General features: G+C 42.7%; 4 protein-coding genes across 9 annotated transcripts; 2 read left to right on the forward strand and 2 right to left on the reverse strand.

Annotated features, from left to right (window-relative positions):
• Positions 1-5313: 5313 nt before the first annotated feature.
• On the forward strand, positions 5314-8744 carry LOC120500245 (splicing factor, proline- and glutamine-rich-like). The gene is made up of 2 exons (XM_039704832.1): positions 5314-5410; positions 6199-8744. Exon 2 carries the CDS (start codon positions 7800-7802, stop codon positions 8622-8624), a length of 825 nt encoding a protein of 274 aa, XP_039560766.1. The 5' UTR covers positions 5314-5410; positions 6199-7799; the 3' UTR covers positions 8625-8744.
• Positions 8482-73182, forward strand: INO80 (INO80 complex ATPase subunit). Of its 4 annotated transcripts, none has more exons than XM_039704828.1 (37): positions 8483-8620; positions 13952-14024; positions 16149-16334; positions 17603-17769; positions 17860-17927; positions 20004-20165; positions 21904-22024; positions 23267-23481; positions 24504-24557; positions 26045-26248; positions 27430-27625; positions 27813-27880; positions 28200-28409; positions 28976-29056; positions 30191-30286; positions 32851-32910; positions 33501-33643; positions 34718-34802; positions 35308-35425; positions 35804-35889; positions 36848-37015; positions 37456-37589; positions 38386-38453; positions 39560-39653; positions 40769-40946; positions 46264-46404; positions 51287-51512; positions 56853-56980; positions 61120-61214; positions 63521-63593; positions 65005-65163; positions 66449-66551; positions 67140-67228; positions 68012-68167; positions 69259-69418; positions 70237-70446; positions 71203-73182. In XM_039704828.1, exons 3-37 carry the CDS (start codon positions 16192-16194, stop codon positions 71418-71420), a joined length of 4677 nt encoding a protein of 1558 aa, XP_039560762.1. In that variant the 5' UTR covers positions 8483-8620; positions 13952-14024; positions 16149-16191; the 3' UTR covers positions 71421-73182. The 4 variants fall into 4 exon arrangements, with proteins under 4 accessions (XP_039560761.1, XP_039560762.1, XP_039560764.1 ...); XM_039704829.1 differs by lacking the exon at positions 8483-8620 and adding an exon at positions 8750-8971; XM_039704827.1 differs by lacking the exon at positions 13952-14024 and having other exon boundaries at positions 8482-8620.
• Positions 73183-85265: 12083 nt separating this feature from the next.
• On the reverse strand, positions 85266-87695 carry CHAC1 (ChaC glutathione specific gamma-glutamylcyclotransferase 1). Its single transcript, XM_039705207.1, has 3 exons — positions 87407-87695; positions 87288-87323; positions 85266-87083 (listed from the first exon to the last, which is right to left on the reverse strand). The coding sequence occupies exons 1-3, from the start codon at positions 87650-87652 to the stop codon at positions 86652-86654; spliced, it is 714 nt and encodes a 237-aa protein (XP_039561141.1). The 5' UTR covers positions 87653-87695; the 3' UTR covers positions 85266-86651.
• A 26965-nt stretch (positions 87696-114660) lies between these two features.
• On the reverse strand, positions 114661-126990 carry DLL4 (delta like canonical Notch ligand 4). 3 transcript variants are annotated; one of them, XM_039705216.1, is made up of 11 exons: positions 125619-126988; positions 125229-125492; positions 124725-124782; positions 123835-124104; positions 123094-123154; positions 122855-122985; positions 121308-121477; positions 119987-120206; positions 118826-119534; positions 117965-118073; positions 114661-116529 (listed from the first exon to the last, which is right to left on the reverse strand). In XM_039705216.1, the coding sequence occupies exons 1-11, from the start codon at positions 125670-125672 to the stop codon at positions 116524-116526; spliced, it is 2052 nt and encodes a 683-aa protein (XP_039561150.1). In that variant the 5' UTR covers positions 125673-126988; the 3' UTR covers positions 114661-116523. The 3 variants fall into 3 exon arrangements, with proteins under 3 accessions (XP_039561150.1, XP_039561148.1, XP_039561147.1); XM_039705214.1 differs by lacking the exon at positions 114661-116529 and having other exon boundaries at positions 117713-118073; positions 125619-126143; positions 126297-126990; XM_039705213.1 differs by lacking the exon at positions 114661-116529 and having other exon boundaries at positions 117713-118073; positions 125619-126990.
• Between the last annotated feature and the right edge of the window lie 15374 nt (positions 126991-142364).

Raw genomic sequence — 142364 nt, forward strand, 5'->3', positions numbered from 1 at the left:
CCAAGTTAAAGCCTGGTATTAAGGACATTGTCCAAATGCCTCTTAAAAACTGTTAGGCTTGGAGCATCAACCATCTCTCTAGGAAGTTTCTTCCAGTGTTTTACCACCCTCTCAGCCAAGAAATTCTTCCTAATATCCAGACTAAACCTTCCCTGGTGCAACTTGGACAATTCCCACATGTCCTGTCACTGGTTACCAGGAGATGAGCTCAGCACCTTAATCTCCACTGAGCAGCTGGTGATGCTATGTTTGATGCATCCCAAGATGCCAGGGCACACTGCTGACTCCCACTGAGCCTGCTGGCAATCAGATCCATGTCTACATGGCTGTTTCCCAGCCACTCTCCCAATATATACTTGTGTCCAATGTTATTCCATCCCAGATGCAGAATCTGGCATTTCAAATTGAAAAATTTCATCCCATTAATTGTAGCCCAATGCTCCTATTTATGTAGATCCCTCTCCAAGGCCTCTTGTCCCTCAAGAGGCAGCAACACCTCCCAGTTTGGAACCATTGGCAAATTCCTAATGGTGCATTCAACTCCTGCATCCAGATTGTTGATAAATATACTGAACAAAACAGGCTCTGGAATTGAACCACAAGAAATACCGATAGTATCCTTCAACTGGTCCCAGTTGCCAGCTAGATAGATGTAGCTCCATTCACTAGAATCCTTTGAGCTCTGTCCTTCAGCCAGTTTTTCACCCAGAACACCATGAACCTGCTTATCCCACAGTTGGGCAACTTGTCCAGAAGGATGCTCTGAGGGGCAGTATAAAAGCTTTACTAAAATCCAGAAAGAATGTGACCAGCAGGACCAGGGCATTGATTGTCCCCCTGTACTCAGCACTGGTGAGGTCATGCTTCAAACCCTGCATTCAGTTTTGGGCCCCTCACTACAAGAACATTGAGGTGCTGCAGCATGTCCAGAGAAAGGCAACAGAGCTGGCGAGGAGTCTGGAGCACAAGCCCTATGAGGAGCAGCTGGGGAGCTGCTCAGAGGGAGACAAAGAGTCTGGAGCACAAGCCCTATGAGGAGCAGCTGGGGAGCTGCTCAGAGGGAGCTGGGGTTGTTCAGTGTGAAGGAAAGGAAGCTCAGAGGGCACTTTATTGCTCTCTACAAGTACCTGAAGTGAGGTTGTAGTGAGGTGGGGATTGGCCTCTTTCCTCTGGTAACAAGCAACAGGACAAGAGGAAATGGACTGAGGTTGTGCCAGGGGAGGTTTAGATTGGATATGAGGAAAAGCTGCTTCACTGAAAGGGTGGTCAGGCACTGGAACAGGCTGTCCAGGAAAGTGGTGTAGTCACCATCCCTAAAGATGTGTGGATGTGGCATTTAGGGATGTGGTTTAGTGGTGGACTTGTCAGTGATGGCTGAACAGTTTGACTTGATGATCTTTGAGATTTTTTTCCAAGCTAAATGATTCAATGATTCTATTATCTTTCTAGGATTTTTAATCACATGGCCTTGCTTTTTTTGTGCTGGGGAGGGGTTGAGGTAGGGTGAGAAGACTTCCAAAGAAGCTATTAAATAAGGATATTAGATACTTAATGAGACCTCACTATACAGGCAAGATTTTTTACCAAATAAGAACAGTCCCTTTCCTACAAGAGCATTTTTTATCCCTTCCTTCTGGTCTTTTAACTTCCTCAGTAAATACAAGTGGGTTTGTGCTGCCTGTTCATAGACTTAAAATCTTTTTCAAAAGCCTGGATTAAGTGTTATTTGATATTGCTATAAAAGCTACTCAGTGAAACCTCTTATTCGAACACAGCTTTATTTTTATGTACGTTTTAGAATTCCAATAGTGTCTCTCAAAATTGGTTTTGAGAATTCTGTACAGCAAACCTAAGCCAAATGACAAGATGCCTTCCTTAGTACCAGACCAGATCATCCTATTGCCCTGAATACTAAAAGTGGAAAATGACCATGTAGTGTGTATGCAATAAGTGTACCAGTGTAAACCACTCCATAGTGCAGTTTTGCCCAGGGTATCATGGCCATGTGTTTAATTGGGGATTATTTTCATGTTCTTCTGGTTTCAGTTGTGATTGCTGGTGATGTTACTATCCCTAGCTGCTTCTCTCCCTTCATGGGAGGCAGGTTTTTTGCCTTTATGTCTTTTATTTCAGCTCATCCAACGTAGTTTCAGAGATAGATGAGAGAGAATCTATCATTAAATGCTGGAATAGATGTGTGTTGTTTTTTGGTTCATGTTTTTGTTGGTTGGGTTTTTTGCTTGTTTGTTTTTGTTTTTTTGGTTTTTTTTAAGGAAGCAATCCCGCCTTCCAAATTTCTGCCTCTCTAACCAGCACAGATGACCTTAGACTAGTTTCAGAGATAGATGAGAGCATCATTAAATGCTGGAATAGATGTGTGTTGTTTTTTGGTTCATGTTTTTGTTGGTTGGGTTTTTTGCTTGTTTTTGTTTTTTTGGTTTTTTTTAAGGAAGCAATCCCGCCTTCCAAATTTCTGCTTCTCTAACCAGCACAGATGACCTTAGACACTGAAAGCATTCAGTTGCACTGAAAAAAAAGATCAACATCAGGAAATATGTTGTAAACTGCAGAAGTCTGTGACAAAAAGCTTTCTTAAATTTTTTTCAACTGAAATAACTGTCTTGGGACAGAGTACATTTTCTTCTTAGTAACTGGTACAGTGCTGTGGTTTTTGGATTCAGTATGAGAATAGTGCTGACAACACACTGATGATTTGGTTGTTACTCAATAGTGCTTACCCTAAGCTGAGGGCTTTTTGATTTTCCATGCTCTGCCATGAAGAGCTGCACAAGAAGGTGGGAGTATGGCCAGGAGAGGTGATCCAAACTGCCCAAAGGGATACTCCATACCACAGAATGCCATGCCCAGTATTTAAACCAGAGGAGTTACCTGCAAGGGAGCTGATGCTGCTCAATGATGGCACATGGTGCATTACTTTTTCTCTTGGATTTTTTTTCTCTCTTCCCCCACTTATCATTATATTATTAGCTTTTCTGGTTTTTTTCAATTATTAAACTATTTTTATCTCAACCCACAAGGTTTACCTTTTCTTTCCAGTTCTCCTCCCTACCATGATGGGGGTTAAGGAGAGTGACTTTACAGCTGTATGGTATTTATTTTGTGGCTGGGATTAAACCACAACAATAACTGCTTTCATCTGCACTGGGATACACAGGAGAATCCTGATATATGGTCCTTGAGACCCTTCCTAGCTTCTCTGCTTAAAGCTTTGTTCTGAAAGCTACGTACCTTCTGCTGCTCCACTCATCTCTAATGGATAACTTGATGTCTGACCTAACAACTTGTTTAAATGCTTATTGGACTGGTCTGGAGATCACCTTGTGAGCACAGAGGTAGATATGTCTTTGATTATTTCTCTGGTTAGTGATTGGATCTAAGGCTCTAATGGATAAACTCTGGAGGTCCCAGTTACAGAAGCTTCCTTTTCTGCAGCTGTCCACCCTGCTCTATGCCACATACCTTGTTTCCTGTGTGCAGCAGCAGAAGTGCTGGTGTCTGTATCTACCTAGCTCCATTTCCTGTTAGTTCAGTAGCAGAACCCACCCCGTGTTTGCCTCGTGGATGGTGAGTTGCAGCTCTTAAGGCATGAGCACAGTCACTGCAGCTTCTATTCACTCTCCTCAGAGACTGAGAACCACTGGGCTCAGCAGGGGCTGGTACATGTGTTAGGATATGAAAAGCAACAGGCAGGCATGAAGTGCTGGTACCTGGAGCTGACAGAGTGGCTTTGTTTTGGTGACAGTGTTTGGTCCCCACATCTTGTTCTATTTTTCTCCTGATCTATCAACTATACTGCTGAGCTGGTTTGTGTACACTGTCTGCTTTTGAGTAATGTTTGTTCACCAAAGATTTTTATTTCTTTAAAAGCATGACTGAGTTATCTGGTCATCCTTGTTTATTCTCACAATAGTTATCTTAAAAAAAAAAGGTGAAAAATCAAATCAAGTAATGTTTTTCATCTTTGGTTACACAGAACCAGTGGTAGTATATGCTCAGGTACCTTGGAGTGGCCAGATGGTGGCAACTTCTGTAATTGCTTGTTAATTTTTAAAGCACAAAGTGGAGGAAATGAGATTTTTGGTGAAAGAGCTTGACTTATTGCACTATTGGAAAGAACAGGTCCATGTAAACAAAACAAGCAGTGGTATTGGTGTGGTCCTTTTCTGTCTGCTCAATGGCATAATCTTGTGAGAGCTTGCACTAACTATGTAAGATATTGTTGGTATTAAATTTGGGTGAAAAGTGCATGGTCAAACATCCTCATTCATAAGAATGAGACTGAACTAACACGATTAAATCCTTTTAGGCCCTCGTTTTTGCAGTTTTAAATGTCTTGAAGTATTTATTAGGAAAATAGAATGCAGCTCTCTCTTCATGAAAAAAATCTATTTTTCTTTGCCCTAGTTTAACAAAGCACTGAAGCACAGACTTGGATCTTTTGGGAATTACTTAAGGGCTCAGAGCCGTAAATCCCATTATTGAGGATTTAGGAGTAGATTAGATAACCACAAGAGGTCACAGTTGCTTCACAGATATAAGAGAGGAGGCCATATTTGAAAATCTTTTCTCTTTAGAGGAAAGCTGCCAAAAAAAGGTTGTTCTTAGTTCATGGAAAAAAAAATGAGCTTGACATGTGAATTTCCAATGTGAAATGCATACGAAAGTAGGCATGACATAAGAGAAAAGAACAGTTTGTTAAAAGGAAGAGAGTTGGTTCTAACAAATTCTGCTTTGTATTGGGCTATTTGTAGAATTTTTAAAGGGGTTCTCAGCTTGCTAAAGACAATCCTTTCGTAAATCCATCTATTCCATAATATTAGCCAAGGAATTAACTTGATCCTGGGTATTTCAAATGGTATTTTGAAGACTGATTTGGTATCTCATCTGCTTGTCATACTTTCTGCATTCTAAAGTAGTTGGCTTTAGAAATCTAGTATGGGTAGCAAAAGGAGCCATTTTCACTGTCATTTCACTGTTAATAATTTTCTGTTGTTTCTATATCTTGTGGGTAGATCACACAAATAAAAAGTTTCTTCTACTTTATTTGAAATCTGCTTGCAATACATATTTAAACTTCAAATGTGGAGTGGCAAAATACCAGAATCACTTTCTGACTAAATGAGCTCCTACTAGGGTCAGATCATCCTTGTGGTCTTCAACATATTCAGGAGTGCTTGATTTCAGATTTCTGCATCATTGCATGTGCCTGTGTCTGATTTACTAGCAACAGTAAAGTATTGCCAGTGGTCCACAGCAGCCAAAAGAGATAATGCAGCATTCTTGTTGATGCAGTACTGGCAGAAGAGGATGAAGAAGAAAATAGAGAAAAAAATTAAAAGGAAGGAAATAAAAAGAAAGGCATCTCATTGATCCTGATGTTTTTGGAAAGGTATGTTGACTTTTTGTGGCTTCCTGTGTCATCATCTGCAAGTGGTAGCTGAGTCTGCTGAATGATGGATGCTCCCTCCTAAGCAAGGGGAGGACACTCCCTGACTTTTCACCCACAAAGCAGATGCAAAGCAGTGACCTCTGATCCTCAGGACTTCATTATCAAAACCCTCAGCTTCCCTCTTCCGTGTCTTTCAGAAACTGATAATCTTCCTCACTGCTGAGGGGGAGGAGTGAACACAAACTTCCCACCCTGGAAGGCTTGGCAGTCCCTGCATTTTCAGTGTAACTGTCTGCCAGCAGTAATTGTTCTTGTGGATGCAGACACCTGGGAAAATGTGTGTGTTTCCCTGCAGCTCTGTCACTAGAAAAGAGCTAGTAAAGGAGCTACGTGTTTATCCCTCCTTGTGTTCTTACTGGTGGTTGCTAGGTACTTGGAAATGCAGACATGTTCTCATGTTTAGGACTCAAATAAGCAGATGCCTGGGAACCCGTTGGTGTACAGAAGCAAATATTTTCCTAGAAGTGCAGAGTCCTCTTGTTTAAGAGGTGCCAGCTCACACGCAGAGCTTTGGTACCAGAGAGCCACTGCCACACCCGTGTGCAGCACAGCTGATATCCCAGTGCTCTCATGGTGGAGCTGCAGTAGATAAGGGGCTGTGCTGTGTGTGATAGCAGGATTGTTGTGTTCCATTGGCTGATGACAGAGGGAGCTCGTCCCTGGTTCTAACAAAACTATAGTTTTATTTCATTTTATTGATTTATTTTCTGTTTCTCTTTTTTTATTAGCCCACTTGCATGGAGCTGCCAGAGGAGCTGTGTCACTGGCAGACATGCAGAAACTGAGAAGGGAGAAAGCAATAGAAGACTACAGAATGAATGAGGATGGTCTTTTGATCCAACCACACGTGGAATTTAATAAAGAGAAACAATCCTCAGGAGGACAGAAACTACAGAGGTTACAGTGATTGCTTTCCCACAAAAAAAAAGAGAGGGTCTCAAAACACATACTTCAACAATCAAGGATGTACTTTGTCAAAGCAGAGCTTGAAAATCCAATTCATGTAAAATCTGTGGGAGCACCTTAAACTGACCTCAAGCAGACTGTATGAATTTAATTTCTGACACAGGTGATTTGATAAGCTCAGACTGGGTGTTTGGAGACATCCAAGTGAAAAAGAGGCTATTCCCCTTGCAGAGGTGTCAAACAAAAGCTCCTGACTTTACAATGGCAGGTAATTCAACATTCCATTGCTGAATGGAAATAATGATGGTCTGTCTTTTGGAGGAAATTCTTGCTGTGTGGAAAAAGTAGCAAAACTTTCTTGGGTAAATATAAGTACTGCTTTCCCTTTGGTTCTCTTTTGGGAATGGCATAGAGAGAATAAATATGTTGGAATGGAGTCATCACTGATGCACAAGACTAAAAATGACAATTTTCTTCAAGAAGAGAAGAGTTATTTTTTAATGGTCCATCAGGCAGTGATGCTGCTCAGTGCCAGCTGTTTGTGTGAGCGTGGTACTGACAGGTAACCAAACCATGCACGCCTCCTACACAACACAACACAACTCCTGCCTGTGCTTAGGGGTACAGCCACACCAGTTAAGGACCACTCTAGTGAAGTTCTACTGGAGCAGTAGCAACGATCTTATTTTTATATCCTAGCAACTGTGTGTGGTGGTTTGAGCCCAGCTGGCAACTAAGGACAATGAAGCTGCTCCCTCCCACCCTGCCCCAGGGGAATGGGGCAGAGAATCAAAAGTAAAACGTGTAGTTTAGGATAAGAAGTTTAATAGTTGAAAAAAAAATAGAGTAAATAATAAGAATGATAAAAAAGGAAAGAAAAACAATACAATTGCTCACCCTATGCTAATTCCAGATCGGCCTCATTTCCAAGCAGCTGCCCTCGGTTATACTGGGCATGATGTCCTGTGGTATGGAATATCCCTCTGCTCAGTTCAGGTCAGCTGTCCTGGCTGTGCACCCTCAAGATTTCCCTCTCAGTGGCAGAGGATGAGACAGGACAAGTCTCTGACTTAGGATAAACTCGATTTAGTGAAACTCAAAACATCAGGTTTTTTATTCTGTATGCAAAACTCAGTACAGTCCCAGCCACTGAGGAATTAACTCCTTCTAGCCCAAACCAGGACACTGGTACCTCCTGAGTGCTGGAGTGACACAGCTTAGTATGAAACACCGATTTTTAGCGCTGTGCAGTAGGTGATCTGGATTAATCACCCACTTAAGGATTTGCTCTAAGTGTGCTGGTTAATGGGTTTTGGGAGGCAGCGGTGCTGAACACCTGATGGCCACACCGCGTTTACGGTTATGTTCGCAATAACCTTCAGGCCTATTTCCTCCGGAGCTGCTCCACTGCAGCTCCCAGCGCATGACAGAGCGAAGCGGCAGCAGGCACGGAGCCCCACGAATGCCCGCACGTGGTAACCCTGACAGCGCCCCGCGCCCAGCGCCGCCAGCCCCTCACCGCTCTCGTCATCTGCGGGGGCTGCCAGGCCGGCACAGGCCCCTGGCTGCGCCGGGCGGCCTCGGCGGCACGCACACGGGCCGGGCCGGGCCCGCCTCAAGGGCGAGCGCGCGTCACTTCCGGGACGCACCCGCCTCCCCGCGCCAGCATCGCGAGACCCCGCCCCGCCTCGCGCGAGACTCGCTGGCTCACCCGGCCGTCTGGCCGAGTCCCTTCGGCAATTTCCGTCACCGCCAGACCCTACCAATCGGCCGCAGGAGCGCATCGATGAGGAAGGGCCCCCCGCGGGGTCCCTGCGGGGCCGAGCCCCGCGGTGCGGGCGTGGGGTCCGTGCGGCGGCCACGGCGGCGCGCACGGGCCGGGGGGGCCCAGGCGCGGGGCCGGGGCGGCGGAGAGGCATGCGGGGATCGATTGATCAGGCCTGGGCATGGCGCCTCTCCTCCCCCCCGCCATGGCTCCCCGTGTCCCTGCTCCTCTCCTCTCAGTGAGCGAAAGTGGCCGCCGCCGCCGTCCCAGCGCCCGCAGCCGCCGCCTCCTCCTCAGCACCAGCGCGGGCGCCATCTTGGCGAGGCAGGAGCCGGGAGCGCCCCGCGGCAGGAGACAGGCAACGCCAGCCCCGGCAACGCGGGGCGAGAGGCCGGGTGGAGCAAGCGGGGGAGCGAGCCCCGGAGACACCCCCAGCCCCCCGCCGCCGCCGCCGCGTCGCCGCCGGGCCCGCTACCCAGGTGAGCCACCGCGGCCACCGCGCAAAGGCACGCCGGGCCGGGGCTACTGGAGGCGGCACTGGGGGCGCCGGCCGGGCAGGCCGCGGCTTCCCCCCCCGCGCCGAGCGGCGGCCGCAGCAGCCGGGCCTGGTGCCCGCAGAGCCCGGCGGGGCGGGGGCCCGCGCCGCCCCAGCGCTCCCGGAATAGCCACCGGCACCTGCAGGAAGGGGCCGCCTGCCAGACTCGTGGCGTTGTTGATGGAAAGTGTCTCCCGGGTGCCCGTGAGGCGCAGCTCAGCGCTGTGTTCGCGCTGTGTTCGCGCACTTCCCTAAAGCTGCGCTGGAAAGTCCGCTCCTGTTTGGCTGCAAACAGGTAGCCCAGTGCCATTTCTCTGTGCGACCCAATACAGCTCCTGGTCGTGATTTAGCTCTATACTTCTTGACGCTGTTGCCTGTCTTCTGTGGAAGATTTCTCCCACTGTGGTGTTGCAGATTATAATAAACTCCTTTAGTTTATTTTCGCCTTTGCGTGAAGAAAATGGTTCAATTCAAGTTAGTTTTTTTAATAGTGAAATGTGTGTAATTCGGATTTTGGTTTCTTCTCTTACAAACAAGTCGACTGCATGGATTTGTACAGCACATCTGATGAGCCCTGTATATATGTGACCAACACAGTTTTTAACTTAAACGATTCATTTTTGTTGTCACTCCTTTAGGGCGTATGTATGAGAGTGTCGTGACACCGAGGGGTTGGTGAGATGTGAGTGAAAAGTACAAGAAATAGAACTGTAGCTTGAACCTTTTTCCTAGGCTAAAGGATATTGCCTGTAACTCTTCTCTTGTTTATTTCTCACATGTATATTGTTGAAGTTGCTGAAAATACTGCCTCCCAATTCTTCATGCGTCAAACAAGCAAGTTTGGATCCATTTGAGTATAACGTAATAAGCTGTAAATTCGGTAATAAGCATGGTCTTTGACATGCTGGACTACATGCTAGCTTGGTTTAGATGGCAAGTGCTCTTAGAGCTTTTTTTGGACATAGTTCCCTTTTCGTGGTCTGGGGTGGAGGGAGTAAAAACCAAAACTGAAAATATCCATGCAGTTGTTATTTTGTGTGCACAGAATGGCAAAGTGTGAGGGTAACTGCTGGTGCTGCTGTGTAGAGCAGAGAGTAAAAATGCATTGTCAGAGACCTCCATAAATTACTATTAACCGCTCTCTTGGGACAAGAATTACTCTAATTGAACAATTAAATAGTTAGGTTTGTTTTTCTGCTAGTTTAAACTTGGTAGCAGAGCTCTGACACGCCTACTTTTGTGTTCAGTATGTTTGAAAGTATTCTGGTGTTTGCTACATATGTGCCTCTGATACACTGCTCTGTAGTTTTTCTTTTAAATAATAAATTAGGTCCTATCTGTAACTGGGTTTTTTTGGGAATTGGAAAATCCAGAGGCAGTGCCCTGCTGGCTCTTCTCTGTGTTTAAAAGTGATTAAAAGGTGGAACACAGATCACTGAAATGCTGTCTCATTCCTTGGAAAACAATATGAAGCCTTACCACAAAAGCAGAACAGCAAAGTAAAGCATCTAGTTTACCTAGATTTCATTACTCAGAAAAGCAATTAAGATGTCTTTTTTTAATTTCAAACTCAAAGGGTGTGAACTCAGAGTTTAGTTGTATATACATTAATTTTATTTGTTCAACTTGAGGTTAGTGGAGGCTTTAGGTTCATATGAAATTTTGTATTTGCTTTTTGAAAAGCCATAGTGTCTTATATATCTCAATTATATGTAAGACACTTCCATGAAAAACCCTATATGGGAATTATGTTTTGCTTTAAAATGTGGTCTACAGCTCTGGGAAATTGTAGTTAATGTAACTGTGCATTTACGAAAGCAATCTAAAAGAGTGGGGAAAGGAGAGCATGTAATTCTCCTTCAAACAAAATAGTTCTTCACATTTTTCTATACCACTACAATTTTTTTTTTCTGTTGGAGATTATATGCATTTAAAGAAGACTGAAAAAAATATGCCTAGCTGCTATTACTGTGCTAGTCTGTGTTTTCCACACCGACCTTGACTGGATGAATCTTCTGTTTGGATATATTTGTGTCAGGATTTATTCTGGAGATATTACTACTGGAACATCTCACAGCATTAACTGTTCTGCTGCTCCAATGAGACCTGTATGTCTCAATTCTAAATTTCTTCAGGAAGGCAAAGTATTTTAGGGATTTGCATAAGTTTAGAAAAATCTGTCTTAATAAGTTGGTGTCAAATTGCAAAGCATGAAAAACCCATGTGTGGGAAAAACCCAGAAAACTGCTAAAATTGCAAGGCAACTGAGGTGGCACAGAAGGTTGTATTTTGGACCAGTTTTAATCCTTATATAGATTAAACCTTCCATGCTATAAATAAATGATGAATACGTAGTTTCTGTGATTTCAGGTTTTTGTCCACATGGATGTTTTGTCAGTGTGCTTGCAGTGATGAGATGGAGAAGAGAAAAGAAGCTGCTTCTGTGGGCTGAAATACTGGAACAAGTATTGGTGCTCACCTGCCAGCTAGTCACACTTCATATCCATGCTCTTAGTCTGTGGCTGGGGAGACTGAGTTACGTTCACCTCCCTGATTTGCCTTGCTAAGTGCATTAGCTGCAATCCAGTACCTTTTACTTGCATGGCAGCTTGTGTTTGTGTATGTGCCCTCAGCTAGGAGTGGAGTTGTTATCATTATTTACTATGACAGTTGATGTTAGTCATAAAGAACAGAAAAAGTAATCCTCTGGGCCTTATCTGAGGTGTAGAAGTGGCAGCAACTGAAGGGAAAAAACACAAGAACCTTATGGGTGAAAAGTATTGCTTCAACCAGCTTTCCAAAGCAAACCCCATGCAGCTTGCAGCTAGGCACAAGAGCCAGATTTTGCACTTAGCACTTATGGGGTTCCTTTTTGATACCAGTAAGAAAAGCTTGCTGGACTTCCATTCAGAAATATGCAGTGAATATTTGTTTAAATTGGGAGAATCTACTTTTGAAGCTAAGCTGCTTCAAGAGACCATGGTTTTGCTGTTTGGTTGGTGCAGGTCAGTGGGCATAAAATTTAGCAATCTTGTTGTAAAACCTAGCTGCTCTTAGAAAATGTCCTTGGAGGATTCTTCTCCAGTGCGGGGTGTTTGCTTACTGACTGGATGCTATAAATGGGCAGACTTGAAAAAACAGGAGTGAGGGAAGAAACCCCACACCTACATTAACATTGAATTAAGCTTGGGATTTAAAACAGAATAAGGAAGGCTCTTTCAGAACTGAACTTAGATATTAAAAAAATACAATTACTATGGAAGTTATTTGCATGAAGTTACTACATTCCTGCTGGTATTTTACCTGTACTTTTAATAATTTAGTGGTCCATATAATACAATTAAATGGCTAAAGTGTGAACTTCTGATTAAGAGTGCTAGAAGATTTAAAGTGCCAGCCTGGCAGTGAAGAAGCTATTTATTTCCAAATGATGTTTTTCTAAACTGTTAGAACTCTAGGGAAGAGGAAGGGAGAAAGCAAATAACTATTGAATTTGGTACTGAAACTTAACATGAAGTTGGTATATATCAGTAAGAAAGTTATGATGGCACAAGGATTACTCTGCAGCTTCTGCTCATTTTACCCCTGTAACATGAGTCTTTACCGAAATGTTACAATCAGTAATGAAATCTTTTTGAAAATCTGTGTTTTGTCCTTAAACTGAGTAGACAAAAGGATAGATTTGTTTCAAAAATGTCAAAGAAAGGTGGAATGAATGTCATCACCATGTAAATCTGTCGGATCCCAGGACATCTCTCTGGATGCCCTGGATGTCTCAAAGCCCTGGCAGGGGCTCTGACACCCTGGCAGGAAGCCAAAGACACCTGGAAATTCGATCTTAATTCATGGAGCAAATTGCCAACCTTATATGAAGAATTACAGGTCACAAAAGTTTAAGCAGCACAGTAGTAGGAATCACAGGGTGAAGGAAAAAACTTTGGAACCTTGTACAGGGGGGTTTGAAATTCTGTACATGGGGGTCGGGAGTCCCAAGATGGAGGGATTTGGGCGTGCCCTGTCCTTCTTCTTTCTTCTCCTTGGCATCCATGTTCAGGATGATGTTGGCATGTGTGGATTGGTTCATAGTGAAGGTGCACTTGCCAACAAGGGTGAAAAGTATTGGAAATTGAAGGTAAATATACATAGTTTTCACTATAAAAGAGATAACCACCCCGTGGGCAGGAGAGAGTGCCCTTGGCTGTCCTGCTGATCAGACCTCGGCTGGACAGACAGAAAAACTTTGTAGATAAGGAACAATAAACTCAACTGAAGACCAAAAGCAAGAGTCCAGACTCCTTCTGCGAGAGCGCGGCCTGCCCAGAGCCACCTTTTCTGTGCTGGGGCAGAGACGAGTAACAGCCGACCCCGGCATAAATCCGCTGAAGCAGTATGTTGGTGATGTCCTATACAGTTACATACAGTAGTGGGTCAGGTTCTGTGCCTCTCATTTGTTTCTGTCTTCTCTCACTTCAGTGTTTAGTCAGGTTTTGCTATTGGAAATCTTTGTTTGTTAAAACCTATCGTGGAAATGAAAGAATGGAGAATGAATTATCTGTCACTTTACCTTCTGTATTATTACTTTGATCGGCAGAGAAGCACTCAGTGACTGTCAGCATATAAATAAATGAAAGGCTGAATTAAATGTCTGAGTTGCTCACTATTCAGTATGCTTGTGTAACACTAACTAAATTTCTATTGGGCATTGTAAATATGTTTTAAGGCTATTGTTAAGCTCTTCTGTGTTTATTTGTTTGTTTGGTAGGGAGGATACAGACTAGCAACTGTTTTAAGAACGAGAGTAATTAATGTTGTATGTACAGGAGCCTTGTGGAGCAATTAAAACAGGAAGACAAGCAAAAGTGTGTCTTTTTATATGGATGAAATGCAGAGGAGTTATACTATGTCAGGTCAAGGAGGACTTTATTAGTGTGGAAATGCAAGGTTGAGTTGGGAATGTTATTTTCTGCAAGGAGCAGACAGGTGAAAGATGCCATTTTTTTTTAGTTAACTGTGTTGATATGATACATGCCCTTGTTCATGCATTTTGGAATGGAATGGGAAAAGGAATCACCATATTTTATTTGCTATGATACTAGGGAGAGATTTTCACTCTTGTAATACATGTAATTTTTATTAGTGATCATGAGTTAAGAAAAACCTCTTTCACCTTCAAGGTGTTCTTTTCTATACCTCATGAATGGTCTCTTGTGCCATTAGAGGCACAAGTTTCATGTTTCCTCTCATTTTTTAACCCTCTTACTTAATTTCTTCACAGAAGGGGTTGTCAAGCACTGGAACAGGCTGCCCTGGCAAGAGGTTGAGTCACTGTTCCTGGAGGTGTTTAAAAGGTGTGTGGATGTGGTACTTGGGGACACGGTTTAGTGGTGCACCTGGTAGTGTTGGATTAGCAGCTGGACTTGATGATCCTAGAGGTCTTTCCCAACCTAAATGATTTTATGGTTCATTTTGTGTCTTCCTCTCTCATGGAAGACAGTTCTTGATTTAAGTGTGGTTGGTTGGTTGGTTTGGTTTCAAATGGCTGTTAAGCACTGTGACATCTGTAGATGAAAGTTGCCTGGAAAATGTGCATGTTACTACCCTAATCATAGGGAAAGCTTTCAGGTGTTGCTAAGTTCTGCTGGAAATGAGAATTTGGTGACAGGTCAGTCATTCAATTGCTGTCAGGTATGCAAAGACCTAATGTGTAGAAAACTTCAGTCTAAGAATAATTTTTATCACAGGGCTGTTACCTTGTCAATGAATTCTGGTGTGTTATTGGTTATCCTCTGTGAGTAAGGACCCAGTATTAACTCAAGACCCAGTATTTATTAATAAATAATACAATTTGCTCTTGTTCAAGCACAGCCATTAGTCTTAAGATGAGAATCACTGATATAGTTTATTGTAACTTTGAAGTTCTGAATTTGTTCTGTAATTTTGGAGGATGAAAGTCTTAGAGAAGGTTAGATGCTGGGTTTTGGATTTGTATATGTGAAGAGAGAATATTTGAAGATTGGATACTCAATCTGTATGTTCACTTACATAAGCATGAAACAATTTAGTCACTGATTTAATAATTGAAGAAATATATGTCTTTCAATAAATTAATGTGATGTTTGCTGCAGGTTTTGTAGTATTTTTAAGAAATAGAATCTTTCAGATGAACAGTTAATCTAAATCTGACTGGTTTTAATTTGAGCAACCTGTTCTAGTGAGAGGTGTCCCTGCCTATGGCAGGGCTTGGAACTAGATGTTCTCTAAGGGCCTTTCCAACTTAAACCATTCTATGATTTTTGTCCTCCACCAGAAGTAAAAGCTTAAGACATTTATAAATTAATTAATTTATTTGTTTCTTTGTAAATATTTAAGATCATGACAGCACTTTGATTTATACAGTAACAACTCTAGCTTTGGAAACCACGACGTACCTTTCTCACTATTATTATAACAGTTATGGTGTCTTTTGTAGTCAAAGAAAAGTAAAATTTGAGTTGACAGAGCTGTTACTGTAACAGTTGTTATGACATCCTTTGTAGTTGAAGGAAGAGAAAACTGCAGTTGACAGAGCAATAAAATGTTTTGATACCTTTGTTTCTGGAGTATGTAGTATGCAAATATTGCAGGGGAATGCATTTGGCTTTATTAAGAATCTTAAATCCAGAGAACAAATTTTAAAGAATTAGGTGGACAGTTTCTACTAGTGGAAAAACATAATGCTAGAATACATTCTAAATTTGTAAATATAAAAAAGTATGCTGCGACTTGCTTTTTGTGTATTATTTTTCTTTAATAAAATAACATTTGCACTTTAGAAGGAAAGGGTTTTTGGTCAAGTATTTGTAGCTTGTTTGCCAACAGGTAACAACTATATTTTCAATGCTGAAAGAGCATTGCTGTAAGGTAAAGGAGAAATATTATGAGTATTCAGTAGACGACAGCTGTGAGGTGAATGATAAAAACAACAGAGGAACAATATTTTTAGTAATTCTTCCTTTTTGGAATCAGATATATATATATATGCCTTCCGTTCAGGGTTACACATGTTATCTTTAATAATGATGAAATTTCTTCCTTTTTGGAATCATATACATATATATATATATATATATATATATATATGCCTTCCGTTCAGGGTTACACATGTTATCTTTAATAATGATGAAAGCTTACTTTAGTTGTTTGAGGACTGTCTTCATAATACTTTGAATTTCTATGTCAGCACTTGGATTATCATACTAGGTTAAAACAGTGCTTGTTCCTATCAAACAGCAGCCACAAAGTCATAAACCAAAAAACTAAGAATCTAGTTTTTGGCTGTGGTAGTACTGTGGTGGAAAAGTTGAATGGCAATTTCTGTTTGTTTATTATACCTATTAACTGCAGTCTAAGCTTTTGCCCAGAATTGTCTTGGTAGATCTGTTTGCTCCTTTCAGAGGAGTTGTGGTGCTGATAGCCACTGTTTCCTTTTACAGCTGTGTGTTCACAGGCACCTGTGCATGAGGAGAAGTTTGTTCTATGGCCTCGGAGCTGGGTGCCAGGGAGGATGGCAGCTGCTCAGAGCTGGCAAAACCCCTCTATCTGCAATACCTGGAAAAAGCTCTGCAACTGGATCAGTTCCTTCGGCAGACGTCTGCCATCTTTAACAGGAGTATATCCAGGTACCAAAAGCTTTTCTACTTTCCAATGGGAGTGCCAAGGAAAGACAGGCATTTTTATAATATTGTTCCCTGCCAACACCATATTAAGGATCTATCAGTGACTTGTTCATTAGAAACTCTTCTGCTTTAAAGCAGGAGAGGTCGCTTGGATTGCTCGGCCTAGAGAAGAGGAAATCTAAAAAATACTATTAAATTTAATAATAAATCTAAATTATCATAAATAATAAAGCATTAGCTTTGAGTTCTGAGACAAAGCTTTTCTGATTTCTTCTCTCTGGTGACCACTGACAGGATCTGAAGCAATGGCATGAAGTTTTGTCAGGGTGGGATATTAGGGAAAGGTTCTCTGTCCAGGGGGTTGTTGGGCACTGGAACAGGCTCCCCAGGGAAGTGCTCACAGCACCAGCCTGACAGAGTTCAAGAAGCGTTTGAACAACACTCTTAGGCACATGGTGTGATTCTTGGGGACTCTCCTGTGCAGGGCCAGGAGTTGGACTTAAAGATTTTTGTGGCTCCCTTCCAACTTGCGATATTCTATGATTGTATAAAAGATTTTGGATTGTGCTTCTCTCAGTTCATGGTGATAATACAGTGTGCTACCAGCTCATATACAAATTAGTACAGAGTTTTAAAGCTTTTTTTTGTAGCAGAGTGGCCAAAACTTTCTTTGTCTGCAAAAAGTAGAATGAGGAAGTCCTAAGAAGATTTTCAGGGACACTTACAGCCTTTAGTCATAAAGAAAATTGAAAGACTTGGTCAGATGCAGAATTCATGTAAGTTGTAACAATGAGGCATCATCAATATGTGTTTCTGTCCTAAAACAGTTAATTATGTAATTTCATCAGTGTTTCGGTATTGCTAAGTTACAGAACTGCTAATGGAATGGGCAACAGATAACAGATATATTTATAAGCATGCATTAAGACCCACAAAAGGATTAGAAAAGGTATATCTGCTATTCTTACATGTCCTAATGAGTATGACAGTATTGTGCTTTGGTTTGACTTGTGTAGTTCGTGTTTCTAAAACTACACACCTAGTTAAAGACTGGAGGTGCAGGTTGATAACATAGCCAGGCTGATCTCATGATTAACTATTGCTAAGGGGTTAATGGGAAATTATTAACAGTAATATTTCTAATGTGTAAAATTACATCTGAAGCAGTTCAATTCTCAAACCTTTAGACAAATGCCCTTATGTAAGAAAGCTGGATGGGTATCTCCTCTTTTGAATATTTTCCTGTCACTGTATTATGGATCTTCTTACAGTGATGAAAGTGAAGATGGATTGGATGACAATCCTTTGCTGCCTCAGTCTGGGGATCCCCTGATGCAAGTTAAGGAAGAGCCTCCAGACTCCTTGCTTGGAGAGTCTTCTGGAGCAGGGAATTCTGGGATGCTGAACACACATTCCCTGAATGGAGTACTCCAGCCAGGTAGGCATGTGCTAGGTTGAATCTGCTTTCTTTGGGTTAGTCTGGAAAAGCATTATTTCTTAAGAATTTTTTTTTTTCTTTTGTAAACAGAACCAAAGTCTGAAAAAGGGAGCTTGTATAATTTTTCCAAACTGAAGAAAAGCAGAAAGTGGCTGAAGGTAAGAATGTTGGAAAGAAATGCAGCTATTGTGGAATCTGTGAGTAGTTACCCACCTAGCCATTCTCAGTCATTTACCAGCAGTCCTGGCTAACCAGGCAGGTCCCAGTTGACTGAAAGTTTGCAAACATGATGACTATTTACCAGAAAAGCTGGCAGGAGAGCCTAGGGAGCTACAGAACTGTCAGCCTGTCCTTGGTGCTCTGTGAAAGGTTATGGAGCAGATCATCTTGAGTGTCATCACACAGCATATGCAAGATAACCAGGGGGTCAGGCCCAGCTGACATGGGTTTATGAAAGTTGGGTCCTGCTTGACCAACCTGATCATATTCTGTGACAAGGTGACCTGCCTAATGGATGAAGGAAAGGCTGTGACTGTCTGTCTAGACTTCACTAAAGCCTTTGACACCATCTCCCACAGCATGCTCCTTGACAATAGCTGCTCACATGGATGGCTGCATGTTTACCAGGTGAAAAACTGTGTGCATGGCTGGGCCCAGACAGTGGTGGTGCCTGGAGTTCCATCCAGCTGGTGGCCAGCTCCAGTGGCGATCCCCAGGGCTCAGTACTGGGCCTGGTCCTGTTTATTGTCTTTGTCAGTGATCTGACTGAAGTGATCAATATACCCACAGTTACTTGCAGACAAGTTGGGTGGCAGTGTTGATTTGCTGGAGGGCAGGAAGGCTCAGCAGAGGGACCTGGACAGGCTGGATCATGGGCCAAGGCCAATTGCATAAGGTTCAACAAAGTGAATGTCTTGCACTTGGGTGACAGCAGCCCCATGCAGCACTACAGGCTGGAGAAAGTGTGGCTGTAAGGCTGTCCAGCAGAAAAGGACCTGGGAGCGCTGGTCAACAGCAGCTAAACATGATCCAGAAGTGTCCAGGTGGCCAAGAAGGCCAATGACATCCTGGCCTGTATCAGCAACAGTGTGGCCAGCAGGACCAGGGCAGTGATTGACCCCCTGTACTTGGTGTCCTGGTAAAGCCCCACACTGAACCCTGTGTCCAGTTTGGGCCTCTCACTGAGAAATACACTGAGTTCCTGGAGCATGTCCAGGGAAGGGTAGTGGAGCTGGGGAAGGCTCTGGATCACAAGTCTTAGGAGGAGCAGCTGAGGGAGCTGGGGGGATTAAGCCTGGAGAAAAGGAGGTTTTTGGGGGACTCCCTGAAGGGAGATTATAGTGAGGTGAGGATGAATCTTCTCTCCAAAGTAACAAGCAATAGGGCAAGAGAAATGGCCTCAAGTTGTGTGCCAGGGGAGGTTTAGATTGTGTATTAGTAAAACTTTCTTCACTGGGAAGGATGGTCAGGCTGCCCAGGGAAGTTTTGAAATCACCATCCCTGGAGGTGTCCAAAAGGCATGTGGATGTGGCACATGGGAATGCAGTTTAGTGGTGGAATTGGCAGTTAGTTTACATTCAGAATCTGAATTAATTTTAGTACACTGTCCAGATTAAACTAATCTGTTATAAAATGTATTAAATGGAGATTTGGGACTTGACTAAAAATTTATTTTTAAGTTGAACTCAGTACAAGGTCTCAGTGAGGATGGCAGAAGAGAGCAGAATGGTGGCTTTATGCTGTCTTAGCATTTTCACTGTAGCCATCTCAAGTTAGCAAAAACATGTTGCCAAGAGGTGGAACAAAAGCCAGACTTGCAGGAACCGATGCAGGTAGAAGTGGTAGAATAGAGGGACAAACTGCAAATGGGGTAGGGAAGCACCTGCAAATGACACATCTCAAAATACCCCTGCTGTTATCCTTGATTTTCTCACTGCTGCTTTTCTGAGACCACAAACAGACCAAGTGGACTAAAATGATTTAACTATCACAAACTAACAGAAAACTACTTTCCTCCAAATCAGAAAATGTGTATTGAATTCACTGCTATACAGGTCTGTTCCTCAGAAAACTATTTTCTATGAGTCATTTTAGATAGACACTTTGTTAGTGCTCGTTGTTGGGTGAGGTCCACACCCCTTTATTAGGTAAGGGCTCTAGAGTGCTTTGCATAAATAAACAATTTAGCACAGGGACTTGGGATTGTTAAATTAGTTCCCATTTATTCTTGTTAGAGTATCCTTCTGAGTGATGATTCCAGTGACACAGATTCACCAAGTGATGAGGATGGAGATGAGGAAGAAGAATTTTCTCTTTCAAGGGAGGAACTTCACGATATGCTGCGATTACACAAGTATAAGAAATTGCATCAAAGTAAATATAGCAAAGACAAAGAGGTAAAAAGTCAAAGTTTTTACATTTTCTTGATTTTTATTCTTTCCTTTAACTGCATTGTTTTAACTGCTCTTATGTTTTTACCAAAACTCATAATTTTGTGAACTGGAAAATACACTGTTTGGTAGACAGTAACTGTCCAACAGCACTTTCAGACAAGGGTTATTGAATCAGTTACATACATAGAATGAAAGATGCTGTGAATCTGTCAGTAATATATGTAATTAGTACTGGCACATTTTATATATAGTTTTCACAGTGCTCTGTCCCAGTCACTAGAGCAAATACTGAGTGTTAAAATGCAAGATTTGGATGATACATATGCAATGTAGATGAAAGTGGAGATGCTGCGAGTTAAATTTTAATGCAGGTAGTAACTGCTATTCAAGTGTATTTATATCATCATTGAAGTGATGAATAGTAAGGTGATGTTTACAATCTTGAAAGCGAGTGCCTAGTTTACTACCTTGTCATTTTCTGTCATGATTTGAGGTTTTACTTGACTCTTTTTCTTTCTTTTTACCTTTTTTTTTGTTTGTTTTGGATTTTCTTTTGATATTCTCTTTGTTTCCCTTAGAAGAAAATAGTCTGCTGCATTTTTGCATTTTTTTTAACAGTACGCCAAATTCCATGGCTGCTTTGATTCTAATAATGTGTTTCTTCAAATTATAAGGGCTTTTGCAGAAATGTTCACTGCTGATTTGAACTGCAGCAGAAAGTCTTAGATGAAGGAGGTTATCCTATTCTGTTATCTGAGAATGTGTCTGAAGTTAAAATTTGTCTTCCTGTTTTATATTCTTTTCAAATCTCTCCAGAAGAGCAAAGAAGTATTTTCCCACACAAGTATTTGCTTCCCTCTACTTCTTCCTTTTGTTTACTTGTGAAGCTCTGAACCAATATTATGTTAACTTCTTGAAATATTGCATAGCTGCACAAATATTCATACACCATATTTTTACACTGGTCATAGTTTTGTTAGATTTTACACAAATACCTATTCCCAGACTTGTAAGAAATAATACCCAGCGAAAGTAACCAGTGAGTTTATAGTTTGATCAGCAGTACACAGTTATGGAGGGAGAGGAACATATATCAGAAAAGTTTGTTTTCAAAAATCTTCTATTAATTTAAAAGGATGCTTTGGTTTTAATTAGTTAATTTCTGAGCAGTGCTGCCTTTAATTTGCCTGTTTATGTGTGGGATTCTTCGCTGCTTCATTTGAATAATGCTGGGAATATACTGGCATTTTTCATAATTTAGAGGAAAAAATGCTGAGGCAGCTGTATTTTTACTTGACAATCTGAGTGTTCAAGTTTTTTGTCCTTGTGGAAATCTTTTAAATGCCTTTTCTTTAAACCCATCCTTTTACATCCTTTGGAATGATAAAGTAGAATATGTATGTAATTTGGGAATGCAGGCAAAACAAATGTTAGGTCCATAATTGAACCTCTTCATGTCATGTGTAGTCTTGCTGGGCAGCACCTGTATGGAAAAGACAGAGCAGTGTGTTTTGAAAGTGCAACCTTCCCTGGGTGCCCTTCCCTCTTTTTAACCAGGTGGGCTCTGTTCCTAGTGCAGAACTTGGAGGCCACCCCTGGCAGCAGTGGTTTCACTTCAGACACTCTGATAGTTGGTAACAAATGCAGATATGGAGAAGTGCATGCTTCCTGATCTCTTCTGTGTGTTCAGGATCTGAGCTTGTCTAGGGGCTGTCTCTTACCTGCTCACTCTCCCCTTCAGCTGCAGCAGTACCAGTACTACAGCGCGGGGCTGCTCTCTACCTACGACCCCTACTACGAGCAGCAGCGCCACCTGCTAGGGCCCAAGAAAAAGAAGTTTAAAGAAGAGAAGAAAATAAAAGGTAAAGTCACTAACCTCATGCTTTTAAATGTCTGCTGTGGTTTAACTTCTGTCCTATGTTGTTTCCTTTGATTAAACATAACATAAATGTTCAAAACTTGTGGGTTTTGCAGGGAAATACCAAGTTCTGGCAAAGAAAAATGTCTTCAGAAAATATTGTGCTTTATTGTCTGGCTTGTAGAAAGCTAGGGTGGAAAAAAGGTGTGTGACTGGAGAGTTCATGGCTTAAGATTTTCTTTGTGGACATTATTCAGTGGTTTGGAATCCATAAACATCGTTTCATATCATGGTCCATTTATTCAAGAGTATTTTGAAAACATAACAGGTCCTTGAAAAGTTTAAGAGCTTATCCAGTACCTGCTGCAGTTATTCTTCAATATGTAGTTGCAGTGATCAGGAAGTTAGAGGGACTGAGTGTTTTCTGAAAAACAGAGGGAACTCGGAGTTGATGTTTGATGTCAGTTGCAATAGAATTATATCTCTGACATAACAGCTGGAGTTTCTGAGATGCACATTTTCCAGGAAGTACAGTTTCCTTCCTTGTTTGTGCTGGCCGTAGTTGTAAATCTGTAAGGAAGCAGAAAAGGCTATGAGCTGTCAGTGTAAGGTGAGCTCTCTTAATCTAGGTACTTAAGTTTGAGCTGTGTTTTAAAGGGGTTATTTCAGGCTGGCTTCCATTCTATTTGCAGGTTCCTTTAACTGTGGTGTTTTTTTTCTCCATTAATATTGCAGCATCCATAGTTTTGCATACTCACAGTGAACATTTTTAATATCTCATAGTTGTATCAGTTTCCTCTGAAAGCTAGTGTGACATGACGATGTGCCAATCTCTTTCAATGCAGTCTTCTTTTTGCTGAGAAGTTTGCTTTGGGACTTATTGTACCAAGTGATAATGTTGTTACCTTTAAAAGTCTTACCTTTACATATCTTTAAGTAGAATTTTGCTGCAAAGCAAGAAACATGCACCAAGTCCGAGACATTTTAATTCTCAAGGCATGTTTCCCTGGATGGAAGTAATTGCATTTCACCCCTCTATTAGACAGAAAAATCTTTACAATGAAAAGTACTGAGGAAATATCTAATAGTATAAATTAATTGTACCAGAATTGGGAAACATTGATAAGTTTTGCTTTTTTGTTGGTTCCACATATATATTGACTAGGAGAATTTACTCAAGAAAGGTGCCTGATTAAATGTGCCCCAAAAATAGAAATGTATTTTTATGATTGTTGTTGCCATGCAGGCAAGTTGAAAAAAGTAAAGAAAAAGAGGAGACGGGACGAAGAACTCTCTTCAGAGGAGTCACCACGACGCCACCATCACCAGACCAAAGTTTTTGCCAAGTTTTCCCACGATACACCACCACCTGGGTCCAAGAAAAAGCATTTGTCTATCGAGCAACTTAATGCACGTCGGCGCAAAGTGTGGCTTAGCATTGTTAAGAAAGAGTTGCCAAAGGTGAGCTTGGCTAATGGCAGTAGATCAGTGATGATAAAAGAAAGTGAAATAGCAAATTGACTTAGTGGGGACTTGACACTTAGAAAAACTGAGTAAAGTAAGACCTGAATTTTCTGGTCGTTAGTGACCTTACTGGAATTCTGTAATCCGTAAGAAACAAGTAGTTGAAATATCACCAGTGGTACCTGAACAGATCATGCAGTGCTTTGGCGTGGCTGTTCAGCCCTCTGCAATGACAAGTGCAGTGAGCTCTAGCAGGTACTCACACTGATCTACACAATGGCAGTACAGAGCAAACCACGATCTAGGTTTACAGTAGAGTTCAGAAAAGGGGTGTTTCAGTCACAGCATCTGTGTTTTTCAAACCTTACCTCAGAAACGAATTAGGGAAAAGTGTTTGTATCCTTCACAGTGCAAGCTTCAGGCACCTTTGAAACAGAAGGCTGAGTTCACTATTGTAGTTTTCTGAGATGGTCAGAATGGACCTTAGAACCTGATTTTTGAAGTTCACAGTTAGCAGACTCTGAATTCTAGGAAGTTACAAGAAGTCATGACTGTGTCATCCTTTATGGACTTAAAAGCCAAACAAAGGATATGTGCAGTGAGAGAGACCATATTTTTCCAAAAGATGAATTTTGATCATGTGAAGAACATAGGATCTACAGGAATTGTTCGTCTTTGGGACACAGTGGAAAATATTGTTTGCCTGAGTGATGAAAATGGAATGGAATAATTACTACTGCTTTGCAACAGTAATAATTAAAGAAACAACTGTGAAAAAGGAGGTGTTTTGCTTGCTTCCTTCAGGATTTGGAATATATTTATGTATGCCTTCAGTAATTTTGGGATGAAAAGGTGTTTCAGTCAAAATGAAGAATACTTACAGTACCTATTCTCAATTGTACAGCAGAGTACATGACTGAAGTTGTTATATGCACCTGCTGAAGACCAGACAGTGATTTTTTAAAAATACTGTGAAGCCATTACCCTTTAACTAATTTACAGATTATGCTCTTTTACAGGCATACAAACAGAAAGCTTCAGCCCGTAACCTCTTCCTAACCAACAGCAAAAAGGTAGGTTGTGTTTAGTTTCATACTGTTCCTTGTCCTGGATGTAAGCAAACATCCTGACAACCTTGTCCTGGTTACAGCAAACTGTAACCTCTCTATGTTTCTTCTTTTTCTTACAATGCTGACTATACTAGCAGGGCAGTATAGGAGAAAGCACTGTATACAAGTAATTGTGATTTATTATAAGGCTTTTCATTTTTTAGTTGTGTTGTTTGTCTTGTTTCATAAGCAACAGATGAAACAAGCAACATGAGTTCCTTTCATGAGATCTTTCTGGCTTTTGAAAGATTTAGTTTGTACATTTTAAATTTACTAATCTTTGATACTGTACATTAGTGGCTTTGGTACACTTTGACTTTTGAGTTGCCCATCTATCCACTACTTAAAATTTGCTGGTTTTAAGCATTCTGATTGAAATCAAAGGGGCTCTTGGAATATTAAATGCTTTAACATAGATAAATATGTTGAGGACCTGAGATTAAAAATAGAGCAGTTTTCAACATAAGTGATTGCAAAAGCAATCCATCTTCTCATCAGAGTCTTCTCTGAGAATTGGCATTGTTTCTACCAAGAGAACTTTGCTTACAAACACTGGGTAACAGCTTTCTGAGCGCTTTTCAAGGGTTATGCTCAAGTGTCTGATTCATTTATATGACTAAGGATGAAAAGGTAATCAAGAATATGACTGAGAATGGTTAGAGACAAGGTGATGTAGGAAATTTTCTGTTCTGTATATACATTATCGAGAAAGGGAGCATTTTCTATGTAAGGGATGCAGAAAATGGGGCTTATTTGTATGTTTAAGAAACTTGGCCAGTAGAATTTACATTTTTTAAAGTTCCACTTTTTTGGCCTTAATTTTGTTTTATAATTTGAAATCTGTATGTTAGAATTGTTGTGCAGATTTTAGTGGAAGGAAAAACTGTCACAAACTAAAAAACCCAGCTATTTTGATGTTATTATAATGACATCAAATTATTTCTATTTGAACAAAAATATTATGTTTTCTTATGCTTTATGAAATAGTAGCAAAACTGTAGAATGCTCCCTCACTTTTCTGTGTATTAATGTGAACAGGACTGTGTTCCACCAATACTGCTATTGCAGTATTCTTAACTATATTCTTATTGAAAAGTGAAAAAATAACCCCAGAAAAGTGTCTATAAATAGGTGAGTAAGAGCTGTAGGTAAGCCTTGAATTTTGTTCTTCTGAGTCCCTTTCAAGGACCTATCCATCAGATCAGTCTTTTAAGTATTATGCCATGCTGAAACTGTCTTCAGATTTTTGTCTTCTCTGCCATCTCAGAATTTTTTTGGAAGATTGCATTCTCTCATGCCATTTCAGAAGCATTGCTGCTGAGTGAAGTATCACAGTTCTGTCTCTTTTGATGTATCAGACTTGGTTATAATTAAATCTGATACTGTTTATTGTTGACTTTCTTTACAATCTGCCCATTTTACCACTGTTCCCAAATCTTATTTCCTTCTAGCTGGCCCACCAGTGCATGAGGGAGGTCCGTAGAGCTGCTATCCAAGCCCAGAAAAACTGTAAGGAAACCCTACCACGAGCACGTCGTCTCACCAAGGAGATGCTTCTCTATTGGAAAAAGTATGAAAAGGTGGAAAAAGAGCATCGGAAACGAGCTGAGAAGGAGGCTCTGGAGCAACGCAAGCTGGATGAGGAGATGAGAGAGGTACAGCAAAATCACAGATTGCTGATACTTAATGTGCTGAGGGGACACAGAAGTGACTGGATAATTTCTAAATCCAAGCCATGAAATTCAGTTATTTCTTCTGTTTTGGTGCTATTCCACATGTTTTTTCTGCGGTCTTGTTTTTATTTATGTAATTATTCTAATGTTAGCAAGAGGTGATTAAAAAACCCTTCAAATTGCATAAGTTCTTTATAATTGAGTGAAATTGAGGAAGGAATCAGAGAAGCTGTGCATGTCTCACAGACATACAAAGCTCAGTGTTGGTAAGGGCCAACATTTTGTAATGGTTTGTACATCTTTCTGGATCCAGAAGGGAAGACACTTTTTCATTGACACTGAATTTTTTTGTCCTGTTATTTTTGCCCCTGATGCTGTAAGATTATTCTGTCATGTATGTACAAGACACAGAATTTTTCTGTGCTTGCTTTTTTTGTTGGCCAACTGACAACTTCTTGAACTCTATTACAGAGTGAAAGGGATTGAATTCAAGAGAGTTGCCTTGTAAAAGCTCTCTAGTGAAGCTTGTATTTGTCATGTTCCACTCATTCTTGCAAATTCATTAACATTTGGTGAAGTTTTCTGCTGGCTTAGATAAATAGACAAATTTTAACTTTTGCATTTTCTGCCAAAGCCTAAGGGTGAGCAGAGCTTCTGCAATGACTTGCTGAATGCTGAGTAATGATAATATCTCAACTGTGTTACCTATTGATGTACTCATGTGTACTGCCATAATTCCCTCTACTAATAAGTAACAGAATGTGGGAATGAGGTCCCCATGAAAGCATTTCTTAACTGCTGAGTTCCTTTACTATAGACCACTAAAGTTATGCTACTTTTTGTTGATGTTTTAATTTTTCAGTGTAAACAAAACTTTAAAACTTTCTTTTATTGGATTATGGTGTTTTTTGTCATGATTACTGAATTTAAAAAAAATTGATTTACAACATTTTTATATTTTTGTACAGATATTTATGGAGTTGGTCAATGTTTTTATGTGCAACTAATGTAGCACTTCACAAGGTGTGCTTAACATAATCTAGATAGATTGGTTGTTGATACATTATTAGATGATTTTTTTTTTTGTTTAATTATATTTTTAACATTGAACTCTTGTCCTGTCTCTTTTCCCCCTTTGTTTTTGGTAAATGCTCTTCTCTTAGGCTAAGAGACAGCAGCGAAAACTGAACTTCCTGATCACACAAACTGAATTGTATGCCCATTTTATGAGTCGGAAACGAGATATTGGCCATGATGGGATACAGGAGGAAATCCTGCGCAAACTGGAAGACAGCTCTACCCAAAGGCAGATTGATATTGGTGGAGGAGTGGTGGTCAACATCACCCAAGAAGATTATGGTAAGTGATTCATCTATAGTCCTTTCCTTGCACTCTTTTGAAATCTACTGTACTCTGTGTGTGCAAACATAACAATTTCAAGCACAACATCCTTCTCTGCAAGAAGGACTGCTGCAATTATTGGAATTTATCTGTGTGTTTGGGTGGTTACTGTTGCAGAGCTCTAATATGGGTATGGTATTTTCAGATAGCAACTATTACAAGGCCCAAGCTCTGAAGAATGCTGAGGATGCTTACCAGATTCATCAAGCCCGGGTATGTTTTTTTTTGATCCATGAAGTAGAAGAGCAAGCAAAGTAATTGGCAGAGGCCACAGTACCAGGATCTTTCATAACAGCCAAGTCAAATAGATTTATCTAGGGGCCAGATTTGAATTTAATTCCCTTGACACATTTTGTGTGAAACAAATAGAAAACCAGAGTATAAGGATTTGGGCTATAGGAACAGGCTCATTTAATCTTCATTTCTGGCGAGTATCATGTCTTAATGTGAGTTGTAAAGCCTTTTACACTCCAGTTTCTTGATAGATTAATATATTCACCATCTTATGCATTACCTTCCTTTTCCTGTTCAGACCAGGTCATTTGATGAAGATGCAAAGGAGAGCCGGGCAGCTGCTTTAAGGGCTGCTAACAAGTCCGGGACTGGGTTTGGAGAGAGCTACAGTTTAGCAAACCCATCTATCCGAGCAGGAGAAGATATTCCACAGCCTACCATTTTCAATGGAAAACTGAAAGCTTATCAACTGAAAGGCATGAATTGGCTGGCCAACCTATATGAGCAGGTATATTAGTACATCTTGCAAATTTTTATAACTTCTGGGATTATTTAAGTCATTAGAATAAAGTTGGCAAAAAAATATACTGTTGTTAAAAATAGACTGGATATAGTTGATCTTTAACATATTTGTTATGTACTAGGTAGGCCACCAGTACCAGTGTTCTTTATTATTTAGAACATAACAGCTTTGAAGAGGGCTTTGAGTTCAGTATACTTTGTGTGGTTTATGAAACTGTTTATCACTTAGATCATACATGGAAAAAACTTTTCCTGCTTGGAGTTGCATACTGTTTCAGGCTTGGGTCAGCAGATAAACTGCAGGCAGTCTTGTCCTTGTGAGTGTGCCCAGGTCACAATGGGATCATGAAGTGCAGAGAGGCTTAGGGGAAAATTTTGATTGAGAGATGAATGAAATACAGTTGGGATCTCAGGAGCAGATGCAAGAGATTATAAAGTTTCAGAGTTGTTACAGTGTGGCTGTTCCCCCTTAATTCAGTAGCACTGTTCTGCCAGTTCTTTGTAGATTATAAAGTAGTAAAGTGAAGGTGTTAATTTATGGATCTTTTGCAGGGCATCAATGGAATCCTGGCAGATGAAATGGGTCTGGGTAAAACAGTACAAAGTATTGCTCTCCTTGCACATCTGGCTGAGGTAGGTGGATTATAGCTTGTTCCTGGGTAGTGTGCTTGATAGAAGATGCATAATTTTCACATGTTGGAAATGAATTTTGGATTATGAACCTTAAATGTATTAAAGGGAATTTTATACATTATTGTCATGTGGAGGCATTGAAATAGTTATAAATATGTATGTATGTCAATTTTTATTTATATAGAGTTTTCATTTATTCACAGAGTAAAATCTTCTCATTTGCACTGAATGTAAAAGTCTCAGGAGAGAACAAGTTGCACACTTGATGGTTCACTAAGTTTTACAGATCAAAGTGCTCAGTTCTGAGCTTCATGGCAATTAGCATTAATTTCCATATTCCAGTGGGGTTTTTTAGGAAGCATAGCGATTCTTCTGTGCCAGGGCAGACAAACAAAACAGAATTAGCAACAGGAGCTTACTTCTTAATGCAGAAATAGATGCATTTATTTAAAAATAATAACAGTCTTGATTGCAACCCAGTCACTTACCCTAAACAGGAGATGTCAATGATGTGATACTAGAAGCAAAATTAGCTGCACTAGTGACCACGTGACAATTGTGTGCATTTCTTTATGTTACTGGTACTGTTGGCCAAAATACTGTAAAGGTGTGCAGAGCTGAAGATTCTTGAGCTCATGGAAGGAGTAACAAGATAAGCTTGTCTCCCCGTGACACTGCACCTTGAGGTTTTTGGAAGGTTACACAGGGCTTTGTTCTTCTGCCTCTCCCTTATGAGGGCCAGCTTGTGACTGCTGATATATTAATGGATCAACTCAGTTTTTCACCAAAGAGCACTGTAATTTGTGATGTGGCAGAACAAAGTTATCAACATGACCTCAAGTTCTTTTCAAAATGACAGGGGCTGTTAGTAACATGCAGGTGGCAACTCTCAGAAACAAAGGAGTTTGTTCTGAGAAGAACTTAGATGTTATGAAATAAGTTTTGGTTAAATGTTAGATCTGCTCTGTTTGATTTTCTATCACCCTGCTGTGCTGGTAGAGTTTTGCTGTTTTTCATACAGTTTCCTCTCATGTAGCCACTGTCATTTAGTAGATTTAAAGCCATACCAAACCATGTCTTTATCACCTCCGTTCAATTTTTTTTTAAATTTAATTTTTTATGTGTGTTTTCCAGAGAGAGAACATCTGGGGACCTTTTTTAATAATTTCACCTGCCTCTACTCTGAACAACTGGCACCAGGAGTTTGCCAGATTTGTACCTAAATTTAAGGTAATAAGCATGTCCAAGAAAGTTCTTTCTGTTTCCTCGAGAGCAAACTATTTTCTTCTCCTAACTTCTGTATCACATCTGGGTGATTACTGAATATGAAACTCTGTTATGAGCCTGTTTCTGGTATTTTTTTTCTATCATCCTGGTTTTTTTTTCTGAAGTTTTTAGTTACTTAGGGCTTAAAAATTTTCTGACTTTATTCACATAATTTTCATTTTGCACCAACTTAAAGACACCTTCTCAGTAAGGAACTGTAGTAGGTCCACAAGTGGATGCATAATTTTAATGTGTGGGCCTGGCAGCAGAACCAAGAATTATATACCATGTTTTATGTAATGTCTTTGGGGTTAGAGTTGTGTTTTCAGTCATTTATATGAATTTGAGTCAGATAAAGATTGTACGTGAACAAACGCTGAACAGATAAGAGGGAAGCAAAATACAGTTATTACAGAAAAATAGAAGAACTATGAACATGTAGTTAATAATCAAGAAAAAGCAGAGAAGTGAAGCACAAATAGATAAGAACAAAAAGATTTGAAAGAGAACAAATTGAGTTTTTCAGGAATATTGTGAATGTGAAAACATAGTAAACAGTAAATTAGAAAGCAAGGAACCATCAGTTACTGAAAAACAAGCTGTCTCCCAGTGGAAAACGTTGGGAGTGTTGCAAACGAAAATTTGAAAAGAAATGTGTACTGCTAAAAAATGTGTACTACTAAAAAGTTGTAACTTCAGAATTCAGGATAGACAGTGTCAGAAGCTTGCAGTTATATCTGCAAAGAGGAACAGATCATAATTTAAGTATTTGGGTTGTTAACATAATAACCTTTGATATATAGAAGTATTGGTTGGGTTTTTTTGAAACATCAGATTTTCCTTTTTACAGAAAACAGTGGAAGACACCTAGTTGTGAGTAACCAGTGTACCAGTATCATCAGGCTAATTGTTGGAATGTCTTGGCTACTTAAAAAAGCATGAGGAAAAAATTTGAATGTATTACTATATATATATATTTGATTTTTTGATCTGGGGCAGGGCAAAATTAAAAGACTTAGCTTTTACCAAATAGCTTGCTTTGGAGATCCTGATGAGACTGTACATTGGTTGTGGTGTTGTTTAGTTTGAGGTATCTGAATGAGAAGTTGTGCCAGAGCATAGTTCAATACTGGATTACTCAGTGACTTGTATTTTGCAATAAATTGGCATTACCGAGCCTTTAAAGCAACTTAGGAAGAAATTCAAACAGTTGTGTTATTGAAGAGGTATTCAAAAGGGAAAAAACAGCCAATACAACCTAAAAATAATCCATTCATGTCTTTTCATAGCCCAAAATAATAGGGGCTCTTGATTAAAAAACTTGAGAGCTGTTGGCCATTCTATCTGCTTTGTCTCGCTTCCTTTGATCTATTCATTGTATAGAATAGACAAGCAACTGTTTATGCTTTCTCCTTCTCAGGAATGAAATACAGCAAATGTTTGAAAAATGCAGTCAGGATGCTTGTGAAAACATAGTTTTCTCTTTTTTGACTTAAACACCAAACTGTTTATATCATTCTATAGCTGTTCTTTGGCAGGCTGGTCTTATTGCATGCTGATGTTTATCTCATCCATTATTTTAAAAATAAGTTTTCTAAACTTACTGTCACATGTTTACAACTTCAATCAATTTTTCAACCAGTTTTGTTTCTTCCTCTAATCATACAGAAGTGTGCAGTCAGTTCTGCTTGTAGTAAATCACAGTGAATTTATGTCCATGGCAGAATATGTAAACTAAAATACAAATAGCTTTTTGATCAGTTTGGTTGTTTTACAAACAGAACAGTAGGAAGACTATTCAATTAAAGGCTTTTGGAACCTGTTAGTTGAAGTTGTAAGACTTGTCACCACCTCAGAAAGCAGCATTTTTCCTCCTCCCAAACCTCCCATCTTAGCTGACTGTAAATATTCCACCAGGCAGGAGGTGGCAGCACAGTGTTATTAACCAGGGGCAGGAGTCAGTGCTGTGCAAAGGTCTGAGTAATGGGACCCATGCAGTTTTGAACTGTAGATAGTTTAACAGCTTTCTCTGGCAGTAGTGCTTGTTTTTGAAATTCTTATATTAAGTATATCCAGGCCAGACATTTTAACTTCATGGCAGGTTTTTGGGGTCAGTCCTGAAATAGAAAACCAGCAGGACTAGGGAGGTTGCTAAACAGGCAACAAGCCTTCTAGTCCTCTAGCTTTAACTACAGCAGTTGAGTGCTGATCTCATTCTGCCATAAGCAAAGTATAATTTTTAATTTTTAGCAAAACCTGACTAGAAGATTTATGCTAAATGCTAATGGGCATTTTTAGATTCTCAGCATAGCTTGATCAGGCCAAGTTGCTTGATGCCTTTTCCTGGAATGCTCTTTTTCAAAGAATCTTTAAATGCTTTCTGATTTTTCTCAATGATAAAAAGATGATTGCCCTTTTTGTTGTTTTGGGGAAAGAAGTATGTCATTTTGTAGACTACAGACTACAAAATTACAGAGCTGGTGTCATTATTTGAAAATAATGTCTTTATATTTTTTTTACTGTTTCAGGTGCTACCTTATTGGGGAAATCCCCATGACAGAAAGGTGATAAGAAAGTTCTGGAGTCAGGTAATACCAGCATGAACATGTACTTTGGCTGTCTTTCTGTGTGCAGAGTAGACCAGAAACTGTTGCTACATGTCAGCAAACTAAACTAATGTGGATGCAGAGTCTCTTAATTCCTGTAGTAGCATTTTCATTAAGATAATGAGGTGGAAGATTTCTCTTGTCCTGAAAAGCAATACTGTACAGGGCAATTCAGTGTGGTGTGGGGTTCAGATGAAGAACTAGAGCTCTGTAAATAAAGCAGGAAGTTTCAGTGTCAAGGACTGTTTATTCTGTTTGAGTAACCTAACTCGGGATGCCCCAATGCAGAATCCCTGCAGTTCTGTCAAGACTGTTCCTTATTTAACAGTAGTATTTTGTAGGGCTCAGTACCCAGGTCTTGTCTTGCATGTCAAGAAGTGTCTGAAATTGTTCAAGGGCTGAAGTCCAGGTCCACTAGTTGAGTAACTGTAATATAATTAATTTTACAAGTCAGATGTGGTAAATGTGGTACTAGTAATGAGAAGATTGTAAAACAGGAGTCTGAAATTACAGTGAACTTTTGACAATGTACTTACATATGTGGACATTTGTTTCTCCTTTTGTGGTTGTAGAAGACGTTGTATACTCAGGATGCTCCTTTCCACGTGGTAATTACCAGTTACCAGCTGGTAGTGCAGGATGTGAAGTATTTCCAGCGAGTGAAGTGGCAGTATATGGTGCTCGATGAAGCACAAGCACTCAAGAGTAGCTCCAGGTAATAAACTAACTGGAAACAAAATCTTTTTTGTGGATCAGCCTTTCTGAAGAGTATCAAGAAAGCATCAAGAGAACATAAATTGATAGGAGTTAAAATTGACACACATAAGACCCCTTAAATATCTAACCTAGTTAAATATCTATATGTCTCTCTGACACTGGATAGATCCATTAGGTTTTTTGCATTTAGATTTTCCAAATATGTAAAATGTAATTAAAGGTAGCTCTGGAGCAGAAACTTGTACAGAGCACAGGACAGTTAAACAAAACAGTGTGACATGCTGTTCACTTTCCCTCCTGACTACTCACAGAATTCTGCCTGGTGAATGGTCTGTAGTATTTAGCTTATATTGCTTATTTTGGCTCCATTAAATGCATTATTTTGATCCTTATTCAATGGCACTTCCAGACATGAATGAAGGTCAGAACCCCATGAGCACTGTTGGCTGCAGTAAAGCCCAATCTGTGTTATGAAACTCTATGCCAGAAATTTTTGTTTGTTTTCAAGTAATGGATTTGTCCGTCTTTATTTCTGTAATTGCTTTCCCATAACCTTTGTCCAAGTTGCCACTGTACACAGTAAGCTGAGGACACTGCTTTAGATGCAGGCTCATTCTGACCAAAGTTTGTCTCTTCAGCATTCTTGGGAAACCACCCCTTGAAGAGGATTTTAATGTATAGCTCAGCACTCCTGCCACAGTAGCCTATACACTTCCTCTAGTAAAGTGTGAAAAATACACGACATTCTGATTTAAAGTACCTGTCTCTTTTGGAAAGTTAATTAATCTGATCATGAGACTTTATTAGTAAACATTTGTTTTAAAAATGAGTAAAAAAGATACTTACAAAAATAAAATAAATTACACTCTTTAATTTTTTTTTAATTGGAAAAAGGTTATTTCGTTCTGTAGTTGTCTTTTGAAAGACTGGGGAACAGCTGTAATAATTTTTCTAGTGACTTTCAAAGATCGTTTGGGAAACTCACTGGAAACAATTTGCCTTAAAATACCTTATGTTTCATATCATTCTGCAGTTCTCTCTAGAAATGATTTTTCTTGCTTTTATTCATCAGTGTTCGTTGGAAGATTCTACTACAGTTCCAGTGTCGAAACAGATTGTTGTTGACTGGGACCCCAATCCAGAACACAATGGCTGAGGTATTTGGGAGCTCAAAAGTGTGGATTTTTCTTTATAACAATAATACATACTTAATATATGTAAACATGGAAAAAGAGAAATCTGTTCTATTTGTGTGGTTGCGGGATCATGCTTGTAGCAAACCACTGTCAAACAAACATGGGATCAGCCCTGGGAGGGAAAACTAAGGAAACTTGCCACGCATTTAAATAAAACTAAAGATATTTGAGGTAATATTTAGATTACAGGATGAAATCTAATGCTCGTGACTTTGACTTTTGTTGGCTGAGGTAATTAGACTGTGTTTGTCACTGCTTTCTAATGGGGTTCGGTTAAGTTGATACCTGTGGCATTGTGGGGGAGGCAGGAAGAGAATGCAGCGGGGATTTTGTTTAATTTTGCCATGTCTCATGATCTAGTGAAGTGATTTTGCTTAAAAAGAGCTGCAAGATTTTGGGATCCCCAATTACCTTGTCCACAGTAGGACGACTTTTGCTAATGTGGTGTTTTCTCCTCTCCTTTTAGCTGTGGGCCCTGCTGCATTTTATTATGCCAACACTGTTTGATTCCCATGAAGAGTTCAATGAGTGGTTTTCTAAGGACATAGAGAGCCATGCAGAGAACAAATCTGCTATTGATGAGAGTGAGTGCAGTGTGTAACCACTATAATTTTTATATTAAGAATCTGTTGCCTTTTTGAACTAATAATGACTAAATTTTCTATGAGATGTAGCATCTAAAACAGAGGATGCATAATGAGATTGGAACAGTACTGGATTGCTATTGATAGTTTATGTTGAAGTTTCTGTTTCTGACTGTCATATAGTATGTGTAATGAATAGAAAAACAGCATAGCACAGCAGTCATTTTAAAAAGAAAAATCAACAGAGAAATAACTCTATGTTGTAAGAACTCACATGGGGGGAAGTGGCTGAGCAATTAGGGACTTAATTTGTCATAAAACACCATATAATTTTCTTTTTGATGAAGTAGTTTTTCTTTCCACTTCCCTTTATTTCAGACCAACTATCCCGCTTGCACATGATCCTGAAGCCTTTCATGTTGAGAAGAATCAAGAAGGATGTGGAAAATGAACTGTCAGATAAGGTGAGAAAAAGTATTTGTCTGGAATGGGTATTACAGCTCTGTTCTCTGATCTGGTTTTTGCAAACTTGTTCGTCAGTCTGCATACCTGAAATTTGACTGTAGATTTCTCTTCGACCTTCACCTTCTTGCACCACATCCCAGTAATGTCATTAGATGAGAATATAACTTGAGAACTTCTAATTAACAAACATTTTTCTTGGGAAAGCATTTTGTTACCAGTTAAAAATCAAATATCTTCAATCCTGGTTAAGTTGACAGAAGTATCTCTAATGGCAGTGAAGGAGATTGATACATCAATTACTAGGTGATAAACATTTCCAGTTGCCTTTGTGAATGATTTGGCATGGATTTAGGATTTTTTTTTGCTTGCCTGTACAGAGAGATACATAATGGCAGCATCATGCTCTTTTCTCTTGCCAGTCTCTTAATTTCACATTGATGTTAGCAATACTGGATGATCTTGTGGTCAACAGTCCCCAGGTTGAGAAACATTGGCTGAGAGACATGTGGTTTGTTCTTATGTGCTTATTAATTTCAGTGGACTTCCCACAGACACTGTTGTTGTGCAATGCACCCGTCACTGCTCTGGGTCCTGACACTCTTTAGCACGGCTCTAAGTGGGGAACTGTGGGATGGTGGAATTGAAGTCAGATTATAAACTGATCAGCTGCAGGTGTGATGTCACTTCTTAAGAATCCCATGTGTTTACTCAGTTGTGTTCATGTACTTTTAAAGGTCTGTCTCCTACATCATTACACAAGCCTTCAAAACACACCTATCAGTTTAAGTCCTTTCCAGGTTAGATCCTGAAATGCACATCTGAATGCAACTGCCTATAAAGTTCATTTTTTGAGAAAGTTATGTTTTCCTCAAGGTGTGTTTCAACTTTATGTACACTAATGTTTTCATCCTTCATTTTAGAGAAAGAAATGGCTAAATCTTCATTATCATTTTGCAGATTGAAATTCTTATGTACTGCCAGCAGACAAGTCGACAGAAGCTCTTGTACCAAGCTCTGAAAAACAAAATCTCTATTGATGACCTCTTGCAGTCATCAATGGGCACTACTCAGCAAGCACAGACCACCACTAGCAGTCTCATGAATCTAGTCATGCAGTTTAGGAAGGTAAGGCTATTTTAAATAATAATTTTTGAAAAGTATGATCGTTGATTAACATTAAATTAAGGTGTGGCTTCTAGAAAACACCATATTGAAAAAAATCTGGCGTAGGCAATCAATTCAGTTGTGTTTCAGACGCAGTGTAGCATTGATGTTGGGTGAAGAAAAGCTTTAGCCCTATGATGCATGCATCTGCTAACTGGTTTGGTTACAAAGGTTGGTTTGGTTGAAGGAAGCCATTCACTTGGGAAGAAGAGACAACAGCTGTTATATGAATAGCAAAAGATATGCCATGTTCAGATTTGAGCAGATACACTAATATAGCCATTCAATATTAAGCAGTACTAAAGTTTCACTGATCATTGGTCATGGTTGATTTGGGATGTAGATGCTACATTGGACTAAGTTAATTCCTCTCAGCTTTTGACATGTTCTCTGTCTTACAGGTGTGCAATCACCCAGAGCTGTTTGAGCGACAAGAAACTTGGTCTCCATTTCACATCTCCCTAAAGCCATACCAGATTTCCAAGTTCATCTACCGTCATGGACAGATCAGGGTCTTTAACCACTCACGGGACAGGCAAGTCTATTCCCATTCCTATCTAGTTTAGCATATTTAGTATTATTACTTACACTTATTTTTATAAATGCTAATTATAGCTCCCTTACCTGGTGTACTTAAATGATGTTGGCTGAGCAGTCAATTTCCTTTTAGTCATTCAGCTGTTAAACATCTGATATAGGCACTCTTCTTGGTGGAATCCTAATCTCAGAATATCCCTTTGATTGAGTAAGAAAGCCAGGAAAAGGAATCTAGAGTTGTTGATGATGTGTAGTAGAAGTAAGCTTTCAAAGATCCTTGAAACAACAAAAAAGCTGTACCTGATTTCCCTTCAGTGCGTTTTCTCCTGCAAGGAAGCTGTCAGTATCTGTCTGTTGCAACATGGTATAAGGTGAGCATCTGCTAGTGCCTTGACAGCTTTTAATGCTCACCTTGGATGAGGAGAATCTGCCCAAGTGCAGTTGGCTATTTTCTGCAACCGTGGCAGTTCTGGATTTTTTCTTCATTCAGTTATGAGAAGTGCTGAGGGAAGAGATGAGAGAGGCATGTATGAAGACAAGATCAGCTTTTCAAGACATATAATGCAGTTCCAACACAGCAATGGTGTGTCTCATAGGCAAATTAACAGCAGTGCATGTGGACTGATGGCACTTTCCTTCTACTGCTGTCCAGTTCCAGATATTCAGAGTGCTAAAATACTTACCATGAAGAAATGAATGGCTACTCTGTATCTTCTGCTGATTGTGTGATTGAGCATGTTATGTGTTAAGACCTTCTTATGGATGTTGTTTTGTTTTATTCCTTTCATTTTCAGGTGGTTACGGGTTTTACTTTCACCATTTGCACCAGACCACATCCAGCAGTCTCTCTTCCACAGGAAGGGTAGGTTTTCAGTCCTGGGAAGCAAGTTGGATTTTAATGTATCTTCTTCTCCAGGGGGAAGGACTGAGAGGCCAGATTAATTAGTTCTCTGAGATAATCTGGTCAAAATTTACTAGAATTTTGTCAGTGTTTGTATATATATTTAATTTTCTCAGAGAGGAAAGGATGTCAAGCAGCTGGAAGAATCTGTGGATAACTTGTCATTTAGTTACTGCTTAATCTTAGTGCAGTATCTTAATTCAGTATGTCTTGTTTCAACTTGCTTCAAGAGATTAGTGCTGCCTTTTTAGTCTAATGACTTTGTCACAGATTCAATTCTAAAAAATCTTGGATTCATTTCAGTACATTCTTTGTTGTATCTTAAACTGCCAACTTACTTTCAACTAGAAACTAGATGAGATGCAAGTGACCCAGAATCTTATCAATGAGCAAAAACCCCAGAAAAGCTGCTGATATTGACAGATACAATTTATTATAGATGATTGAATATTTTTCCTACAAGAGCTAATTAGATCACTCAGCTACTGAGGTGGGAAAATCTGCAGAAGTATAAAGCAAGAGAGATACTGGCTGCATTACTATGCTGAAATCTGTTAGCATGGATCTCCTCAGCTGGGGTTTGGGCTGTGCAGTGCACATGGGTGGGCCTGCAAGGCTTTTCTCTATCAATACCTGCAGCTCCTTCTAACCCATTTGACTTCCTGGGTGAGAGAGAGCATGTAGGACAGGCATCCTGAGGTATCTATGTCAGCTGCCTGGAAGATACTTGTTCAAATTTGCAAATATGCACTCTGCCTACTGATTCTTAATAAGTGAAACAAATGTTCGCTGCACTTGGGCCTAGAATGTATTTTTCTTTCTTGGTAAGAGCCCTTCTCTTGCCCACAGTGGAAGATGAACTGGAATGTGGAGTCTGACAACAGAGATTCAAATTGAATTTTCAGTATTTCTAAAAGATCTAGGTTAAATTAGAATCTCCTGTTTTACTCACTTAAATTTGTCATGTGTCATAGTATGTGTGTCCTGAATTGATGAAGTAAATTTAGTTTTCACCTAGGTGTGTCTGTGAAATGTGTTGGTCTAACTTCAGTATTTCTGTGACCTAGGCATCAATGAAGAAAGCTGTTTTTCTTTCCTCCGGTTTATTGATGTCTCTCCAGCAGAAATGGCAAACCTTATGAATCAGGGACATTTAGCCAGGTAAGGACAACTTTTTTTTTTCCTCTTTTAGTAATTACAGAAAAAGTACAGATGATGTCAGTCATTCCTCTCTAAACCTGCATTTTCTATGCCTCCTAATATTATAATTTCTCTATCATTATCTAATACAAGAACAGCTTCTAGAGTGTTCCTCCAGGTACAGGGCACCATTATGCAATGCAGTTTTTATGCCCTGTCACAAGAAACCCTGTGTTACAAAGAGTTGACATTGTAAATATGCAGGATGGTCAAAGGGCAAAAGGAGAGTTTACTTAGGGTCATGCAGCAGGTTGCTGGTGTTATCAAGTGCAAAATCCAGACTTTGGAAGGCCAGTTCAGTGCAGTTCTTACTGGTTGCACTTGAGTGTATGTTTTAAACACACGTGGAATAAGCTTGTGCTGTGGTAGTTGTTCTTCAGCCCTGAGCCATACTTTCCACATCTTGTCATTAATGTGAAATGTAATTCTGAGGCATAGGCTTTGAACTGTGGATTTATAGCATCACCTGTATTATCTTGAAAGGAGAGGTGATCTTTTAACTTATAGTGTAGTCTGAAAGGACTCTGAGTCAAGTTAATAGGGACTGTAAAAAATCTTAGACTAAAAGTGTTTAGTATTAAATAGAGATGTTCTGCTTTAGGGCTTTTTAAGTGTAATATTATTTTTTTGTTCTGGTTATTTTGAATTACTGTTTCTTGACTGCACTTCAGTAACATAAATTAGATTTCTTTTGATGCGTCTCAGTGGTATTTATGATAAATTCTGCATCCATTATACATGTTGTTATAAATAATTTATATGTAATTTACAGAGAAATGGGTGCAATTTTAAATAGTAGGGACTAACTGGTGCTTCACCATTTTAGATTAAGTGCTTCAAAGTATATCCTGATTTTATCAGTTAGATTAAGTTAAACCATCTTAGAAAAAATTGAAATAAGAAAAATGTGAAAATGTCTAGCAGAAATTATTTTCTTTAAGGCAGGATGCTGTAAGCCTGATATTTTGGGAAAAAAAAAACCAAACATTTCTGTCAAATAGAGTTATGCTATAAATATATTCAAGCCTTTCTTTCACAAAGCAGTGAATAAATGCATCTCCTGTGTTTTTTTTCAGATGGTTAGCTCTTTTCCTGTCTCTGAAAGCATCCTACAGGCTCCATCACATGCGCTCCTGGATGGAGACTGAAGAGGACAAAGAGCAGGGGTCATGTTTTCTGAGGAACAGGGATTTCTTGCTTGATGTAAATTTCCCACTGTCTTTCCCTAACTTGCACAGCTGCACTTTGCTGCAGGTAAGCAAAATTTCTGTGATCTGGAGACAGTAGCACCCTCATGAGTGAGAAACGGTGAAAACCATTCTGTCCTTATAAAGCAGGGAAAACAAACTTGATAATAGGATGATGATACTGTCTGTTTTTTTAGATACAGTTAAGAGACTTTAGAATGCTGAACAGAAAAATAGTTTAACCCTTATCTCCTTCACATGTGGTGTTACATTTCAAACTTGCTATAATGAATAAATCAGTTGATTTAGAAGACTTCAAAATATTACTGGAGCACCAAAGTAGATACAGGAGCAACAGAACTAGACTCATGATTTGTCAGGGATAGACTCTATATATAAGCTTAGGAGTTTCATAATGTTTTTAATATGCAAAATGGTCATTTTCTGGCTGAAACTATCTTCTCCTGTTCAGTTCAATACATTGTTGCAGCAGCTGGGGAAATCAGAGACCAGCCTGACAGTGTTTTATAGTTGGTGAACAAGCATTTGCAGTGCTGTATTTCTACTCTGAAATTTGCTTCTGCTACTGTCTGGTAGATCCACATGCATTCAAATTATTGTATAATGCAAGATCATTTTTGTTAATCTTTGGCCTAGGATATGTGTGAAGATTTTGCCTTTATATGACTAAATTGCAGTTGATTTCCTGAGTTAGATTAAGGCTCCATTGATTCAGTTCACTGGGAAATAAGTTCACAGAAGTGCTAGCATGGAGTCAGGAAAACATCTAGGGCAGTTAGCAGATATGCAGTGAAAAAAATCTTTTCTGAAACAGTGAGATTGTGCCAAATTTCTCAAGGGAATATTGCTTCTGCTCATGAGTCTGGAAGGGGAAAGGAGATAGCCAGAATTCAATTGAATATTGTGTAGAGGAAGTTGAAATTGAAGACGCATAAGCAGTAGGAAACCAACCTTGGACTTGGTGTCATGTTTTGCAGCGTTAACAGCAAAGCCAACAAAATGAGTCCTCCTAGTTATCAAACAAAGAGCCAGCCAAGTGAATACCAGCACAGCCCGTTAACTCTGGCTGTGCTGATATGTCAATAGTCTGTGTTTCCATGTCTAGCTTGATAAAATCTCTATGCTACATGAATTTGCTTTCAGTTAGTTTTTTTAAAGATTACAGTCAGCTCTTTCTATAGTGCCTGCAGTGCATGTATCTGAGACTGTAGTGTAGCTGTCCACTTGTTCCTATGGTTAAGGAGAATTTGTGTGCTGTCGTAAGTGTGGCAGTAAAGAAGATGGTGTCAGAACTTGTGTGCACTTAGAGAATTGTCTCTGAGACTGTAGTGTAGCTCTGTCCTCTTGTTCGTATGGTTAAGAAGAATTTCTGTGTTGTCGTAAGTGTGGCAGTAAAGAAGATGGTGTCAGAACTTGTGTGCACTTAGAGAAGGTAGCATTCATTTTTAAATATGTAGAAAGATGATCTGAGTCCTTACATATCCCTTGGTTTGGTGTGTATGAATATCAAAATGAAAATCATTAGATTTTCTGAAGGACAGAAGATGGCTTAAGATTATAGATTTTAAGATGTAGAATATGCATGTGTAGGTTTTAATATTAATGATTAAATTAATAGGATAGGCTACAGACCAACCTATACCACAGTTGAGCAAGATTTAAACATTAATTTGGTTTCTCCAGATAATTTCTGTTCTTTGAGGATGTCAGTACTTGTGTCCTAGGGGTTCCCACGGCTGTTGACTGTGTGTAACTAATGACTGTTGCAACTAACAAGTTCAATACAGAAAAAAGCCAGCTAAGGGGCAGAGTTCATCAGTGTGTGCAATACAGTGCATTTGTGATAACCCCAGTGAATCTAAAGGAAGAATAGCCCTGCAGTTATGACAGATACTTTAAAGCTGTTTTCTAGCCTTCCTATTAGACAAATTACTACCTGAAGTCACTTTAAAATAAGTTATATTTACAGAATTTTGTTTGCAGAACTTACGTTTAGAACACCTTAAAAAAAAAAAAAGGGTAGTTGGGGAGTGCAAAGCCTAAAGGAGAGTTGAAAATCAAGCTGCCCTTTACATGCCTGTCATTTAGCACTGCACATTATTGTGAGTGAAATGAACTAACTTCTTCCTTAGCCCAAACTGGAGAAGCTTTCAGTGTAACATTCCCCAAGGCTTCCTTTTGGGCTTCATAAGATAGTAACATGTAAGGAATGACGAGGGTGAGAAAAGAGGAAAAAGGAAATGGTAAAAATCTGGAAAGGCTTTTCTTAACTGCTCAGATCAGCATTTCCGATGTAAGAGACAAAGTATGAAAATAAGTTAGTAGAAAAAGAGACACATTTATTTTTTAATGGATATTTCAGAAATTGAAGTAGCATCTGACTAAAGATATGTTTAATCAGGTAAATACAGAAATTGCTTGCAAAGTGTGAGGTCTCTTTATTGCCCCTGCTCAACATTTCCACATGATATGTATTCATTTGTATGCATTGAATTAAGTGAGTATAAAATCTGCTCTGTTTACATGAACCCTTTCCCTCCTTTCCTTTTGTAATTTTATTTATATTAAAAAAAAATGCATGTTAATGGGCTTAAGATGTTGGTAGCAATCACCCATATTTATGTGCAGCTCTATTTATAGTATAGGAGACCCTCTTTCAAGACTTATTTTGCAGTGCATAGTTGTACATTCATGGATTTTAACAATCTTCCTCCTTGATTTTTGGCTTTGTTGTACTAAAGCGTGTGAGCCATTTCAGAGCTGTGGCTGTGTTCAGTTCTGTAACTTTACCCACTCTTTTCCATGTATGTGGTTGATGGGAAGCTGATGGGTTTCCACTGTCCCTGTTATATCTGGTGACTGCTCCATTCATGAATACTTAACAGCTGCATATGTCAGAATTCAGAGGGATGTTTCTTATGTGACCTGCTCATAGTTTGTACACAGGAATCTAGCTCTCAAAGCAGATTAATGCCCAGGTACAAATATTTTTCTCTTATTTTGGGTACCTTCTTGAAGCTTTACTTGTTTCCTTCTAGGTACTTCAACTGTCCTAAAGTCATCTTAAATTGGTCTTTGATATTGTTTTCCTAAAGATAATTAAGTAACAAACTTGCATAGGATTGGAATTACAGTTTGTTAACTTCCTCTGTATCCATTTCTTGTATTCTGACTTTCAAGGAAATAATTACCAAACCCCTCTATTGACCAGGGCTACAATCAATATGACAGTGCTTGCTGTCCTAAGACTTACTGGAAAGCTCTTCTGACTGCCTGCAATGATGATTCTTGTTCATAAAATCAGCTGTACTCCTGGTCTGGGGTCCAGGGATGGGGAGGAGAGAGGCTTTGAGCTAAAGCAGTTGTTCACCCTTCCCCCTCTGACTCTTGCTGTCCTTTCTTTATTCTCAGCTGTGGAATCCTGCATGTGCTGATGCAGGCATACCCCAACACATCCTTGTATGAGCCAACTGCAGAAAACTTTGTATTTTCATGGCTGTTGAATTTTTTGTTTGATCAGATGTGTAGCCAGAGGCTTCTGGAGAGGAGACAAAACTAGGACAGGAAGTGGCACAAATATATCATGGGAAAGGACTGGCCCTTTTTAGCAGCAGTGTTGGTGCTCTGTTGCCACTGTTTCTGTTCTCAGATGAGTAAGCCAGCATTCATATCCATTGTCCACAGACACGTATTCCCAGCCCTGTGAGTCCCACACTATTGTTTCAGCACATGGCCAGTTTTACCAGGTGGGGAAGCATGTCATAAAACTCACTTGGAGCAGAGGGGCAGGGGTTTGTTTTCATCTTGATCAGCATCTTAATGAATACAGACAGCTAGGCCAACAAGAAGGGGCTCTGTGAGGGCCAGGGAAGCAGTTGTTGCTTAAGCCAGCATTACTGAATTAAGAATTGTCAGCTGAGTAAGAACCTGTTTTTGGGATCACTTCACATTATCCAGTGTGGGCCAAGCTTTGACCTGTATTTTTTAGGACGTGCTATGGGGCTGGGGTTGAGTGCAGGTAGTGCTGGCATGTATGTACAGTCAGACTGTTCTCCTCTCTTGTCAGCAGGTTCCAAATGATACGTGCTTGCCATCTGCATCTTGCCCAATGTGAATGGAAATGAAAGGGCCCAGAATGCATGATCTGTAATAGACTCCTGCTGTGGGTGTTTTCTAGCACTTTTTGACATACACAGGAATGCATCTATCCAATGTATGACATGCTATACAGGGTGTCTGCTTCTGTCATATATCTGGATGTTTACGACTTCAAATACTGGGATTTCATAAAATTGGAAGGCTCTGTAGAGTAAAAGTAGCATGCCATTAATTTTGGTGCATTAGGATGCTGGGCAGGAAAATACCAAAACTTGAGATCCTGTTTACTTTTTACTTAAGGGAACTTAAGTGCTGGAATTTCCAGGAAGGCACATCCTGTGGTCCTATGGCAGTGAGAGGTATACCTCTTAATGCTTCTAAAATTATTGCTAGTTTGCTATTGTGTGCAGAATAATGCTCTGCATACTATAGGAAGCAAATATAATATAGAACTATTGATCTTTATGAATATAGAAGAGTCAATAAAAGCTAAGTGGCAGAAATGGCTTAGTCTATAAGCAGTTTATTTCATTGTTTGATGCAGATATTTACAATAAAAATTGAACTGTAACTGAAAGCAAAGAAAATTTAATTTTTTGTTATTTTTCTATGGAGAGCTGAGCATCTTCAAAGTGCTTTCCTTTCTTTAAACTGTACTGTCATCTGACTATCCCCACTTCTGTATCAAAAGGGCATTTTGGCAAATTCCAGGTTTTAAACATGGATTTGTTCATGTGTGTAACCCTGCTAGCACTTCTAAAATCTTCAGGATAAAATTTAGAGCCTTTTGCACAGGAGAGAATGAAAAGGTTGGAAAAGATGCAAGTCTAAAGATGCCAATCCAGCCTTATTTCAATTCTTAATTTTTTCCCTCTGCAGAATTTAATTTTAACTCAGAATAGATAAATGAGTAGCTCAAAAACACCCTGAGCATCAGACTTACTAGAATATTTCTGGAATGCCTTCATTAGAAAAGCTAAGGTCAAAAGGTTCAAAGGCAGAAAAACTTGTTTCTGGTTCCAGCTGAGCATCAACTCAAGTATTGATATGACCTATTCTGATTGCAAACATTTCTGGACTTGAATGTTCTGATAATTACACAAAGATTCTTCACATATTCACAGCAGGAGATGTGTAGAGTTTTCCTTATTCGAAGAGAAATACGTACAGAATGTGCTTTGTCTGTCTTCTGCATGGGTGCATACAAGATTTGAGAGGAGTGTTTCTTCATGGACATTAACTCTTAATTTTAATTTTGTTTTCAGAACCTTGTGTTCAGCAGCCACTGTAAAGCAGTTACTGGCTATTCAGACCATGTCATATATAGAAGGAGAACAGCTACCTCATGTGTACGACGCTGCCAGGTGACTGAGCTGCCGTCCTTCCTGTGCATAGCCAGTCCACGGGTAAGTCCAAGTTCAGTTGTAAATTATGTATTTTCTATTGTGTTTTAAACCTTGGTAGAATTGTGTCTTTGGAACACAATGATGTATGACTTTTTTGGTTGGGTAAAACTGTTGTGAGGATATCCTTTTGCTACAGTATTCAATAGTGGTTTTTCGTAGGGGAAGTGACTCTAGTGTGTACTGAGGGGAAAAGGAAAGTTGTAAGATGCACCCAACAGGAGTTGTTCTAACATTTCACTTTCTGTCCTAATACCTAAAGCAATTATAGAAGAGATATTAAAGTAAATTATTAATTGATAATCCAGAGGGGAGACTTAGGTGTCATCACTGCAGAATGAGGTGATTGTTTGGTCAACTCAGATGACAAAAGAGAGCTGGGAAGCAATGCTTTTTTGAAAAGGGTGTTTGTTTTGTCTCTTACACTCCAGAGAGGAAACACCAAATTGCAGTATATAAGGATTATTCAAGTTGGCATTTTCTAGGTCTTTTGGATATTTAGTGCTACTGCATGGGCTTCTCCATCATCTATTAAATGAAATTAATTTGGTTGAAGTTTCCTGGCTGACACAAGAGACCTTCATTAGATCTATGGCTATTGCATTCCATGTTGCTGGATCTTGACAAAACTGGACAAAGTACAATTTTATTACCAGAGCATCAAGATGTTATATTCTTTAGTCACTGTTGGAGTTCTTGCTGTAGGCCTTATAAAATGATGTGCAGTTAAACTTTTGCATTTGGAGAAGGGTGGATGGCAAGCAGGACCACCTCATAAATGCAAGCTCATTACCTACCTGCTGCTGCTCAAGCTGAATTTATCTGTGTCAGCAGCTCAAGGGCTGCAAATCCAGCTGAACTCAAAGTCACATGTCACCTCCCTGTTAAATTGTACTGCCTCGCTGGAGAACAAGAGGTTATTCTTAGAGTAAATTGTGAAAAACACTTTGCCTTCAGATTCCTTTGATTTGTCCCTCTTTGTACCTAAATTTGCATCATTGCTCCCCTACAGCAGAAAGGGTGGAGAGGAGCTTTGATGGCTACAAATGAAGGGAAAGGTGAAAAGAAATAGTATCTGATGTTTATTCGAGTGGCTAAAAGTTATTTGTTTTGGTTTGGCTGGTATATAAAAATGATTAAGTGTAGACATGGCTTTTTGTTTCTAGGAGCACAAAGATTTAATTTTATGCTTGTTAGAAACTTTTGGCAGGAGTGTAGAAGACCTGAAAGAGCAGAAAGAGCACATATGTTCCCAGAAGCTATAGCCTTCTGTTGTTGTTTGACCTGTGGTGAATTTTGGGAAGTTAATGGAGCAAATGATAGAAATAGGAGCCTATGTTTATGTAGCAGCTGGGGGAGGGAGTCAGTCTTCTTTCTGTGCAGGCAGTTTTGGGAGTACAGAGAGTTCTCAATCATAAAAAATGTAACTTGGAGGATGGATCTTGCGTGGTCATTAAGAAGCTAATTAAATAAATTTTGAATAATACTGTTTGGTTTAATTTCAATAGATTTCTTGCACACTGGAATATTGTGTGAAGCCATTTGTGTCATCTCACACTGTCTGAAAGGTTAACTTTGCATGAAGATAAATGCAGGAAGCATTTTACAATTGCCTTAGCTAAACTAACTTGTTTAATTTAGGGTGGAAATGCATTCACAAATCCCTATCACTGTATTTTTGATGTATTTCTGAACCATGACTCTTACAATCAATCAGTTTGACAATAATGTGCTGACAGAGGAGGATTTAGTACTGAGGAGTGCTCTACCTTTTGCTATTAGTAAAACCACAAAACCAAACCTGTGGGGAGAAAAATCTGAAAAAATACACCATGACAAATAAAGAGGAGAGTGAACAAACTTGAAAGAAAGTTTTGGGTTTTTTTGTCCATTTCAGAAAAGTCTTGTTTTCACTTGTAATGGCATGTAAAAGATACAGGACTCTACCCTAGAAATACGTGCCTGCATTCAAAAAAAAAGGAACTGATGGTAAAGATAGTCTCAGGTCCTCAGAGATCAGTCAGTTTTGCATGGGATATGTAGGAAGATTAGTTCTTGTTAGTGGAGAAATAGCACTCAGGCACACAGAGTTTGTCTCAAGATTGTCTCCTACCAGTTCTTCCTTAGGTTGAGGTGTTACTGAAATACAGCTTGTAGAATCTTCAGACTTTGTTTGTCTTGTAAAAGTCCTGGTGTACAAATCTGTGTATTCTTTTCAGAAGACAGGATATGTTTATGTGTCAGAAGTTAGCCTGCTCTGTTTTGTGTATAGGCCTCCTGTCCTAGGCGTGGAAAATCTAGGTCCTGGAAATCAATATGGCAAGTTATCTGTGCTTGAAAAGAGTATTTGTTCCACTCTGGCCAGTGTAGAAGTATGAAGTGAAATGTGATAGTGACTGGTATCTCTTGAACAACCTAAGTCTGTACCATCATTTGTGGTTTGTAGCAGTGTTCAGGTGACAGAACTTGCTTGCATTTTGTATTCTGTGCATTTTGAAAGAGGTTTTGCCCTTTCTCGCAAAGGTCAAACATATGCTTTGGCTGCAGGTGGCAGTACAGGATAGCACCAACTCTAAGAGTACCTTTTAGGTAGTGGAAATGTGTTCAGAGTCTTAACACACCCTGTTTCACTTTGCAGTGTTTTGTGTGGTTGTGTGTAAGACACATAGACAGGTTTTAAAATAGCTCTTGGCATCTTGAAAAACAATGGCTTTACCATTATTGCAAAGATTGTGTATGCTTTTTTGTTGGTTTGGTTTTAGTTGTTTTTTTTAAAGTGCTACAACTGTACTCATTAATCTGTTTAAACAATTGTTTGGCCCTTGTAAACAGAAGTCTCTATGTGATTAATTTATTCCTATGAGAAGAACTCCTGTGAAACTGGTCTGGGCCACAGTTCCAGCTAGGAAACCTTGCTTAATACCTCTTACTTTTGAGTTAGCTGACATATGTTCAGAGAAGTACAGCCAACATCTGAGATACCAGGCAGTCCTGAGGTGTGGGTTGCTCTCTTTACCTTGCAGTTCTAAAGTGCAGTCTTCAAAACTGGTGATAATTAAACTATCTATTGCTTATCATTTAGACAAGCTATTAAAATATTTTCATTTGCATGATATAATGTTGTATATATTATTCTCAATATAGCAGTTTTGTCACATCCGAGTAAGCTGGAACATAAAATTTAAACTCCCTTCAAATATAGAAGCTTTTCATCTGCAATACAAACATGATTCTTTTATCGTGTTTAATGTTTCAGATGTCCCATGATCAACCTAATTCCCTCCCCTTCTCAGGTCTGCAGGAAGTCTACTGCTTACTGTTCACCATAAAAACCTATAGACCTCCTGTACTGTTCCTTCCAATGCAGCCCCAGTTGCCTCTTTAAATGTGAAAACTCTCACAAGCTTGATTTTCTTTGTTTTTCATTTGTTACATTGCTTTTTCACAGTCCTGGAGGGAATGTAATTTTTCACACTGTTAGGATTCATGACAATATTTTTAACTTACATGACTTTACATGAGGAATTTTTTTCATTGTACTTCTGAAATAAAAGCAACAATGACTTCTAAAGTAATAATACATTTGCTGATACATTTGCTTCTTACATTGTCATGGCATTTCAAATCTCTCTGTTACTAGCCTGTATTGTAAGGTTGTCTTAATAGTAAAATTTGTTTTCATTTCTGTGTGAGTTTATAACACATTGTTAAGTCTTCAGCTAGTATGTAAAAGCTTCTACTAGTTTTCTTTTGTAAACTTGGTTATAAATGTTTTTTATAAACACTCCAGAATGTTTTCCCAAAGCAGACTGACGTTCAAAAAATGTAGAAAGAAGTTAGTAATCTATTGGTTTTTTTGTTTTTTTTTTTAATCTTGTGCTAGACAGTTTTGCATTTATATTTGCTTTAAAGTGTTGTAATTGTGTTTACTTTGGATCATGGTATTTAACTCCTGGTGAAGTATCTGAAGTTAAATCCAGCAGAGCAGTCTGTCCTGCTGTGTACTATGGCTCAGTTTCACTTTTGGTTGTTGTCCTGTTGTGGTAAGGGAGAGATATGAGAAAGCTGCAGATTTTACAAGTTGCAGCCTTGTGTACTGGAACAGAATTTTTCTGGAGCACCTTGCAGTCATTGGCATTCAGCTGTTTGGCTCATGTGCACCTTCCACTCTGTACAGATTTGGGTGGATGGGGCAGAAAACGGGGAGTTAAACTGATGGAGCTGTTCCAGAGCAGCTCACATGGCATGAAATCACACTTCCCGTGTTTGCAACACTGCTCTGTCCTACTGGGTTGTATATACTGAAACAGGTAATAGGGCATAGGATTCACAGAATGCCACAAGAAAAAGAGCACTGTTTCTGTGGCCACTTCATTCAAAGCAACTGTAAAGCCCAAGAAATATGCTGTTCCTTTTTCCCCTATTTCTAATTTATGAATCACCCTAATTTTGAAGTATCACATGAATTTCTGTTAAGGACAATATGTGTAATTTCTGCTAATGAGATAAATACTTGATTGTGAAGGGTGGAACTAAAAAGAAATAAATCTTGGCAAAAAGAGAGGTAGAGCAAGGATATTACTCTTACAGTTTTGCTATCAGTTGTGTAGCAGTTGGAAGAAGGCATAGTTTATCAAAAGGCAGGTTTTCTGTGCCTGGTTGTTCAAATGGTGCTTTTTGTGGTGTGGAGAGATGTTGCATCTTTGCTTGGTTTAAAACCAGCCAAAATTGTTGGAAACTACATTTCATAATAACTATTATGAAACTACATTTCATAATAACTTGACTTCTAAAATTTAATCCCATGGTAAGGTACTTGAACTGGGGATTTGGGGACAGGGAGAAATGTGAACAAGAATATTGATTATTATTATTTTACTTGTAGGTAACAGCTGTGCCACTGGAGTTCTACTGCAATGACCGAAGTGCAGAATATGAGCGCAGGGCACTAAGGGAAGGAGGAAGTCTTGAAGCAAAGCAGTGTGTACTCCATGGATCCCCTGAGCTAGCAGCTGACTGGCTGAAGCAGTGCTCCCAGTTCTTCCCAGAGCATCCAGGAGGGCTCTTAGGCATCAGGCCTCAGAATGGCTGGTCTTTTATCAGGATACCGGGTAAGTTTGGTTGTAGTGGAATGGAGATGAGATAAATAAGGACATCTGTTATTTGGTGATAATTTATGCTTCGCTGTGGGCTTTTTGAAGGATTGGGGATGGTTGTTTGTTTTTCCTTCTGAGTGAAAGTTAACATGGTATCTTAAAATGTACCATGATTTTGCATGCTCTGTATGAATAAATCTTTGATGGATACCAAAAACTTCTAATACAGGTTTTTCTAATGCTTACAAACCTCTCTTTGCATGTCAGTCCTCCAAACAACTGTAAAGAGGTAAAAACTTGTAAGACTTGTTTACTAAAGCACAGTCTGCTCTCACAACCAAATACTGTTTTGAGGTTGGAGATAGGAAAATTGCATGAAAAGTTAGAGACATACCTTGCCTCCTGAGGTGTTGGAAGAGCTTCATATTGTCCTGAAAGAGCTTTTATTGGTCTACCTGGTGAAAAGGTTGAAATTACTTGTAGCAGTCTACCATGAGAAGGATAGGTTTGAGGACCAAGTTCAGAGGAAATTAGTCAGGAAAATAAGGCATGAGGGATTTACTGAATTTCAGTTGAAATAAAGACTTATTCATATTTCCTTGTAAAGTTGGAAAAGCATACCAGTGTACCAGTAAAATGAATGTACTGTTTTTTCTTAGAATTAGACTAAAGTAATCCATAGGGTTTACTCATAGGGTTTGATTGCCAGTACTGTAGTGACTTTCATGGGCCAGACATGCTCTAGCTGTCAAAGATGGTCCCGAGCAGCAAGCAGAATTCTGCAGAAAGTACTAGAGATCTGACAGATAGCCAAGAGGAAAAACAGCTTACAATGCTAGATGCAAAGTTATTCCCAGACCCTTTTGGGTCAAGGATGTTTGGCAGGGGAAGTTAGTACAGTAGAAGGAAAATGGCCTTTTGCTTGCTACAGTCTGGTTTAAGGTACCTTCTTAAGTGGTTGGAGTCATTTGAAGCACATGCACGTTTGTACCTAAGAAATGGAGAAATCATTTTTCATGAGTTTGTGCTGGATTAATACTCGGTCATAGTTGATTATTTTGTAATTTCTTCAGCAATTCTCTTAATTGTTTACTGGTTATTTGGAAAAAGAAAATGAATCTCTGTAGCAGAAAAGTAGCAAGTATTGAAGAGTTAAATTCAGATAGAGGACATGGATAGAGAAATGCAGAAAAGAGACAGGGCTTCATTCTCTTGAAAGACTTCCATTAGTGGCAAGTATTGAAGAGTTAAATTCAGATAGAGGACATGGATAGAGAAATGCAGAAAAGAGACAGGGCTTCATTCTCTTGAAAGACTTCCATTTTAAGCTGGGGACTGTTATCAGTAAAGCATTTTAGAGGAATAAAGGTAGGGGGCAAGAAGCTTTCAGAGGTGAAAGAATAGGTGCAAGGTTGGGCAAATTGTTGTCAAAGCACAGCAGAATTTGGTTGAGAAGGAGGTTGGGATGTGTGTTACGTAAAGCTGGCTTAATTTAGGAAGCATTGGACCTAGAAGTGGGGTAAAAAAAATTAAGTGGAAAGTAGCATTCAAACCTAAACTTACTCTAAGAGGAGAGGGCACACACCACAGCAGGACAGCTGTGTTCATAGGTGCAGAAACAGGCACAGTGCCTTACAGAAAGTGAGTGATGTGCTGAAGGAGCCATTTGCAAGGCTAAAGTCTAGCACATGTCAGATGGAAGGGTTGCTCTGAAGGTCTGTGGCAAATAGGTGGCAAGAAGAAAAGGGGGACACCTCTCTCTCCTGAACCCTGATCTATCCTCTCCCATACTCGGCGTTCCCAGTACACTGGCAGCAGGCTCAGCTGTGATCACTGTGGGAATCTCTTGAGGTTTTTCCTGTTCTTTGAAAGAAAAATGGTCCTGGATTAAATGGCAGGAAGTGTCTGAGTCCTTTTAGTATCGATAAAAAGCACCGGCCTCACTGGCTGTTTACTGTGAGAGCCAGCTAGCTCCTCACTGACCCCATTGTGCCGTCAGGAGGGGAACCAGGGGTGTCAACTGGAACCCAGGCTTTATCTCTCTTTCCTCTGCTTTTTGCATGTCCAGAGGCACTTTTTCTCATTCTCCAGAGAGCGCTGAGCCCAGCTACAGTCATCAGCCAGAGCTCCTGACAAAGGTTATTCTGAGTCATAATCATTTGTAACCATTCTTCCCAGGCCCACTGTATCCCCTTGTAGATAATTTATGGCCATATCCTAGCATGGCTGGAGGCAGTTGGGTTTGGTTTGTTTTTTGTTTTTTTTTTTTTTTCAGACTGACAGCCATTTGGTCTGGTTCCTTTTTCTTGTTTATTTCATACAGTGCTGAAGAACCTAAAAAATTGTGTCCTAGGGAGAGCTCTTTGACACTGCAGTACAGGACCTCTATCTTAAAGTTTTAAACTTAAAGTTTTAACTTTAAGTTTTGACTTAAAGTTTTAAAAGTTCCTTTTAAACAACAAAAAAAAAAATCCAAAGAATTTGTCATTTGAAGTTGTTGCTGATCATTAAATGTAAAAACAGGTAGAACTACAGATTTTGGAAGACCCCTTTAAAAAGGAATAATTTTTTTCTTCTCCTAGGTAAGAGAAAATTAGAAACAGAAGTGAGATAAACTAGAGGTGGAAGACAGAGGGTTTTTTCCCTCTTTTGAATAATTCTGGTGTTTTCTAAAGATGGCATGAATAAAGCACGTTTTCTGTTACCATTTTCCAGAATTTGTTGTTTGAAGCACTAGGTGGCAGGCTTTCAGCATGGAAAAATACTTGATCTTGGAAAACACAATGGCATCAGGATAGCATGCTTAAAGGTGCCAGATTAAGGACAAATGATTTTCTCTCCCAGAGATGATAAATCTCTTTTTTGGTAGTACTGTTTTGCTCTCCGAAAAAAACTCAAAAGCTTTCTCACCAGTGCAGTCTGCTCTACTGCTGAGCTATTGGATGACTTATGAGCTGTCAACAAGTTGCTAACTTTTCAAATCATCTGCAAATAAATTCTTTACTTGTAATTTGCATTTCATTGCGATTTAAAAATAGTAACTTACACAATGGAGACCTCAGGAGCCAGCAGCAGAGGACACGCATCATTTCCAGTTAGCAAAGCTTAATTTTACCTATTGAGAGAAGTGAGAAAAACAGTAGCATTTTGCCTTTGGAAACTTGCTAATATGTTAATCTGATCCTGTCAACACCACTTTTGAACAGACCCTGTTGATTCTCTGAGTTTTCTTCCAGTAAGATAGCTTTTGGTTAATAATCATGTTAGTTTGTCACTATATCTAGATTGTATATCTAGACTTTTCATGTAGCTTCTCTCAGTATAATTTGTTCTGAAATAGCAAGCTGACCAATTAGAATGAAAGCAGAATGTCATGGCTGTATTTATGATTAAAGGAAATAATTTTGTATAAAGAGTAAATACTGCTGTTGAACAAAGGCTTTGGCTTCCATAAGTGTATTTTAAAACCAAGTAGCTGTAATTCATTTCCATTTTTCTTAATTGCCTGCATTGAAAATTTGGTTTTCCTTAGAAGAATGCATGAAGCTATTAATGATTTATTTGTAATTGAGACTGAATGCTGTTCTAGAGATGAGTGCATCATTATACATTATGTTGCACTTGAGCAAATGCTAGCCTGATGTGCAGGCTCAAGTTTTCCTTACAGTTTTTCCTTGACTCCGTTCCCCAGTTAATGGATTCCCTAAGGTAGTTGCCAACAATTTAAGCAATGGTGTGGTACTTGCTCCAGGCAGAGCAAGATCATCACTGCCAAAAGGAGGAAATACAGTTGCTATCTAGATAGGCAGAGAAGCAAGAAAGAGCAGACCTATCTTGTCTTGGGTTCTCAACTAGTGAATTGCAGGTGCATGGCTGTAAAATTACCATAGCAGAGAGCATTCACAGCATTGTTTTGTAGAGCAAGTGGAATAGCTAATTATTTTAAACCATATGGAAACCTGCAATTTTTTGAATTTCAAAAAGGAGATGATTGGTTGCATTTTCTGATGTTCTGATGTAGATTCCAGCATCAAGTCCATTATTTATATTTCAGCTAAAGATACTTTTGAAAGAGAGCAACTGCATTCCTGCTTTTTCCAGGAAGCCCATAGCTGTACTTGCAGGAACTGCTTACTATTCTGCCACATCACTGCACACCTACCACATCATTTTGGTACTCATGGACTGTGTTGCCTGCTGTGCTTGTAAGACCTTTTTAGGAGTGCTGTTGTGTGATCTGTGCTCCTCTCTTCTACTAGTATGAACCTGCTTTTGGTTATATTAAAATACCTGGTGGTCAGATGAAAGAATTAATTTTGTATATAACTTTTTTTTTTAATTGGGATATTGAGCAAGACAGTTAACTGCCTTACAGAAAGCTGAATTTTCTTCAGCCCATGAGCTAATTAATTCTATGAAGCAGGAAGTGTGCAAAAGTGTTACCTGCTAGACATTAGAGAGCATTACCTGCTAGACATGCTGAAAATCCTTGGGTTCTGTACTAGCCTGCACCATCTGCAGTTGTCAGCTTTCCGTTTTGGCTGTAAACCTAAGTTCAGGCATCCAGAAGAATAGAGAATCATCAATGGCCTTTCCAACAGATAATTTTTTGGAAGAAAATTTCTCTTCATCCTCTTTCAACAGTAATGTATTGTTTACTGAAGTTTATGTACAGAATGTACAAACAGGAAGATCTCCTTCCTGAAAAATACTTCATGAGCAGTGCTGAAATACACAGGACATGAAGTATAAAATCTGAAGTGACTGAAAAGATTGCCATCTGGACACATTTCTTAAACAAAACAAAAGAAGAAAAAAAAGGAGAGGGCAGGGAAGAATTCAAGGCAGTGCTGTGAGGGGATTGTTGTTTTACAGTGACCTAGACAACTGTTCTTCTTTTCTGGGAAGGTGAGGGGTTTGATTTGTGGAGGATAAGTCTAAAGCTCAGCAGAAGGTAGCAGCAATGTGCAAAGGACTGCATTTTCATGTATGTAGTGGAAAATATTTCTTCAAGTGTCAAGGCATTTAGTGCTTGTTGATCTGGGCAGAATAAAACCTTAGATGAGGGATATGTCTGTCCAAAAAAATGGATTGAGCCCATACTTGAGACCAGTCTGTAATGTGATTTTGCCATGTGGAGCATATAGGTGTGCTCCCATCCCAGCAAACAAAAACTATTGTTACCATTGTGATTAAAGTATCAGCCAGAAGGGATGTTGCAGTTTCTTCCATCGCACCTTACCTGAGAGATTATAATGTAGTGAAGTGCTAGCAACACTTAGAAGATAACTTGTTGCATGTATCTGGGCTTGCTTTATTAACTACCTGCTTTTCTTCTATTTTTTTTTTTTTTAGATAAAGAGAGCCTGATCACTGACAGTGGAAAACTTCATGCTCTTGATCTTCTATTGACACGGCTGAAATCTCAAGGACACAGAGTTCTCATTTACTCCCAGATGACACGGATGATTGACTTACTGGAGGTAGGAGAGCTATAGCTGACAGAAGAGAAGTTATGAAGATGGAGATTTAGCAACACTGTTTTGGAGAAAGTACAATAATTTGGATGCAGCAAATGAAATTACTAAATAGAATCACTAAACCAAAGGATACCCAGAGGTTAATGCATTAAAATGAGAATATAAGAACTGCCATACAAAGTTAGACCTAAGGTCCAACCTAGTGTTCTGCTGATACCAGTGTATAACAACAGATGTTATGCAGAAAATAAGTACAAGAATACTGATACTTCACCATTACTCACTCAATTTCCAGCAGTTTGCAGTTCAAGGGGTTTCTGAACCAAATGTGCCTCCCATATATTCAGTTGTCCAACATGGATTCTTCTTCCATGAAGTTGTTCATTTGCATCTTGACACCTTGTTAGGTGTTGGTATTTGCACTGCCCTGTGGCAGGGGGTTGCATGGCTTAATTATCCTCTTTTCCTGGTTTGAACTGCTTCCTTCCTTTTTAATTTGATGCCTACATGCCTTTTTATTGGAAGGAAGAGGGAGAACAGTAGTAAATTTTACAGTGTTTATGTTGCTTGTAATTTCACAGACTATTACCATTTCCCTCAAATATCTGATTCCTCTGCAGAACTTTCATAAACATTAGGAGGTTCTCTGGCATACGGGATAGGAAAGAAGTAAGGAATGAAGTTATAACTTATAATTTAAAAGCAGACATTGTGTCTCTGAAGAAAAAAAATCTTTATTTGATGAGCCGCTGTGCCATCAGAGAGCTATGATACTGTCTTCTCCACAATAAACTGAAGAGAAAAAGTGAGAAGCCTGAATCAATAGCTGCCTAAGTCATGAGTTCTGTATGAACAGGAGAGTATTTTAAGGTCAGCAGTTAATAGTTCAATAACAAATCACAAGCTGAATTTTGTTTTTGCTGCTGTGAGGAAAACCAGAACTTGCATGGTTGCAATTCTGTATTTTGGCACTTTGCCTAGCATTGCTTTGTATGCCTCTTTTTTTGGCAAACATTGGACATGGTGTAGGTTTGTTGATACTCTGCATTATACCATGAAGCTCATAAAGCTGTGTTTAGTGCTTCTGTCTTTTCTCTTAGCATTCAATTTGAAAGGCTTATGAGCATACCATTTTGCTATTCCATCTCTTGAATGTTCAACTTCAGTTGTGTTTTATTAACCAAATAAGCCACCTACTAAGTCCTCTGTTTTTCTTTCTCCCCACCTAAGTAACAGAAGCTGAAGTTAAGCAAGCTAAAAATCAAGTAGGGACTCCATTAATAAGAAAATCCTTGCAAAAGCTGTGTATCTGTAGATATCTGTTTTTTTCCTGATCTGTCAAAATATATCTGCCTAGTTGAATATGAAAAAACACAGGATGTCTTTTTTAACAGTATTTGGACTACATTGCCCTAACCTAATCTATGCAGGGCAGAGAGCACAAAGCACATTGTTTACAAAGTTATAAAGTGATGTTTGTTTTATGTAACTTCAGCTGAAGAGCTGCTGCATAGTTCAGCCATTATAAAATGGCAGATATAAATACAAAGAGGAAAATTATTTTCTTTCAACAGAAGAGGATAAATTGTAATTTCAGTATTGTTTTTTCGTGCAGATGTGTATTTTATACTTTTTAAGATTTTGTTTGTTTTTTTCTTCATGTGATTGTTTTCTTCTGTAAAAGTAATTGTCCATGGTTTCATTGGGAATCAGATTGTATTCATGAGATGAGGGGTTGAATTATCTTCTGCATGAAGTAAAATGTCTTGGTTATACTCTACCAAAAGTTAATGAGTTGTGTGCAAACAGAAGAGTACTCTGTTTAGACTGTGAAAAAATATGAAGGGAAAGCAAATTCCTGAGAGTATCATTGTGGAAGCCCAGAAGAGCACTGGCTTTAGCAGCACTGCATTCTTGCCATACTCAGGTCATTGTGTGTTTGCTTCCTGTGTAGGTGCTCTGTTGCAAGGGTTTCATTGTTTGTTCTAGACTGATAATTCTGGTGGCTTGGTGACCCTTTACACTAAACAAGAGTGGCAGGTAGATTTTTCAAGCAGGTCTAATACAAGGATCTCTATATGAGACTGAAACCTCCCTGTGAGGCTTCCCCCACACCACTCCATCATTCCTTGTGGGGAAGTAGCAAAATGAGCAGTCATCAAGGGCCTTCTACAGTTAACAGTAGAGACCAGTATATTTACTTTTAAATATCTTCTTTGCCATCAGAGTGATCAGAACACTGAAGTGCTGAGAAGTGTAGTATGAATTGCAATGTGGATTATTTTTTTTTTTTACTTTTTTTTTCTGAATTGAAAGGGTATACTGTTAATATTTGGGAAAGTACTGCACAAAACCAGTTCACAGCAAAAGGATACTTCATATGAGCACTGTTACACTACTGTGAGGTATCCAACTTGATCAGAGGAAGGTGGATGAAGACATACCAAAACCTGTTAGATAATCAGCTAAAGGCTAATGTACAAAGCTAGTTTGCAGACATGGGGGAATAAATGCCAGTACTGCAGGTGTAGAATAACTTGTTCTTTGCACTTTGTGCCTTTGTGAAAATGTCTAAGTATGGAATAAGGATAAATGCACCTGGTGGAAATGTTTTCTGTTTGTGCTGAAGTTTGTTTAGAAGACAGATAATGAAAAGATGGTTAACAGGTGAGGGAAGACTAAGGCAAGATCAAAAGGTTGAATCATCATAAAGGCAGATAAAGACAGTAACAAAAGAAAGTTTGTGACAGAAACCTGTCATAGAAATGGAATAAATGAATAGTTAATTAAGATTTGTTTGTCTGTGCGGTGAAGTAGCTGTTCTCTTCTTTGTACTTCTCTTGTTGTACTCCAGAAATCCTACTGGCCATGAGCTCTGTTTCATGGAAGTAGTCCAAGTCTGGATTTGGCTGTTTCCACACTGTTTTATTTACCTAATTTTCTCTTTCATCTGCCTCATGTTGAAGCTTGCTTCCTCTGCATCAGTCTTTGTCTCAGTGTCCTTATAATATGTCAGCTCTTTCACTATTTCTGCAGAACACAAAGGGATCAGGAGCCCTGCAGGACAGGTGAAAAGGAGAACTGGGCATAGTACTGTCAGAAAGTTCATTAGAGTGCAAGCACTGCCATGTCTTCTCACAGCACATCAGTTCTGTGTCTGCTAAGCACTGTGGCTTGGAGCAAGATGAATCTAATGGTTCTTACTGTTAAAGCACTATCTGTTCCTTTCTGCCTTCATTTGCACTCATGGCATCTCAAAAAGACTCGTGCACCAGTATGGCTAAACCTAACTCGTGTAACCAGTAGGTGTTGCATCTTGTCAGCCAAGCAAGGATCCTGTTGTTTAAGCACCCCAGAGGATGTCTTTCCAGAGAAACTCCATGGTTATTTGAGCTTTGTATGTAATTAACATTTTGTTGATAGTTGCACAGGTATCAAGAAATGCTGAGAACCTTAGAGCATGAAAAATGTGTGTCAGTGGAAAAAGCCTTTGCTTACAGCATTCCTAGCTGATGCCATTTGATTTGTGTCTCAGGCAATGGTTTTGGTTCCGCTGCTTGGCAGGAGCTGTGGGCTGACACACCAGAGTAAATGTTCAGTGCTCTCCTCTGCAAGACATTCATAGGCTCTTCGCTGCTGAGATAAAGGCTGGACAGACATTATACAGCACCAGGTTTTTAAAACCACCTGTCAAATGGTATACAGTCGACAGGGAGCAGGTGCAATTGGTTTGTTTGGAAAGGTTTGCTTGCACAGTAAAAACTTGGAATGTAGTAAAAATGTAGACTCTGTGAAAACAAACTTCCCATTTTAGTAATTTTTGTTTAGCTGTTTATTTATAGGAAAAGGCAGGTACCAGATCTGCAGTGCAGCAAATGTATCCCCAACTCTGAATTGACATTGTCATTTATCTCTTACATGAAATGAAGAAGCTGACATATGATTGAGTGGCTTTAATTTCTGGATTGTATTATTATCAAGTGTTGCTTATAGAACATTTGTTGATGATGTTTATGGAACCTTGTTGTAACTAGCAATCCTGTTTTTATTGTGTGTGGTCGTTTTTATTGGGGGGCTCTGCATGAATCAAGACCAAACAGTTTCAAGAACAACTGTATTTTTCTGGTGCATGTTCTTTGCAGGAATACATGGTTTATAGGAAACATACCTACATGAGATTGGATGGCTCTTCAAAGATTTCTGAGCGAAGGGACATGGTAGCAGATTTTCAGAACAGGTAATGTAGTTTGCAAGGTGTGTTTGTGCTAAAATACATGTACCTAGGAAATTGGTGTAAGATGTAATGAAAAGGAATGAAATTTGTACTTCTCTTTCTTTGCATCAAATTGACCTCATTTATCTAAAACAGTTTCTTGGTGGTTTGCTGACCAGTAGTCAGTAGTGTTGATATGAATCTGGGAAAGAGTACTGTAAGCAGTTTTAGTGTAGCTACCTCTTGTACTTCTTGCCAATCCAAATAGGCTGTTGCTTGGAAAGAATCTCAGTAGAAAAGCAGCAAATGTCCAATGGTTATTAAATGCTTTGACAATTGACACTGTAAAGATGAGATTGAAAATCTTGCATATGCTAGAGTATTGAAAGTGACCTAGTTTTCTGCAAAACAAACTATTTAACCATATTTTACTAAGAAACCTTAAACTAGTATACAAGAGATAAAATGGGGATTTTATTAGCTAGAAAGGTAGGGTAACTCTTCTCATTTAGTAAACCAAAATGATCCTGACAATTTTAATAAGTGAATCAGAGCGCATTACTTACAATGATTGAGTTCATAGTTATTAAGTTTCCTTTTTATCATGAGATACAGCTTGATACGATGTCATTTTGGTACAGTAGTTCACAGTAAGGTTATCCTTCCTGTATGTTGACGTGAGCTTGTAAGAAGGTCACTTTCCTATTTCAGTGGAGTTAGGTTCATAGATAGTTGTTTATTGCAGGGTCAGAGCAACATTCTAGACTTGAGAAAATTCCTTATGTTAGTGGTCCCAAAGTATTGTTGCTGAGGATAGGAATCAAGGCCTTTCAGGTCACTGGTTCACAAGGCTGAAGGCTTGTGTTGCAATGATGAGTCTTCTAGTGAATTTGAACATGTGCAGAAGTAAGTGAGAGGACCAGGTAGTAACTTTCTTTCTGCCTGTTTCCAGGTGTCAGAAACAAGTTCCTTGCAGGTTATGATGTCCTCCTGGACTCCTGAGGCTTCTTCCTGTAAAGTCTTTTAACCAAAAGAAGTGAAAAAAAAAAGGGTTTTATTAATGAACAGAATTTGGTTTTATTAGCGAATAAAACAACTGAAGAAAAATAATAATTTCAGCAGGAAATCCCTTTGAAATGTACGTCAGCCAGTCTAAACAAGAATTCCTATTAAGATGTTAGTTGAATTCCTCTTATACATGATTTACTTATGAGAAATATTTCCAGAAAAACAAGCTTGACTGAGACTAAACTGTTCTGCAGGATATCCTTGCAAGGTGCTGAAAACACATAGCTATGCCATGATAATTTGTTCACATAGTCTGTGGCTCTGTCCACTTTGCTTCCCATATGGCATATCCAGAAGCATATCACAGCTGCATGTTCAGCTGACTGTCTATACACACATCCCACTTGTTACAAGAGAACAGATTACCTGGCCAAAGATTACCTTCAGTGCAAACAGGGACCTGTTGACCCCTTTGGCTTTTTTACCTGCAAGATAAAGTCTGAAGATTGACAGCTTGGTTTTGGTTCCTTCCAGTTCATTCCACTAGAGTTTCTGGTACTTCACTGATTTTACATTTCCAAGTTGTTCAGACAATGTAGTACCAAAAGGATGTGGCATTCCAGACTGTTTTCTCTTAAGCAGAGAAGGACAAATGTGTCAGTGTCTTTGGAATCCCTACTAGTGTACTGTCTGCTTTGTTTGTGTCAGCCTGTTCACAGATCCATAAGGTGTGGAACACTTCTAAATACTGGTGACCCTGCAGAGACACTAGTGCAGTTCACAACCTTAGCAGAAACTTTGATTTTGCTATTATCACTTGAGTTTTCATCAGTACTTGGTCATGCTACATATAGGCTTGTCTCCTTTTTTGTTCTGTTCAAAGCATCAAACTTAGAACAAAACTTGCATCTACATAGTTTTGCCATTACTTTTTTTTTATCACTTGATAAAGGTGATAAAAAGGTAAGATTTCTTTAACATTGGGTCAGTTCTGCGAAACAATATATTGTTCTTTGTGTGTATGAAATCTTAATTTCCAGTGTGCGCGAGATAAACAAGCCCTGTTTTGTTTTGATACAGATTAATAAACTGCTATTGCAAATTGAATGTTTACGTGTTTAGACAGTCCTTATTTGTAGATTACTTTCTTTCACTCTTTCACATGTTTCTTTTCCTTGACCGTGAATGAACAGCACAAAGCGTTTTGAACTGTTCAAGTAATAGAAATAGCCCTGATTGCTTCATATGGGTCAAAAATTTGCTTCTGTGGTTATTCCTTGTTCATGCACAAAATAAGGGGGTTTCATCTGTTTCCTCTACAGGAATGATATTTTCGTGTTCCTGTTAAGTACAAGAGCTGGAGGCTTGGGCATTAACCTTACAGCTGCAGATACGGTAGGTGAAATTTGGTAACAATGTATGTTGGAAAATCAGTCATTCTGTGTGAAAGTTGGCACTCTCTTGCCCATAGTGATCAATATTTTTAGTACTGCCATTCACATTGTGAAATTGCATGTGCTGTTTACTTTGTTATTTGCAGTGTAATATTATCTTGATGATAAAGTTGTAGAATATTGGATATTTTGGTACACAGTTTTTGGTTACAGTTGGAAATTTCTTCCCACTCCACACATACTTCAGTACCAGGGTCCAGAAAGGAGTTGGATTACTGAAGGGGTTTACAGGTGCAAATGACACTTAGATGAAACAGCATTCACTGTATGAATGACCCTTTGCTCCTAAGGTTCAGTTGCAAAGGAACCAGTGGAATATTTATCAGTTAGCCTTTTTTCTGTGCCCAGAAGAATAAAACAATGCCTGTAAAAGTAGGAAGGCATTTGTAGCTGAGGATCAGCTATTCAGGAAGGAGAAATTTCTTCCCCTGAGGTGTAAAGACAGACTGATTTAGGTGAATTGCAAGGATTTGCACTCTGGAGCAGCTGCCACTAATCACTAGGGAAGGGAATACTGATGAACCATTCATCTTTTCATTAACAGCTATTCTTGTGCTTCTAACCTGCACCTGGTGTGCTTGCAGATTTGACCTCAAGTCCGTAGCCACACAAACCCAAAGATCTCTGAATCAAAAAAATCCTATCCTATCTTGCTGTCAGTCATAAGAAATCAGAAGAAAACTAGTATCTGTAGGATTATCAGGGTTTAAAAGAAGTAATAAACAGATGGAAGCTCAGACAGGTTCCTTGCATGAGTATTTTTATTGGTTTTCTGTGTAATTTTCTTAATACTTTGCTGTCTAAAATTTTTTAAATCCTTTGGTTTTGATGCTTATTGTGGATAAAGTACTGTTACAGTGATAGTACAATATGAATTTAATGTAGCATTTCAGTTTTTTATAGTAAAGTACTAGAAATATTAGTCTTTATCTAGATTTTGAATAAAAATGGGAGTATTACTTTCTTCATGAAATTCTGCTACGATGGTAACACTAAAATGCATCCATGAGGTGGACTGTAGTCTATAACTAATTGTATAACAGTGATTTAATGTGGTAACAAACTTAGGAATTTTGTGCCTCCCTATCAGATCTATTTAAGAAGATATTAAAGACATTCTTTGGATGTTGAAACATTCATAGTGTTAGTTAGTTTGAATTCAACTGAAATGCAGTGGAAGAGACTTCACAGGGCTGGGCAAGGCTAGTTTAACACAGCCTACAGTGGGGTTGTAATTCTGTGAAACACGATTGAACTTCTGTTGTTATCAGTATATTGGATTTCTGTTTGTTTAGTCACCAGGTGCTCTAAGCGTGTGTTTTTATTTAATCCCTTCTGCCGTTGCCTTGCAGGTAATTTTCTATGACAGTGACTGGAACCCAACAGTAGACCAGCAAGCCATGGACCGGGCCCACAGGCTGGGTCAGACCAAGCAAGTCACCGTGTACCGCTTGATTTGTAAAGGCACCATCGAGGAGCGCATCCTGCAGCGCGCCAAGGAGAAGAGCGAGGTAGGGACAAGGAACTCGCCTGCAATGAGGAGTTACACCAATGGTATTGTGATCCATGTATCAACATGAGTAAAGAGACAGAGAAAGTGCCTGCAGGGAGACAGAAGAGAAGGCAGAAGGAAGTGTCTTTGTTCAAATATGTGTCTCTAACACAGCAGCAGTTCAGTGACTCATGAACTGGAAAGAAGCTAGTTATTTACAGTATGACTTCATGAAAACTATTTGTTATGTTGCAGTGAAACTATTCAGCCTTGTTTAAGGCTGTTTAAAGCTTAGGGCTTCTGTCTTTGCTGTGTCAGTTACTGATTCTTCTCATGTTACACAACAGCTGATTTTTTTTTGAAAGACATTTGGAAGGTAATCAAGTGGAAATTATTTGAGGTGTTAGGGTTGCCAGAAAAGCTCAGTGTCCTGCAGCATCAAGCAATAAGTGCACTAGGAACTTTAAACCTCATGATACTTTATTGGCAAGAAAATAACTAAGGAGATTCAAGTTTTTTGGTAGCAGTAGGTACACTATATGCAACATTCAGATGTTTCTTGTACTTGGAGTTTTTTCTAGCTTTTGTCTTACTTGGATGCTGCTCATGATGTTGCAGCAACTGAATGCATTCACATTTCCCTTGTTGAAACCATTTTTTTCTGAAATACTGCACTAAAGTTACCTGAAATCAGCCTGAAAATTAGGTGTAGTCTGTTGGTGATCCAAATAATTGAAATTGCCTTATGTTAAAGCTTGTTCTCTTCTGTTAAGTTACAACTCTTCTTAGTTGTTGGGTTTGTTTTTTAATATAGTTTGGTAATAGAGTCTGAGTGAATTGCTTAAACTGCAACATTGACTCAGGATGGAGATACAATTTTCAGTCAAGGAGGCTGAACATGTTGCACACTTTAATAATGTGATCTTCATGACCCTCTGTGCAATTACTTGAAAATTTGAAGGGGTAAATAATACTTGAGAGGGCTGCTGCTATATTTTTGTTTTGTTTTGTTCAGCAGTATATTTATTAATACTATTATAATTTGTAGTTTATTACATACTGCTTCAGAAAAAATTGCCATAAGTGATGGTAATTTTCTGTTTTCTATCTCAGTTGCTTCTCGTATTTTATACCCTGAAATTTTGCTGCTAAATTTGGTATGATATAGAAATTGGATCAAGTCTAACTTAGAGAGATGTACTTGCATGATTTTTGCAGCTGGCTTTTAGTGATGGGTAATGAGAAATGTTTCATGGTGGCTTTGACTAATCTTTCCTTTTCTTCACTTGGCTTTTTCCTTCTAGATTCAACGAATGGTAATTTCAGGTGGCAATTTCAAACCTGACACCTTGAAGCCAAAAGAGGTGGTCAGCCTTCTGCTGGATGATGAGGAGCTAGAAAAGAAATGTATGTGAAATTAGTGTTTCAGCGGTCCCCCCATTTTCCACTTCATTACCTTATGAAATCTGTGTTTTTATCTCCACAAACACATGTATTGCTGATAACAACTTCTGTTTCCTGTCTCTTTTTGTATTGCCAACTCTTGTTAGTACAAGCTAGTTTGATACCACTGCTGAGCTGAATGAAGTTGTGCAAAATGAGACATGATGATGTGATTAAGTTTTTATTGGCACTCATTCAGGATCATTACATTGTTCCTGAATGACAGAGCTTTGACAAGAACTATGGGGGTCATGACAAGAAAAGTATTAGTAAAAGTGCTGTATTTCATCATATTTTTGAAGTTAGATGCATAGTCTTTCATGTTGCTTGAAAGAAGAATTTCCCTGTAAGACTTTTTAATGACTTGGAAACAAATGGTTTTAGTAGAGTAATGCTTTCAATGTGTTTTAGTTTCAATACAACTGATTTTTCTTCCCAGTTCTGTTAGAATAAGAACTTCTTGTAAGGTTCATAAAAGGATAGGCAATATCTTGGTGACAGCTTTTTATTTCTTTGTATAATGGTGACAGCTTTGTATTTCTTTTCCGACAGTGCGTCAGCGTCAAGAGGAGAAGCGACAGCAAGAAGAAACAAATCGTGTGAAGGAACGTAAACGTAAAAGGGAAAAATATGCTGAGAAGGTACTTTGATACAGAGAGGTTGCCTGTGACAGTCATAGAGCCAGAAGAGCTTCAGGATCACTGTTAGGGAGTGTGGAAATATTTTATGCCAAGGCAGTCTGAATGAGTAAATCTTCTTGCCTTTGCTGTTGAAAGTCAGCCTGTGGCAGTTCCTTACACAGAAGAGGGATATTAAAAAATAAGTAATGAATAGTTACCTATATTTTAGCTATTAGCAACTTCAAAAATAGGGAAGTACTACCTAACCAAACAAACCTGACAATCAATTGATCATTAAATTGGTGACTTTATTAAGATTTTTTTCTGCAAGGACAAAAGTGGAATGTAAAGGAAGCACCAAACACAGGCAAATCCCCTATAGCTATGAGGCTTCCATGGAAGTAGAGAAGATTAGTTTGTTTAAAAAGCATCACTAAAACCAGTTTATGAAAATTCTCAGTTTGTAAGAGAGGGACCCTTTGCATTAATTAATTGGAATTTTGTGTAATGGTAAAGAATTTCAAGCTCACACCAAAAGGTACTAGAAATCAAAGTAATTTTGTAACAGTAATACTCCATCATTCCAGCTATTTTATGAAGAAAAACAAACAAAACTCTTCTGAAATCAAAAGAAGGAGCTTTAAGGGATCTGTTACCATATCCTTCAGAAACTTGTTTTGGGAAAGTCTTCCTGTGGCATTCCTGAGTTAAAATACTGTACTAGATGTTGAGATTTTGGGTTGCTTGTTCCCATTCTTCTGTTTTATTGCTTTTTCATTCCTGGTATTACTTGATTTATTTCAGAAGAAGAAAGAAGATGAATTGGATGGGAAGAGAAGGAAAGAAAACACGAATCTCGTGATCCCATTTGTTCCCTCAGCTGATAATTCCAACCTGTCTGCTGATGGGGATGACTCTTTCATTAGTGTAGACTCTGCCATGCCCAGTCCTTTCAGTGAGGTAAGACTCATGGCTGCTTTAAGCCACATACTGTTTTAGTTGTGGCCCTACATCTTGTAGGATTCTTGCTGTCTGGTACTTTAGGTCTTGTAGAGAGCTTTGAGTGTGTGGGGAAGTGATGCATCTTAAAGGTGAACCATGCAAATGAAAATAGTTTATTGAAAATGCAACAGCTTCTAATAAGCTGCCTTACAGCTCCTCATGTTATTTGACATTCCATTATTCCCCTCTTCCTTCACTCTCTGCCTCCCTTTTCTTAGAGTTAATTTATCCCTTGACTTTCCTCCCTTCCAGTCCATGGAATTTTTCCACTCTTACCTGAAGTCCCACTTAACTGTCTTCCTGCTTTCTAGTTCCTTTTCCCTGCCTGTCTCATGCTCACATTTATAACCATGTGCCCTCTCCCATACCAATATTTCCCCTAGCAACAACACTCTGCTTGTGAGCCAAACAGTATCCCTCAAATAGCTCCTTGACATTCAGTGTCTAGTAAGTACCCCTCACTAGTCTCATCTGTGTCTCTGTCTCTGCTTCCTCATTTGCATCAGGTTCTGAATTATTGTGGTTTTTCTCCTCTGGAATTTAAATTAAAAATTCTCAGTGGCATACATCTTATTTTCCTTCATCTTCGTGTAAAGAATTGCAAATTGGTTTTAGCAGCAAATGTATTTTGTTCTGTGCCATGTCAATTAAGATTTCTGTATTGTACTGTTCCTTTATTGACCAAGGTTTTTATTAGCAGTAGTAGTGGATTAAGACTCCTATTTTCTTGTTTGTAGTTGAAAATTCACAGTTGAACAGCAGTTTGCTTAAATCTCTGCTGAGCCCATTAGTCTTTTGCTTCATAACTTAATATGTATTTTCATGAATTGAAATTAAATAGCAGGTGGAGGTCTTCACTGCTGATCAGCCTGTAAATAAAATGTGGTCTGATCAGGCAGATGATGTGTCATGCTCATGCTGCTATTGTAGAGAAAACGGGAAAGAACAAGTACCAATTACTTGTGATTGTATAGGTTTTCAAGATCTTACTATTTTTGTACCCTTTCCTAACCTGAGGAGCTAATGGCTTTGTTCTCTGTCACAATTAGATATCCATCAGCAGTGAATTACATATGGGCTCTATCCCTCCTGATGAGAGCAGTAATGATATGCTTGTGATTGTGGATGATCCAGCTTCTTCAGCACCTCAGTCAAGGGCAACAAACTCTCCTGCTTCCATTACTGGCTCAGTTTCAGACACCGTGAATGGTCAGTACTTCTTGCCTTGATTTATTATTAACATTTATTAAACCATGACTTTGCATAGCTAAGTAATAGGTTTCCTGTGTTCTACCCAGGATATATGAATGGTTGGCAAGATTTGGGGCAAAAATAATTGCCTTTTCATTGCAAAGTTACTTCTGATTTTACAGGAAAACTGTTTATAGTCTGTAATTTACCACACTTACCTATTTTCTGTGTTCATTACTTCAAAACCTTGTGTCTTTTGTTCCTATATTATTGAGGGCTCTTCTACCCTTAAGCTTGTTACCAAATTTCAGACAACCACAGAACAATTGATCTCTAAGCTTTTCCTTGAATTTGCTATTGGGTTAATAATTAGTTCTTTATCTCCAGTGGGTGGCTGGAACAATTTTTTTCAAGTGCAATGTAATTTTAAGTAAAGTCAAGTGGCTTTAATTACTGTAGTTTTTTACGGTGAAGTAAGCAGAATCATAGTTCTTGACGAGTTTCTTTAGAGATAGCAGATAGAAGATAATTGCATCTCCATCTTCAAACAAGAAAATGCATCATCCTGAAGTAGAACTTTGAATATTCCACCGCTTTGTACGTTGGATTCATAATAATACAAGTAGTTGCAGTTAAGATACTGTTGCTGAAGAGTGAAGTTTTGTAGACATAATTTCTTTTCATGAGACCGCTGCTTGCTAGCAGTGTCCCTGTCCCTGTAAATGCCACATAGGAGCAGTATTCATGTAGCTGGTAGGCACCTTGGATGCCACACTCACTTGTGAGGATGCGAAACACTGCACGAGTCACTGGTTTAACATCCTTTCCTTGTTCAGGCGTTTCAATGCAAGATACATCTCTCGCCGTGAGAGGCCAGTCGAGCCGAAGCCGGGGTCGTCCCAAAGGTGGTTCCAAAGGTGGCACTGGGAAAGGCAGGAGCCGGAAGTCGATAGCGGGGAGCGCAGCGGCCATGGCAGGGGCCAAGGCCGGGGCGGCGGCGGCCTCTGCGGCGGCGTACGCAGCCTACGGGTACAACGTCTCCAAAGGTACGTGGGGCAGGGCAGGCACCAGGCTGGCCTCATGGCTGCTTACAGCTGGCAGGGGACAGGTTAAGTGTTGTGGTGGTGGTGTTGCTTGTCCGTTACATTCTGAGAGCCACGCAGTACAAAGTGTGACATGGTAAGGGTGTGAGAGGATAGCCAGTTTTACCTCAGATGACCTTGAGTTTCATCTGCCCTTGAATTATCTCACAACAAATATTTTTCTCTTGGTTGTTTTTTTTTGTTTGTTTGTTTTGGGTTTTGGTGGTTTTGTGGGTTTTTTTGTTTTTTTTTTTTATTGGTTTGGGTTTTTTTTGTTTGGTTAGTTGGTTTTGGGTTTTTGTGGTTTTGGGGGTTTTTTTGTTTGGTTGGTTGGTTTTGAGTTTTTATTTGTTTGTTTTTTTTTTTTTGGTGGTGGTTTTGGGGTTTTTTTTAATGCAGTATTCAGACAGATCAGATAATGTTTATGCCATGGCTATGGCTGTGGTTTTCCTGCATTGCATCATGTTGAAATTACAGTATCACATTCCAAAACCTGCTAAACTGATGGTGAATGAGCTGCAGCTTTACACCAGCTAAAGATAGCCCAGGGTATAACTGTAAGATGTTCTGTATCTTAAGGACATCCCTCTTCATTAAACTGTCCTAAGTCATGAATACAGAGTGGTCTTAGGACTGATTGTTAATCCACTGTCTGCTGTTGAGGAACCACAAGTGGAATAACATGCTCATGTAGAATTTGATTCTCTTTTCCATTGCTAGGCATGTCTGCAAGTAGCCCTCTACAAACAGCAATCATTCGGCCTTCCGGACTTGCAGATTTTGGACCTTCAAACGCCTCTTCTCCCTTGAGCTCCCCTTTGAGCAAAGGAAACAGTATTTGTGGGACCCCCAAAAGTTTAAACCTGACCAGCAGTCTCATATCAGAAACTTCAATTCGGAAGCAAAGCAAAGGTGCCCACACCTCAGGTGGTCGGTAGTAATTTTGAACCCCCAAAGCTTGTCTGAACTGTGTTGGCTTTCAGAGTAGACCACCCTGCCAGTCGAAGGCGTGCTAACAAATGCCTTGTTGCTGTCCAGCACATGTGTGGAAAGAAAATCAAAGCACAATGGGAGTGGGTGGTTGATGTGAGCACTTTGATTATGTGTATTCCAAAAAACTATCTTTGCAGACACTGCAAGAAGGAGGGAATGGAGTCTGGGGTAAGAAAGCATCCAGCTACTCCATGCAATATCCTGCAGCTGTGTATGCTTGAAGTCACACCAGTACACTTCCTCTCTTGTAGCCTGAGGTGGAGCCCAGCATTAATTTTGTCCTATGAAATCAGTATCTGAACCCCCAGGAGAATCCTGTAGAGTCACAAGACATTTCTGTCCTGGCAGCTGGTTAGTGAACATGCAGGAATAATTGGGGGCTATGCTGAAGATGATGTATGATCAAAAAAATTCTTGGGTTCTTCTGGTGTGGATCTCTGGGTTCTTTAAAGACTTGAAATTCAAAGGAAGGTGTCTCAGGTGGTTTTCAGGGAGCAGATTCTTTTTCAGCACCATTTGTCAGGAAGATGTTCAGAGCTGCAGAATACAGGGAGCGCTGTCAGGCCTCGTGAGAGCAGCAGCACAGCCTCTGCTTCACACAGTGGAAGAAACCACAGGCCAGTGATTGGTTTGCATTTCAGAGTTCTCATCAGCACGAACACTCGCCATGTTCAGAGTGATTTCGTTCATTTTTGAGGTGTGCAGAACTCTTAAAAGCTTAGAAACAAAATAATGCTCTATTTGTACAAATCTCAAGAAGGAGGAAAACTGAAGTGTTGAGGAGGAGTTTGTGCTGCTCCTCTCACCGTGCCGTAGCAGAGCATGGATCTGCAGCTGCAGTGCTGCAAGAAGAGCAATGAAAAGCAATCCTGAGAGAGAGAGAACTGTGCCATTCCCCCTTCCAGCCAAATCCTGGGAAAAAAATTGTCTCATATCCCAGCCATCCCATTGACTGTTCCTGCAGTGTGTTTTCCCTTCATCTTTGTGATCATCACACATACTGGCGTGGTTGAGTTCACTGCAGTGTGGGCGGTAGCCGTGTCCCATGAGGCTGATAGAAGGCAGTGCTGCCAGCACCCATCCGTGTTCTTGTTCCCTGGTTGTTCCTTCCCCGTTCTTGATGCACAAACCCTGCCCGTAGCCCCTTGCTTTGCTGTGAGCGTTGTCTGCATTGCACTGAGATTTAGGTGTGGGACAGTTGTTCTGTCTCACACATTGAATTAAGAGGCTGTTCTGCCGGGGCACTTTCATCCCTTGAGAGAAGCAAGTTGAGTTGCAGGTCTGGGCTGTGACAGTGAAAGATGATTTCTTTTTTTATTATTATAATTTTTTTCTGACCCCGAATCCTTTGCCTGGCGTCCTACAGTGTAGAGCGAGTGCTTCCTGTTGGTTCTGCCTCTAATTTGCACACCTGAAAATAGCAGAACTGAGCTTAGTTAGATTGATTTTTGAACAGATTTGCAGGGGATAATTGAGGGGGAGGTGATGTTTAATTAACTCATGAAGACTTCCCCCTTCCCCTTCTATTCACATGTATATATGATATTTAGAGGGAATCAGACAAATGCCAAGCCTTTTTTTCTCTTTGAATGTGCTGTCTATTTTTGTAACTGAACTTGTACATATGTATAAAGAGAGATACATCTTTCTTTTACTAACTGGAGGAGAAAATCTTAAATAAAATGGAGTGAGATAATTTTATGTAAATCAGTGTCTTTGTGGTTTTTATGCATGTAGCTGTATGAATGAGACGATTAGGGAAGGGTGTGCATCTGGAAGTGCTTCTGGAGACAAACGCTGCCCAATGTAGAGCTCTAGAGTGTCTGTGCTCTGGCAAGTATCATGTTTGTAACCTTCCTCAGTTACAACTGTACCCTTATCCCATGTTTGTATACACTGATTACCTCATAATCTATTTTGGAGTAAGTGTGCAGCAGGTCACAAGGAAACAGAAGCAACTATAATATTAAACAGTACCTGGACTTCAGTGGTTGAATTCAATACAGTTGATTGTTGAGACATTATTCTCTTATAGTTATTTCTTTTTTTTTCTTTTTTTTTTTTCCAGTGGGAGTTAAAAGGACTTTTTTATGCAGAGTCTTGATCTCCAAACTGCAAAACAGTTGCATTAGATTATAATCCAAAGTGAAGAGGAAAAAAAAATTATAATTTGAAAATCTTGCAAAAATGTAATATGTAGTGTCACGTGCTATACTGTTGGAAGATTATTGATATTTAAAACACTGATAAATATAAAATATTTAAGAGTGTAAATATATTTATAATATATTTCTAAAATAAATCATTAAATATATTTAATGTCACATAAATAAAAGTTAAAAAATATTTAAAATCATTTAATCTTCAAGAGAAACACCAAATGGCATCACAAGTTGTGGCAAAAGCAGTGGTAGCCCATCTGCTTTCACAGTTTGTGTAAGTCCAAGAAGTTCAGTAAGATCTAACATAGTTGTAAAATAAACTCCTGGATCATATTCAATTCAATTTCTGTAAGACATTACATTTCAACATTCTTGGTATTATGCATCATAGGAGAAAAGATTCTGTGATAGTAATCAAGGAACTGGGAGAAATCATGTGATGGCTGTCCTAGTCTAACTTCTTGGTTTGGGGAAGGATGTAGTGCTGTAAAGACAAAGAGACTGGGAATTTTTTAAGAAGGTGGAGGTAGTTTTGTAATCAATACTTGGGGATCACTTCCGTTGAAGTGAGCAAATGGGTGTGCACACTGAAGCTTTGTTCTTTATAATTTCATCTGAGCATCTTTTCACTCCAGCTATGTGCTATGCACTTATATGCATTAATGGCAGAGAAATTCACTTTACTCCAAGAGATCAAGGTATTTGCTAAAGGTGGACACAATGACTGAATGAACTGAGTTTGTGTGTTGAGCTGGAATGGTGAAATAGCTGCCAGTGTGGTTTGGGTGATGTTGGGAGTGCTGTGTATTCATCATTCTAGTTGATTATAGCATTTTACTCACTGATTACAGCAAAACTGTTAAATACAGTTCACTGATCAATGCTCCTGTTGAAGACATTTAAAGGTGATAATTTTCTTAGGTCCTGAGAAATTAGGACCTAAAAGTGCTGTAGCCTCACACATTTGGGTAGTTTAGCCTACAAGGGTTGTCTGGTTGAGAAGAATCCCAGAACACCCTTTGTCCTCTAGCCTGCATTTTCTCTCTTCTATTATGGCTCAAGTCTGCTGTCCTTTCCATTTAGCCAGCCACTAAATTTCTTTTCCTTATTCTGCAAAGAGATGAACAGGTTACTGCAGGATGTTTTGAACGGGGAACTGCTTTATTTCTTCACTTTAGGATGTTACTGCTGCACTGTCCAAATGTAGTGTATTTCTGTGCCTTCTCCCCTCTCTGTTGCATGCTTTCCACACCACAGTGTTCCTGCTCTTTTCTGTCTTGTGTCCCCTTTGTAGAAAGCTGCCTGTCTGCCTAGAGCTGTACCTTGCTTTATTTCCATTTCCCCAAAGTATTTCCTTCAGCAGCATTTCCCAGTGGGGGAGGCACGCAAAGCTCAGTGGGAAAAGCTCCATGCAGCAGGATCTGCACTACTTTGATTGTAGCTCAGGAACAGCCAAGCTGCAGCTGAGAGGAGGAAGAGCACAACTGATAAAATCACTCTGGGGCAGGATGTGGATCAGTGTAATTTGGGAAGTGCTGCCCTGTGACCACTGCATTGCATGTTCTGTCCTGGTCTTCTCAGTGAGCTGGCCTGCTTCTGCTCCCGGATGGACTTACAGACTCCTCAGCTTCTGCCTCCATCTTTCTTTTTTTTTTTTTGACTCTGCAGTCTGAAACACACATTATAACTCTCAGGGAGCCTTACAGGCATGTCTTGTGCTCCCCTTCCTGCTCGAGGAGGGATGGTGGTGCACACCCTGCTGTCCTCTGGAAATTTCTGTTGGAGTGGCTGGAAAACAATTTGTAGCTCACTACCCAAAGGGATGCTGCTTGCATGTGAAGTATAACTGAGACATACATACTAAAATAAAGGTAATCATATCTTACACTCATAGAATTGTGAAGGATTTCTTTTTTATTTGCAGCCTGCACCAGTTGCATAGCAGTGAATGAGAGGGAAGGGATGATTCAGCCTTTTTCTCAGGAGCATTTATTAGGACGATACAGATGGCCCAGCTCTCAGATTCAACCAGCAGATCTGTAGAGTAAACAAGTTGTTCTTGTAGCACTCACATTAGCATGTGCTTCTCTGAAAAGCATCCAACAAATGTCTCTTGAAATGGAGGAATGCATGATAAGATGTGTTGGGTTTCCTCCAGCTTCAGCCTCCTCTTTGCTCCTGCCTACCCCTTCAGGAAAGTGAAGTTACTCCAAAGCTAATGGGCCTTCCAGGCATTTTGTACTGTACTCTATTTATAGAATGCTCTTCTAGGGGCATATGAGGGAATGCTTTTACATCCTAAGCATGAGGAAGTGTTTCAGTACTCAGGTATGAAACAATGACTCCTTCCTTCCTCAGGTGATGAGCATCCCTGATAGAATGAGGGATGAAAACATTGGAACACCATTTTTGTGTCTTCTTGAGTTTCCTGTGGACTGTCTCTTCCTTCTTTGTCAGTATTGCTGGTTCTGTTAGGTCTGCTGTACTTAACAGGTGAGCTTCTGAACATCCAAGCACTACAAGTATCCCTTGTCATCTCTGTGACTTTTTTTTACAAGCAGTTGTTTTTTTCCTCCCTGTCCTCAACCTTATCCAACTCTTTAAGACCCAAGTGTTGTCTTCATGCTTTTGCTTGGTAGGGGAAATGCTTCTCCCTAAAGTGTTAACTTTTAAATGTATGACCCTTATGCCTTGCACCTCTGTTGTGAGGACTGTGAATTAAGATAAAGCTAAGCATACAAGAAAAACTTACTGTTGCTCAGAGATTAGAATTTACTAAAAAATAATTTAGAATTTACTTGGAAATTTACTACTGACTCGGATTGTCTCACAAAACTGATTTTTGGACTATTTATTAAATTTATTCAAATTTTCTTATTCATAACAAGAAACTAGCAGCTTTCTTCTCAAGATGTCTTTAAGAAATACTCTCCTCTTAGGTGAAGCAAATCCTGTTGATGTCATCTCTCATCTATTTCTGTAGTTCCTCTGATGTATCCCTACATCTTAACTTCCCAACTGGGTCTTCCTCTAGGAAGAAATACATCATAGGTGGGAGCCCTCCCTCCATACCATGGTAAGATGTCATCTGTCTTTCAGGTGACTGTCCTTCAGGTTTCTTTCCAAGTGTGGTGTTACAGTTTCCCTTGATGTTACAGTAGAGTTCAAACACAGAAATTCTCATTTTTATTCAGTTTAGTGAGTACATTTTTGAGTTTTTCAGCTGCTGTGTAGAAAAGTGGTTTTATGATGCTTGTTCTTCATCTGTGTTCCCAAAGGACTCCCCTCCCAGGTAAGCTCTTTGCTGAGGAGGAACATTCACATTTGCTGGGAACAACTATTCTATAATTCAGAGTCTTCTGTAATTCAAGTAACTTGCCTCCACAGACAAGTCAAAACTTGTATCAGGATTGTCTAAACCCATCTGAGTATCTCACAGAAGTGCTTCCAAAGCAGTCACCTTTGGCAGCCCTTGCCTCCACCGTCAGTGGGAAGCGGCAGCGCAGAGTGCCTGTCTGTGTTTCACTCCACCTATGGAAGGCTGATGGGGTTTTTTTTAAGAATGGGAGAGTCAGCAAATATCACCTGTAGTTGGCTGAATGTTGCTTTGGGGTTTTTTCAAGCTACATTAAGCTTTTGGCGTGTGACTGCAATTAGCTACGTGCTGATCAGCGGAGCGTGCTGCTGCACAGTAAATGCAATGGCACGTGGCCCAACACACCCTTGAGTGACACTTCATTGTCTGTGACAAAGCTCCCAGGTTTTCCTTTGCAAACAGGGGAAAAAGGAGATGTTCAGGCTATATGAGCCTTCAGAGAATTTGGAAAACAGCCAAAAACCTGTTTTGGGGGGTTACTCCATGCATCTGGTGGATGCTAATAGGAGGGTCCTTCTGAGTCTTCTTGCTGCTCCTGGTCTTTCCTTAAAGTTCATGTGAATGCTTTTTTGAAAAGTGTCTGCATTCCTGCAGACCTCCCTCTTCTTGCCATTTAATCTAGATTTTTCTTTTATTTAATCTTATTTACAATCATAGTGCTATGGTATTTCATGGAACTACAGAATGGTTTTAGTTGGAAGGGACCTCAAAGATCATCTACTTCCAAACCCCCTGCAATTTTTGTTGAAGTGGATCTCAAAATAGCTCTAAAGGTACATAATGGGACAGTTCAGTCTCTGGATTTCAAGGGCCCCTGACACAGTAATTCAGCTTCATAATGTCTGTTTGTCCAGATAGATTGACTGCAGTCTTTCTTCATTCTCTGCATCTTCAGAGTTTGGAAGAAATTACTGTAACTAACTTGCAGTCATAATTTTAGTGAGATATTTATTTAATCTGGTTAGCACAATAAGAAAATTTTTTCTTAGTATTTGAATAATTTGACACTCAGATGTATTCCAATTGACTAATTGGAAGCTTACTGACATTGTGATTCTGAATCTGTAATGCACAAGGAGGTTTCTAAAACTGTTGATGTGGGACTGGAAGTCCTGACAATTCCTTTTATTGGCTGCTTTGAAGTGCTTGACATGATTTTGAAACAACCAATCACGAGCTTTGCAGCTTCCCTGCATTTGGTAACTTGCTGTTAGCATTTGCAATCAGGGGTATATATTGTAGGATTAATGTCATTTGGTTTCACTGCAGTTTGCTCTTGTGTCTGACTGGAATCAAATAACTAAATACTAAGAGTGAGAACAGGTTTGGTAGAATATTCACAGAGATATTAGAGAAGCCCAGCTCTGCCCTGCGATGATATAGTTGCTAGCATATGGGGAAAGTAATGTTTAAATTTTTACATTAGACCAGATCTCATCTTTGAGATATTACAGGAATTAATACAAGTGAGATGTTTGGAACTGTCAGCAGGTAAAAGAGCTTGAGATACTGCAAGAAATTTGAGTGATACCTATAAAGCAAAACCATCCCAAGCTATATAAAAATATTTCTCTGCTGAGCTTGAATTTTAGTTGCTTTGGTATGTGAAAGTTTAAGAATATTGAGAGCAAATCACTAGACTTGCAACCACTGAACAATCTCAAACATAAGAGTATCCATGAAAATACAAGATGACTCTTGTGTGTTTGCATCAGGATGTAGTGCTGATTACAGGAGCACACACTGTCTCTTTTCCAGTGTGGTATCACTGAACACCCAGTGTACAGTTCCGAGTACTCTGAAAAACATAAATATTCACATTGCTTCACAATGCTTTGAAAGTCATTGTATGCTTTTGAAATCATATTCTTGATGTCTCAGCTCCCCATGTGTACAATAGAAATTACACCTCTTCACAAAGGTCTCATGAAGAGGAATTTAGGCTTGCCAAGGTGCCACAGTGATGTGCAGATGTTGCTACAGTGATTTGCCAGAGAAAAGTCAAAGTGGGAAGGGAACAGTCCCTCTGCATTTGTGTGCATAAAGGCATAAACAAGTAGAAGTCCATACAAGAGAAAAAGGAATTGAACTGCTGCTCATTTTTAAGGTCCTCCCATCAAATGAAATGAGGCAGCAATCCTCTGGGGGGAAAAAAAGTGGATATATATTCTGAATGAGCCTAGTCCCACAGTTACTTTTTCCTCCTCAGTTCTGAACTCATCTGCCCTCAAATTATAGGATATATTCCCAGGAATAGATTCAGTATATATGTAGTTGAGAGACAGAAATGCTTCCAGAATCAACTGTGCTGTACAGCAGCAGGAGGCACTTTCATCTGGCTCCTGCCTAACATGTCCAGAGTCTCTTCACAGCTGCTGTCAAAGGAAGGATGAAAAGCAGCATCTATCATAGCTGGGCACTCCTGCACTTTTCCCTCTCTAAAGATGGGATTGTGTGTTTGTGGGGAGAAACAACTTGAAGTAAACCACACTCCTATAAAGCAGAGCAAAAAATGAATGTGTGTATCATCTGAAATGAATTTGCGTATAGTCAAAGAACCTGCTAGCTGTTTGAAACATACTTTGGCTCAGTTTTACTTAAAGAAAGGAGTACTTCACTGCAAAACAAGAAAAAGTGAGAGATTTCAGCCCATGACGCCAGTGGAAGCACCCTGAGGACAGAGCTGCTGACCCCAGCTGTCTGTAACAGGATCTCCCACCCCTGTGCCCCTCCAGCACATCCAGCAACGTGTCACCGCGCTGCTGGGAGGTCACTTGCAGGCTGTCACTTGCTGCTGTGACACGTGGAAGCACACGTGCCAGCGCTGTGGCCAGAGGCGGGTGGCCCTGCCTTTCCGGGGCCAGGGCAGCGCGGCTCCCTGCCTGCTCCCTGCTTCCTCCCTCCCTGCCCGCTCCCTCCCTGCTTTCCTCCCTCCCTCCCTGCTTTCCTCCCTGCCTGCTTTCCTCCCTCCCTGCCGTGGCAGCCCTCCTTCCTCGGTGCGGACTCGGAGTCCGGGAAGGCTGCTACGCCGCCTACACAAGGAAGGGGATTAAAAGCTGCTTTTAAAAGTTTGTTTTCTAAATGTTTTCAAATGTCACATATGCTTTGTGTAGACAGAGTTTAATATCAGCAGGCTGGCTGGTTGCCCCCCGGCGGCTCCTTTGTAGACGAGGTTATAATTGCTGTAAGTGGGCTGGATGTGCGTCTGTGAAATGACTTCCACATTGGCTGTGCTGTTGGTGCCTCTCGGTCCTCAGGCTCAGTTTAAGGCAAAGCAGAGAGCTGAGGCCAGAAGGTAGTGAAAGCCAGTGCCCATCCCTAGCCTCCCTTTGCCCGTGGAGGAGGGCGCTGGGGCGGGTGCGGTGGCAGTGGGCAGGTGGCAGGTGGCAGGGAAGCCCCGCTGTGCAGGGGCACGGCTGGCAGTGGAGCGTGGGCAGTGCCCCGTGTGCCAGGGCTCTCTGCTTGCAGGCACAGGAGAGCTGCACGTACCCAGCCTGTGCCCAGCCAGCTCAGGTGTGGGCTCATCGTGTTTCTGAATCTCAGGCTTGCTAACCAGCACGGGTACATGAAACCTCTCCAAATTCTCCAAAAGTCACCCTCTGACTTGCCTTTGTGTGAGTGAAACTCTTGCAGATTTCCAGGTGCCTCAGTTGCTGATACCTGCTTGTGGACAAAGCAGCACTCTGGGGCATGCTCCTGCTGTGTGAGCCAGCAGGATTTGGGTAGTGGGATAAAAACTTCCCCTTTCCTTTGGTGACAGGAGTCACCAAAGTGACTTTTAGGTGCTGGTAGCTATCAAGTGTCTCCTCAGTTGTCAGGCTTAGGCCAAGTTGATCCTGGTGGTTTTAATTGAAGCTTCATGGAAATGAGTCCTTTTAAAACAGTGAGGTGAGGGAGGCAAAAAGCAGCGTAAACAGGAGGACATAAGAGAGAAGTCTTTGTTCTTGTGTTCCCAGAGCAGCCCAGCGTGGTCTGGGAACAGTGTGGTGTCCCCAGCTAGGAAAACAGCACCTCTGTCTTTGAACTTCCCTGACCTTTTACGTTATTTCAGTCTCATTCTCTAGAGTTCAAGGTACTGGCTGTGCTTCAGGAATTCACAAGCATAAACACTCATCAGTGTGGCTGGCACTACGATGAGATGAAAAGGGAGTTGAGAAGGGATAAAAACATCCAAAAGCCAAACAAAAAGTGTACAGGGTTTGTAAACAAAGCATGTAGAGCTTCCCCAGTGCTGCCCAGAATGCCCATTTCCTTCCGCCCTCCCTCCCCTCCAGGGATCAAGGCTCCTTCAAACCCACAAGGGGCTTCTCTCATAATTTTAATACAGCATATAAATCAGGGAGGTTTTCACCTAAGCCAAGGCAACTAAGTTAGTAGGAAATTCCTAAGTGTTTTGAGCAGCAGCTAGTTTTGCTGCAAGTGTAGTTTTTCCACAGCTTGACTGTAAATCAGTTTTGTTAATCCCTTCCTGTTCCTCCCATGCACAGGGACTGATTCTGTACTGAGCTGGGCTGAGTGCTGATGGCACATCACTGCTCAGTCATGCACTGGGACTGTCCTTTTTTATGCTGCATCAGTCCTTGAGTTCTAAAAAACATTTGGATTTGGTGCAACTGAAGTCTGTGGCCTGTTGTGAAAACTGGTGGCAACTGGTGAGAAAGAAGTCTGACTCAGGGAACATCTCCCATCCAAATTCTGCTCATTTGCTTTCCTTTCTGCCTTTGGGCTGAAATTACTGCACTGAATGTGATAATACCTGATTTAAAGTTTCAGCCCTCAGGTTTTGGGAAGTGTCAGCTGTGCCCCCATTCTGGTGCTGAACTATCTGGAATGTGTTACCTGGAGAAGTGTCAAAGCACACAGGTGGCCACGTCAGGATACTTCACGCAAGGTCTGTCTGCCTTGTGCTGGTGCAGCTGTACACCCAGCAGACCCTCTTTCTTTCCCCTGCTTTCTTTTCTCTCCAAGCTCTCCTGGTGGGTGTACAGCTGGGTGTACAGCTCTTTCTTTCCCCTTCTTTCTTTTCTCTCCAAGCTCTCCTGGTGGCAGGAGCAGAGGAACAGGCTGTTACCAAGCCAGACGTGCTTTCTGGGCAGATGCACCCTGTGTTCAGTGGGCACAAAGTGCCTCTGAGCCTCCGCAGTGCTCAGAATGCTCCGACCTGGAGCACTGATAAGCATTCTTTGGGGTTGTAACTTTTGCTATTCCTCTGCCTGTGAAACATCTGTAGGTAATTAAATCCATATTACAGCCTGTCTCTTGAGGAGCAGGCTGACACATATGGAATAACATGTGCTACATGCAACCAGCTGCAGTTCTGTAACAGATGCTGAGTCCGGCGTGTGCCATTCCCTGTGACTTGCAGGCCACCTGCAAGACTCTCCCTGCCACACATGGCAGAGCCCCAGGGAGCCTCTCAAGCCTGTGGACATGCATGCAGAGCTCCACCTTCTCCCTTCAGCTCCTCCTGGGACTGAGATGCTGGGCTAGTTCCTCAGTAGCCTTCAAAGTTTGTGCTGGCCCGACTCTTGGGGTGCTCACATGTTCCTGTTCCTCAGGTACATTTGCCCAAGCCATTGGCTGCTTTCACACCCGTTTGAGGAAATCTGATCTGTTCCCTCTCCTCTCCCCTCTCCTACCACCTCCTTCCCTTGCCAAGTTGCATGCATTTATTGTCATCAGCCACAAATATGAATTTGGTCTCATTAATTTTCTGACCTGGAGAAGTACATGAAGCACAGGTAAGTTCACACCTTGGAGGTACTATATTTAAACTACGTTTTTACTAAAGCTGGAATCACTTTGATGGATTTACCTGTGTAGTCTCCCCTGTTCTGGACACTCCACCTTGAAACTGCAATTATACTGTAGCATCTAAACACCAGAGGTTTTTCTTCTTGATTTGGTCTTCTCTGAATCCTTTAACTTTGCTGAGTTTGCTTATCCTTTCCCTGCCTTTCAAGGACTGTTTGCCCTCAGGAGTGCTTTAACATACTTTAACATAATGCAGCTGGGGCTGCATTAACTGTTGTCCCCTACTTTATTTAGAGGGCTTTTGCCACTGCAAAGCAGCTGGGTAGGTCCTGTCTCAATGTACTCAAGGAAATGGTGACTCAGGCCCATGTTCCTGACTATGTGGGAACTGCTAGGCAGGAAAATGGAAAGGGCTGAAGAAGGAACTGAAATCATATTGAATTGTGCTGGCTTTAGGCTTGGGAAATATGCAATTGATAGAGCTTGTAAATGTGTTTCCATTGCAATTGGTTTCTAATGTGAGGTGACCTGATAGGCACAAGCTTGTCATAGAGAAGTCAGAAAAAACTGCACATGCAGTAGGAAGCTGCTGGATAGGGAAGCATCTCCAGAAGCGTCTGGCAACACTGGTTGTCCCACCCTCTGACAATGGTGAGTGTTTTTTTCCCAGGCCAGTTGTCAGTGGCAGAGCTGCAGGAAGCTGGAGCTGCACCCTCAGCCAGCTGCTTCGCTTGGGCTGGCAAGAAGTGGATGGGGACAGGAAATCTATAGTGAAACACACCTGGGTAGGACACTGTCTTTGTGTGTCACCATCGACCTGGCACTCCCAAGTGCCATGGCTGTGAGACTGCCTCCAGGCAGCAATTATATTCCTCCCACTTGGTTCATCAGAGGCAAGGAACCCCCACCTTTGTGTAGCAGTACAAAGTCTGGGCAAATGTTGCAGGGTGCCATCTCTCCTCACTCACATGGCCCAAGTTCAAATCTGGGATGTCAACCTTTTAAATTAATCAACTGACCAAAATATCATCAGTGCCCAGACTCACAGGACACAGTAAAAGCCTTGGGAGAAAGAAGTTAACTAATTACCTCAGTGTCTTACTGACCTGAAGATGCAGTGACAGGGTAACAGCAGCAAGCTGCCATATTCACCCCTTCTGATGAGAAAATGGGATTCTTTTTTTGGAGTCCACTACAAAGAATTCCTTGGGAAGAAAATGGTAGTTCAGTGGAGTAATATACCTGTGCTTAAAACAGTGTATTAAAACAGTGAAGTTTTTCAGGGAAGAAGAACAAGCCACTGAAGGAACATTCCTAGTGCAGCTGCATTGTTCACAAGCATTCACTGCTTGTTTTTTCCAGATGTGAAAGATCCTGGGGCCAACCCAGGCTAGGCAGGACAAGGCAAGGGGCTCTCCCTGTGCAATGGCAATGGTGGTTGCTCAGTGCACAGCTGATATTAATTCCTGTCAGTGGCATTTTGTGCCTGTGAAGATGGTTTTATCTGGAGTTATTCTGGAATGTGACCCCAGTCGTACTAGTGAGGGAATGTTTCTGTGCAGGTAAGTTCAATCTTTAACCCTCTGATTTTCCAGCTGGAGGATACCCCAGCCCCCAGGATGCAGCTGCTCAGCTGAAGTGAGAGCCTCCACAGGACAGTGAAAGCATATTTTTCTCTGGTCTGTTATCCCTGCCTTTAATTAGTGGTACATTCAGTTGTTTCAGTTAGTTTTCACTCCATCATCACTCAAGTCTTGAGGCAGGTTATTCTGGTAGGTACAGTGATCTGCTGGTGCTGAGGGAGCTGGTAACTAGAGGAGCAGGAATGTGCACATTACCCCTGTACACACCACGTGGGGCACAAGGCAGGAAAAAATAACTGCCTCCCTTACTGTAGCCAGCAGATCTGGCTGCAGCTGCAGTTTCTGCTCCGTCCACTATTACTTCTTGGAAACAGCAGTGCCAAATTATACTCAGAGTGAAAATCCTTTCACCTGCCAAGGAAGAATTACATTTCTGTGCCTGCCCTGCAGAGCTGGGAGGGCTGGCTTGTGTCTGTTGTCAGTACCAGCACACCACAATCAACAAGAGCTGGAAAGAGAAAGTCACTGAATCCCCTTTTCTCAAAGGGGAAGGGTCAGTCGGGGTCTTCCACTAGATTTGGCAGAGTCATGCTGCTCAGCAAGATGATTTAAAAAAACCAAAACAAAATGACAAAAAAATCCATTGGAACTGCAGCAGCATTAGCAGTTAAGGCTTTGTTAAAAAAAAAAATCACCATTAAAAAAGCCACAAATAACCAAACAAAAACCCACAAAAAAACAACAAAAAGAACCACACACCAAAAACAAACGACAACAAAAAAAAACAACAAAAAAAAACCCAAAAAACCCCCCCAAAACCAAAAAATAAAAAAACCAAAACCAACCCCAAAAATAAAAACCCAAGAGTTTTAAATTTGAACTCTAAGTCTATAATGAAAAAGACTAACACCAAAGTACATGAGACTGACTTTGTCAGTTTGTTTTATTACTGGGCACAGCACCGTACCACTTCATATGCATACAAGCCACAGTAATACAAACAGTCCCTAGCCTTTTTCATAATTTAAAAATCACATGGCATTTGGGAGGAGCCAGCAGTCCAGCTCTCAAGAGCTATTTTGCTGCAGTTGCAGTAGCAGCAGTTTTCTCACAAAATACTGTGGGTTTTCATGCTGTTAATAAGTGAAGCTGAAAAGTCTGAGCTCACAGCAGTGCCTCTGCTTAACATGATCAAGGCAGGCTTTTCAGCAGCTCACAGGCTTGCAAGTCTGCTCACTCGTGGTGCTCTGCAGTCAAATGGAAGGTGCCAGACAGACACCCCTGCATGGAACCAGAACCCTCAAATGCTTCTAGAGAAACCCACGTCATCCTGAAGCACCAGAGGTTTATCCAGGTCAGGGTTAGTTAAAACTCTCCTGCATCCTGCCTGCTTTCCTGCAGGCAGCACAGGCTTCCCACACAGGCAGGACCTTTTCTTACAGAGTCAGTTATGTCTGGAGCAGCACAAGGACAGTGAAGCTTGGAAAAAAGCTTGTCATTAAAGCAGGCTTAGCTCCTCAGAAAACGGATTTAAACTAGAAGGCACAAATGCAAGGTTGAGTGTGGGCTGCATACCACTGTGGCATGTGAATAGTTTAGATACCCCTCCTGAGAGGAAATGTATCACATAATAAATACAGTATGACATTTTAGAAAAGAAGTGCATTGCTGTGATCCTTCACAACATAAGGAAGTAGGATCCACAAGAGCATAAAGAGGCCTGTTCACTTTATATTGCACAAACATTCTAAAATTTAGTGTCAGGACATTGTATTGGAGGTGGGACAAGGCAGGGGAAAAAAAATAAAAGTTTTATTTGGCAGAATCTGCCAAAGTCTCCACCACCACACACACAGCTTTTTGCCAATCTGAGGTAGAATTACATATATACTGCTTAAACCCAGTCAAGTCCTGCTCAACTAGTCTTCAAAGAAAAAAAAAAAAAAGAAAAAAAGAGAAAGTGCACAGAACAGATGAGCCTCTTTCTCTATAGAAAATGAGTGCCTCAGGTCTGACTCCCAGTAGCAAGTCCTACAGAGCAGAGTTCCTGTGAAGATCCCAGCTCCTCAGCTGGAAAGCAGTGATGGGTATCATGATGCTACAGATAAGGAGTGTAACAAGTACTAACTGCAAGTCCTATAGCAAGCATTTTACTCTCCACTTCTCCCTCCCCATCTACTTGCTAGTTCTCCCTTTATTCACTCAGTCCAGTATATTTTGTCAGAGTTAAGATTGTCCCCACTGCTTTCTTCTCCCTTATGTTCCTTCTACTGAACCCTGCAAAAAAAAAAATCTCCTATTTCAACCCTTAGACTTCTGAGGGACACTTGCAGTTTCTTCTAGAGACTCCTCTGTGTAGTATAGACAGGGAAGGATGGAAATAAGAGCCTCTTCGATGGAGAAGAGATGTTTATCCTCTGCTTGAGGACAGAAGTAGCGCATAAAGTCTGCCAGTCTCAGCAAGTACTCTATGTTATGACCAGCACAACCGCTTGAGACAATGATTTGAGCTGCAATGTCTTCTTCAGATGCTGGGCCAAGGTAAGAAGGGTTCTGGGGTGTTGCAATGTAAACAAGAGCCAGGATGGGTTCCTCTGCATCTTTCTCCTGAGGGTGGAACTTCACCAGCTTGGTGTCATAGCCTCCCAGGACAGCTTCTCGCATGTTGAGATACTCGAGCGATGCAGCAATTTGTTCCCCACGGACTTCATAGGCTACACCCCACGTGCATGCCTAAAAGTCAGAGAGCAGGCTGGTTAGGGGATGCTCCAACTGCACCGGCCTGTCCAGCCGCCCGCTCTGGCAAATCGCGGCTCCCTCCCCCCGGGGCTCACAGAAGGGCGACACGCGGCCCCCCCACGATCCCTCGGCGGCCGCCACACCTGTGCGGGTGGCGACGGGGGCACCCCGCGCCAGCCCCGCGTTCCCGGTACTCACCCCGCAGTCCTCCAGCAGCGTCACCACCCGGCCGGGCTGTGGGCACAGAAAAGGCAGCGCCGTCAGAGCCGAGCCCACACCGGCGCCCCCGCCCCGGCCCCGCCGCCGCCCCCCCTTACCGTCTTCTCGCTGCCGCGGTGGAAGGTGTCCCCCTGCCAGAAGCGGCGGCTGTAGCCGCGGATGAAGCCCACCTTGCGCGACGTGAACTCGAAGCCCGGCCTCCACACCAGCGAGCCGTACCCGAAGATCCACAGCGGCGCCGCCAGCTCCGCGCCCTCCGCCTGCCCCGAGGGCGAGCAGGAGGAGAGGGGCGGGCGTGGCGGCGGCTCCGAGCTCTCCTCGGGCTGCTGCGGGTCGCGCTTCATGTCGGGCTGCGGCTGCGGGCGCTGAGGCGGCTCGGCCGCCGCGGCGCTTTAAAGGCGGGCCGGGCCGGGCGCCCCGCCCCGCCCGCCCGGGTGATGCAACGAGGGCGGGAGGTTTCGCGGCGCCGCGCGTGGGGCAAAGCGGGCCGCGGGTTGCGTCAGGCGCGGTGCCCGGCCGGGGTCGGCCTGTCCGGCAGCCCCGGGTGCGAGATTCCCGCCGGGGCATGCCAGGGAGCGGCCGCTGCTAGATGGCAGAGGCCGGCGGAGCAGAGCGCGCCGTGCCCAGCAGGGAGAAGCTGGGCTGGAGGGAGCGGGCCGGCCCTCCTCAGGAGCCTGCCCCACGCTCCCGGCCTTGGCTTTACTCCAGAACCTGAGGTGCTGCATTGGAAAACCGGGCAGTTAATGTTTAACAGGGTGGCGCGGCAGCACCTGACGTCCACAGAGCCAAGGTGTAAGGAACATCGGTGAAACAGAACAATAATAACATCCACAGTGATGCGAGGACGTGGTGCTGAATCCAGCTACTTGGGTGCATGTTCCCTAAAACTGTGTCCAGGCTGGAGTGTCAGCTCGTAATAACATTTGTTACGTGCAGGGGTGCAAGGGCTGTCTGTGTATGGCATGGGCACCCAGCTGTCAACCAGCTCCAGGCAGGTTGTGACAACTAAAGAGGAGGACTTTTACATTACAAACGAGGAGAGGAGGAGAAAGAATAAAAAGCGAAATCACCAAAGTGTTTCTCATTATTGTTCTTGTCCTTTGCACTTAATCAATCTATTTACAGTCTTTCATTTAGTTTCCTGTTGGTCTCCATCCAACTGGCACCCACCTTTCTGTGCCACTTCACAGGAAGTGAAGTCCAAGGTGGGTGCTCCCTGCGCTGTGCTGTGTTCACCACAGGTGACAAGAGTCCGCATGGCTCTCACATCTGCCCTGCTGCTCTGTGCCTCCCACAGCACGTCCTTTTCTCCTGCCCTGCACGACTGACTCTGACTTGTATCTGTGCATGACCCTTCACAAGGTCAGCCTTGTTATGGAGCCCAAAGCTCCTTCATTTTCCTCTCCACTTGCGCTTTTCCTGTCACCTTCTCTGTCTTACTCAGGCTCAAAGGTATGGGGTTGGCATGGCATGCTCCCAGCCCTTCACACTACACACCCATGCTGGCACAGGCTTGCAGCCTCTTAATCCTTTTCTGATGGTCCCTTTCCATAGGCAGAAGGTGAATCCGTCACCTGTCTGTACAGCTGCTCTATTCAGAGTCCTTAGTCAGACCAGAAAATGCTCCAGAAACTCTTCTTGTCAGCTGCCTGTATCAAAGTTCCACTTTCCAAAACAAGAAGTCTCATATTTTTTCAGTCTTGTGGTTCCTGTCCCCTAACATACAAGACTCCTGCCTTAGCAGGGATTTGCCAATGCTAAAGTGATGTGGCCTTTCAATCAAATGAAACCAGTGTCCTGTGGGAGTTAAACCAGTCTTCTGTGTCCCATTGTATATGTAGAGCAAGTGTATATTTTTCATATTTAGTTCTTTATTTTTTGTTTCCTGCTAAAATCAAGGAAATTTGAGCAAATCCCCAATATGTAGTTAACAAAAGCACCTTGTCTGTTGGTGCATCCTCATTATTAAGAGCACAAAAAGAGACAAATCAGTCTAAAAGATAAGATGAAGAAGGTCTTGCTAGGTTCTGCTCTTAATAACACCATTTAAAAAAAAAAAAATTGACCTCTTTCTTTAGTGTTCCCCAGGATGTGAATTTTATCCAATTTATTGGTTTGTTCAGTCTGGAGGAGATTAAGGGGAGACCTCATCGTGGTCTTCAACATCCTCTTGAGGGGAAGCAAAGGGGCAAGTGCCAATATCTTCACTCTTGTGACCAGGGACTGGACTTGAGGGAAAATCATGAAGCTGAGTCAGGGGAGATTTCAGTTTGATATCAGGAAAAAGTTTTTCATCCAAAAGTGGCTGAGCACTGAAACAGGCTTCCCAAGGAAGTGGTCACAGCACCAAGCCTGTCTGGTTTCAAGAAGTGTTTGAATAACACTCTCAGGTACAGGGTGTGATTCTTGGGGTCAGGGCCAGGAATTGGACTCAATGATCTTGATGGGTCCCTTCCAACTCAGCATCTTCTGTGATCTGAGAATGCACTGTGACTGAGAAATGCACGTGTGACAAACAAAGCTCTAGGTATCTTATCTGCTGGTAATAAGCTAAGAAAAATTGGACCAAGAAGTTCAAAATTATATCACTGGGAAGTGACTGTATACTTGCTGGTGAGGGAGAGAAATTGCTCCTCTCCCTTGCAGATCTGTCTCATTTGTGTGTCTGCCTTTCCTTAAAGGCTCTGGTGCATGGCTAAGCCAGATTTGCAATGGAGAGCCAGTGTGTACAGCAAAAGCCTCAGGGGATCAGCTTCAGATCCCACACCAGTTAAATACTACAAGTCTCTGCTCCCTGCAGTGCTGTACAACCAGATCAATGAGGTATGAGGTTAGAAACTTGTTTTGAAGTCCCTTATTTTCTCGTGTAAATTGGGATATTGCTCCATCATTAGGAGCACAGCCTGAGGGAAGACTGTAACTGAAGCTGTAGCATATACAGCAAGAGCTTAAGAATTTTTTGTTGTTGTTTCAAGATTTCTTTCATTCATTTCTTACCTTGACTCCACCTTCACTGTACTTTGGTTAAATAAACTAAGGGCATGAGGATCACTGAGGCAAATGCCTGAGCAGAAAAAGTGTCTTGCAGGCAGTGTAGGTGCAGCTATGTAAGTGAAGCAGGTGGGTATAAAGGAGATGGTTGGAGCTTGTGTTCAAAGGGCCAGGGGAGAAGCCTGCCAAACTGAGACACAGGAATGTTCAAACAGATGTGAGAGAGGATGTGGAACAGCAGTGGAGTTAACTGCTAGGGAATATTATGCAGATATTGTAGTACAACAAAAAGGAGATGGAAAAAAGCCATAGCATTTCAACAGTTTACAAGTGCCTAAGGGAAAAAGAAATGGAATATAATGGTCATACTCTGTTAATAAAATTATAATTAAAAAAAAAACCCAAAACAACAGCAGTAAGAATTTTTGCTTTGCCCTGGAACCTTTGGGAAAGAGAAAAAGGCGATCATAGCTTTATTTGTTACTCCTGAAACAAGTTCTTCCATGTTTCAGGAAAAGGAGAAGTTAGTTTCTCTTTAGCAGTATGTGCTGTGCTTCCCCAGAGCAAGCATTCCCATGTTGGTGTGGGGTGACCAGCAGTGCCAGGGCTGCCTGTTTTTCAGGATTCTGGTGAATCACCTTAGAGCCAGAGGAACCAACAACAGGGCTGGCATGACACATAGCAGTGGCTTGTGTGTCAGGCTCTTATTTACTTCAATAAACTGAGGGCACACACTGGGTCTTACCAAAAGTTGGTATGTTCAGAAAATATCAGCTGGGGAGAAGAGGATTTCCAGATACCACACACCTTCCAAAACCTTGGCACTGCTTTCCTCTCTACAATGAGCAGACAGGAAAATATAAAAACTAATTGTCCTCTTTTCCTGAAGGCTTCAGTAAAGATTAAAGCTTCTGGAATCGGAGATTAAATTCAAACAATGCCACAGACTTTATAAAGAAATGTAAATCAGTGCTATTCACCTGATATTCACAAAGCCACATCCACGTGCATCACCAGGGGTCTTACTCACTTCTGTTTGAGGAATCCAATTCTTATGGCATTCACAAATCCCCTCCAGATGTGAACACTTACCATAGAAACATGCAGTCAGCCTTGTTTCAAGCATGGAAATGCAGAAGCCACATTGTCAAAGCTTCTGTATGAAAACTTGGGCATCAGAAAGGAGTATAGAACAGTAGGAAATAGGTGTATTTGAATTTGTTTGCTGCATCCAAAGGGAACACACTTCCATTGTTAAATGCATTAACTCATGTGGTCAAATACAGTCTTGAACACAGAGAACTAAACTTGGCAAAGGACACACCAGTATGTTGAAGAGAACAACTGGAAAATCCAGAGGAAAAAGTACTGTAAGGACATCAGACTGAAAAACAAGTCTAGGACAAGGTGGTAGTTTGGGCGATTCTTCTGCAGGACAGAACTTGAACTGATGCTGACATTTAGTCTGTTTACCCCGTGACTGCTACAGCTCTGACTGTTGTCAGTTGCCTTGGGAGATTTTGCAGTGTCCCCAGTTCACAGATAAGAATGAAAAACTTGATGGAGACATAACAGACTTAATTTGTATTTGAATTAGTTATATGAGGGGAAAAAATAAATCAAAATATCTAATAAGCATTTTAACATGCCATCAATTCCCTACCAGTGGCTTGGTAGTTGGCTGAGGGGTTCCTTAAGAACACCCAGCACTGTCATTTTGGCTTTTGAGTTGTACACCAGAGTGATGTGCTGCACAGTGGATTTTGCTGAGTCCTCTCACCTTGTTCTCATTTCAAGCTGGTGGGCAGTTTTGACTTCCCTGGCAGGAGCTGGACTTGATTGCTCTGGTCATCCTGTCCCTCTCTCATGTTCCATGTTGCTGACAGAGTTCCTCCCAGCATTAGTACATTAGAAAAAATTCTCTATAAAGAATCAGAACTACAATTTCAGATTTTTTTTTTTTTTTTTTTACTGGGCAGAGGTAGATATAGTGAGCAGAGACAGAAGAAACTGTGTAGAGTTGTAGCAATTTAGGGGATTTTGTCTTTCCTCCCTTCAGGATAGGAAAGAAACTCTAACACTTCCCAGTAGCTTAGCTTGAGGAGTGAACAAATTGGTGACACAACTTAAAATCAGAGTACAGACTTGTGGAAACTCCTTTTGCTTGAGCCCACAGCATCCCAATCCTCAGAGCTCATCTGAATGCCATGCTGTGAGTCAGGAACTCGACTGGCTCATGTTTTGGTACAGTATAACCCCCTGCTCTTTGCTCCCCATGGCTTCACTGTGCTGCCCAAGCACTCGAGGGGCATTTTGAGGAGTCATGGATGTCCACATTGGCAGCTTTAGCATGAGACAGGGATGGAGGAGGCATGGGCTCACAAGGCCAGGGTTGGGAACCTCAGCCCTGGCTGTAAAAGTCAACATCTTATCTGAGCTGATATAATTTCATTTAGTTTCACTGCAGGAAGTGATTTCGTTTCAGTTCCAGTATAAAAAAAAGAAAAATGGGTTTACAGGTAACATTTTAAACAGGTCTGAGGATCAACCTCAATCTGGTTGATACAAGCAGGTAGACTGAAGAGTCCAAAGACAGAAATATGGAAGAACAACATAAATTTTAATTCAAAGGTAGAAAGCAAATCTATGATTTGCATCCTAAGTAGGGAAGGATAACTGTTTTGGGAAGTAACCAGCTGATTTCAATAACAGTTTAAGAAATAATAGGGCATTCATACAGGATAGGAAAGGAATAATGCAGCAGAGAAATTTCTGCTTTGGCACTTAGCTATGTAATGAAGTAAGAACTGCAGAAGTTTGGGCCAATTTGCACATTTGCAAAGAGTTTAAAACCCGGTAAGAAACTTTCTAGTTAAATAAATAGAGGATTAAGATAAAAGTGAGATTACTGGCAGGAATATGACTTTGGTCAACACCAAAGATACCTTAGATACAAACTAACAAAAGACAGCATGGTGATTGCTGTGAATCCTTTAAAAAAAGTACCACATCTGAAGGAAAAGCACTGTTCTTAGAACTCCTGCTGCTTGTGTCAAGGGAGGTGGGAAAAAGAGACACAACCCAAAAGCTTATTAACAAAGAATGTAAATATATAAATGAAGCAGGTATCACAACTGGAAAATAGCAAGTGGTTCCTATATTTGAGACATGAAAATAAATCACAATTGAGCAAACTAAAGCCCTGTTATTGAAACAGAATTCACACAAAGGGATATGAGCATTAACTGGACATGAGTGGCTTAGCTTGAAGATTAAGAATAACCTAATCTGCAGAGCAGCAAATTTTTAAATCTGCACCCCCCACTCCTCTATATGAAGGGCCAATAACAGTAAAATAAGTTATTTATGTAGATTTTACTGCAACAGAGATTATGCAATGTCATTACCTTTATTACCTGCTGCCTTTCCATCCAGTGCTCTTGTCTGATGAGCAGAAACTTTTCAGGAGTACTGCAGGAAGTAGCTGGAGTATAGCCAAGCACCAGAATTTCCCCAGATTTGTAGTGTCAGAAAGGCTTCATCAGTTTGCAGTGATGGGGCTCTGTCCTGACACGCTTGCAGCTGTTCTCACCCAGATTGTCACAGTGTCTTCATAACAAGCATTGCTTCTCTTCTTCTACAGCACAGCCAGCTAGAGTACGGCCACAAAGCCCTAAACAAGCACAAACTGAGAGTTCTGAAATATCTGACTGATATATTAATGACAAAACAGGGGCTGCAGAACAAATGCAAACCCTGAAACATCACCTCATCCCTCGACTACTGAGAAACCCCAGAGAAAGCAACATTACAGTATCATCTGGAATTTTGAAGGGTAGAAGGAAGTTGAAATCCATGTTCTGCTTAGCAGCAGAGAACTGAGCTGCAAAGTCAACAACCAAGCTTTAAGAAACAACCACAAGTAGCCAGTGTGCTTTTCAAAGAGAGGAAGCAGCAAGCTGCCAAGCATAATAAAAGCACAAGAGATTTCTCCTTGGGAAGAAAGCCCATAAAACACACAGCTAAAGAGATGAGAGAGAGAGGCCTATAATGACAGAGTAAGAGCAAAGTCTGCAACAAGACTAAGCAGCACAAAGAGGAACAAAGTCCTCCCTCTACCAGGCATCTGGTAATGCTGACATACCCCACTGTAAGGAGAGAGCCAGACTCCCAGCAACCCTGTCCCGCTTTGTAATGGCCAGAGGGCTGGATTTGCACCTGGAATAGTCCCTAATAGTCTTCATCTGAGAGAGGAAGATAAACCCACCTGCTACCCACTCATAAAAGTCTTTATCAAGGCACAAAGGAGAGTAGGAACAGTGCTTTTGACTTGATTGCTCCAGGGCAGGAAGATGTGTGTGTTGACTTTACAATCAAAGCAATAACCCAGCCACTCAATATGTGGGACTTATGAATCAGTGTGGAGAAAGAGTGATAAGTAGCTATCTCAAAATAACTTCCTCCTTCACTGCATCCCTTCTCCTTTACAGTTTTTAATGTGTCCATATGACTAGTTTATTTTGTATTTCACTCTTTTGAACATTTGAGTTATAAGCAAATGACTTACCTAAAGTGATGCTTAATGCAGAGGAAGACAGATGCTTTTGCTGTTGTATCAGTAAATGGGATTTTTTTATTTCTAGAATATCTAAAACTCTCATTGCTGTGACCAAAAACCCCAAATAGTCCTGAGATTGTGGCTCATAGAAAGCAGATTATTGTTAGTGACAAGTATTGAAAGACTGTGCTTTAAATGTGGCCATGCTGGGCAGAATTTTTGTTCTGATGTAAAGACTGCATTTCTGTCTGAAGAAAATTTGCAGTCCTGCTGAAAATATTTGTCTTTCTGTTATAGTATCTCTAGCACATACATTGAAAACTGTTTGTGGTTTGAAAAGCAGGTGTAGATGTGTTGTATGTGATCTAGCGTGTTTGGTTTTGTGGCATTGACAGGACAGGTTTTGTCTCAACAGTAGCTCCGTTCCTTTTGTGATTTCCTAAGTCATGTCCACTTAGGTTTTGGGCACTTAGTTCTCAGCTGTCTCAAAATAAAATCCTGCTTTCTTTGCACTTCAATTTGGTAACCTAGGTCTGCAGTTTCCTTTTCTGAATCTTCCTGTGATTAGCCCAGCAGATCCAAAGACCTGTCCTTCCTAATTACAGGTGCTCTTCCCTAAGAGGAGGAGCAGAACATGCCAATGATCACCACCTTCCTTAAAGCCCAATGCTATTTATTTAGAACAAGATGCTATGGAAAAAAGCTACTTAATAAGCCAAGACATGACTCACACACCTGCTAAGTGTTGCCTGTCTTCCTTGTGGTGCCCTGGCAAATATGATAAGAAAGGTCTGCCAGCTCTTTAATTCAGAGAGAGCATCTGTGTATCAGCTCGTGCTGTCTCTGCTCCAGAAGACAAAAATGAGTGCCAGGATTACAGGCATGAGAACTTGTGTGAAGACATGCAGGTTCCACAGAAACACTTCTCATTCAGCCTGGAGCACAAATGCATCAGTAACATGTGCTGCCCAGAAGTCAGTCCCCACCATCCTTCCCATCCTGTGGGCCAGCAGTCAGTTCTGGAGCATCTCTGCAAAGCTGGGTAGACTCCTGCCTGTAACCAGTCTGCTGCTCTCTGAAGTCAAGTGCCTGCCACCTTCTTGCTTGTGAGAACAGCAAAAACTTGCATGGCTGGACAGCTGAGAATGCTCAAAAGTAATCAGTAGCTGTTGGATTTTCTCTATGGCCAAGGATGGGCATTGTCCTCCTATGCTCAACCACATGCAAGATCAAAACAGGAAAAGCATCTGCCCAGACAGAGCTGTCCTGTGTGTGTGTTGGTTGTGGACAGTCCTGGGTTGTCCTGGTGCATTCCATGCTTCATAACCTCTGTGGCAGTTTGCTGTAGAAGCATTGGAAAGCTTGGTGTTATCATTTCCATCATGGGGATGTCATGACCCTTGAATACTTTAAAACCATTGCCGGTTATGAAGGTAAATTTATTTCAACATTAAACCTCTTTCAGTTGAGTTTTTAGCAGATATGATGCTTCCAAGCCTATTGGAACAAGAGGTCAGAAAGTGCAGCTGTAGCCCACGTGGAAGCAGAATTTTTCTAGTGAAATAAGATTAATGCTGTCTTAGAAAGCATGATTTTTGTGGTCTTGTTACCAGACAGGCAGTGGCTCTGGTCACAGGGTCTTTGAAATCTGGTTTGGCTTTACAAGAACCCCAGCAACATGCATGTTTTACTGTGCTCTTTTTGGGGAGGGAAGGTTTCTTTTCTGTCCCGTATGGAACACCAGGGCCACGTAGCAGAGGGTTGTGCTGTCCTGCACTGAGATGGAAACAGAGAGCTTCTGAGAACATGTCAAGTCATAGGCTGTGGTGGTAACAGAGGGTAGGTGGGAGGAGCACCATTGTCCAGGCTTCAGGCACTTGACTGCCTGGCCAAGACTGCTGCAGAGAGAAGCTGATCAACAGGGTGAGTCAGGCATTAGCATAAATTGAGGTGAATTCCCTGTGGCTGCCCTGTGTGTAAGGGGGTGTGTTTGGGGGAAGCTGACTGCAGGCACGTATAGGAGGGGCTGATTCACCTGTGCTGCCTGTGACACACGGCACTGTCAGCGCAGAGCCCTGCACTGCGCCGCTCCAGCAGCCGCGCTCACAGCGACCGCTGGTGTTTCTGCCCAGCTTTCTGCCACCTAGACATGCCTGTGCCTGCAGGCACTGCCTTCACCCCCTCCTCCAGGCACAAGCCAGAAGTCCCTGCCCAGAAGCTGTGTCTTTGCTTTTGTTCTCTGGGCATAAGTCTTGGGCGCTCTAGGTGTGCAATGGTAACTCTGCTCCCGTCCTGTGTCTGAATGCCTGAGCAAGCAGGGCTCCTGCAGCCCTGAGCAGCCTCTCCATGAGCTAATTACAACTTCCCTGCTCCCAGTGCATGTGTGAGAAGGTTTCTGTCAGATTTTTGGTGGAATGCATGTCAAGGCAGGGTAACTCAGCAGTTTTTCTAAGTGCAGAGATGTTTCTGCTGCACCTTCTCGCCCTGTAAGCAGTGTGTGGGAAGTGTTGACAGTGCAGTTCTGTGGGCCGTGCTCCTAATTGGGAGGCAACAGGAAAGTGACTCATAAGACATTGCATCCTCCTCTGTGCAGGCAACATGGTGACTTGAAGAACAGGCACTGGACCACACAGAAGCTGTGGGATTGACAGCAAAATGATATAGGCTGACAGTGACCAAGCTCTTGGCTGGTAAAGATCCCGACTGAAGTCATCTGAGCTCCTCTTAGGAGTTCCTCAGCTATCAATGACCTGTGGGCACCAGCAAATAGAGTTCTGCTCCGTCCAGAGCTGTCACACTGTGCCAGGGTTTTAATAGCCATGGCCGAAAACAGCATCCAGTGTTGACAGAATGAGGTATTTACTGTTAACCTGTCTGCTTGCGTAACTTCTCTGTGCATGTAACTGCAGTGTCAGTCTGAACCCTTTTCTGTACTCACCATGTCCTGATGTTGCTGCTCTTTTGGCTAGCCCTGACCTATCAATGTTCCCTGTGAGATTGCTTTTCTCTGTCTGGTTGGATTCTGCTATTGATCCTGTTCTGGCGTTAACCTTTCCAGCTCTGCCATGACACATCTCCATTGCGGATTTTAATTCTTCTCATGTTCTTAACCTTGTCTTATCTGAAACCCTGCTACATGCTGAGTTGTTTTTTTTTTTTAATGGATGTGAGAGCAGAAGCTCAGGTGAGCCACGCTGAATTTGGTAACTTTATCTCTTTATGTCAAGGCCAGAGATTTCCTTGTCATTCTTCCCATTCTAATGTAATCTCTCAGCGGCTTTCCAGTAGTTTGAGGTGCTGTGGTATCTTCCCAATGCCAAATACCCCACCTAGTTATATCTGTCTGTATGTGGAGACAGTAACAATGTCACCAAAGCAGAATATAAGTACAGTTTATCTGCCTTGTCTGGAGTAAAGGATAGTGTAGGGTGCAGTACTACGTGCATGTAGTACTGCACTACAGTAGTAAAGGCCCATTTTCCTCTTAAAAAACAATGGGACTTTTTTGAGAGGAGGTGGAAAAGAGGGAAAAGTGAGATTGATTTGGCTTATGTGCTTTTTTAGATGTTACCTACTTAAATTAATCCAGTCTGAATTCTGCCTGCATCCCTGTAACAATATTTGTAGCACTCATTCCTCCAAACCCAATTGTAACAACACAGAGTAAAGGCTGATGTGGTTTGGTTGAGTCTGGATCCAGATTTTAGCAGGGTACCGTCCCTGTTTAATGGCCAGTGTGAAATCTGGCAGTGAGTGGTACAGTGCTGACCATGGGGAATCTGCTCCTGAGACAGATTAAACCTACAGACACTCTGGTGGCATGGGCACTGGAAGCTGATGACAGGTGTGTCAGTGGAATATCAAAATCATAGCTTGAGTGGTTGTTATGTTACGTAAAGATTGGACTGGAATGTTGTACACAAGCAGTGGCACCGTCACCACCTGTTTACTAACTCTGATGTTACACATAGCCTGAGGTTACATCAGGCTAAACAGCACACAGACAGATTCTCGTGAGGTGGGAACACTAACTGGTGCCAGGACAGCAGCTGACAATGTCAGCTTTTTTTGAGAGGTATTTCCCTCCCCTCATTTCAAGGAAAAGCCTCTAAATTTTCCCTTGGTGGTATCCTCAGTATAAGATTTCAGGACTCTCAGCTAACACGTACATTTCAAATCCTCAGAGGTGTGTGAATCCCACCCTGGTACGGATTGCACTGTTGAGGAAAGACTCTGTCCCATTATCTGTGTGTTTTGGATAGAAACAGTTCCTTGAGTACATCTTCTCAGTAAAAGAATAAATAAGGTCTTACCCCAGAGCCTCCAGACCATTATAACAAAGTGGCTGTACAGCTGCTTCAGTTCTGGTTTCTGATGAATGTGGCATTGCTATCAGCAGTGCTGGGACATGCACAGCCTATTCTTAATTTTACACATACATATCATGTTGTGGAACAGTGACTGTTTTCCAATATATTTTAATATCTTCTAGCTGTGCTCCCATTTTAGGAAATCTGTGCCAGCTAAGATAGGAAGGCTGTTTCCTTGTAGCTTGCCTTAGGTTAGTGATTCTTCAGGATAATAATTTTCTCTTTTTAAATTTGCCCTTTAATCTCAGCCTCTTGTGAGCACTTGGCTACAATCTGCCAAGACCCCAGCCTAGCAGCAGGTAGCTTGCAGCATCAGCTGGGGCACCTGGGCACTGTCTGGAGGAGAGAGGCTTCATGCAGAGGTGGATGCAGGGTGAAAGGACAGTAGTGATCTCCTCTCTAAGATCTTGGTTGGCAGAAGTTTATTCCTAAAGTCTGTCACTGCAAGCTAATGCCAAAACTTTTAGCTTTATTCCCTGTCACACTGCCTCAGACTGTGGAATGGGCAGTGACAGTGCTGCCCTCTCATAGACTGACCATCTGCCTGTATAATGTTCAGACCCCATTGTGTTTTAAAGCTTAGACAAGAAAACAAGCATCAGAGGTTCCTGATTGAAGATTGATAAGAATGTGTTTAAATCACTTGATGCTGAACTTAATAATGTGCTTAAGATTAAGCAGTTAATGATTCCTTTGAGTCTGAGCCTATGCATAAGAGAGATCTTCAGAGTCAGAGGTAGAAAGAATCCCTCCAAATCTTCCAGTGCCTTTTCTCTCTAATCCTGAAGATGGCTGTGGCATCACACTATTGCCCAAGGACTGTTTCATGCTGCATCTCCAGCAGATGATGATTGAATCATCATCACCTATTCTTCTCCTATCCCCACTCCATTATCTTCTGTGCTGAAATGGGAACCTCTAACACAAAATTTCCTCAAACCAAGGCTGTGGATGGCTGTTCTCTTCTTGATCCCAATGGTGGGAAAGCCCCAGCTTTTCTTGTTGCTTCTCCAGAGCTGCTGGCAGAGCTGTGTGTATATGTTTTATCCTAAATGAGCAGGAAAGAAAACTGCTCTTCAGCAGTTTAAAATGACATATGATGGCACAGTAGCTTAGAGTGCACCTCCAAGCATCCCTCTTTTCCCTTAACTGCCTCATTAAACTGGCTTTACAAAATTTTCCCTTTCCTGTGTTGCAAATCATCACAGTAGAGCCTTAGGATTTCTTAGCCTTTGGATTTCCATGAATGAGCAGACAAAGGGAAAAGGAGCAGATAACTATTGTGTGTCAAGGGCTTGGCTGTGAAAGAGCAGTTGCGGGTGGCTACACAGCTAGGCAGGTTAAATGCAGCAGCAGAAAGGATTTAGATTTTGCTGGAAGGTGATGGAATGGCACCAAGCTGCGATGGTGTAGCTGTGGGGGGCTCCATTCATCTAACAAAGCCCATGTACTGCACTTCTTTGCAGTCAGGCAATACTGCAATACAGGCAATGGGAGACCCAATCTAAGCCAAGAACTGTCTCTTACCTTCCTCCCTTCAAGCCAGGATGACTTGGTGTATGTTGAACATAAATACAGCTTTGCCATGTGTCTTCTTTCAAACATCAGCAGGTGTGAGGTCTTCTAGTTCTGTCATAACATTGGGTTATGCACCAAAGAAAAGTCAAAGCTAGACTCCATAGCATCCTCTGTGGCGCCTTGAGCCTGAGAGGTAACCCCTCTGACAAATTTCAGCCACTTTCCTGTAACAGAGCTGGCCTCCTTCCTTTGAACTATTTTTGGCTGCTTGTTAGTGATATATGTGGTAGAGGAAGATAATGAGAACAATTAAAGAGGAATTTCAAGGTGCTGTGCTGGAAGTAATGGAAAGAAGGCATCATGTTATGATTGTGCAATAGCCTCATGTTTTAGGTATTATTGCTCATGGCAGAACGTGCTGTGAGAGGACTCAGTACCTGGGTAGAAGGGTCATTGTGGCATGTTACAGCATCCATGATGTATGTAGCAAAGATTGCATCATAAGGCTGAGCATTAGCATTAAAGAGCATCTGAAGAGCCTTTAAGTGGGAGAAATCCATGTGGGAAGGCCAGCTGGTTCTCACACGTGGCTTTTCCCAGAAGATATCAGATCAAAATAGTTACAAGCTCAATCCCCCAGTTTTTCTGTGTGTTTGTTGGGAACACAGTGCACTAGATTTGAAAACAATTGATTTCATGCTTTGTGACCAGGCTAGTCAAAAAACAGCTACAAATGGGAAACTGAGAAACAAAGGCTGGGCAGGAAACAGAGCTGAGCTCTCAATATGACCCTTTAAATTGAAAAAGCTGTAAAAGCCTGGCATAGATTTCATAAACAAGGGAGTTGGGGAACAACACAATTTGAAAGCATCATTGTCTTTCGTCAGATTTTTATTGACAAATCTTTTTCCTGGTATGTTGCCTCTGTATGAAAGAAATTAAAGCAAACACTTAGATAATGTTATTTGACAAATATCATACCAATGGATACTCTGAAGAAAACTCAGCAGGCAAATTCCTCGTCTCATGCAGGTCTTTTTCCTCTGCTGATCTCTCATTCTCCCCATTTCCAAGTGCCCTAAGCAGGACCACTCAGAATCACAGAGTATTCTGGTTTGGAAGGACCCACAGGATCATCGGAGTTGAACTCCTGGCCCTGCACAGGACAGCCTCAAGAATCACATCATGTGCCTCTTAGCAAGCTCGAATCTGCGTATGGAGAGGTGATGGGAAAGAAAGATGCTGATGACCATGACATCTGAAATTAGTTTATGGCTTTAGTAGACCACAAGTATCATCAAAGTTTGTGTTGACCTTGCTCTATTCAGTGCTCTAGCCTGAGCATACCTCTTGCCTGAGCAGGCTCAGATGTTGCATCAGTGTCCTGTAGTAATGCACAGAACTCTTTTTACACCAGTTAATTGAGTCTAACTACCCCTCTTGGCAGATGAGTGAGTACCAGCCCCACTTTACACCTAGGAAGAGTGGGAGGGGAAAGTGTCTTGACCCAAGTTTAATTGGCAACCAGTGTGAGCAATGTCAAAATACCCTGTTTGCCTGCACCCAAGCCCTGTGTATGGGGAAATGGTGAAGTTCCTTGCAGAACATGGGAGAGGAGTTAAGTGTTGGGCTAACATTCTGTGTTAGATACTATATTGCACGTTGGGTGCCAGGTAATGTGTTGAGAAATGCACTAGGGGAGTGGGCTCAGGGGCACAGGCTGCATTGCCAAGGAGAATAACAGTGCTAGTGACATGGTAGTCAGGCAACAGGCTTGCACTGGCCTGCTGAGCACTGGCAGGAGGACAGCCTGCGTAGTCTGATGGCAAAAGGGATGCTGGACTCGTTTCAGCTGCTCAGTCTGGCTGCATCAGTGCCCTGGTTGGTGTTTCCTTCCTTATCCTCTCAAGAAAAGACAAGATAATTTGAAGCACAAAGCCAAGACTTTGCCCTCTGGAGGGATTCCAGGGCTGCAGATGGACCGGGCTGTTCGCAGGGCTGCTGGAAAGCAATTACATTTGCAGTTCAGGGGAAGGGAAGAGGAGGAGGGAGAGTCACTGAACTGACAGCAGGGATAAGAAGGTAGCTCATTAGCACATCATCTTTTCTGCACCCTTCTGTGTGGGAGCAGATCTCCATATGATGACATTCAGAGTCTGGCAGGAGGAATGTCATCCTGGAACTAGTAGGAATTTTTCCGCAAGAAAGTGTGAGCAAGTAGGTTTAAAGAGATCAAAAGTGAGCTCCTCTGTGGTCCAAAGAGCATAAAGGTTCATCCTTCAAGGTTGTTCTCAAACTTCACTACCAGCTGCTAATCTGGAATATGAAGACAAAGTATGGAAGTAATGAGGTATTCATTAAAACAAAAAATACAAAAACCCACAAACAAACCAACACCCCCCCTCCCTCCCCATCCAAAACAAAGACCCCAAAACCCAGAAAAACCCCAAGCCAACCAATCAAAACATCCTCTATGTTGAATGAATTTTTAACTGAACGTTAGAATTAGAGAGCTGATCAAATACTGAGCAGGTACTTGAACTAGGAGAATTCCAGCAGAAGCCATGCAAAAAAGCCTTCTCTTTATGGCATTCAAAACAATCTGGAGAGCAATTCCTGTGTCAGTGACAGTGGCCTGTTGGAAACCCCACAGCACAGCAGTAATAAAGATATAATGCACTTAATTATGACCTAAAGGGTGAATTCCTTATGGACTTATTCAAAAGACTCATGTGGCTGTTTAACAACACTCCCATCCCCTGAGCAGTCTGCATGGTCCCACAGGAAAAGATCAGAAAAAGCACACCTTAACTGTTCCCTAAAGGAAAATTGAGAATAGGAAATGTGTGTCTCTCACATCAGGCAAGCAAAAAGTCTGTGCACCGAGTCCTCAGTGGCAGAGCTGCTCTCCTTTTTATGAAGATTTTTAATGAAGATTTTGCATGTGAATCTATCGGTGTAGCAATCTTGAGTCCTTCTTTTGAGACACGGATGAAGGGGCAAAGAATGAACTCATGCTGAAAGCTTATGAAACCAGTGAAGAACCAGGTAAAGACCAACCCTTCTTATTTTCTCTTAATTGTTGTGTCTCCTCAGTATAAGCTCGTCCATCCCGGAGTGGGGAGCAGGAGTGCCCGCAGCCGTGCTGTGGTGACGCCTCTGCTGGGCCAGAGGCTTGGCAGCCAGCAGGAATCTCTGCTGTGCTGCCTCTCCAGGGCAGGAGCTCTGCCATTTGCTTGGGCACATCCCACACGGTGCTAAGGGACAGCAAGGTGGAGGGCAGGACTGCGGAGAGTTGTTTGTCCTTAATGTTCACACTTGCCTCACGGACAGAGGATCTCCAAGAGCTGTACAAACCTGCTCTAACCTAGAGTGGGTAAACAATGCCTGATGGAGAACATAGTGGACAGAGAAACAGGGGATTCTGCAGAGGGCAGCTGCAGAGACTGTACAGTAGGAGCTGGGAGAGGAGAGGGAATGAATCCCTAACCATGAATCCCCCTTCATCCTGATTTACACAAGTGTAGCTGTCCAAGTCAGTGCAATTACATTAATAGGAAAGCTGGCTGAGGAATAAAAAAAAGAACTCCATATCACTTCACTGGTTGTTCTTTGTACTATTAGCAAAGCTTTCTTCACACTCCAGAACACACTCCATCCAGCTTACAGGAAATTACATGCTGCAACTGTTTAGCAATGCTTTTTATATAAAACTAAAGCAGAGGACAAAAGGAGAACACAAGATATGTGCATAAAGTACTGCTGAGGTTAATGCAAAGGCATTTTGAACCTAATAATCATTCAGCTCTGCAAAATTTCAGGTGAGGCTGCTCAGCACCCTGAAGGCAGACGTGTGCCTGCATGAAGAGGGTTCTCTTCCATTTGGCAACTGCAGCCCTGTGGCATGAGCTGCCACAGGACACAGGGGGACAGCTGGGCTAACAGTGTTAAAACAGAGGTGGTGGTTGTGGAAGTGAACAACTGCACCTAGAAAGATACAGAGAATGGCATCCACCCTCCTGGGAAGTGGCTGATCTCTGCAGGTCTGGGTGGTGACTTCTCCTGAGGTATCTGTCCTGTGTGGCTGCCTAGCAGTGCCTTGAATGCCTCTGCCTCTCTGGAACCTCACTCAAAAAGTTGGAGAGCTGCAGTTAGTTACTCAGGAAGGAGGGAACAGGCTCTGGAGCAATGAAACAATAGTGAAATAGAGGTAGATAGTGAGAAATCCTTTTCAAAGTAAATGTACACAGTGCAGCTATTTGCTATGACATTCTGACGCCTTTTCAGAATTTCATAGAATCTCACAATGTTTGAGTTGGAAGGGACCCTAAAGACCATCCCTGCTACGGACAGGGACACCTTTCACTAGACCAGGTTGCCCAAAGCACCATCCAGCCTTGCCCTGAACACTTCCAGAGATGGAGCATCCACTTTTGGTCAGGCTCTGCAGCTGCACACTGCAGAGTTCACTCTCTTTCTCTGTCTCTCACATTCTCCATCAGGTATTGTTATCTAATTCTGGTGTAGGCTTACAAATACCCCTTAAACTGTTCCAACTGCCCTTTCACGAGTACAATTTCAGCATGTGTGTGAGCCTGAGGAAAAGGAAAACTAAAGCTAACCAACCACACCCAAAACATCAATGCCACAGAAGTGACTAACTGTGCTGGACCCTGAGGGGTTCTGGTGACATCTTTAGCCACACCAAGAGAAGCACAGGGTCTGCCCTTCCCACCTGCCTCCAGGCTGCCATGGGGGTCAGGCTGTCTGAGCCTGCAGTCCCACTGACAGGGGTGCTGCCTTTCCTGAAAACCTTTGGAAGCACTATACTCCATGGCCTCTCTCCCTGTTTGCCATAGAGGCACCGATTAAATAGCTGCATGTTAAGGAGCCTCTGACAAGAAACACAATGCTGCATGTACAGGCTGCTGTTTGGACGTCTGGAGCTGATTCCTGGCCCCCAGGGCTCCAGTGCTGCCAGGGACCCTACTGCTGCTGAAGCAGGTGTACAGGTGTCTCCTAAAGCAAAGGGACAATGGAGAAAAGCAGGAAGCTTTTCTGTGCCTTCAAAGCACCAGCTGCAGGGTGGCTGTGCTGCAGCCTTCTGCTTCAGCTATTTTCAGTCAGTTTTGTGATAGTGGGCTGGGCAGAGATGAAACTTGCTCTCTCCCACACAGTGTTAGCCTGTTTTTTGTCACCAGGAGCTCCTCCTGGTGCTACAGCTGCAGCCCACCAATCCAGCTCATGGCCAGGGAGCACACCAGAGGAGGGCCCTGGAGTGGGAATCTGGTACTCAGGGGGAACGATGCTGTTTGTTCGCCCTGTGCCTGCTGCTCTGCAGTAGTGCTCCCTGACTGGAGCTGAAGGCTGAAGCTGAAACATGAGCAGTGACTTTCAGAGAGATGTCCTTCCTGGCTCTGCACACTGGCACTGAATTAATGTGTGTTACCTGGTGTGCTGCATCATGTGCCATGCCGAAATTAGTCACTGAAGGCCAGGGTATAACACTTCCCCAATCCGTGTGGGTTTTTCAAAGGGTAGAGTTTGGTTTGTCTCTTATAGCTTGGGGAGGGTGTTAACACTGAGACTCATTGAAAATGCCTGAGGTGCCTTCCCTTGGCTGCTGGGGGACATCCTGATACCTTGTCTGTACTGTCATGTGGGTTTGGGTGCCACACACCCTCCTCCTGTGGCTCCAACCCCACCCTTGGAGGCAGCATTTTGCAGTGCCTCAGTGCATTTCCATGGTCCCTTGTGACCTTGCAATTGCGGTTCCAGAGCTGTGCAAAACCTTTTAACTATGCTAAAATTCCCATTTTGGCCAGACATCTGCAAACTGTGACCATGCAATGCTGGACCTGTTCTCCCAATATTAGTAAGGGATCTTTGCAGCCACAAATCTTGCAATATTTACCCTCTGTTAGCCCCACTTTTCTGTTCCCCACTAACCACAGTGCACAGGGACAGAGCTTGGTGTGCCTTCAGTTCCAAGAGACCCGCAGTTCTGCTCAGTTAAGGTGCCTTGCGACAGGAAGGTGTCGTCTGCCACCTACCCTGAGCAGCTGGAGGCTCAGGCAGTGCCGACTCTGCAGACCTCTACTGGCAGAACAGGGCTGCTCAGGGATGCTGTACCGCCGGCTCCCGGCGCTGCAGGGCTTGTGGAACTGCTGCAAACACGTACTCCCTCTTCCTGCTGCTCTCCCCACTCTCTGGTATAGATGAACATACTCAGCTTTCCCAAGACAAAATCTGAGTGCAACAGGTGGTGAAGAGCTCCTTCCACACCAGCACTCTCTCCACTCTCAGACGCTGCCAGTTTGGATTCACCTGGCAGGATCCATTCCTCCCCAGCCTGTTTCCAGCACTGTGCCTCACAGCTACTCGTTGTGGGAGAGTTTATTCTAAACATAATGTACAGAAAGTCCCCTGCTACCATTGCCTGCTCGGATTTCTCATAAGAACCCTCAAATGGAATGGTCATAAAGCTTTATACTGCAAGAGAGCACTCATAGTGGTGTTATTGCCAGGTGGTTTAGTGAGAAACACCTAATACAAACATGCACATTATGTCAGCTAGGGAAATCAGCATTTGTTTTTTATGTTATAGATCAGTTATTGCCACTTCCATGTCTTCACTCTGCAGTTTAGAATGCTTAGGGTCTTTCCTGTGTTGCATCTGTGAAACACCTGAATATTATGAAAGCTGCAGCAAAGGACAAGTCCTTCCTCAAATAGTTTACAGTTTAAACAGATTGAACAGGCAAAAGGTGAAGGAACGGGAATGTTGCTTTTTGTTGTTGTGTATTTTTTTTTTACCTACTGTGGGTGAGATGTATGGAAATAAAAGTACCAGCTTAAAAATACCATATGCCTGGTGTTTGTCTGCAAAGCTATTTATTTTTCTTCATATCTGAAAAGTGGTGACACAACACAGTAAGTAACTGGCAATATATATTACCTGGGTCAGGCCCTGAACTGGGTACTGGGTGGGTAGGGACACCTACTAAGGCCCCTTACCAGGGGAAGGGACACCTTCTAAGGGCCATGAGTTCCTTGGGTGCTTAAACAAGGGTGTAAGGAGTAGTAGGAGGGAGGTTTTCTTCCCACCTAAGCCAGGGACCTCACCTTAGCTTTAGAGGCTGTGACATTCAAGGAGACACTGAAAGGGCTCAGCTGCCTCAGGCACCAAAACAAAACTGGGAACATCACTTTATTACAAGTAACGAGAAAATACCACACACTAATAAGCCCTAAATAGAGTGGAGAAAGGCATAACCAGAAGTGTCTGGATGTTGCAAGCAAGTTCAGTGATGGAAGTGGAAGTATTTCTACCATGGGGGTGATGAGGCACTGGGACTCACTGTTGGAGACCACATGAACCCCTTGTACTCTGATGCCTTCAGTGTTTGCTTTAGGCAGCCCAGTGCCAGGTGTCTGAGTGAGCAGAAAGTCCAGTGACAGAGAGGGTGTCTGCAGAGATGGGCCCCACGAGTCCCTCATGTCACCACCTTCTCTGTCCAGCTGACTCATGCTCTGCAGGGTACCCTGCTGCCTTCTGCTGGCTTGCAGTAAAACCCTGGGAGTTATCAGCACTTCATTTCGTTCTCTCCCACTTTATGGAATGCGTGAGACTCACTTTTTTAGCTTGGGACTGGGCACCCACAGGGCAGGGAGAGGGAAGGTGACAGTGTGGGGAGAGAGCTGTACTTCACAGCCAGGAGCACCCTCTGCCACCAGGACACTGTCCATGATGGTGTTTCCGTACCATTCGGAATGGGGGTGCTGGGAAGCTGGTTGAGGCCTGGGAAAAGCAGTTGGCATGGTCATAATCAGGCAGGAAAACGGGAAATGGTGTTGTGAGGTAACAACAGGAAGCGATGATGGCAGAGCGGCGCGGCCCAGTGTGGGCTCGAGCGAGGAGAGCGCTGCTCCGCTGTGAGGGATGTGTCGGGAGCTCTGCACGGCCCCGCTCCTCTGCCCAGGGCTGTTTGTCCTTAGCAGCCACTTAAACAATTTGAGCAAAGCGGCGAAGGCTTGTTTACACCTCCACAGCCATGAGGAGGCTGAAGGATATGAACGAGCCCTTCCAACATCCTTCTAAAGCCGCATTAGCAGCAACAATTCTACCTCATAGTTCAGGAGAGAGAAATGGCCAGCCGTGGAAATGGAGACCTCCTGCAGGACATGTAGGGGTTAACTGTCTGCATCCCACTCCCTTCAGAGAAGCACTGCCTGCTCCTCAAATTCACGCTTTGGGATGCCTCTTGCACAGCTCCAACCATCTTAAAAGCACTTGTCAGGTTTCAGTTAATGACATTGACCCTTCCAAGCGTCATCCTTCCCCCTGGTTATTTCAGGTGCCTCTCCAGGAGCAAACACTGGAAGGATCCACCTTTCTCCATGAACCCTAGATAAGTCACACGGTTGGCTTAAACGAGACGCTTCACGCTTGGATGGCTGCAGTGAGGTGAGATGAATCTGCATCTGCTGGAGATGACTGAGAGCAGATTGTGCAGCAACTGCCAAAAAGGCAAGGAAATTCTTCTTCCTCGTGCTTGAAAAATGTGTATCAGATGCAAGGGTTCCTTAACGTTACTGTCTCCATGAAAAAGGAGATATTTGGAATTATAAGCACACAGGTATTTCTACCTCTTCCTAGAATGTAAGTGAACTCTATCTTCAGAAACCTGGACAGGCATTGTGAATTATATCTAGAGTTTTGAAGAACTTCAAAAACCTCCTCCTAAGCAGCTTATGACAAACATAAATACCATTAAAAGCATGAAAATCAGTGTAATCTTCACGAGAAGAGAGGGTTGGGATGAAGAAAAGAGCCTCTGTACTATAAGGAGGCATGAGAGGATGGGAAACTATTGATGAAGAAACTAACACCAGGACCCGGTGAGCTGAATTGAAAGAGGGGATTAGAACAGGGCCATTTCTTTTTTAATTACCGTGCTTTTATCTCATGTGGTTTTTTACCCCCCCAGATACATGTTGTTCAAATTGTCTTTTGTTTCTTTGTTGACAACCTTCCAGAGAACAAATGAGTTTATGATCAAGAACAAAATGCTTTGGCAGCGCTTCGGCATTTTCTGCCAAAGCAGAAAATGTAAGGCAAATATTAAACAGTGTTAATAGAGAAGTACTTTCAAATGCACAGTGATTCATATCTGCACCAGAAATTTCAGCCTTCCTCACAAACCTCCATGGGAGCCATGTGCCCCAGTACAGGGATCATCAGAGCTCTTGCATGATGCCAGGAATGGCCAAATCCTGTTCTGACTGGTGAAGGCCTCTCCAGCTATAAACCTAACTCTCAGCAGATCTGTTTGGACGTTAAATACAACTTAGTTCAATTGAATTTATAAAAACACACATGGTGTCTCTGTGACCTTCTAGGAAGTTAGTTAAAAATATAATCACCAAAACCACTGTGAAGCCAGGAACAATTCAACAAATAAGCTATAAAGTACAGCTAAAAGATGTCATCACCAAACAGCCTCTCCTCAAACTGCATGATTTCCTCCATTAAATGTGTATTTGCAAAACATGATTATGAGCAAGGTTCTCCTTTTGAACCTTGAGACTCTCCCTGGGGATGACCTGATCTTCATGCTGAGCAGCTGGCAGGGTGGGTTGGCTGCAGAGATAGATGGAGTCTGAGCACTGTCTCCAACTTGGCTGGCAAGAGGAAGGACAGAATGCTTGAAGAGGAAATGAAGCAGGATTAAGCCCTTCCATGGTGGTTATGTACTATGCTGCTATCTCTGTGAGAGGCAAGTCCATCATTATTGTACGGTCTGTGGAAGAGATAAAGTAGTCATGGGATCATCTGTGTTATGCAGGTCACACAACACCCAGGGCTATGTTATCCCCAGGTGTGAACCCCTCTGTGTGCCTTAGCTGAAGGTGTCTCCTCTCACACAACACGTCAGCCAGAAGTGACCCAGTGAGGGGAGGATGGAGAGATGGAGACTTGGGCAGCAGGAGTTATTTTCCAGTCCATTCCATGCCCTGCACTTTTAAACTTGACCTACTCCTCCTGTTCAGGGGAACACTCCTGCAGTGTGGGAGCTGCACAGAGCCTGTCACCACCGAGTTCCTCAGGGACATGTGTGGAGTGCTGCTGGAAGGCAGTGAAGCCCTCTGGGTGGCAGTGACTGCTGGGTGAGCTGTGTCTCTTTCCCTTTGTGTCTCCTGAGGGGTGAAAAGCTCGTTGGAGGGGACAGCTTATGTATGTGAGAATGGAGTACCTCTGGGAAGCTCATGGTCTGTCATCAAGCTATAAAAGGGAGGAAACAAGGGTACATTCCACCAGGTACAAAGGTCCTTGGAATCAAATGCTGTGAGTGGAACAATTGCATTGGCATGTGAAATTATTGCTGTGTACACAATCAATTACCTGATGGACCAGACAGTTCCACCCTAACCCTGCAGCATGATAGATGTGCTGCAGAAATATATCCCAGAACTGTACAGGGGAAGAGGAGCAAGGGTGGCAGGGGTAATGCCCAGCAGAGGCAGCAGAAAGGATAGCTTTATGGTGCTGGGTCACACTGTTTCCCAGAGAAGGTCAGAGAGCAGAGTAGGATGGTTTAGAGCAGATGCAAGAGTGATCAAGGAGAAATCTCACTGCTTTGGGTGTTGCTGGCCAACCTGCCAGCTCTGGGAGCTGAGCTGTCAAAACTTAAAAAAAGAGAGCAGGACTTAGGGAGGGACAGGCACAACGAGGGCAGGGAATCTTGATGGAGAGGGTGTAAAATTGAAGTTGTGAAAACAGTGAAGAGTGGCAGAGTGATGAGTGATGTCAATTCTCTACAACTGGAGTCTGGATTGAGAGCAAAATGTGCTGGGAGTGTCATATTTGCTGCGTAAAAGCAATGTGTATTTATGGGTCAGGAATGGGAGATAAGGGAATGACAGGCAAACACAGATACGTAACTGTCGCTTAGGCTGCTGCAGGGAAGGTTTGCCAGTGACCTACAGTGCCTTTCTTGTTTTAGCATAAATTAATGAAAGAAAAGACTGAGGAGCGCTGAAAATACCTGATACGTGTTTTTTCAGAGATAATTTCATCTGTTGGACTAGGTGGCTGCAATTGCACAATAACTAATTTACTCTTCCTCAGCAGATCTTTCAAGGCTGAAAGCTGGTCAAGTCTTGTGCGTGTCCTGTATCAACCCCAAGTTCTACAAGCACCCCTCACCTACATTAACCTCAGCAAACTCTGTGCCCTGTGCTGTGTCCTGCTGCATGTTGTGTCAGCACCAGTGGGTGCTATAGCTACGGGTATACCCCGGCATCTGCCTCCCTTCATCGGCAGAGTCGTCAAAGAAGAAAGTGATGCAGAGCTGGAGCTGAACATGAAACAACTCCGGGAAAGCAGTGCCAGAGGAAGTACCCCTCTCACTCATTCCAGCTCCACAGTTACTTAGACTGAAGGGCTCTGCGTGGCTGTGGAAAAGTTTTTAACAGGTGCTAATACAAGGAAACATGAAAGAGTTCCTCAGAGTCTGTTCTTAAAATTGTTGTTTTGTCACATAGCTTTCAAGTGAATTTGTGCAGCCTTTTAAAACTGAATGCCAAGTTTAGCTGCAGTCCTTGAGCCAAATCCATAATCTTACCATAGTTATTGCAAATTATGCTGAAAGCAATAAATTGTACAGTTTGGTCTGAGAAGTCTATAAGCTTGTCAAGAGCTTGTTAAGAAAAAAGGCCCTGCTTATCACAATATTTTGGCCCTGACATGGTCTGTGGTCCTCAAGAGGAATCCCTGAAACTGAGGTTGAGGAGTCTTTACAGCCAGAAGGATCTCAGCTCCTCCTGGTGAATTCCCACACTGTGGCTCAGAGATGTACTCACCTGGGGGAGCCAGGCTGCTGAGCAGCCAGAGCACAGTGGCCCTCGGTGAGGAAGGTTTTGGCCAAAGATGTGGGTTAAATCCAGGTCGTGTTATGTGTTCAGCTAACTTTCCTGTGGTTTCTTTGGCAAGGACTTGGGGATGTGCACACGTGCAGGGATTCACATATGCTTTCCATGTCCCCCCGTGTGGAAGCAGGCACTGCTCCTGTTTTTCCTGTGTAGGATCTGTGATCTATTCTGGTAGCTGCATCGTGCAGTGCTGCCTCCAGTAAATATCCACAGATTTCCTTGTAAGATGATGCTTTTTTTTTTCCCCCTCTCTTCTGTGTGGATACACAAAGGCATGTGTTGTACCTGCTTTACCCCATGGGATCTACATAATCAGGTCCACAGGTTTTAATGGATTTCAACTCTTTTCTGTCTATGGGTACAGTTTCCTGTCATGTTTTGAGCAGGAAGAGCTGAGTCTTTTTTGGTCTTAGCATTCCTGCTTGCCTAGGCATTGGGAAGAGTTCTCTGTCTATTTTCCTGTTTGATTTTTGTGTGTGTTTTGTTTTAAGCAGGACAGAGTGCATGTGTGTATGTAATCCATGTGCTCAATTAAGAGAGGCATCTGTTGGGTTTATTTCACATTGCCGAGGAAGGACTGCAAGCAGGGAGCATCTGCTCAGCTTTTTGTCAATGGCTTGTTTTTCATAATTTGCTCTACAGGGTGAATGTTTGGGGAGGGGGAGGTGGCTTTTTATTTCTGAGTTTCGTCTTAAATTTATTTTTATGGTAGCTGGGGAAATTGGCTGGGATTTGAAAGTTAATTTTGCTGTGAAAAGGTCTAAAGAGGGAGAAACAAAACCATCCAAAGTAAACAGTATTTATGTAACCCTAATAACACACTCAGAGGGACCCTTATAAATCGTTATTTGCAGTACTTTAATGACTTATTTTTAATGACGTAAAAGGAATTTGTTATGGCTTTTTAAATGTCACTGGGATTTTTAATTTTTTTTTTTTTTTAAAGAAATTAGCAAATTTTGCTTAGATTTTATTTTGGGGAAAGATAGGAAAGGCATCCAATATTCAGATGATTTTTTGGCACTTTTTTGGCACTTTTTGGCAACAACAAAACCCCCTGATTTTAAAATAGAGCAGCAGTAGTTTCCTGTTCTTTTAGTTTTGCTTTTGTGCACTCGGATCTTGGCTGTATTGCACCTAGCTGATTTAGTGAGAGACTTAATTGCCTGTAAGTGTATGTGCTTCAAAGGCTACTAAACCTGCTGGGAGTATTTATACAAGTGTGCTTTTTACACTTTTTTTTTTTTTGGTGGAAATGTCCTCCAAAAGGGCTGTAGAGGATAATGACTTTGTGATGCCCCGGGAGGACACAGCTGCTGATGTAGTGCAGGGAACTCGGGAGGAGAAAGCCTGAAACTCCCCCTAATCCCACAAGTGAAAGACAAATCTTACCCCTTGCAATCAAACAGACAAGGATACAATCTTACTTGTGTAGGTGTAGATGCTGTACCACAGCAACCTGCAGACAAGATATGGATCTTATTAAAAGTGTTTAAAGAAATAGGATTAAAAAAGATGGTAATAGTGTTTTGTTCTGTAAGTGAACCCCAAGACAAGGCATTTATTAAGCCACTTTGAAATGGTATTAAATCTGCATCTTTTGTGTCATGAATTGTCAGGGGAGAGGAAGAGTGAAGCATTAATAAAAATAACTTTCCCGACAGTTCAGTCCCACACATAGCAAGAGAATGTGTGTATATACATACGTGTGTGTATATCTGTAATTTAAATATTATCTACCACTATATAAATATCTATAACATTTCAAAATGTCAAATGAATGCCACTCAGCTAAACAACTTTGTTGACAGGTCTTAACATTAAAACTTTTTTTTATAAAAAGCAGCTGACATCAGTTGGTGTGAAAAATGTAAATGTAGGGACCAGGCAGGCGAGGTTACTTCTGGGAGGCTTTGCTAACTTTGGCTGTCACAGAATAACATGTGTAAAAGGACAAACCACAACAAACTTTGTAGTAGCAGGAAAGTATTTTCATTGCTTGAAAAAAAAAAATAAAATTCAAACTTTGTCATCACATTAAAAACATTACATGAGAAGTAATAAACATATTTACACTTCTGTTTTGATTATAAATATACATTATATACAAAATAATGTTATAAAACGTAGAAAGTTCAGTGCTTCTGATTTTTTTTAAATTACTGAAATACTAGTCTTCAAAATAAACTACAAACAGACAAACTAAAACCCATATTATTGATTTCTGAAGGTCATCTTCAAAATGGTCCTACGTGGTCAGAGCAGAAGGTCAGTAGTGGGCAATATGAAGGGGTCTTGTCTGCACAGTTCAAGGGAGCAGATGGGCTAGTCCAACAGGCTTTGCAAGGGCAGGAATATCGCTGTCAGAGAGATAGCACAGTCCAGGTTTCCTCTAAGAGATCTTGTTTCTCCCTCCTCATTCTGCCCCTTGCCCTGGTCTCATTCATGAGTGTCACGGCACTTTCCACGGGGGTGTCCAGTATTAGTGCTGTAAATATGTATAGAAGGAAGGAGCTTCTGCCCGCCTCTGCTTGCCAGGGACAGACACAGCACATTTCCCATGTAGCACTGGGTGGGTATGAAAGAAACAGCATGAGCCTAAAACCTTCTAACTTTAATCTCCACCTGTCTTGGCAGAGGGCATCTCAGTGGGTGCTTCACTACTGGGCATTTAGAACCGGGATGAAGAACAAGAGTTGGAGTTTTGCAACCAGATGGAGAAATGGTGGTGGGGGGGGGGGGGGGAGTAAGTGGGTTGTGTCACACTGCTGCTGCTTCTTCAGAAAGTAGCAGCTGCAATTTTGAGACTATTTGTAGTAAAAGGTGGCACCTAATTCAGAAACACTACATAAACCCCTGAATTTGTGTCAAAATAAGGCAGGGGGAAGAGAATGAGGAAGGAGAAGAAAAGAAGTAATGTCTATTCACAATCACTGGTAGTGCAAAGGGCATGAAAACAGCTGAGACAGCTCAGCACATAAAGGTTCTAGGAGCTGATTGATTTTAAACGCATTTGTAAGGCCTTACATAGAGCTGGGATCACCTCCTCCCTATCAGTGGGGACGAGGCAGTACACATTCCTTATCACAACTTCCCCAAAAATCATGTTCCACATCGTGGCTTGAGTCAATCAGTTCTCCAAAGCATCACCAAATGAGTTGACGTGTAAATTCAGTTTTCTTCTTTCCTCCTCCTCTCACCCCTTACACAGTCTCCAGTACATGCAGCAGGAGAGAGGAGATGCAAATGGATGTTTAGCAGGAAGTATCAACCACCTCTGCCCAGTACTGTTCAGGTAACTGCAAAAAGAGCAGTCAAGTTTCTGTTTGGGCTTTTTAGATTCTCTTGACACATTATAGGCACTTTTAAACCCAGAAAAAATTGAGACCTCATTTATACTGTATCCATTATCTGCATAGCAATGTGTCTTGCTTCGCACCTTCCATGGCAGCATCTGTGACAGTTATGTGCCTCCTTATCTACCAGCACCTCCCATAACCAGAGTTCTGGAAAGCCAGGGGTCTGTCCATGAGGAACTGGCCTCAGCATCTTTTAAAACACAACATTTTTAACCTCTCTCTTCCCTCTGCCTCCCCTTTTCAATAGCAAATGAGATTTCTGGTATCAAACTTCAAACAAGGGCAGTAAGAACAAAAAGGTGTATTGCATCTTTCAGTAAATTCACAGTCTGTCCAGTTCACTCAGTTCCATCCTCCGCCTGAGAGCAGCAAGTTGCATGTAATTAAAAACAGTCCAATCCAGTTCTGAATTGTAAACAATGCAGCAGGAACGTCCATCTACTGGCATCATCAAATCTGAGGTGCAAATGGTCTGATCTTCAGTCTTATACCTGTCAGGATATAAAATAACACCAGGAATGAGAAGGAATCACAGCATACAGAGTAGTGCAGAACTAACAAACTATAATTCAGCTACGTCAAAGCAAAGCAATTGAAGCCAAATATTACCACAGTTTAACTCTCAGGGCTTAACGTTTTCAGTTGGGTCCAGAGGCAAAGAATCGCCAGCAAAAAAAAATAAAATTGTCATCTGTGTAATGAGTGGCCTCTCTACCTGGTCTGAGGGGGGGGAATGCTTACAAACCTGGGTGCTTAACATTAGGGATCTGTACAAAAGTACATGGTATAGTTAAATAGCTTATGTTCGGAAGCATTAAGCCTGAATGGTGTGCAGAGAAATTCTAGAAGTTGTCATTCTGAAAACAGAAACATTTCTGGAGATGCCTGATATAAATTTGGGAGCCTAGCTGTGGTCAGCAAAATCTTTGAAGATACAGAATTTAGGTTGCTTAATGGGAATGAAGCGTCTAGCTGTCATTTGTATCTCTGAATCCTTTCACTTAGTCTTAAACTTTTAATATTGTTGGTTGACTTGTGTTCCAGCTTGCTTTCAAGGGGAAATCTGATATCCACCTTGGAAAGGGAGACTGAATCCTGCAGATCTGACTTAACAGATCACTGCTGTATGGCACAACAAGCTTCTCTTTCCTACAGGCTGAAATTAGTCCTAAAGATGACTACACTGAAGAAGGCAGGTATTGGTTACAGTCAAATTGCCTTTAACTTCCACTGAGACTTTTTCCAAAAGGCTCGCAGTTCTTCAGGAACTATTTGGTTCCCTAATATCTGCTTTTCAAGGTCTTTAAAAGTTCAGTGTTGGGCCTTTCTTCTTTTTGAGTATACAGATTTTCAATATAACATAAAAATCCAGATGTTTTTATCAATAACAGCATTAACTTCTGCTAGAGAGTATTTAGCTGGAGCTTAAATGCTAAGAGGTTGAAATTACCTTAGAACAGACTTCCTAAATGGCTGTTATGCCTATCCACTAACACATCCTGTTACCTTCCATCTTCAGCTAGAAATCTATAGCTTTGCCTGTTTCCACAGAACAAAGATTATCCATTGTAGTCAGAGGAAAAAACATGGCTTTACATCAATGGGCCTAAGAATGATTATTATTTCCATTTTTTTCTGACCACCTATTTAAGAGGAAATAATCCTACAATGTGCTGAATTTTTATGGGCTGATGTTCTGTGTATTCATCTACCACTGACTTATCTATGCCCAAAACCTCTGGTTTAATAAAGTCAGAGTGGTTTATTTTTTTTATTTTCCTCACTGTATGTTCTGTGTGGGCCACAGAAGAGGAGAGGAAAATGCTGGAAGCACCAGATCCCTGGAAATAAAGGAACCTTCTCACAAAGGACAATTTACCCTTTTACCTTGTGAATTTATGCCTGTCCACCTCTGTACTTGCTTACCTCTGTGGCTATGATGCACTCATTCCTTTCTTCTGTTATCACAAAGACGGACTGGTACATTGAATCCCTCGGAGAGCATATCGCTGATATTCTGCATTCTGGCTTTTCACTAAGGCAGGGCAGAGAAAAAAGAACATTAGCTGATTACTGACAAGCCTGACTCTCAAAATCTACCATGAATATGGAGCGGTGGAAGGAGATAGCCATGAAGGTGTGGAAGGGAAGTGCATGGGATCAAGTTTCACACATTCTGTGTCTGTTGGGATATTATGCTAGAGAAGTGGAAATAAGGAACAGTGAGAGTCTTCCTACGCTCCTGCCATGTCCAGCCTAACAGAGGGTTCCTCAGAGCCCTCGGGCTAACAACCACACACAGATCCCAGACAAGACCTTCAGCACATGAGTCAGAAGATTGATAAGCCACTGAACACCCGCCCTTCTCTCCTTTTGGAAAAGAGTAGTTGTTTTCACTCCATCATTCTTCTCAGTAAGCAGATCATCCTGCCTTCTTACAAAGTGTAATACTTATTTTTAATCACTGTATGCCTTTCCTGTTGTTCCTCCAAGATCTACTAAGGGAGGAAAGATACTTCTTATTTTCACCACTGGCCTAGCCACTCTGGGTTCCTTCACTGTATCCATACCAGCAGCACCCTGCACAAACACTCAAATTAATTGACTTAGCTAAGGATAGCTCTTGGTTGTGACACACGTACTCCAGTATGAAGACTCCTGGCTTTGATCTGGTTTGTTTTGTATATTATCTGCTTGAGGTTTCTTTTTCCCTTATATTCTCACCTACTTCTAGACTGATATGAAGAGTGGCTTTAAGAAGGACTATAATAAAAACTGCATTCTCACCTGTGTAGTCGGAGGGGAGACTTCTCTCCTAAACACTTTTCACTTTTGTAGTATTTATCTTCCGGTGTCCCTCTACTTGTCAGGTCTTTTACCAGATTGTAGTCCAGTTTGTGGTTCTTGGGTTTGTAGTTTGATTTCTCCAGCCCACAGTCCACTTCAAGGTCTTTATTTTTATTGGTGTTTTTTAGCTGGGAAGCTGGAATGAGATTGTCCTTCTGGAAGTCAGACAGGTTGTTCATTGTCTCCAACTCCTGCTCTGGGTGCATCCTCATCTGCCTGATGACCATTGCTATCATGCAGAACAGTATGAGCAAAGCCACCAGGCCCACCCCCATGGATATAGCAATCCAGGGGACTGGTTTGGGAGGAAGTGTAACGGGCACTGAATAAACTGGCAATTCACAGCGGTTGCCCATGAAGCCAGAAGGACAGTAGCAAACAAAGTTGGCACTATAAAGTCCACTGTAGCATGTGCCTCCATTCTCACATGGCCCAGAAGCACATTCATCTCTGGTTTTGATGTCACAGTTCCTGCCACTGTAGCCTGGCATGCATGTGCAGGTGTAATCGTTGATCAGATCATGACAAGTTCCCCCATTGGAACACGGGTTTCTGGCACAATCGTTGATGTTTATCTCACATTTCTGACCAGAGAAACCAGCCCGGCAGCGGCACACACGAATCTGCCCAAGGTAAAAGCAACTACCATCTGAGGGGAAAAAAGTGAAATAAAAATTAGTTTGCAATGCACTTCACTTAGAAATCTAAACCCTTCTCTGCTTAGCATGTTATACTACGTCAAGGAAAGAGAGGTTATTTTACAAAACAACCACACATCTAAAAGTTCATTCTACTTTACCTAATTGTATCACTGCGCCTTAAAATTATGCCCCTTCTAAATATGCAATAGAGTTAATTTAATTTAATTCTGCCATCTTCCCCACCATATAATAAACCTCACACATTGTTTTGTTGCATAGAAAACGCCAGTGAAAGTCCCACCCCAGCAAGAGACTAAAATTAGGGTGGATGTGGAATAGAGCGGGGGAGAGGGACTATGTTCTAGAGAAAGAGTAGAGGTCAGATTGGATTTCTATCACTTCCGCACTGAAAAGCACAAATGAGTCAGGGTCATGAGATATTTTTGATAAAAAGACTCACCATTTGCACACGGGTTGCTTGTGCACCTGTCTACTTTTTTTTCACAGTTTGAGCCCGTGAAGCCGAAAGGGCACACGCAAGTGTAGCTGGCCCCCTGCTCCTTTTCCAAGCATGTGCCACCGTTGAAGCACGGAGAATCTATACACGTCAGAGCGCTGTGCTCACAGTGAGTGCCATAGTAGCCAGGGGGGCACAGGCAGTGATAACCGTTCTCCATATCCTGCAAAACACAACATTAGGCCACTGTTATTTCATGGAAAGGAATGATAGCTCCCCGCACGCTTAGTTCTGGTCAGCAGCAGAACTCATCCACAGCCTGATGTGGATGAGGACATCAGGAGAGTAAACAACTGCAGGCTGGACTGTGAGGGACAGAGCTGTGGATCAGCTGTACTCAGTGCACAGGAATGATTGTGCAGCTACCCACACAGAGTAGATGCTGTTGTGTGGAGCACACAGGCAGCTACACAAAAGCATTGCTAACACCACTACTGTCCAATGGGATCCAGAGGTCTTCCCAGATGTCTTCCCAGAGCAGTATGTGTTGACCTCACAGCTGTGATGAGGCCATTTATGCTCAGTGTGAGAGCCCTTTTTTATTTCACAAGGGTTTAAGTTGCTTTGGCTTGCCTAACTGCCACCACTTAAATCATAACAAACTGTTTCTTCTTTCCAAGGGCTATATGTCCAAGGCCTTGGGAGAAGAGAGGTAGGGTCTTGTGCTTTAATCTAAAAATTGCACTGGCCTTAATCTAAACATGTGTCAGATTACATTTGATATCTAAAATCAATCAGCCTTTACCAATCCATCATTGGTAAGAATCAATCATTAACTGGATCCAAAAACAGGCTGAAAAACTAAACTACGAGAATCCAAAAGTGTGGAATTCTGTTTTACAGAAAGTTTCAACTGATTACCCCCATATTGTTTCACACTATCCTCTCACTTTCTATAGCAGAAAGCAAAATTTTATTTGCTGTTAAAATACAGACTTAGTGCATTTCTGCATGAACAGTGGCTTGAGAAGCTTATTTTTAACAGATCTGCTCCCTCATCAACCATGGATCTTGCCAAGCTCTCATAATGGCTGCCACAGAAACCCAAGGATCAGTTGACCAGCTCTAATCTAGATGATACATCTCCTCCTGTAACAGACTTCCTCCCCCGACACCTCTCGGCAAGGGTTCAGTATGATAGTTGTGAGCGTCAGTAATGAACCTGCGTCCTATCGAATTCCCATTATGTTGTTACAGAAGCATGGCTGGAAAGGTACACCAGGGCTTGCTTCACACAAAAGCTTTACATTTAAAATGCCCCCACCGTGCAACTGCCGCCGTTCCGACAGGGATTGCTGTCGCACTCGCTGATCTCGTGCTCGCAGTCGACGCCGGTGAAGCCGGGTTTGCACGCACACGTGTAGCTGCCCTGGCCGGTGTTCATGCAAGTGGCTCCATTTTTGCACGGCCTGTGGTGAGTGCAGTAGTTCAGATCTGCAAAGACACCAGGAGTTAGGAGAGCACGTCTTTGACAGCTGGGAAATGACATACATACAGAAAGGCTGTAGTCAGGAAAAAGACAGAATTTCCAATGAAGCATTTCGTTTTGGTATCGATGGGAATACTGGAGATTGTTATCTGGGTTATTATCAGTCATAATCAGATTACCATCTATCACTTGAGCTTGAATTCTGAGAGAGCTGGCAAAAAATATAACTTTCTTAGTGTTTTGGAATATTCTCCCTTTTTTGTGGACATAAAACTGTTAGTTGCAATGGGATTTAGGTACCAAACTGGAAAATGTACTTCATAAGCATGTGTTCTCCAAATCACACACTACAGCACTATGGACACTTCATGTACAGCATGTTACACACTAAAAGAGTGAGCCCCATCTTTAAAAGGTGTGCTCTGAGGCACATTCTAGAAAGGCAGGGAGGAAAAACAAAAGATGTTTTGGCTTTGAGATTTAAACAAGCACTAGAAATCTTTTATTGTTTATTTGCTCTTTTGTTATGGATGTTAGTAGATTAAACTGTCAAATGCCCTGCCAAGCTTGACGGTTTTATTTTTTTTCCTTTAAATTTGAGACAGAGGTTAAGCATAAGTTCATAGGACGTAAGTAAGAAAAGCTTTATTATCTCTATAAATACTATAGAGTAATTTGAATGCAACTGGTTAATAGATAACTATAAGCAGAAAAAAAACCTACAACTTTACTTTTCCTGCTTAATTCAGCCTTCACCATCTTAATCCTATAACTGTTCTGGAAACACTTAGCCTGCTTTGAGCACTTAATGATCTCAGTGCCAGCAGTGCATATATGGCCTTGAGGACATGACTGCTCAGCTGGCTACGGTTCAGTGATTCAGTGGGTTGAATAGGTGGAAGTGGTCTGGTGTACCTTAAAATGGAACCTGTACTTTTCATTCTTGCTTACATGATTTTTCTCTCATGCTCCAGACTTATCACATGAGTTAACTTCCTTGTATGCAAAATAAGGAAGGCCCAAATTATGGTGTTTACTGCTGCTGGAAACTATTTAGTAAACTCTTATATTTGTACAAGAAATAAGTTAAACTTAGCTTGATCAGGCAGAAAACTTGTCTGTTCAACACTTATCCAGATTGTTAGGTCTTTCTCCAAGAGAAACTTCTTTTGCAAGAGAAAAACTGCAGCTACCAAAAAGGTTTCCTTGCTTTCAAATGAAATTACTGCAAGGACTGGTATGTAAGGCTGCAGTGCTACAAACCGATGCCTGTGAAGATGTACCTTGGGGAAATTTAATTCCAGATCCAGTGGGTCAGATTCCTTAGTGTAGTACTAAGGAGTACCCAGCCTAGAGCTGTAAGTGCAAGCTTCAGAACTAACCTTGGTCACAGAAGAGGCCGCCCCATCCTTCATCACATATGCACTGCCATTGTGTTTTACAAGTCCCGTGGCGGCAGCCTATATGGGGAATGCATTCATCGCAGTAGCGGCCTTGCCAGCCAGGACGGCAGCTAAAAGAAAAGTCCAATTAAAACATTAATGACACGGAGAAGAGTTTAAGTTTCTATTACAAGGTGACGTTTTAACTGATGTTCAGACTGCATTTGCCATCTACTCACATGCACTCGCCAGGCTTGTTGCAATATCCATTCTGTTCGGTACACCCAGCCAGACAGATGGCTGTGAAGAGAACATAAAAAAGCATAAATGTTTAGGTAAATACACATGGCGATACAGAATACACTTTTAAAGGGTAAAAAGCTTTTAAAAACACTTTTAAAAGAGTTTTACACTTTCAAAGCTTTGTTTTAAAACTTCTTGGTACGGGGAGTTCTGGGACAGGAGGAAGTGAACAGGGAGAGCCAACACTTGACAAGTTGTCCTTTAGTTTTTCTGTTTATGCAACAAACATGAACTCTTGCAACTCTTGCTAGAAAAGCAGCAAGAGAAAGCTGCTTTGGCTTGTGCTAATGAAAGGCTGAAAAAACCCAATGATACCCTGAGCTCAGAGTAAAGGTCCCCACTATCACACTGCAACACCCGTCTCATGTCCTCTGGCTGCAGGAATGGCTGGTGGCAGACTTTGTGCGAGTAAGCTGCTACCCTTTTACCTTGCAACAGCTACTGCTATTCAGGGCTATCAGCCAAGGTCCCTTTCCTGCCGGCTCGCTCTTTGCTGCTAAGGCTCGCAGAGGTGCAGCACAGCGTTGGGTGGCTGCAGCCAAAGGGGCCAAAGTCCTCAGCGAGCAACTTGGCCTCTCCAGACAGGGAGTGGAGAGGTCGGTGTGAAAGCACGGAAAGGAGGCCCCCGTGAGCTGCCGAGCCGCGCCGCCCCCCGCCCGGCTGCCCTTGGCACTCACGCTCGGTGCAGTACTCGCCGGCCCAGCCGGGCAGGCAGGCCAGGCTCCCGTCCGCCGCGCACACGTAGTGCCCGAAGCGGTCGTCGCGGCGCTTGCAGAGGCGGGAGCAGCTCTCGCCGTAGTAGTTCTCGCTGCAGACCACGCGGTAGGAGTAGCGCAGCTTGGTCAGCGGGCCCTGATGCACGTCCTGCGACCAGTCCTCGCCCACCGACAGCGACCGCTGGATCGACATCTGGCTGATGAGCCACTCCTGCGGCGGCGGCCGGGAGCCTGCGGGACAGCGGGAGCGGGTCAGCGGCGCTGAGCCCGCCGCGGGACACCCCGCTCGCACACACACACACACACACACACACACACACACACACACACACACACATACATATATGTGTACATGTACACGGGCACGCGTGTGGGTGTTGGTGCATGCAAGGGTACAAAAAGGTGGCCAGCAGGGTGTGCGAACCCGGGCCAAAGGGACTCAGCCGAGGGGCCTGTGAAAGGAGGGCTGCTGTGAAATATCCTTTTCCTCTCCTCTCAGAAAAACATCCCAAAGCCATTATTCCTTTCCAAAGGGCGGAATTCGAGCAAGGTGTAAAATACAGGAAAAGGCGGACGGGGCTTGCTGGCAGGCTCCCGGCTTTCTCACCGCAGCCCGCCTCGCTTTCCCACGCCAAAAATAAACCGGAGGAAACGCAATTGTGTTGGAGATTAGGCCGGGGCAGAATCAAAGCGGCCCCTGATGGCTATCGTTGGGGGACCGGCTCCTGATGGTGGGATAAAGCCGGGCCCGGAGTTATGGCATAAACAGCTGACCGGGGGGGCCGGGGCGCGGGACGGGCCTGAGGGCGCTCCCGCCGCGCGGGCGCCCCCTGCCGGCGCGCGGCATTCACCTTCCGGCAGGTAGTTGTCGGGCGCGTGCCAGGCCTGGATGATCAGGGAGAAGGTTCCCTGCGGGAGAGAATCCAGCGTCAGCCCCGCACCCCGCCGCACAGCCCGGCCGAGCCGAGCCGAGCAGCGCCCCACCGCGCCACCGCACACCGGCCTGCCCGGCCCTGCCCTGCCCCGCATCTGCGCTCTCTCCCCGCGGCTACACACTTCCCTCCTTCCCTCCCTCCCACAGACCACGGATACGCATCCCCACTCCAAGCCCACCAGCCCCTTGCTTTATTTCTCTTAATAACATTAGTTATCCCAAGTGCTTCTGATCTGGATGAGCTTTTTCATTGCGCTTTTTAATTAATATTTTTAAGGAAGTTCTGGAAGTAAATCTAAAAGCAAAAGTAGTTTGTTTACATTACAGGTCATCAGCCCGCCGCTGCTAGCCTGCTCTTGCCACCCTCCTGCCCCACCATCAAAATCATTTAAGTACTTTAAGGTTTAAAGTAGAATCTCACCGGCCACGTGAAGTTAAAGGGGAGCTTAATGGGACTGTCAAATCTCTCTGTATCCTTGATGCTGAAGGAGTTTATTCCCAGAACCGGGGTGATGATGCTGCCGAAAGTGCAGGAGCCCGGGGAAACCACTGCCTGAAAATGCTTCAAACAAACGCGAAAGAAGGTCCTGCAGTGGGGGGAGCAGGGCTTCCCGCTGGCCAGAGACGCGTGGCTATTCACGAATTCGTGTAGCTCCAGCTGGAAGACGCCGGAGCCGGACACCCTCTGCACAAAGGGGAGACACACAAAATAGCCAAATCAGACCTTACCCGGCTTTGCCATGCAAACTTCCTTCCATCACCCACTTTACATTTCGCGAACCCTTTTTTTTGTGTGTGTGTGTGCGATTACCTGCTGCAAAATCGTTAACAGAAACGTCAAGCCAAAGATGCGCAAAGCTGTCATCCTTGTGTTATTCGAGCTCCCAGTTCTTAGTGGGTTTAGTTTTCCTTCTGTATTCCTCAAATGGACCAAGCAAGCGCTTCTTGGTCGAATGAGAAAAGAGAGGCGTCACGGCGATTCTCCGGGAGCAACCTGCCCTTCCAAATATTCCCCGAGCACCAGTAGAAATCGGAAGGTAAAATCCAGGTGTCGATCCGTCCCCTTTTGGGAATTAATCCTGCAGCCAGCCGCCGACCTCTGATCGCTGTCGTCGCCTTTATAAACTCCAAAGCCGGGTGGGTTTGGTGAGAGACGCGGAGGGGAGTGCTTAGTGTGGAACCGCTCCTCCTTTAACCGGTGCTAACAGCGCTCAGTAAATGGAAAACTTGCTTCGCTTCGAGCTGTTTATATAGTTGCCTCGCATCCTCACAAGCTCATTATGTAAACTGTCAGTCAGACTCACGGGCGATCCCTCCCCTTTTCCATCTTTCCTTTCTGGAAAAAAGAACCAAATGTTGCGGAGAGCCCTCATATCCCGAATTAATACCCTGCTGCCGCCGCCGCCGCCGCTGCTGCCGCGCTGCCCGCCGAGGAGCCGAGCTGATTACGAACGAGCCGAGCATCTGTTGAGATATTTACGGCGCTCACCCTGGGAGAGAGAGTTCCCTCGAAAATCAGACGCCTCTCCACAGGGCAGCTTTCTACGGCGGCCGAACAATAGAGGATGAAATGTTTCAAAAATACGCTCGTTAGTTAGTTAGTTAGTTAGTTAGTTAGTTAGCTCGTTCCCGTTGCCCTCCACCCCACAGCTCCACGCGTGTCCCCCTGCCCGGCCGTGTCCCGGCCGTGTCCCGGCGGCGCGGTGCCCGGCCGGCGGGCAGGAGCTGCCCTGCCCGGCGGGGGCTGGCCCCGGCTAGAAACCAAAAGTAAAACGCTGTTTGCCCGGCAGGCGGGCACCCGGGGCGGCTGCCGGGGCGCAGCGCCCGGCTCTGGGGGCCCGTGCCCCGTTCCTGAGCCCGGCTAACGGAGCCCACCGAGGGAGGGCTGGGCATGGCTGGGGAGCGGCACGGCGGGGATCGACGGGCGCTCGTCGCCCTTCCGAATTCGGTGGCGAACGAGCGCTCCTGCGAGGTGCCCGGGGTCGGCAGCAGGGACGGAGCTGGGTTTTCCCCAGGCTGTCCCGGCTCCGAGAAACGCGGGCAAGGGGAAAACTCGGGCGCCTGCAGGCAAGCGGGGCGGGAGCGGGGCCGCGGGCCGTGTCTGGCCGCCTGGCCGCGGCCGGGTTGCGGTCTGGCGTGTGCCATAAAGCCCTTGGCCTGATTGCAGCGTGCGCTTATTGTTGGGTCGCGTGTCCCTCATTAAAGCCAAGCACAGAGAAGGCCTTTCATGTGGCTTTTTATTTCAGCTTGTTAAATGGATGGGAGGCCGGAGTGGGGGAGGGAAGGAGGGAGGGAGAGATAAACCCTCAGCTGTATGGTAATGAGGTCTTGCCACCTTTCTGCCAGCGCCCGGCGCGCCAGGCTGCGGGCCTCCGCGGCGTGGGTCACCTGGGGAGCAACGCGGGGCGAGAGCGCTGCTGTCCCCTCCGCCCCGCTGCTCTCCCAAAGGGTCTGTTCTCGCGGCGTTACCCCCCCACCACGAGTCCTTTGGGGGGAGATAAGGAAAACCGGGGGTCGGGATCGTTTGGAGGCGAGGCAGCATGGGGAGGGCACACTTCAGCCAAACTTCCCAGGCCGTGGCGCTCCCTCGTAGGTTTAAAGCGGCTGCTCTCCCTGGGGAGCGGCTGTGGCCCGGCATGTGGTCAGGGTCCAAGCGCCCCAGGTGTCACCGGGAGGGCCGAGGGAGGGAGCTGGGGAACACGACTCGGCTTGGCAGAGAAAGCGTGGGGAAAGCCACGGGCACCGCCGCCGTGGATTGGCTTGGGCAGAGGCGCAGGTTGGAAATCGGAGTCGCCACCAAAAGAGGATTAAAACTTCTCCCGGTGCCCACTGTGCCTGTGAAAGCCGAAGCCGGGAGGCACAGACTCTGGCACTGTCGGGGGACTGCACCCTCGGCCGGGCACCCTCGGCTTGGCTCCGTCCCGAGTAGCCCGGCTGTCGCCCGGGGTACGTGTCTGTGCGGACGGGAGCCGGGCCCGTGGTGGAGATAAACCGCGAGGCAGAGAGGCACAGGCGAGGAGCTCTTTTGTCTCGGCCTCGTAAACAAGTGGGAAGGAGGAATGTGTCGCCGCTGATGAACTCGGAATTTTGCAGCGATCCACCCCGCCAGATCCCGGCTTTACCAGCAGCAGCGTCAACTGTCAAAATCAAATCTGATGCTAATAGCTTCGGTACTAAATAAAATGAGAGGCCAGATAACATCAGTGCTTGATAAATGGTAATGAGTGTCTAACCTAGGGGAACAGAAGGGCTGTGGGGCTCTTTAATTCAGTATTGAAAGGCTAGCTGGGTACTGCAGGCTCTAGCAGATGTTAGTATGTGTGTGTTTTGATTTTTGACTTGTATTGGACGTTTATTAGGCTAACCAGAGCCACCCCACGCATGGCCACTTGGTCCAGGCACCATCTGGCACAAGCAGGGCGGCGTGCAAGAATAGGGCCTTGCTTTGGTGCTGAGGATCCACAGGCAGCATCTACCATATGGACCCGGAGCTAATGTAGGTTAAAGCAAGACAAGCTCATCTCTGCTTTTCACAGCTCTGCCAAAACTCTCTGCCATCCTGGCGGAGCGCACCTTGGCGGCTGGAGCAGAACTGCCACCTCTGCCTTCCCCCAGGTGTGACAAAAGGGGAGCAAGCCCCCCAAGCTCTCCTCAACCTGCTCAACCCCTCCTGGGTGGCCACTGTTTTTGGAGTCAAGCTTTGCACCTAGCTCTGCTTGTTCCCAGCAGGAGCACGAGTCGCTCCAGCTCCCCACGTATCGTCCCCCCCCAAAACCAAGTATTTTCAGGAGATCGAGTGAGTGGCACAAAACAGACGCTAAATCCTTCTCGAAACTCCAGACCATTATTTTGATTGCAGCTATAAAAAGAGTTCGTAATAAAATAATAACAGGGGAATATAATAAACCACCTGCTGCATGTTGACACACACGCACAGGGAGTTCAGATTAAAAAAAAAAAAAAAAAAAGTTGTTTCACTAATAGCATCAAACAGCTGAGCCTGAAAGTCGGCCGAGAGCAGATTAGAAGCACAACTCCTGCAAACTCTTTCCTGTGCCCAACACGCCATCCTGGGTCACTTGGAGAGCAACAGCCCAGCCACCTCCCCGAAGATCCTCGGCTCAGTTCGAGGGGTGCCTGTCCTCGGGACGGGGGCAGAGCCCGCAGTGCCCCCGGCTTTGCCAAGGCGCCTGTCGGGATGCTGGGCACTGACCGGACCGGACATACCCGGTGGTCGCTGCCTCCCCGTCCATTCCACCCTGCTCCCTCTCTCTCCAGCTCACTTACTCGAGGTCAGGGCGCTTTCTTCCCCTCTTTCGCGCCCCATTTGCTGCCGGTTTATCTCCAGCCTGGCCCGGCTCAGCATACGCGTGGCCGGGCCAAACGCATCTCGCTAACGAGACAACGTTAATTAATTCCGGGCGGGTGAAAGTTGCCAGCCTGCCCAAGCCATCCCTCCCCCCGAGGCCTCGTGCCAGGCTGCCCTCCTCCGTTCCCGGGGGAGCGTCCAGCGCTACCCCACCCGCGGGATGTGCCCGAGCCCCCCGCCCCCGGCCGCGCGTGTCCTTGCTGCTCTCAGGCTGCCGAACGCCGGGAAAGGGGCTGCTCGCTATCGCCCGCACAGACGCAGCCAGCAGCACCTGCATGGCGACCCTCAGCCCCGCTTTTCTCTTTTCCTGAAGGCTCCATGCTTTCTAACCTGCCCGCCTCACCCAGGGGGGAGCGCTCCCGCGGGGAGCGGCTCTGGGCGTGAGCGGCTCCCGGTAACGCTGCTCCACCATGCGCTTTCTGCGCGGCTTCTGCTGGGCCGCCTTTGAGGTCCTGGAGACACAGAGCACCCGTGCCTACGGCCTGCCTGATGCCTGATGCAGCGCTGCCACCCGCGTTTTTGGAATGGGTCACGCCCGAGGCTGTCCCTGCCTGCCCTGTGCCCCAGGTGTCCCAGGCTGTCCCCTAAAGCAGCATGAAGCCACAGCCGGGCTGACCTGGCTTCCTGGCCGGGTCAAGCTTAGTTGGGGGCGTCTTGCGTTTTCGCCTTCCCTGTGCCCGGAGCGGTGCGGACGCCCGAGGGCACGGCTGCTCACGCCCCCCCCTGCCCTCCGTGCCAGCCGCTGCCACCCACCTCCCTTCTCCGCACTCCTTTGGGAGCGGACCGCGGGGCGCGGAGCTGCGCACTCGCGCCTCGGAGCCCTTTAGTCACCTTTCCCGGGAGCCGACCCCCGAAGCAGAGACCCCTCGCAACTCCAGAGCCCCGCCGGCTGCCCTACACTTGTTCAAATTTATCATAACAGTTTTGTCGGGCAGTGCAGCATCCCTAGCGCCTGTACGGGCGCGGTGCGGTGTTTTACTGTGCACCTTGCGCGCTTTTCTCGGGAGCGTTCCTGCTTCCCTGCTCTGCGGTTTGTTTCGGGGCTGGCCTCGGTGGTCGCCTTTTTGATCACGAAGTGAGTTTGATCTCTTAGTCAGAGACTCGCCCATTTATTCAGGGCTCGCCAGCCCTTCCATGTGCACAACCCCGCTTTTTGAGACGGATTCCCCGATGGCTTTAAAGCCCCTTAGCTAGAAAGTTGCGCATCGATTCAGCGCTGACACACCCCGAGAGCCTCTAAGAAAAAAAAAAGTAAAGAAAAAAATAAAGGAGAGAGAAAAGAAGAGGAAAAAAAAATCCCCCTTGCTTGTTTTGTTTCTGCCTAAAAGCCCGTAGCGTGGAGCATCCCTCCAGGGAGCGCCGCTCGGAGGGGTGTTAATGTGGTCGATTTGGGGTACAAATGTTTGGAAATGTTTCCCGATTCGCACAGAAGGAGGGGGGATTTGCAAACTGTTGCTGCCACATGGCCCCTCCAGCCTGCCCATTCTCATTGTAATGAGGCCGGCGCGTGCCTCATCTGCCGCGGGGCGCTGCCGCGGGCGGCCCGGGCCCGCCGCGGGGGCGGCGGCAGCCCGCGCCCGGCCCCCGCAAAAGAGCGCATTTCTGTTAGAGGCTGTAACGATCAGCATTGAGTCTCTCTCGCTACAAATCGATGGCTTCTTTTCCATACAAATGCCTGCTTATGCCTTTATGTTCTCCATCTGTTTGTAGCTAACACCTGCCATTCAATAAATCGATTTGGCCATTTAATGTAACAGCTTCCCGGGACATTTTTTCATGCCAGATGCCACAGCAGCTCCAAACCTCTACCCCAGCCCAGCGCCCCATCAGCACAGCCGCCCAGCAAGGGGCTGTGCCTTGGCAGAAACCTGCTGCCGGGGTGTGGAGCGGAGATGAAAAGTAAAGAAAATATGAAAAAATGGCTTTATTTAAAAAAATCCCAAACCCACAAACCACTAACCCCACTGATTTCACCTTTTTCTTTAATGCTCTGGTTTCTGTGTGCCTGTGGAAGTGGCATGTGGTCCTTGCCACCAGCAGCAGGTGTGCGGGTGGTGCTGGGATTCCTGTGGGTCACAGGCATCAGGACAGTCAGTGACATTTTTGATTCCCTTTTATTTTACTCACCAATCTATACTTTTCAAGTTTTAGGCGATTTAATATTTTAAGGACACAAAGACACCGCCTGCAGTTTATCACTCCGTGACATGGGGCAAGGTTCCTTACAGGGACTTGCAAGATGAGATACCCCAACATTCGACGTGTTTCAGGGGGTTGTTCCTCCTTGAGAGGCCGCTTTGCTGGGCATCAAGGTTGAGCTCTCCCAGCCTGCAGTCCCTGACAGGAAGAGCAAGGAGAGGTGAGTGCTCACCCATACCTTGGCAAACTTTCTGGCTGCCCCAAAAGGTTTCCCTGCTAAACTGACACTGAGAGAGAAAGGTGAATCTCTCTTGGTGACACCCCGTAGGTCTCAGGGGAGGGAAAACAACACCTGGGGATATGAGAAAGTGATATAATATAACATGGGGAAGTCACAGCACTGTCTTCTTATGAAGGAAGTGAGCAGCTCTGGGCCGGCTGAGTTCCTCCAGAGGAAGTGATTTCAGTATTGCTGGGATTTTGTTTGACTGTATTTGTATAATTTATTATAATTTATTGTGCCTAGGGCCTTTGAAAGGTGCCTTTGCTTTAAATTTGAACAAATACATAAAATTAAATGTAATACAAAAATAGTTAGGGATATGCATATGTTTCAGGTATGTGGGTCTGTTTCTTTCTCAACTAATTTAGTTCAGACCACGGATACCATTTGTAAATGCACCTGTAAAAGCCTAATTTGCTCTGAAAGACACCAAGTCACACAGTTGTTTGGCACTTGTACCCAGGATAGCTGAATAAAATTGTGATTTCTCATAAAAAGCCCCCCTGGAAGCAATGGCAGAAACTGAGAGTAGTTACCTGGGAGATGACCAAATCTTTCTCTTTATTTTGAGTATGAGATTTGTGGCTGAGTTTGGCAGGGGGGAGTTGCAGGGGAGATTTCTCACTTGGAGCAGAAGTTCCCACGTTTTGTTTCATATACAAGTCATGTATGGATCAACTTTCATGGATGGGACAGTGGCCTGAAGCAGCATAACAAAACAACTACAAGCTGCCCTCTTAAAGGGGAAGAATTCCCTTTGCAGGCTCCATAGTAAATGTCCCATGGGCCAGGCTTTGGGAACTCCTGCATCAGAAGGTCTGTGTCTTCAAACAGATGGCCAGGCAGCCCTTGGCTACTTAGAATATGTTTGGGGCTATATTATATAGCAGTGAGTAAAGAGATCTGTCACAGAAAAACAGCAAAAGGCAGTTTTAACCCTTCCCCTGGGGAGTGGCGTGGATCCACGCTCTGCCTGTGCTCCCAGTCCCTCCTCTCCCGTCCCCCATGCCGAGCCCACGGGATGTTTGGTAGGGGCCCAGCATTGTGCAGCTCGCTTCAGACAGTCAGAGGAGGAAGCCTCAGACCTCTGGCATGTGAGAGTTGGCAGAGCAAATCCCAGAGTGTGGCCTCAGTGCAGCCACTGTGCAGCCTGTCCCTGAGGATGGAGAGGAGAGCAGAGCAGAGTTGGGAATAACTTCTGGAGCAGCCAGAGGTGCGTGGCACACACCCTGCACCAGGAGGCTGGTGAGGTGCCATCATCCCAGTGGGGATTGGGGCTGATCCCTCGTAGTGGGAGGTGTCCTGCCATCAAGGCATCGTGTCTGCAGTGGGTGTTTGCTGAACTCTTCTGCTTTCTTCACCCTTCTGGTAGTCTGGTGTTGGGCAGAAGCTGTTAAACATCCAGGGCTGGATTTCTGGAGAGATGTGTAGGCCAGTACTGGCAGAAAAAAGTCTGTGGGACTCAGTGGAGTTGCACCTGCTTGTGCACCAGGATAAGCTGCAGCAAGGCAGCAGCAGCAGCAAACATCTCAGAGCTGCACACTGGTAAAAGTTAAAGGTATTTAAAATACAGCTGGCCACTTAAGTAAGAAAATTCACTTTGAAATCCCTCCACCAGAGGTAAAACTTGCTAATGACTGGAGAGAAAGACCTTCCTGACTTATATCCCTAGCAATTCTATTTATTACTAGTAGAAAAAGGTTTAACCAGGACCAGCTGCTTCCAGAGCCAATGAAAACCAGTCCTAGATTGTCCAGATGGAGTCACTCAAGGCAGAGACTTGAACGAGAGCTGCCACCGGCTCCAGGATTTCTGGGTTTGTCCTATTTTAAGAAGATCTCGCATCCTGCAAACATTGCTTATGGGAAATGATTGGGTGCAGAAATCCTAGTGGGGGCCCATGAGGCAGCCTCATGTGGAGATGTGGCGATGTGGCATGCTGACATTTTGGCATAATGTGGTGATGATTTTATGTTAGCATCAGCCCTCCAAGAGGAAAGTAAATATGTGACATATTGTTCAGGGAAACAAAACAAACCAGACAATGAGGTCCTGTGCCGAGTGACTGATGTAGCCTCTGCAGGCCCATGCAAAACCTTTATTCCTTTGTGATCTGGGGATGCTGGGAAAATGAGTGCATCAGGGTATCCAATACCATCCCTGGACCATCCAGCCCTCCTTGCTTTTTGTCTTTGTGTGCGGCCATGCAGGGAGCAAACACAGAGCCCCCGCTGAGTTTCTATTGTTTCTCCTGTCTAATGGCCCTACTTAGCCATGGAGGAGCGGGATGGATTTGCGCCTTGTGCACATTGTTCTTGGGGTTCAAAAGAATACTTAAACTAGAGCAGTAGTTAGTATGACAGTCGAATAGAAATGAACATTCACTCCAGTGGCTGTGGATGGCACAGGGGCTTAGATAATGGGACAAGGGAGAAGAAAATTAATGAATCTGTCTGTTTGTGTGTTGACCTATCAGCATAAATATCTTGTCACTCATATGTGACAGCAAATCTAGTTGGCCAGGAAGAGCCCAGCTTGCCCGAGCTCCCAGCTCTATTCTTTAAATCAAAAGTTTCATCAGGTAATTTAGCAGACTGAAAAAAGCTGGTACTTTACCACATAGTGAGCCCTAAATGGATGAGCAATAAACACTTCATTTCTGAGTGCTAAATGATGTAAACCAGCAGTACACTGATGGCACGGGTACCAACTCCTTCCTCCTGCTCTGTGCCCCTGGATGGTCACAGAGGTTGTCTTTTGCAGCCTGCACAGGAGCCTTTCTTGAATTGAGCAACTGTGATGACTTCTCATGAGGCTCCTAAGTGCCCTTACATAGGACTGTGCTGCCACCCTTAACCAGTGGCCAGGGATCAAGAAATCTTCTGTCATCTGGTGCCCTTTGTCAGAGGCTGCTTAAGGGTGGCAACAGCTAAAGTTTCTCCAGGTGATCAGATCATCTGGGGGAAGGCAGACAGCAGCATCCATCACATCCTGGAGGGAATAAGCTGTCCTGAAGGTGTCCTGCAGCTGTCCTAAAGGAGCAGTTAAACAGTTGGGTAAGGCTGACATACTGTCCTCTTTAGAAGCCTGGGATGAGGCAAGGACCCATCCTGTGTGGTTCTTCTCACATGTACACACAAAAATGGTGTGTGGAAACCCTGCTTCTCAGAGCCTCTTTACAAACCTTTTAATAGGTTTGTACATAGGCTACATTAATCATCTACTTTTCCTCTTGAGTCAAGTCCCACTGAGAGGTGGGACCATATAGATCATTCTGGGAGGACACTCTGAGCTAGACAGGAGGAATCACCATCTGCAGAAACCCTTCCCTCTCCATTGACTCCAGAGCTCCCTGCATGACATGATGAGGTGAGACCCCCTTACCTGTAGAAAGCTAAGGTGAGGTGAGGTTGATCCCTCCCTTAGTGCCTGAGTAGAGCAGGGATAATGTGGTTTACCCTGATGCACAACAGCTCAGGAGCATCAGTCACTGGCCAGTGCTTGCAATGTCTAGCTGAGATTAGGATCAAGAGTGTCTTTTTTCTGTCAGGAACACAATCCTTATGACAAAACTTGCAGAACTAGGTATAAGGTGTAAATAAGTACAATACAGTCTCATAGGTTGCTTTTGGCACTATTTCCATTGAAACCTGCCTGATGCCACAGCAGGATGCCTGAGTAAAAGGCATCACAACCACCTAGAAAGGGTGCAAGCTGGGATAGCTGGATTAAGCCAGGGATCTTTACCACAATCATGGTGCTGAATGGATTAATTGGTAAAATCGGGTTGTGCACTGTGGATTAGATTTTGAGCACCCTTTCAACTCTGGGGGCAGGGGAGTCTTATGCAGGATTCTGTTTTAGGCCCAGTCCTAATACAATCTGAATTGTTGCAGTAAAGGTAGAACAAAGAATGTCCCAAATAACATGTACCACAATTAATGAACTCCTTGTAGGGTACAGAGCATTTCCATTCTATAGTTTATACATTGAGAATGCTCCAAAACAGATAGTGTGATGAATCAATACCTTTTAAAATATGTCTGGGTTTTATTACTTCATTAGGGGATCTCATAGTTAACCCTTGAATAATCAGCTTAAAAGCAGAAGGCAGATTTAGTGGCATACGGTTTTACACGGACGCTCTGCTGGTCAAGTGCCAAGATATATAACAGTTTAGATGTCCAGGGTGTTTATTATAGAGTGTCTAGCAGAGGCTTTACCCTTCAGTCTCAAATCATACACGGTGGCAGCTCAAGTTGTTGGATATTACCACCAAACTGGGATTCTTTAACTCTTGTGCTGGGAAACATCTTATTCTGTTAATGATGAATTGACCAGTAAAGACACTTTACATGCTTATTTTGGTGCCTGCTTGTTTCCCCATTTAAGAGTTTTGGCCACATTTTCGTGTTGTGTTTCATTTCATTCTTGCTTCAGACCCCCTGTGGATGAGTGCTGCTTTTTGTCTCATTTTAGAAACAATTCACAGCTGACTAATTTCTGCTAACTCTTCCAGTTGATGAAAACAGTAAGCATTCATTTGCAAGGACTAATTGTGGCCTCAAAGTATTCCTCGATGTAGCTTTCTTATTTGAGTTTTTGCAAGGCCTTTATGAGCCTTTTCCCTCATAATTTCCCATTTCTTCTTCCACCAGAAAGCGTAGGAGGAGTTGCAAGAGGAGGGTAGTCTATGTCCTATTGCCTTGAATTTTAACCACCACGATATCTGTTTTTTCTCAGACCAATCTATGTGCCAGGGGACAACTTGCTTTACGTTAGCTCTCCAGCAGTGTCTGCCACCAGTGGAGGTCTAACAGGGAAGCAATGACAGAAGATGCTGAAGGTGAAAGTCTGTCAGGAATACAACTGGTAGTCCAAATTCTGTTTGCTCTCTCCTACTTGCTCTTCTTGCCTCGAGGGAGCCCACTTCACTGGTACACCAAGGGTAGGTGGCACAGGAGCCACGTAATCCCACAAAATATCCTCTGTGGTGAACCTGTTTCAAAGTATCTCTTCTTGCTACAGGTAGTGAGAAAATGGTTAAAAACAGGAAATATATTCACATACCAATGTATTTCTGTGGCTCTCATAAGGCTCTTTTGCAAGGTGGCATCAATATTCTTACCTGAGGCAAGGCAGCCCTGCCAAGAAGCTCTTCCTAAACCCCGAGGCAGGTGTTCCATGTGATGTGCATTGACCTGAGCTCTGTTGCTAGCCAGCACTACAGCAGGTTAGGAGCGGTGAAATGGAGAGAGAAAAGCTGTATGACAGGAAAGACACTTATCCTTGGTCTGTTGCTGGTACAGTTTTGCTTGGAGATTGCAGCTGAGGCAGAGACTGTGGGATATTTTGGATGGAGGATAAGCACTTGAGAGGTGCTGAAGGTGATGTTGCTTGCTAAGATCTCAGTGTAAAGAATGAAGGAAAGATGAAAAAGGACATAAGAAAACAGTAACAGGAGAAGAAATATGGAGGTAATTTCTTCATGTGGGGTGGAGAAGGAGGTGGGACAGAGGGCTGGATTTAAAGAGGTGCCTAAGAAGTCTTCTTTAGCCTACAAACCCATGATATCCCAGATATGGGTGTATCTGCTCTTCCGAAGGCAACAATTTGGGAAAAATAAATCAATAACTGAGTGCCTTTGCTGTGCATTGGTTGGCATCAGTTCTCAGAACAGGTTCTTAGCTCTGACTCTTTCTCTTCTTATTTACCAGACTGGCAAATTGGCGAATTTAAGCTCAATTCTAAAATTGCTGCGCACATTACTTTCATTCACATTACTTTTATCTGCACAGTCATTCAGAGGCAGCCAGCAAGGGTGATTAGAAAATTCACAAAAATCCCCAGACTCAGAGCGGCTGCAGCCTGGATGAGGAAGTACCAATAAAAGCTGCTGTACAAGTACAATACTTAAAAAACAAGTTCTATACTTTAAAAACCTTTCTTAGCAAAATGTAGCAATGTTCACAGTATGGTTGAGTTTTGTGGTGTATCAACACCAAAGTGTTTTCAGTTCACTCCTGAATAAAATTATATATATATATAAAATAATAAAAATAACAGAGATTGGCAAGTTTTGTTGCTTAGAAATCTGCTGGAGAGTCAAAGCCTTGTACTGCTGTGGACACCAAAGCACCTCTAACAACAGACTCAGTACTGCCATATTTATTGAAGTGCTTTGTGTAGAGCTTAGCTAGCCTGGAAATGTGCTGCCCATAATCCTATCAGACACTGTTAAACCAATGAAAGCAGCCACCAAATTCTGTGTCAGTGGGTCATGGTTCAGACCAGGTTCCTGTGATGCCCCAAACTAATTTTTCTTGAATTCAGTGCAGTTGGAAGATTTTTGAAACTTAAGTTTATACTCTCCCATACTAATGGATCCACTACAGCACAAGCAGACGAAGTACAAGATATTCTGTGCCACTCATCTGTTGTGGTTAAACTCACTCATTCCCTTGTGGTGGGATGGGGGAGAGAATCAGAAGGGCAAATGTGAGAAAACTGATGGGATGATATAAAGGCATTTTACCAGACAAAGCAAAAACTGCAGATGTTAAGCAAAGCAAAACAAGGAACTAATTCATTACATTCCATGGGCAGGGAGGTATTCAGCCGTTTACAGGAAAGCAGGGCTTAATCACACATAAGAGTGACTTGGGAAGACAAATGCCATCATTTCAAATATCCCCTTCTTTTTCCCCTCTTCCCCTTTACTCTATATACTGAACATGGTGCCATAAGGTATGGAATATCCCTTTGGTGAGTTGGGGTCAGCTGTCCCAGCCATGTCTCCTCCAAAAAGCTTGTGCACACCTAACCCATTTGCTGGTGGGGTGGGGCAAGAGGCAGAGAAGATCTTGGCAACTGTGTAAGCACTTCTGAGCAGTACCAAAAAGATTCCTGTGGTGTCAATGCTGTTTTCTGCACAAATCCAAAACACAGTCCCCTACTAGTTACTACAATGAAAACAAAGTCTCTCCCAGCCAAAACCATCTCATCATCTAGTGTTCCTTCATGGCAATGTGGAGGGGTAGCCAGTAGCATTAGGAAGTTTGTGCTACACCCATCAGAACAGTTACTTGCATGCTTTGCTTGTGGGCAGTAAGGCAGAAACCATCCAATTCATTGTATGTAAGACAGGTAGTACGTAGGGGTGGCAGTGACTTTTGGTCACTGATGTGTTGGGTGGTGACTTGAAGAGAAGCCACAAGTCCCTGAGTCAGCAGGTCCTGCTGGTGATTTTGCCAAGACTGCTGAGCTGCTGATTTCCAGCAGTGGTTAACTTTGGTCATTGTAGTCCAAAAAGTCCCAGCGTTGGATGAAATGTGGAGCTCTCAGTTGCTAACAGATGGAGGTTGATTTACATTGCTTTGACCTGAAAGTTAATAAGTCACAGAAGTGATTTCTGTCTATGAGTCCTTTGTAATTTCAAGTCCCTGAAATGTGGGGTGCAAAGTTTGTGGCTACACTTGGTAAGTTGTGTAGGGATGCTCCAAAAGTACCTGACTCTCCAGAGCTGTTGTCTCTATCCTGTCCTAATACAGTGCCAGAGGAGTGGGATGACTCCCCTTAGCTGGGCTCAAGGCAGGAATGTCCATCAGGATTTAGATACTATTACTTTCCTCTATCTAGGTGAAACCTTACTCTGTTTGGGCTGCTGGACTGCCATTGCCTGCTGGGATATCTGCAGAGGGAGAGCATTTGGGCAATAGAGAGCACAGCAGCACCAAGCAGGCTGTAAGCCTAATTCAAACATGCAAATCAGGATCAATGTTTTACATTGATCAGAGTGGGTTTTTTTGAGAGACCCAGGTCTCCAGTGGCTGTGAGTAAGTGCTGAAAGCTAGTCCAGCAAAGGAAACTATTTCTGTGGAGATAACAGCTGATAATTTGTGCCAGCTCTTTATCAGTAAAGCAGCTCCCAAATCAGAGTGAACCAAAATGTGAAAACTCCGTGAGCAATGACTGTTTTGCCCTGATCATTTCCCTGGAAATTGAGTGTGTGGACGTGTGGAAGTATGCATGCTAGTGTTCAAGTGAGATTTCTTACTAGACCTGTGGTTAATGTATGTTTTCTCTCTCCCCAAACCAGGGAGTTACTTAAATAAATTGCCAGAGGTTTATAGATATGTGAGGGTTTCTGTGGAGTTTTGTAGTGAGTTTGCTGGTAGCACCTAACCCCGGGTAGCTGTCTGTTTTGATGCACTCTCATTCCAAAAGGATCAGAGAACTCCACCACTAATATCCAGGTTGAGAACTCGCTGCTTTTCCAGGACATTACTGGATACTGCATGGTAATAAAAGTCCTTCCCTTGCTCTGTGCACAAGCAGGGCCTGAGTCCCAGGTGACATTTGATGGCCCCATGTCATGTGTCAGCTGATCACTCCTGCCCACTGAATCCGTGAAGCTCTCAACAGACCAAATTGTCTCATGCTTGCTGTTATTTTCACACCTTCCTTTGGGAACACACAGGTAGAATCTCAGAAGATTTTAGGACGGGACTCAGGGACAAAACTCAGCTGCCTGTACTTCAGATGGCAACGTTGTCATGTTTGGAGCTCTGCACAGGGCTCTGGTCTTTCCAGCCACAGGAAAGGGACAGGAAAAGACTACAAAATATTTGAGGAGATGGAGTGGCAGCTCCATCCACATCTGCCAGCAGTGGAGTGAGGGATCTGTGAGAACACACTCTGTGAAATCTGAAGACAAAGCTTGAACAATGCAGTTACTGGCAATATATGTGACCTTGGACTGATACAATGAAAAGAGACTGGTTAGCTCAGTGTTGTACTTTCCACATAGAGAGCAAATGAATGCTTAATAGAAATGATGTCTTTATTGCTTCTGTCCATCCAGAAATAAAAACTAGGAAAAGGAAACCACTAGAATAAGCAAGAGCTACCCATTTCTTTGGTGCATTGCCACCCACACACAGTCATGGGCTTAATGTTTACAGCAAGTCAGCTTTCACCTACAAGCCCTGTCACTCAGCCCATTAGCGTGGTTTCTTTGAATCTTGGTTTTGTCTTGATACAGCTATTTTAGTAATGGCTAAAGCTGTAGGGAGCTGCTATCACCTGGAGATTATGTTCCTGATATTATACTCTGGTGAACACAAAGCAGAGTTTAACTGCAGTGCAACTTAGAGAAACTGAAAGTGGGCTGTATGTGCTCGTTTATGGTAAATAAGAAGTTTGCTGAAAAAAGGTGGACTGTCTGTGAGTCAACACCTGTACCTGCTTTTGTGGTGTGTCATAGCCTAGTATTTGCTGGACTGTGCAGGAAGGGCTGTGTCTTTGTTCCTCTTATGATGAAGTGCTACCCCACCTGCCAGCAGCTACCTCTCTCAGTTATATAGAGGGTTGTGCTGATGTTGTTTTGCTGAGAGCACAGAAATGGTGGCTCTCTGCAGGGCATGACTGGATGTGCATAACTTTTTCTGCTTTTTAGCTCTCCCTCAAAGGAGAGAATTCATACTTTGCTTTTTTTTCTCCTTCCCCCCCCCCTTTTTTTTTTTCCCCTACAGTCACAGAATTGCAGCTGACTCAACCAGGGCCCTTCAGAACATACTTTTGTTGACTCAAGATTATTAATTTAGCAGATTTCCTTTGGAGATGCTCACAAAGGACTTGCTGGGTTAATCTTCATAAAAGATAGAAAAATTGGCAGCAGATGGAATTTTTGAAAAAACAAATTAAAGTAAAGGAAAGAAGCCGGTGTGAAGTAAATTATTTGCCATGGAGTGTTTTCCTTTCTGAACTTGCAGAGAATGTAAGGGTATTTCCTGGGGACAAGAATGTCACATTTAGAGGTGTCCTTCCTTTGCTAATAGAGAGGCAAAAAATCCCTTAACATATTTCCTGCTCAAACATGCCCATTACAGGCAGAAGAGGTTCTGTGATTAGTATTTACTGGACCTTGGGGTCTTTGGTTTAGTTCCCACATACATTTAATTTGCTGTGAAAAATAAAGTTGCAGTACAAATGATTAAGGAAGTTTTTCCAAATCATGTTATTGTTTCATTTGTGGCTGAGCAAGTCCTGCAAAGAAGGAAACATGAACTAATATAACATATTTATCTCATATCTCAGAGAAGGCTGAGGCCATTGCCAGAGGAGATTTCTCTTCAGAAACCTGCTTATTGGGTTTTTCCACCAGAAAGAAAAAAAATTCAAGGTGGTAACTCAGTTCAGTGCCCTGTCTTTTTGGTGTCTTTTTGAGAGCAGCTGAGCTTCTGTGAACCCTGAAGATCAGACTGTACCACACTGTTCTTGAAACATCCTTGGGATTTTCATGCCACAGCAGGAGCTTTGGGCCCGAAAACTGGTGCAAAACTTCTGGAGGCAAAGAGTCAGCAACATATGAAATGAAAACCAATCAGTGGATTTCTGTCATTTCCTGGGTCTAAGCAACAAGGTCAGGGCATAGCCTTTTTTGGTAGACTCTTTGAGTCTGATAGACCCCCCACTATTTGCTGTCTGTCATCCCTTATGACCTGATCTGGTTGAAGATGTCCTTGCCCATTGCAGGGGCATTGGATTACATGAACTTTAAAGGTCCCTTGCAACTAAAACTATTCCGTGATTCTATATTGCAAGCAGAAACAGTGTGTTCTGTCTTTATATCAACATTCAGCTCAGGACTGGCTTCAGGATCTGGAAGAAAAGATGCAAGGCAGTTCTGATGTAGCTGATATGCTTATTTGAAGATGGCACACATATTTAAGAGTGAGTTTAGACCTTTTGGCTCTCACTGCTGT

Source organism: Passer montanus, unplaced genomic scaffold, assembly GCF_014805655.1.
Source record: "Passer montanus isolate IOZ18808 unplaced genomic scaffold, ASM1480565v1 scaffold18, whole genome shotgun sequence".
In the NCBI taxonomy this organism is placed as follows: domain Eukaryota; kingdom Metazoa; phylum Chordata; class Aves; order Passeriformes; family Passeridae; genus Passer; species Passer montanus.

Bases quoted from the DNA above. Each gene is read 5' to 3' on its own strand.
- DLL4 (XM_039705214.1), bottom strand. From the start codon at position 125,672: ATGACAGCTTTGCGCATCTTTGGCTTGACGTTTCTGTTAACGATTTTG. The intron at 124,105-124,724 runs GTGAATGCCGCG...GCTGTCCCGCAG, and splicing joins CGACAACTACCTGCCGGAAG to GCTCCCGGCCGCCGCCGCAG. The intron at 123,155-123,834 runs GTGAGTGCCAAG...TTCTCTTCACAG, and splicing joins CGGCGAGTACTGCACCGAGC to CCATCTGTCTGGCTGGGTGT.
- LOC120500245 (XM_039704832.1), top strand. From the start codon at position 7,800: ATGACAGAGCGAAGCGGCAGCAGGCACGGAGCCCCACGAATGCCCGCA.
- CHAC1 (XM_039705207.1), bottom strand. From the start codon at position 87,652: ATGAAGCGCGACCCGCAGCAGCCCGAGGAGAGCTCGGAGCCGCCGCCA. The intron at 87,324-87,406 runs GTAAGGGGGGGC...CTGTGCCCACAG, and splicing joins ACCGCGGCAGCGAGAAGACG to CCCGGCCGGGTGGTGACGCT. The intron at 87,084-87,287 runs GTGAGTACCGGG...TCTGACTTTTAG, and splicing joins CGCTGCTGGAGGACTGCGGG to GCATGCACGTGGGGTGTAGC.
- INO80 (XM_039704827.1), top strand. From the start codon at position 16,192: ATGGCCTCGGAGCTGGGTGCCAGGGAGGATGGCAGCTGCTCAGAGCTG. The intron at 23,482-24,503 runs GTGAGCTTGGCT...GCTCTTTTACAG, and splicing joins TTAAGAAAGAGTTGCCAAAG to GCATACAAACAGAAAGCTTC. The intron at 32,911-33,500 runs GTAATACCAGCA...TTGTGGTTGTAG, and splicing joins TAAGAAAGTTCTGGAGTCAG to AAGACGTTGTATACTCAGGA.